Here is a 126,892-nt window from a genome sequence, read left to right as displayed (position 1 = left end):
AAATGAGCAGAAGCACCCCCTCATCGGTTAAAAAAAGCCTGTGGGGAGTGAGTGTTCATTTGGTTGGTAGCGACGCGACCACGACGCGTGCATTTCATAGTCGTTTGTGAACCAGGGAAACTACAGTTCCCACCAATATGGAGATCCCATTGCGATGAAAACTGCATCTTCTCTTTGGCCAGCTTGGACTCACAGTGGGTAGAAATTATGCATTTGTTTTCCAACCGCTAACTTTTAGTCTCACTGACCGTTTGACGCGTTTCCTAACCATTAATTGAAAGCTAGGCCAATCATTTCTGATCAGTTTTACTGACTTAGCTATAAGTCAAGCACATACTCCTTCCCCATTAGCCAGCTCAATAAACGGTTAGGCAAAATTTGTTCTTTGACCTGTAGCTGGCTCTACTCAGCAGATAGTTAGGCAAATGAAGTCCCCTACTATGTAATTGCCTCAGATGAAAGTTACGCAGAAACAACTTCCGACTGTTTAGTTGCACGTTTGGCAAACATTTCTTGACCGTTGTGGCTCAATAAACAGTTAGGCGAATGTTTCCTGACCGTAAAGTGGTTCAGTGGAAAGTTAGGCAAATGTTGCCTGACCAATAGCTGGCTTAAAGGAAATAAGGCATAATTTTTCTTCGCTGTTACTTTGCCCATTAGAAATTGAGGAAAATATGTCATGACAAATACATGGCTGAGTCGGAAATGGTTTTGATTTGATTTTTTCCAAGGTCACTACCTCCAAGGCAGGATACTTGGGGAGCTATTCGGTCCCCGATAGGACTGACCACGCATTAAAGGGTAGCTGCAATCAATTTTTTACTACAAACATGTAAAATGCATCTTTGTGTTTCAGTAAACCTTATTTTAAACGTTGGTTTCAATATTCGAAAGGGTATTTTAATACCTGTTTGGTTTTTATGCTCATGGGTATTTCCATATTCATGAGCAAAACAGCAATGTCATCTCACTCAGGAAGAAGCCTCAATGTTACGTTGGTTTGTCCACAAAAAGTCCTGCATTTTTGTAGATTTCCCAGGACTAAGTTTTCTCTTCTTTGCTGAATCATTGTTGTTTATGTGCATAGCAATAAGGAACCACCAATCCCTCTCTCAGAACTGTTATCAGTTAGTAAGTTCGTGGTGCACAATTTGAACAGAGTATGAGCCACGTCTTCCCTAGATGACTTCACAGCAACAGCGCCCTCAATTGTCAGAGAAAACATAAATAATTCTGATTGTTTAAAAGTGTGCACTTTTCAGTGCAATTAACCAGTTAGGAGTGTGGAATATTTTCATGCATTGAAGAAACGTACAAAGATGCAGAAAAATTGTGTCAAAGAAAAATTTATTGCAGAAAAAGAAAAAAAATTAATAGTTGCCTCACTGCTACGTTTGACCGTTAGGAAGATTACTGACAAGTTAGGAAAATGCTTCCCTATCATTAGCCGACTCCGTGGAAAGTTATGCAAATAATATCCGTCGACCGTGCATTGGCTTTGTTGCAATTAGGTAAATGTTTCTTGACCGTTAGCTTGCTTGGTAGACAGTGAGGCAAATGCTTCCTGGCAGTACAGTTGAAAGTTAGGCAGGGGAGGGGAGCCTGGGTGGGTTTTGAACAATTTCAGTATCGTATTAATACAATCAGGCCCACATGGAAAGGGTGCGACACCATTTTTCCATCATTTTTTAAAATCCCTATTCCAAATATATATAACTATTCAAAGATTTCGGGAGATAAATTTTGTCAATCACTACTATGTATTCCAAATCAAGCGAAGCAATAGCGTTTCCCTGAAAATTGAGACCGTGACATAAAGATGAAATGAAAATGATACTCATGAATACAACTTTAGTACGGCTCTGGTTTAGTCACTATATTAATGGAATTTTTCAAAGTGAGCTCTGTTATTTTGAGGATTTCCGTGTATATTTTTTAATTTTATCAACTTAAGGGTTTATTTCAGAGTCTGGACGGGCCAAGCTTTCTTCTGTAACAGCTGGCAGTACTTGAGGTTCATAATCATCATTTTACCACAAGCTATGACCCCATAGGGCAATCTAGATCTAAGAACACTCGCTGGTCACGAAAATGTTGGAACATACATATACGTAGTCGCAGCTTACTTAAGCGCTGCTGCAGCCAGTGCCGTTTTCCAAATTCCAATACTCAATTCAGCGACGTCTCAGCCTTCAATTGCTTTTTAACTAGCTAACGTTAAAGCTGTAAGCGCAGTAATTAGTTTAATAGTGGCACAAAACATAAAATAAGATGCAAGAGAGCCAGAAATTATAGTAATCAAATTTAATTTATAGGCTTCAGGCCCACCATCGGGGATTGGTTTCGGGAATGAAGCCTGAAACGGAGGCCACGTCGTGTATTGGAAAAGGGCCCAGCATTGGAATTAGAGAGCTGGTAAAGTAAAGTGCGCCCTCTATTAAGAAAATAATTTTTATTTTCTAACCATTAATTCCAGATGTTCTCTTCCTATCCTTTCTTCAGCGCGGCGCAAAAAGGAATCAGTTAATTATCGGTTCTGCCGAAAAGTAGATAAGTGAAATATATAATTTAACTTTTTATGTTCCTGCAGTTTTTGTCTCATGGTTTTTTTTTCTTCATTTCAATTTTTAATCAGGATAGAAGTATCGCGCACGCCACTGGTGATATACAACGAGCATATTTTAAAACCCCACAACTACAAATTTGAAAGATTTACGCTGAAGTCGCTGCAGATATAAAAATAAATTTCAACCGCAATTAAAAGTGTCATTTTCCTCTCGTGAAAAACGACTGGAATAAATTTTAAACATTGATTGTTGTCGTTTTCCAATGAAATCGCACAAGACAGCGAGGCCGCAAAATAGCACAGCGCCCTCTTTGCCTAGATGCCATTCTTTTGTTGGTCATCCCGCCCCCTGCTTCAGTTCACACACGCCACGACGTGACGTCAAACCGCGGAATATCTTCACTATATTTGGAAGTGGAATTGGCGGTGGCCCCGTCGCTGGGCTGATACTGCAGCCTGGAACAGCTGTGTGGCCCTCGAACTGGGCTCTCCAAATATGGCCCATGGTAATGATTATTACAAGCTTTTCGATGTCTGGTACTTCCTCCCTTCCCGGTGCAGCATCAATGTTCCAGGAGAGGAGAGGGTCTTCCACGCCAGCCAACCAGTGGGTGTTACTTCTACCCTGCGCATCAACAGAAGTTACTTTTCCCTCATTGAGCTGAACCGCGACTGTGCGTCGATTTACAATAATTTATAGAAGACTGGATCTCCAATTGTATGGTGTCTCATCCAACATCATGTTCGACGTAACTCTCTCTCTTGAAATGTTTTGGACCTTTAGCGCTTGCTCTAAACGTTTAAATGCGATGAAGTATAACAACTTATTAAAATAAATTCGTCTCCTTTTCAGTGAATCGAGTTCTTGTTCTCTTTAATTTTTTTCAGACATCGCCATTAGGCCCTAAATTTTGCACAGGTGGAAAAGGATGATGAAATAGTAGTACAGATGTTGCCCCCAAACAAGTCCTCATCCCACAAGTACAGGTGTAAGTAGGTGTAACCAATGCTCACAAGCATCTGGAGATGGAATCACACACCTTAAGTCACTTGCTTAATATAGCCCGTCTAAATATAAACTGCCCGTCCGCCGGTATAGGGAATACCCTCTCGAGGGGCTTGAGCCGCTTATAGACCGGGCCTTTGGAATAGCTCAAATGGGGTCGACCACACCACCAAGTGGAGCCGGTGTCAACGATTGAGTTACTACGCCAATGACGGGGCTTAGAGTTGAATCGCAGGGCCGTTTTGACGTCATTTTGTCCAGTGCCTTAAAAAGTGACTGTTTTGTCGGGATGGCCACGGGGACATCTTAAGTTAAATTCGAAGGACTTATTGAACTTTTAGCAAGATATGAGAGGAAAAATAAAACCTGCATTTAGTTTGAATCACAGGAGGGCAATATTTAATTTAATATGGGCAATTTAAAAAACTTTATTATCCATAATATAATTAATCAACTAAAACTGGTTTATAATTCGTGATCAGATCGATCGCTTAGTATATTTAGTCAATCGGTTAACCGATCAGCCGTTTCCTTGAACAGGGCTTTCACTCGCATCACAACTGAACAGCTCAATTGCACTTAAGTGACGAAGAACAAACTGGAAATCGTTCTTATATTGTCACCATCATTTTGATGCCTTAAAAAAGTCTTGTTTGCCATACGATCGCAACTTTGATAAATAGTTTTTCGGTATGCGCAGGCCTACTAGTTAAGGCGGTGGACCCTGACATCAGTCACACGTCACCAACATTTAACCATGTGGTGCTACCATTTCCTGCGCACTCAGAAGCAGCTATCTGAAGACATCTGAACGCTGAGGATACAATTTCACATAGCTCCCAGCCTTCGGGGAGGAACGGCCGTCACTGGAAAGGCACAAAATAAAAGGCTTACGTCATCCGTTGTCCAAGCAACTGGAACCCCACGTGCCGAGGAAATTTTTGAGTGATTGGGACGAGGTGGCGCACTGCATCATGGGTAGGTGAAGAATAAGCAAAGATGGCGGACACCGATGATACGACGTCCGTCGGTTCTCGGCCGAAAACGGCCTTAATGAAACGACATGAACAATTGCAACGCTGGAAAGGCTCAGAACTGGACAGGGAACGAAGTAATGTTGATCCAAAGAGGATAAAAGTGAAATTTAACCAGGGATGTGTGTTTCTGGCGGCATGTGCGAGTGGCGACACGGACGAGGTGAAGAAAATGTTGGGAAAAGGGGCCGACATAAATTATGCAAATGTTGACGGCCTGACCGCCCTCCATCAAGTAAGTAAATGCACTTTACTGAGGTCTTGCCAGTGTGTGTGTCCTTGGTAGACAGCCCAAAGGGTCTCCCCCAGGCATGCATTAGCGGTTGGATTGGAATTTGCTGCGGTTGCACTGTATCTTTGACAGCTTAGGACAGGCGATCAAGTTGACCTTTTGGCTTATTTGCATAAATACATGTGTTCAAAATGGCCGCCTGTCACTGTCGCGGTGGACATGGTGGAGGAGTTGGCAATGACAATGTTACTAATGTTAGGATTTTACTTACATGCATTCATAGAATTACGCACATGTTTTATCCCTGGGTTGGAATTTGGACGTGGATACCAATTTTGGTTTGACAGTTTAATAGAAATTTTTTTTAAAAAATCCAGCAGCAGCTTGTTAATTGTTCATGGTGTTCTTGAAAGTGGCCCAACACTAGTACATGTAAAACAGGATTAAAGAGTGAGAGATGTCATTGTCAGACAATGTGTTACCCATAAATTTAAAAGTGCGAATGAAGGTGCTACATGTAATGGTCACTTCATAGAGGCATCTTCAGAAAGAGTTCCATAGCTTCCTGTTCCATATACAGATGCCACTTAACACCCTGTGCACAAACCCTATGAAACTGGTCTGAAAAATTCCAAGTGTTTTCTAAGTCAAAAACTTGATTTTTCCCTCCTAAATTGAACTTTTTTGGACATGTTTTTGCTTTGTAGAAGCTAATAGCTCACTGTAGGGAATAGTTACTGGCGTTTATATATGGAACTCCTTCCGAATCTTTTATTTGTCTAATAGACAAATCCTGTTCCATGAGTTTGTTCAATCATGTTTAAAACGTTTTTAGCGTCAACATATGCACTGACATGGGGCAAACACAATCAGCGTTAATGAAATGTCAACTCAAAAATGCACTCAAAAGCTTGAAAAGAAGTACAAGTATGGGTACGTTTATAAGACTCTCTCATCTCTTATGAAGGGTAAACTCCATATTTCTCCAGGATAGCAACATATTTGCAGGAAGAGTGGAAGCTGCCATCTTTATTAGACTGATTGCACTCAAACTAGGTGGCAACAAGACACGTTACACAAACACCACTGTTGTGCTCTGTTTAAAATTTTATACTCATATTGCTTGAAATAAAGTTGTGTATTGAACATGATATTTAATTAAGAGCTTAATTAGTACATGTATTTTCAAATATATTATTGACAAAAGAAAATGCATAAAAGTTATGCAGAACAGCTTAACCCCCTTTTATATTACCGGTAGTTATGCCACGTTGGATTCTATACTAGCTGAAGCTCAGGGGCCAGGCTACAGGACTGCCCCTGCACCAGAATCATGATTTACAATATAAGACCCCTCTATTGTTTCTCAGTTTTTAAACTTCCTGCAAGGTCTCTGTCATTCTCAAATCACTGTTACCGCCTCCGTAGATTGCAATATTAGATTAGCACATTTTTGAGGGAGAAAAGACACCTAAACAGTTGTTCAGGTGTCTTCAACCAGTCTTGTTGTCTTTCCACAAAGTAAAGCCACTTAACCCTAACCTTCCCCAACCACACAGAATTAAACCGCAGTAAAGTGTTTAATTCTGTGGGGATAGGTCTGGTAGGCCCATAACAGCTGGCTTTTGCCAACAGCCTCTTTGCACAAAGTCCCATATGGATGTGAATGGGAAAGGTTAGGGCCAGCAACCCTTGGGGGGTTAGGGTTACAGACCTGTACATGAACATGCAGTCCTGTCCAAAATAGAGAGTTGTTCTTCAAAGTGTCATTTTTTTAAGATTAACTGAAACACCATGGATGTTTGTCCTCTTGTAGTATAAAAACAGGTTCCTAGATTTAACTTATGCTTTACTACCTCTGTACCCTTGGCCCTTCATGAACATGTGCAGCTTTGTATACTAAATCTAAAACTTACTGAAATTCCCAATAACATTTTGTGGCTGCATGCACGCTGACGGCTTTACTACCCTGCATACATGTATACATGTAAATACTGACAAACTCTGTGCATGCTCCATGTAATTGTCCATATGCTGGTTTCTTGTGTGTGGGAAATTTGCCTACTGTATGCATGTATGTATTACTTCTTTATTTCTAAACTAAAGTTTGTCACTCTCCAAATTCACCCCCATTCGCTTGACTCACAGAAACATCGACATTCACACTTTTGGTGTGGTCCTGGATAACATAATGCCAAATTTACATGGAATCTGGTTTTTGGTAGCTCCATTATCTGCTTCAAATAGGAACAAGAGCTGGCAATGGCATGCTTTTTCACGAAAGCATCAGCCCTTTGGTGGGCGTGTGCGTGGGCGGGTCGGTTCATGCGGGTCGTACTGAGCAAGCACAACCAAATTCTGTGTAGTCTTTTGCATCTGTGCCAGGAGCTGCAGTTGAAGCTGTCCTACCAGCTTCTCTTTTCCTTCACCAGTAAGGGGGCACCTCAGCACAGAGTGGATTGTGCTTGTGTTGAGTGTAGGTACCAAATGTCTGAGATTATTCAAGCAAAAAAAATTGTCAATCAGGTGCTTGTCAATATACAGGGTACATGTATGTATAAGATATCGTCTGGCACTGAAAGATCAAATCTAATCCTTGCCCTTGCCCTCCCCAGCTACCCCTGCACACTGCTCATGCAAAGAGATTGCTCCTGTTTATCTTTGATCTTTTAGTTTGCTTCTGTATTTGGTGGGGGAGGGTATTTTTGTTGCAGGTTTGTTTGCTTGGCCCTTTTTTTTGGGGGGGGGATTGGGATGGGAGAGGCTTGAATATGAAATTCCCTGATTCAGTTATTAATTAGAACAGCTTTTGTTACAAGAGTGATGCCGTCCATGAGGGTCAGTGCTAAAAACTAATGCCAACTGAAACTTCTTTCACAAGCTTGTTTTGGTTAGAACTCGTACCGCAGTAAGGTTATATATAATGACCAGTAGCATCAGCCAAGTGGTGTGTTGATGTAACAGTTTGCCGTGCATTATGTACATGTAAATCTTTGAATTTGTCCCTCTCTTTATGTATTTAGAGGACATAAGTAATTAATTGCAAAATATCCTCTTACCACAGTGAGGAAATAACAGTGAGTTTGTGTAATTGCTTTCTTTAATGGCCCTGTTCCTCATTGTCATGAAGACAAGCAGAACAACCTGTTTAAAAACGGGATGCACATGTAAAACCCTCAGTAGACCGCACTTAATCTGGCCTACCAGAGTTAAACCATTTTTCATGCCTTATAAGTTGTGGATGCCTGGCCTCTGAATTTGCTAAATATTACCTGACCAGTAAGCCAGTGATGATTATAACAGGAAGTACGGTATGTCCCACAATCTTATGTGGTAGGTCCGTGTTCAGACCTGGGAAAGTTCAAGTAAACATGGACTTGACTGTAACTCAAGTTATACAGTGTACAGTTATTGGGTGTGATTTTGCTTTGGAAGTGAGGGACTCTGCACCAGACTGCGACAGCAGTAGGACTGAACTTGTGCATTCAATTTATGAGGGTGTGGGAATCTTGCAGACTTAACAGTGTGAGTTCTTTGGCAAACTTCCCACGGTACTTTTAAAAAGGTCATACATTTTACAAATGGTCTGCATGTTGTAAAAATGTATTGGGGCATGATGACTGTTGTGTCAATGAAATGGGTCCTTCTGACATTTCAGAACTGAATTGTTTGTCTCAAGATTCAGTTCCCCAGTTTCATTTTTAGATAGTGCTTATGAATTCAAAATGTCTGTGTTTTCACTCTTAAAAACTTACATGTACAACTTTGCATACAGTTTTATGGCACACTTACACTCACACTCTTACTACACATAATGTATGTGTGTAAGGACACAATACTGGCCAACAAAAATGGGACACATAGGTAAAAATTCAATCTAGTGAAAAGTGTTTAATTTACTTTTAAATTATGACAATGGACCACCCTCTGTCAGAAAATAGCAATGGGAAGATAATCGGCCCAAGAAATTTTCTTCTGTGCAGTGCTTTCTGTAGAGGGGGGCCTCATAAGTTAACGTTGGTTACGGTGTCCACTTTGCAGTCAACCATGCAATAATAAAAGTCAAAGAAAAACAATGTGGAGTTGTATTGTTGTGGTTAAGCTTTTCCTCCTTTCTGAAAGTCATCTTTAAAAAAAATGTTAATTGTTACTAATTTTACGATATCTTAATAAGGTGGACACCGTAACTAACGTTAACAAGTGTACTTTTTCACACACAACAATTTTAAATGATTTGCAGTTTGATGACTTGAGGAAAACAGCTGGTTGCGAAGCTTGCAAGTACTTCAAAGAGGACATTATCATTGACAACCAAAGAACAGATACCCTCAATTTCAAAGATCTTTGTCCTGTAGTTTAACGTTAGTTACAAAAATGACACGGACACCAAAAATTTCGAATCAAAGCTAACATTTCATGTGACAAGTTTATTATGACTTGCTTTACTGGAGCCCTCAAGGTAGTTGCCTCACCTTCAGAAAATTGCCTATGTTACTATGTGCAGGTGTTAATACATGCACATGCTTTTTCATTTCTTGGGAGCATCTCTGTGATCTACATATCTGATAAGCCACTTCAGCCTATTTTTAAATGCCCTACATGTATATGCATGCAAGAAGGTTGCACATGAGCTTCACAGAAGTTGAAATCTTTGACATTGTGAACTTAAGTACATGTATGTATATTTAAATGTGCACCATTTGCAACATTAAACACTTCTGAGGAACAAGTAAATTGAGTCAATGACTATTTTATTTTTCACTCTAATCTTGTTTCTTAAAAACTGTATTTCATTATGGAGGCTATACACTGACGATCCCATCTGAAGAACATGGCACATCTCATTAATTGAATTTCAAATGCGACTACAACTATATCCCCTGGAGTGAGCTGGCGATCGGCAGGCTCTTGTGGGGTCCTGAAATTACAGAAATGGCAACAGGAATGGTTGAAATCGAATAATCTTTGATTTAATTACTACTAAAGCTTCTTTCACAAGGACATGTGAATCTACAGACATATAATCTTATCCAACCATTGAATCTTTTTCTCCTTTCTGGCTTCTGAAATAAGATAGAAGAAAAATAAAATTTAAATAGAACAATTTTTTAACATAACCGGCAGTGGCTTGATTTGTAGAAACATAAAAAAAAACTCTAACAAGACCCCAGGGGTTCCACAAAGGCAAGTTCCCCTATCTGTGTAAACATCACTTGCCTACGTGTTACATCAACTTCGCTCCATTTACTTTTAATTCACTGCGAACTCGCCCCCATACTACTGGATGACAAATGGGGCGACTTTTAATACGAATGGGGCGAAGTCGAAAGTGCCGGTGTGTAACGAACGTGAAACACTGATGATTTCTTGAACTTGGCAAGGCTATTCTTTAAGTTTGTTCATTTTTGTGATGGACTTTAGCTTAAAAAGTGTAAATTATTTGTCGTTTTGCAATTTCAAGCGGGACTTCAGATGTTTACTATTTTTTTCTTCCGTTCGTTAAACATGGACACGATTCACACGAAACCCTCCAAGCGGTCCGCGACAAAGCCCAAAAATCACCCACTGACTATCCATTAAAATCTTCCCTTTTACAATGCCATCTGACCTCTTTTCACAAAAAAATACAGAAAATAAAATCTATTTAAGTTGATACAAACCTTTTGGCTGCTCTTTTTCCGGATATTGGCTGCTCTTTTCCTGATTGTTGGAGGGAAAGCTGTCGCGCGCAGCAACTTTCTCCGTTCGTTACACAGAGACGCGAAAGCGGCGCGCGGTGGACACGGTGCTTAAAATAGCTTTATCTCGGAAAAGACGTAATCGAGCCTAAAACAATTGACCTTTAGGTCATCCATGCAGGGTACCATTGCACGTGTACGACCACTAGTCAGACTGCGTTGATCACCAGTTAAAACATGTGGACATTTTACGTTAGTTACAAAATGGACACGAAAATTATCGCGATCGATATGCTGATGTTTTCTCATCCTCGAGGGTAATTATGGTCTAGCACACATTTTACACGATGTTTATTAAGCTCATTTCGAATAAAAATGGCTTTTACAGGTAAGGGTGAGGCTTGTAAATGATGATTCTGGCCCTTTTCGTCATGGTATGGTGTGGTGGACACGATGTGAAACGAACGTTAACGCAGGTTCAGCTGCCATTTTGGAGCGTGGATTTATTTTATTTTTTTTTTGTAAAGGGCCAAAATATTACTTCATTGCTTAACTCAAAAAATATGACCATTGTGATAAAATACGTGAGCTATAAGTAAAGTAGTTGAGTTCATTAAATTTTGTTCAAGCAATGTCCCATTTTTGGGCGCCATTTTGAACTAAAATTTGCTCTTCAACGTGAATAAAAATTATAGACTCGCATTTACACTGAATTATTTATCTTTATTTATCTCTCAAATACATGTACAACTATAATCTCAAGCAAACATAGCTTGAAAATGGTTACATCATCTGATAAATTAAAGTTCATTTTTTGCATCATGAAAGTTGGCCAGTATTGTGACCTTACACATACATTGGTGGTGTCTTTTGGGGGGAATATCCCTGACAAGAGCTTTAGTTTGCTTATCTTTATTTTGTGGTGTTTGTGAATCATATTTTCTGTTGTCTTTATGAATCATCCCTATCCAATCAAACTTAAACACACTTCAGTTGGTAGACCTATTAAATCAGGGAATTCCCACATTGTACTCTTCGTTGTGAGACCAATTCATGAAAATGTTGCGTTTCCCACTACACTGAAAAATTACAGTTGCTAGGAAGCTGAAATCCTTTCTTAAATACTCTAAATCTTTTTAGCCAAGAATATTGAGATGAATTAATTTGTATGTGACTGCTTTACAGCTGACCAGTTTACAATTGTTTTTTCTTAGATACAGGGTGATGCACTTTTAAAAATAGGTTCTAGGGTTATTATCCTTTGTTTTGTTAAATCAAACTTTCAAATGAAAAAGGGTTCTCAATTATTTTCTGGGTGGGTCAGGTGAGCAGAGACGATAATGTCTTCTTGCTTGAGAAAACAATTTACTTAATACCCAGTGGAATGTGGATATTTAGTTACAACATTCCAATCACAAACATTCCAAGTACTTTGATATTAATAAGATCAATTGATAATTGATACAGTAAGGGTCAAGTCACACTAACTGATTATTAAATCTCTTCTCACATATATCGAAATTGACAAAAAGCACAAGCACAGTTGATTCAAGCCACAGAAGGAGCCCCCCAAAATGACAATTTGTTCTCTTGGGTAAAATGCTGATGTGGTTTCTTACTCAGTGGTGGCAAACGTAAGAGAAACCCCCCTCCCCTCCCCCTTCATGTTTTTGACAAACTTGATTAGAGGAAGCTTGCCAGGATGACTAATGTGCGATGCACTTTACCGGAATGCCAACCCTTCAGGTCTGCACTGCCTTGGCAACTTGGCTTGTATACACCCCTCTCACACTCAAAGAAAGGTGTACACCACACACAGGTATACCACACAAAAAAGCTGAATAAAGGTACAGGCCCAACCATCTCAGGAATGAAAAGAAAAAAAGATTGATGGTGACTCTATGGTGACTCGGACAATAGCACACCCCCCCTCCGTAAAAAAAAAAAAGAAGCCAGGGGCTTCTATATAAGCCCTCACAAGCGTTGCAATAATCCAATTCTAGAATGGGCCAGGCTGCCCCATTGGTCTTTGCCTTTATTGGCCAGGCCAACAGACCACTTCCTGTGATTTCTACCAGGCAGAATTTTAAGGGCCACATCTCTTCAATAGTTGGTCCAATTGCCCATTAACCCACAAGAAAAGCAGTTCAGCTTAAGTACACCAGCACACATGCTTTATGAACAATGTAACTGACTCAGACGTGCCTGAAGATTTTTCAGTCTAAATCTATACTGTGAAATAACAAGTGACACAGCCCACGTAACCCAAATGCCAAAGTACACGCATGCAACATTAAAAAAAAAAAAAAAAAACACCACCACCTATTTATTACCCATCATCAATACATGCAGTTTCACATTTCAATGACACTCGCCTACTGTGACATACATGTATGCAGTGAACTTTACTGGCCTTACCACCTGAGCAGTAACACAACAAATGACAAGTCACTTGAAACCAACCGCCCCCCCTTGAATGACATACATGTACTCAAGATGCACCCAAGGCCCGACATTAAGCAGTGGCATTAAGGTAACCTTATCTTATTCTTCAACTCTTCCAGTTATCTTTGGCCCCTTAAGGATGACACACAGAGTACATGTATCTGTTATCAGTGCATCGCAGGGCACTTTCAACTTGAAATAACACTCTCACGATTCAATTCTTATTTCATCACCATTTTCACAAGGGACGAATTTGGCCCAAATACCACTACCTTTGCAAATCTGGTTTTTTGGGTTATTTTTTTGTTTGGTTTTTTTGTTTGTTTTTTTTGTTTTTTGCCAAACCAACTGCCCTTTCTCATGCCCACACCTTGGTGAAATTTCTTTGACCAAATCTGTCGGAATCAGCTGAATCACAATGATCTCCATGGGGCAAAATTCAAACGAAATGCATTTTTTGGTTTTCTGGAGGGGATGAAATGTATACTCCACAGAGATTACATTAATTTAAGAGAAAAAAAAACTGTTTGTTCAGACATGGCACCGTTCAATGTATTGAATCAACTATTGCATTTGATCGATACAAATTCTCTGTTTAAAGAAAGTGTCCAACTTCAAACATGATAGTGTATTCTCAAAAGCTTATTTTTACTCAGCAGAGAGATATCTGTCTCTTCGTGAAAAAGGTGACTATTTCTTCACTGTTAATATTTTTTCAAATCTACTTAAAAAATGCCACCCTCACCAAATTCTTCACTACACTTGCTCAACATTAATTTGTCTTTGTCAAAACCCCCTTTTCTAAAGCTACTGTACCTCTATTGTGTACACTGTACAGGCAGATGTTCCAATTTTTAGCAGTTTCCTTTTTCGTCCTGGATGAGGGGCCAATTGACTTCTAGGCAAACTTCTCCTGAATGTGAAGCCCATTTGACTTGAAGCTGATTTGACATCAAGAGAGGCCCGTGGCCCAATCAGTGGCACTCTGGCAATTGGGCATTTATTTGACTTCAGTGAATTTGCAGCGCAAATATTTGCCAGGAAGTTGGAGATATTCTGTTCATGTTTGCATTCACTCTTAAATGTGAAACAGCGCTGGGATGCTAAGGTTAGCCATAGCAGGCTTGAAGTTCTGCACTGCTGAGTACATACATGAACATGTACATGTACATCATTTGTCACCACAATGAATAAAAATACCTTTGGGCAAAGCACTATTTTCAGTGATGAAGATTAGCATGTAGCTTGTTGACACCTACATGTATGAGGTAATGAACCAAAATGGATCATTGGAAGAACCAGGATACTACCATTAGAGACGCTGACATCCAAATCATCCACACCAGGGACAGAGTTGACCTCTACGGTCAACTCTGTCACTGACCAAGGTTAAATCCCTACACTGTTACACAGAATACCAAGTGTCAGGACAAGGTTTGTAAACTACCCCTGTTGCTTTATGTGACAAATTGCAGGGGGGGGAAGGTTATGGCAGCCAAGCCACTACAATCCATGGCATTCACGTTGATGTTGGGCTGACTCTGAGGACAGACAAACTAGACACACGTGGTGCAAAGCACCTGTGTATGATATCCTCCCCCCCAAAGAACAAGATTTTGAAACAGTCAGGCCAATCATAGAGCAATCTTGTTTAGCTCAACAATACTGCAATAAATTTCAACCCATCGTTTGAAGGGTAATAAATCCTCTGTGTATTAAAATGAACAAGGATTACCTTTTTATGGCCAGGTTCCAATCAGACTAGATGTAAGCTTGTTTCAGACAGAAAAGTACACCTACAGTTTTTTTTTTTAGTTGACCAATTTGAATGTTGAGCACATATACAACAAACCATGCTGAAAGATGGAAAGGCCTAAGCAATACCATACGTCGAGGAAAAAAAATAGGAAATAGGTTCCATTTCCTCTGTTGTTCAAGAAAATGAATCTAATTTCAGTGAAACTGATGGCGTTGAGTAATTTGAGAAATCGTGACTCCATTAACATGATTGGCTGTGGTTTTTCCCTTGACCTATTCCAGTGATATATATATACAAATAGTGATATGGATGTAAACTGTTCCCCAGACAAAATACAGAAAATGCAAACTCAGGCAAAGGAAGCCATTATAATAAAGACAAACATGTACCAATAAAATCTGCATCAGTTTTGGCAAGCAACTTTTCGTTACCAATGCATAGAGTGGACACCTTTTTTTAATTTTATGATCTTGCAGGCAGAAAAAAATTCAACCAATATGGATACTGGTGAATCCATCAAGATTGGAGTTTGCTGGTGCTGAACAAGAGCTTTCTTATACTAGCTGCCGGCATCCTGTTGGGTTCAGCTGACTTCACATTTCAGCAGATGTTAGGACGTTAAACTGTGTCTGGTTTAGCACGGGACCCTCCCTCTGAAGAGGTTTAGCAGACCGTTCGCACCCACAGCAACACAAATTGGATTGAGTATAAGAAGACACTGCTTCAGCGTAGCGGTTACACCCAAATTGAATTCAAGCGGCGTTTTTTAAGGAGCGCGTCTGAAAGACTCCTCCGCTTTATATGTAATAGTTTGAGAGCACATGATGAATACATTAGAATAGGCCATTGCACGGTAGAAAACGCGCACTTGATAAATTGAGTATGGAGGGGTAAAGACTAGTCTGTTGAAGAATTAACAGCCATCACTGCGTTGGAACCATGCTCATGGCACAGGCGGTATACCTCTGCCAGTGAGTGCTGTGGACTGGTCACGACGTGAGACTGCCTCAAAAAGTATGAAAGCACGCGTGAGCGTGGTGCTGCTGCAGTAATGGTATCTCCTTGGCTAATACAGGTGGGTTAGAGTCTCTGTTGAGACGGGGGCATTTGGTCCAATCAGGGGTGAGATACGAAATATCTACAAAACTGATCGGTGGCTTTGAGGGCCTTCACTAGCAGCATAGGGTCTGCAATACATTTGTGTTTGCCTAAAGGCACTCCTTACATATTACAGTGTATGTATACCCATTACTGTGTTCTATATAAACTTTTGTACATGACCACATTTTAATGGTAAACTTGGGATCTTCCAGATTTTGGAGGGATCATCTGCAAATTTCCCAAAACCAGGAAAATCAGTATAAAAAAATCCTAAAATCAAGAAAATCCTGACAAATCTCACACCTGATTTAGTCTGATGGCCTACTCTGCACGTTGTAGTTCTTTCCACAATCTACATGTATGTTCAAACCGCATGCTCTCGTTCAATCCCACAATATGGGGAATTGGCGCCTGTGAATGCAACGGTTAATTGAGCCAATGTGGATTCCAATCCACGAATCAAATATTCAGTGTCACGACCAAGTTGAGGTTGCCCAAGGGTGGGCTCGCATTGCAGCAGCAGGGGCAGCTGTCTGACAATTTGCCTGGGGGGAGGGGATACTCCAGAGATGGTTACCCTGGGGTTTAACACTAAACACTCCCGCTAACCTGAAAACAAGACGAATGACTGTGCAGAGTTACCCCTTGCCCCTTGCAGATCTTTTTGAACAAAATCAAACGTCCGGTTATTTGTGAGGATTTTGCTGGTTCGAGGAAGGTAGAGCCAGCTATGGAAGTGTGTCCTTTGATAGCGTGAGTGGGTGCTCAAAAAATGTGCCACCTGCTCGCTGATCAATGCTGAATTTTAATTTTTTGAGAATTCTCGAGGGCAACAAAACAGGCAGGGATAGGGGAGTTAATATGCACATATTTCTGAAATGTTCTGGCTATACCAGTAATTGCTGACCAATAAATCTTTTGGGAGTTTGACGAAGAAATTGGTCCAATGCCCAATTCAGCCAAACGGTAGCAATGAATCAAGCCCCAATAACACAGACAACGGTGAACAGACGAGTCAAATAAACAAATCACAGCAACATGGATTTTAAGAGATGATGAAATACACATTTTACGCCTTGCCGATTTTCCTCAACTCCCCATTACTGCAGAGTGGTGAAACAAAGTTGAACATGTCAGGACCTTTGCAAGGCTAATTTTTTTCCGTTTTTCTTTTTCTGGACGGATGAATTGAAATCTACAAATGAGTCAATTACACCCACATTTTGTCCACTAAATCAGACAATACATGAGCATCAAACCTGCCGTCAAATAAACCTCACCCATCAGGAAACACCCCCCCTCATCCTGTCGCACAAAGTACACATAAGCCTCAATGGTAAACTAATTACATTATGAACAAATATCGTAAACCAGAGTTAGCGAAGTCGCTCATGCATAACTACTTAAGCACAATTCCCCTGTGCATACATGTACATGTATGTACACATGTACCGATTCATGAGTCTGACTGATGCTTTCATACACAATGCCAAACCAAACAAATGATGATGAATCAGTTCATATACATTAAATCACAAATTCACCTTCCAATCTAAATCATAACCCTCATTTCTTTGCTAATTCTAACAAAAACACACAACTATTCACAGATGAGTACGCCTAATGATCTGCAGATGGTCTTTACAGTTGTCAAAGAACACAACTGACCCCCAACCAATTTTCCCACTCCTGTTTATTTGATTTGTGATTGAGGATCTGCAATTGATTTCTCTTTGTGCACGTTTCAGCTCTCAGTATAATAGATTTATTGAAACAGAAATTACCAATAGATGCAATGGTCGACTAGATAATGAAGGCAGCAAAGGTCAATGCATTCAGCACTACTGTATCTCTGATATCATTAAAATGTAGTCCAAAGGATAACAAACCAGTATCAACATCAATGAATGAACAAAGTGAACTTGAAATTGATTTCAAATTAACTACTGGAAATGGAATTTAATGTTTAAAATGACTGTTTCCTTTTTGCCCTTTTTTTTTTAACTGTGGGAAGAATTTAATGTCAAACTTCAGTCAGTAAGTTTAAAAATTACACCAACCAGACAATGCGTAATCTGGCACTTTCAAACCACAGGAATTCCATCAATAAGCCTACTCATTTCTTTCCAAATGTCATATGAAACAGGTGTATTTGTAGCTACATGTACGAGTAGTTAGCTAGTTATTTTTAGTTCTTTAAGTGGGATATTTGAGGTTTTCAAATTGATTTAGTGAAACTGTCGGTAATCTGGCAGGTATAGTGCTTCTTTCCTCTCTTTTCAGCTGTTTTGATTCCCAGTTTAGTGTACATGTGGATTGGGTTTTCAGTCCCTAATTAATTCTGTGGGTTTTATCCAGACCATTCTTCTGGGGTCTTCCTCCCAACTCTAAAGAGGAACTGCTTCTCATTGTCTCCTCTCTACAGATGTGGGTCGTTTGGCGGCTGCCTGAGGCACATTTGTATGCCTGCGGCTCAACCACATTATAGTTTAATGTCTTCATTATACAATGCATGCGAACATAACTGTATGAAATTTGCACTTTATGGATGAAAAAATTATTGCTGGAAAGAGTTCCATGCACAGACATCACTTGACAAACAAACTCTACTAGACTAAATTTTTGAAAGCATTTCTAAGTAAATGCTTTGAAATTTTCCCATATAAATTTGACCTCTTTAGGACATGCTCACTTCCTGATGGCTGACATGCCACTGTAAGGAAAAATGAGTGAAGTCCGCATATGGAACTCTTCCCTCAGAACAGTCAGTAACAAATGGATATCTATGACCTTGTTTCACTTCAAAAAAGTAAGCGTAGGATTAGTTTCAAATAATAATGTAAAGAAATGAACGAAAACAATTCAAAATTGCCAAGAGGGATTCAAAGTAGTGTATACTGAATGAGTAATATGTACCGTACCACTAAGAAGGCGAAAATTGCTAATGCAATCTGAAACCTGACACAGATTGGCACAATATCTAATGTATAGGCACATATTGAACACTGCCGTCCGTAACTACAAAATCTGCAAATCATGTTAGAGCTTCTGTAACTTAAGCCACTATGAAAAATACGGTCACAAAATCAGGAAATACAGCCTGTTATATTACGTGTTTCCACTCGACATGCTGGAGTTTACTTACAACACAATGTAGGCCGCAGTGCAACACGCAACTCTGTGCTGGTTGGTATGCCGTAGGTTACAAAGGAGGCCTAATGGCCAAAACATGAAAATGGTTCAATATCTTGATGTTCATTACCTTTAGCACCCTGTTCCTATAATAAGGAAACAAAGTCTAACTTTTCGAAAAAACTTACCTAGACAAGTTGGCGGTGATGTCCTCTTTCATATTCGAAAGAAAAGAGGGCTCGGCTTTGGTTTTTGAGGGAAATTATTGGGTAAAACGGTAGCGTAAATGACACAACGAAGAGCTGAGAACGAAGACGAGTTTGTGAATGTAGTCTGGTGCCTTGACCTGGATGAAGTTTTTTGTACAATTTAGTAAATCCACAATGGCTGGATCTGGTAACCAGATGTGAAACAAAATGCCATCATGCAGTCGTCTTTCCCCGAACTCGGATTAAAAAATTCTGGTTTTCTTGCTTAAATGTTGCCAAATTCACCTAAACTAGGGTTACAGGGATTAAGGAACGGATCTTCAAGGTCTGAAAGTCAGTTGGTTTGAAAAGTGGACTTTGTTTCCTTTAACGGCATTATTATAGGAACACGGCGCTAATTGTAATGAACCCCAATATCTTTAGGGCACTGACCATTCGGTTTAGCTGGGGTTACAGACCAAGCGCAATGGTTTTCGTCCCTAAATCTGGTGTAAAGTTTAGGACAATGTGAACAAAATTAGTGAGGGGACTTAGCAAGGCCTAGGCCTACCTCCATCGCATCCAGTGTCGGGAAGCTGGAAATTGCAAAGCCATCAATTATATCCTCGTCATTGGAGCTAGACCGTGAGCTCTTTCTCTTCTTGGGCCGATGCCTTGTCCTCTCCCTAGGCCCCCGAGGGGGTGGGGGTCCATCGTCGTCGTCATCCCCACTGCCCCCATTATCCTGCGATTTATTCTCCCCGTTCTGGAGCATTTGCATTTGTTGTCTCTGCTTCAGCTCCTGCGCCCGTTCGCGCCGGCGATTCCGCTGCGAGCGCTTCTTCTGCTCGTTCTCCATGCCCGAGTCCGTGCTGTGTGGAAGCCCTGAGAATCACCCACGCCTCCTGTGGGGGAATTCCGGGAATTCGGGACGCCAAAATGGTTGAAAATCTGGCAGATTTCGCAGTGTTTTGGGGTCTAAACTCAACAGCAGATTCCAATAGGAAAACACTCCTTCCCTTTCATGAGTTGGTGTCCCACTTAAGTTCCATTTTGCATGGAGAAGCCGGGTACCAGCCGACTATTTTTTTCCTGTGCAGATATGACCGCGATAGATGCATGGGGGCGCCCTTTCAACAGCGATAGAATTTTCGTCTGCGCTTCCGCCAAGAAAGTAGTTCATTATGAGCTTTCTTACTTCATCAGGTAACGACCTTTAAGTATACCCTTATCCTCCTTTGTAAGCACACTGTAATGAGAGTTTCCTCAGCGATCACGTCTTTACTTTTAACTTTCGGCGAGTATCTTTCGACATGTTATTCAATTTTTTACAAAACTGGAGAAAAATCGAAATTTTTAGACCTTCTTGTTAAGTAAAAATTAATCAAAAACGTTCTTTAGACGGTCATTACTATTCATTAAAATAGGTACGGAATTTTTTGTTAAACAACGAAAACGATCAGATAGATAAAAGCTGTTCTGCAAACTGTGTAAACTGCCTTGTCATCAGTACTCTGTCGGCCGGGAAATTATGCCAGTTTTCCTGGCTACTTCCGACAGTGGTAATTTACAACACTGTGATGTCATAGATGACGGAGCATCTTGGTGATTTTAGTAGACCTACGTATTGTCAAATACATCAAGTTTATTCAGAGAAACTTGTGGTGAATCAAAGAAGAAAAATATGTTTTAAACTCTGGAATTTATTTACAAGATTCATGTAGGTAACAGTGAACAGAAAAAAATTGGTATACAGCCAACTGAAGGGTTGGAAGACAGCAGAAGATTATCGGAAATAACGAAAGAAAAATCCCAGTTTCGTTCAGTGGACCCGTGACATAGAGAAGCGGTCCAGACAAGACCCGACCTTGACCTTGGAAGTGCATGGGTCAACTAAGACAAGACGTTTTGCATCGTCATGAATGAATGGACCATAGGCTAGACCCTGATGAGAGAAAAAAATCGAAACGAATTATAAAACGCATCAAAAAAACAACGGGACATGTTCTAATCCATGATGCGCAGTAAATGGAACGTTCTATTCGGGGCCTACTGCGGTGTTGCGCAAAAGAGTAATGAATGCTTTTTCCTTGGATGAAAAGAATAATTTCATTTGGTGACTCCGTACCACTTCATAACTTAGTGGAACATCCCATCTATCACCACACAAAATGCAACCACCTAATTCACGAACAGTCATTTTAGTCGTGTAACACCACACGGAATATTAGGCCTACCGTGCGGTGTGATCATGGGGTGACGTGACGACAGTTCACTTTGACTTACTCACCGACTTATTCTTTTTTTCTCACGAACGATGTTCATGAATAGTCATACTTGTGTTATCAAAACTAGCTTTAACACAAAATGAGGCTCAGCAACGTGAACAGACAAAATACTGAATGCAAGAGTTCATTTAATAAACTACAGTCTCCTGGTACATCTTCTGGTTGGAGAAAGCGCCGGCACTCAATATTTATATTCTATGTTAAAACACTGTTTCAAAATAACAGCTGCCGGCGTTCACGCGTATAACCAATATGGCCGATTCACACACTGGAACTGATAACTCAGTCATCTGTCATTTTATTGTCCAATGATAGCCAGTCAGTATTCAACACGGGTAGTCAAGGATTTTTCTTTCTCCACACGGGTAATTGTGCAGGGCCCCGAGCTTTAATAACAACGTGTGATATTGCTTCGGGCCACAAGAAATTAGATCATTATTTTTGCAGCGTGTTGGACATCGCTGTCAATTTGGAGGGTATTTTTGTCCATTTGCAGCGCCAGACAATGTTCTCAACAACGAGTATCTTTTTGTTCGTCATGGTAGCGACAGTTTTCAAAGCAAGGTACGGATCATTATCGCCAGGACATGGCTATCAAGATAGTCTGATTATCAGACGCACCGTACCGAGTTTCCTTCGGGGTGTCAAACTTTGGGAATTTTATGACTAAAAATTTATGTGTTACAAATTTGAATCTTACAACAAAACCAGTCGTGACTTTTTTGCTCGTGCTTAGATCATCAACCAAAAAATTACTGTCTCAGCAAAATCGTGAAAATCATACCTGGACGGGGCGTTGAACGATTTTGTATTTCTCGTGAAATGCACGTCCAATATTCTTTTCACGATCTAGTTGTCAGCTTTTCTGAATAACACAGCGGTGGCAAAGAATACGTATCCAGAGATCGCAAACTGTTTGATGTCTCAAAAGATTGTATTCTAAAAATTGCGGGGAACCCATCAGACGTTTGGAATCATATGCTGAAATCACAATGTCAAGTAAATTCGTTGATAAAAGCAGAGTTGTCCCTGAGGATTTCGGGTGATGATCTTTGATGTACAGCTCTTATATACCTAACCAAGTTTTCAGGATGGCATTAACAGGACATTTGAGGGGTGGATTTCGCCAGTTGGTTAGGCGTGCCGACAAGATAGTCCTTCCAAATATGCACGCAAGAATAACGGAAGTTCATTTATTTTGAATTGGGGGAATTTCTCTCGCACCTCAACATAGGCCAAGCATACAGCTTGATACAAACACATGTAAATCGCTCAATATCAGGCCTACATCCAATCAGTATTCGCTGCTGACGTCTAAATAATAAATGATTACTGCATGTTTTATTCAGTTATCTTGCCAGTTGCATGTCACAGGGGCGCCGAGTCGAAGTACAGAATATTGTTTGTGGTGGACCGTACGCCACTGGGCCCAGGGAGTTGTTTTTGATTCCGCTCGAAACGGATTCGAGGTTCGACAAGTGTGTCTCGATATTTAATTTCGTTCATGTTGAAACAATCTTATAGGTCTTTGCATAGGGTATACTTGCCTCCGATGCTGGGGGGGGGGTCAATGCGTCAAATACCAAACAACTACATATGCCGTGTCCTACTTTTCGAAACCACAGGACATCGAAAGTAGGCCTAAAAAATCAGCTGGCATGTTTTTATCGCGCGCGCTTAGGTTAGTCATTTGTTATACGTAGCAATGACAGATGTAAGTTTACAGCGCCGACATCTGTATGAAAACAATTTCTGTGGAAGTAAATTATGGAAGCACTTTGTGCAGTGACCGGTATTTTCCCATTTATAGTTTCGTAGCATCTCGCCCCTGGTCAACAAAACTTGACCGGAAATTGAAACGAATCCGAAGTCGAGTCCGCGTATAAGGAAAAATTACAAACCAAAGGTTGACCATTTTGCCGGATGACTTCCACATTTCTGTAAATTACATAAATCTCTTTTTTTTTCAAATTAGAAGAGTTGGAAAACGTTACAAAGAGGTCATGTACACTTTCAGAAAATTGCCTTTGCTCTAAATGATACTGCTTGAAATAGACATAATAAATTTCCATTCGATATCTTTTTTTTTCTTCCGTACAATCCAATTAATATTAATTTCCGTGTGGTAACATTCAAGTTTTCACATACACAGAGTAAAAGCTAAATGTTCATTAACTGTATATGCCCCCCAAAGAGAAAGGCTTCTTTTTAGTTTCAATGTTTTACCGAGTAAAAAAAATTAAAATCAAAACAACCCTAAAAACAAACACCAAGAAAAAAAAAGAGGACATAACAAAACCCCAAACAAACAAAACAATCAAACAAAAACAAATATACAGAATTAAAAAAAAAAATCGACACAATCATCCCCAACAGTCAAGAAGACATTCACTGTTTCGCCAGTAACTCGCACGATAGCGAGAGAGGAATTTAGAAGGTGGATTTCCAGACGTAATTTATTTAATAACGAGCGATTACCGACTTCCGACGAGCTGGCGCAAAATGTTCGCCAGCAGTTATGCGTAACACATTAACGACTAAACGGTAATAGCACTGCCATAGGAGATAATTGCAGATATCCTTTGTTTTGAGAATTGCCTTACATGTAGGCCTAACCCGAGGCTGAGAATAAGGCTACGTTCCGGGGCTTTCGCATTATTTCGGGAGGAAAGGGCAGGATTAGTCCCCCTTCCCACAAATTGTCCTCTCGATATAAAAAAGCTGCATGGTTGATTGCCCAAGTTGGCATCAAATCACCGCATGCTCTCGTACAAAACTGTCAACTAAACATCTGAAATGTCGTTCCACCATGCATGAAATTGGAAATGTCAAATGTATTTCGTCCTTTGTGTTAAATTGTGCTCTGGTCCACAAATAGAGGGAATCGCTTTCCCGTCCCCCGAAAAATGTACGGCCCATCAACATTAATTACCTCTACCAAAACCACATGGCACACGGTTACCTTCTAGAGTTTAGAAGCTGTGCGTGGGGGGTTGATGTAGTTTCACTGCCCAGTTGTAATTTCACGCTACAACTTCACACTTCAGAGTGAAATTTTACAAGCAGGAAGCTTCGATAGTTACTGAAATCAGGGTTGTGGAATATTAGTTTCTTGTTTGCCGTTTATACTTCGTCGGTAAGGAACCTAGTCTGCCACAGTTCGTGGTCTTTTTTTTTTTAACTGAGGCGCATGTTTCTGAAGGGTAAAAAGACTGGAATTTCTGATAATCATTGGGAAATGTTCGGTAAAGTTTCACATCTTCACCCCCCCCCACATAATTTTGATCTTATTTTACAGAAACGTGGGACTGTGGTCCAGTTATACCATTCAGGGCCTGTTGGCCGACCAGCTGTCCGTTTTGGACTACGTGCGGGGAATTCCAGCGGAACGAGGCCGCCAACTCCCAGGGTGCTGACCTGGCGGCAGGACCCATGGAGGGACACAGACGGGCCCCGCCTAACTCTGCCGCGGCCACTGGCATCTGCTCAGTCGGCCATGTCCCTCTTGCGGTTGTAATTGTAGCTGGCCTGGGCCTACTTAGGTCTTGAATTTTAATCACTGCAACAGGCCGAGCTTAAAATCCAAGTTTACTCTTCTTTTTGTGTATTTTTTGGGAGGGCTTTAAAATTTATAATTTATTTGAAAATACATTATTTCATTTTTGAAATACAATTCAAAGGGTAGTTGGGACATGTAAGCTAATTATAAACAAAAAACAACCCCCCCTCCACCAAATAAACATAAAACAAAAGAAAACAAAAACCAACAACTGAAACTTAAGTGTTCTGTTGTTACTCCAACACGGTCCTTTCTTTCAGCCATGTATACATGTACATGTACATGAAACGAATCAACCACACAACAATGTGTACGAAGGAAAAATCTGGACTTTTAAATCACGGTCGGTGATTTGTTCTCATAAAAAAAAAAAAAGTTACAGGCAGACATGCTCCATGATATGAACACGTCATTTTAAACTAGTTTTGGAAAACTTAGGCATGGTACGGTTTTCCATTCTGGAAGGGCTCAAGCACCAAAACTTTTTTTGGCCAGTCCTTCGAACAACAGAGAAATTATCTCGTCCTTGGAGTCTGTAGGCTGACCGCTAAAACATTACGTAGCATGTTTTTGCTTTTTTTTTCCCAAGGTGTGAGATTTAGAGAAATTCATGACATACCCAGTGGAGGGGTTATACAGATAACAATAAAATAATGTGACTCTTCAGAGCTTTGAAAAGCTAACAAGAGACAAGTTTTCTTGCCAAAGGCTACGATGAAGTGAATCTCCGACTTGGGGTTTCTGGCAAAAAAAGGAGCAACGTCTGAATGATTAAAACTCTGAAAAACCCAGAACTTTGGGCATCAAAAGTCCTGAAATCCAGCAATATCCTGAGAAATCACGCCCCTTTTTTCAAAGTTCTGCTGGTTTACCATTGATGAGCTCAAGTTTTATCCTGGATTTACGACAAGTAGTTACTGGGGGCACTGAGAATGCTGAGTAATTCCCCCAAAGAGCAGAACCCCCACAGAGCAAGTGTCAAATGAAAATTCAGATAGGGTGAGGTTGAGAGACCCCATCAAAAGGAAATTCTGAACCCCCAAAATAAATGCCTTAAAAACCATAGAATCAGGAAGGGTAATGACGTTAAGTGAAATACCTGCAAGCGCGATAGCATATTATCCCACAACAATTATACTGCATTTTCATGTTATATTATTGGCCCAATTACAATAAAAAATTATCATAGAAACAACTGAATTGTGGCATTCTTTCACCTAACTATCGACTGGTTTTGACCTTTTGCTCTTCTTGTTCCGTTTGTGCTTTTTCCGTTTGTTTCTCTTCCCGGAACCTCGTGTGTCAGCAGGTCTAAAAAAGGAAATTGAAAAAAACAAAGTCATGATGGACTGGAAACAGTATTTCAGCACAGATTTGGGAACAAGACAGTGAACTAAAAACACTTTAACAGTTTGGAGGCAAACTGTGATTCATGTAGTTTTTTTGGGTGGGCGAGGCAGAACTGTTTGAGGAAATATCTCCGAAGTCGGACATGCCTGAAGCATTCCTCTGAGAATCCTGTCCGATTTATTTGGGAATCGTGTGCTGTTCCAGCTGGAACCATGTGGAAACATTTGCCTTCGTGCAACATACTAAATTGGAAACAGGGCCCCCTTCTGCCTGAGAACCAGGCTGAGGAAACATTAACTGTTCCCAATTCGGGATTTGATGTGTTCCAAATTTGGCAATGACATGACATGAATCGTTCATGTGGCACCTTCTGTTATCAACAGACAAGGAACAGGCTTTTAAAGCTAGAAAAATCATGGCTCTACCTTATCCACTTTCTGCTGGGTGGAATTTGCATATCTGGGACAAGTTCCTGGGTGATTTTCAAGATTTTCTGCTTTCAAAATTTTTCAAAAATCATAACTTCATTCACTGTATGTTTACACCCACACGAATGACTGTCTGGTGGCTTCTCTAATCTGACAGGCAACCTCCACTGACACCCGAGCATTGCAGCCAGGCCTGCCACCCAATAAAGAGAGCCCAGATTTTGTGGTGTTAGGTAATTTCCTTTGTTCCCAAAACTGGCCTCGTGGCTACTCTTATTTGACAGGCAACCGCCTGAATGGCAGTGGTGTCTTTTCAAATGCAGCCAGATGAGTGCACAGCGGTACTGCAATGCTCATTACTTTTGTCCCCGCTGATAATCTGCGAGTGCTGAATGTTGCAAACAGTGGTATACTATTTCCTCCAGTTTATACTATTTGGCTGATATTACCTCCGCTAATATCAGCCAAAAAATGACGGCAATTCCCAGCAGCTCGGTCTTTTGTTCCGAGTAGGGTCTTTTGTTACAAGGCCCAGCTCCTTTGTCTGATTTCAGGTACCCCTGGCTAACAAACTCAAGGTCTCCGGTACCAGGAACCCTGGCATCGAGCCATTAAGTAGTTTTCTGGGTTCTCTGGGTGTAATAATCGGGGGCAAGGCACCTGTGGTTTAACGTTCCATCCCAAGGATGGAATTCTTACACCAGCCGCACAATGATTTTCAAAGGGGGCATTTGTTAGACAATCAGGCTTCAAGGATCTCTCAAAAGAGTGTATATGGTGGGGGGGGGCTATTGGCCAATGGGCCCCCCCCGGCACCCTCCTTCCGCCACTGCCACTGGATTCTTATGGACAATAGGGGGTCTTTTGTGCCCTGTAAGTAATGGAAATTCGTGCATGGCGACTGAAGGTGGGGATGGGGGTATGACCCAAATCCTACAATTGTATGGCCATGGAAATCTGAGGTGGGGGTGAGGGGTGCAGGGTTTTAAATTCTGGGGGCATGGGGGTAGCCCCCGCAATTTTGAATGGGGGGGGTGGTCTACTGGATCAATCTCCTACTTTTTTTGTGGCAAGCAGAAAGACAGGCTAGATTTTGAGGTATTTTTAAACCTTCCCAACAACCAAAATGCATCCAATAGCACTGAAAAGGAGAGAAAAAGTACACATTTTTAAAATATGCCATTTCGATGAAAGGCTGAGATTATACATAAAATGTACTTTTGTATTGTTAGAATCATGTGGGGTCCACCAACACCCACCCCCGCCCCCTTTTACTAATGTCAATGGCTGGGCAAGTTTTACATCATTCCCCAGACCTCCCAGTCCCTGGAACAAATATATGCCACTTGCGGAAGGCGGTGGACACGACATGGCACGAGGGGAGGTGTTACCAAGAAGATACATCTTTGTCACTGTTGCATGATTATGAGTTTTTTAAGCTTTAAACAGTGCACTTCAAGATTTATACTGTCTGTTCTCCAATTCTGCCGGTGCTACTTAATATCAGCTTGCCTGTTGGAAAGGTGGAAAAATCACCTCGCATCACCATTTTTTTGTTTCTCACCAAGAAAAAAAAAAAGCAGGAGGAGATCAAATATCCCATCCCCCCTGGTCAAATGGGGGGAGATATATGGGGATATATCCTTTCCTGTCCCCTCCCCAACCTGGCATCAGTACACATCAGTCCTGGAATCTAACTAGCAATAATGCTTTACGTTTTCACATTCAGGTATAGAGGCTTTTCATGTGATGTCACTTGATGGGCAAAGGCAGTTCAGGAAATGTTTCAAGTCCGCGGCACCGCATGCATTTTTGAACACGCATCTTTCTTTTGGTAATTTCACGTATGGCAGAATGCTGAAAGACTTTGGAAGCGTGCAGATTGAACGCTGACCCTCAAAAATCATGTGACTGAAGAGTTTCTATATTCCTGCGCCTCAACACAGCCCCGACGCCAATCTGTCGCACGCTCTTTGAACGGCCAACTGTCTCAAATTTGCGATGCGTTGATTAGCTGTATTGGCATTACCTGTTGCTAAACGCCTTGAGGACGCTCCTGACTGCCGAGGTGAGCTCACCCGATCGGCTGACTTCCACCTTCTTCTGAAGTTCCTCTAGCCTTGACTCCATCTTGGAGAAATTAGGGAGCTGCAGGGGTGGGCAGGGACGGGAGAATGGACTTGGAGATGTGCTTGGACTAATCTGAACTTATATACACGAAGTCGGGGACTATGTGAGGCCGATCAAAAAATGGCGGTGGCCCTCCTGGAAGTGCTGAGCCCCCTTCTCTGAAGGCTACCCAATGACATCAGGGAAGCCTATTTCAGATGTTAACAGCAAGTGGAAGTTCCTGTCATAATCCAACAGGCTCTGGGCTCTTCTACTGTTTGGTGGATTTGGTGGATTTGACAAAAATCTTTAAAAAACGGGAACTGGACCACTAACGAACCAGAACTGATGGCTGCAGCGGGCTGCATTCCACCCTGTCCGATTCACTCTCGTGTAGCATCTACTATGACATTTAAGGGCCAAATATTTGGGGGCTCAGGTGCATGGGCATCACCAGATTGTGTCCAGGGAGTGGCAACCACTTTTTCAGGGGGGGGACGCAAAGCACTCTTCAGATAAAAAGATAAACAATTAGCAAGTAGAATGGATTAATTTTGAGGGTTTCTTTCTGAAGGAATTTGGTGATTTATTCTCTTTTATCTTGGTTTTTTTCATATCTATCGGTTTTGTTCCTTTTTATTTTTCAAATCTTCCTTGTGAGGACCATGCCAAGGTGCTATGCTCCAGATATCTCCAACAGGAATAGACTGATTTGAATTAACAAACAACAAATAACTTCCCGGAAACAAATATGGATTAGCCAAAATGTGTAAACAAAAATTTCAGTTCTTATTGTAGAAGAATAGGTAAATATTTTCAGATATCACAAGGTTCGTGAAGCTACATCGCGTATATCGGAACATGTTGAGCTTTTCAGCTGATGCCGCCATTGGGGTCTGGTTACCTTATTCACGCAGTGACAAGCATTGGCAAACTCCCGCAGAAGAATCAGCAACTGAAGAAGAAACTTGGGTTTGATGACTTGCTCTCCGTCCAACATGCTCTGCAACACCTGTACATCGAAAACCGTACATCACACAGTCTCATGTACATCTTTGCAAATTTACTTTTTACTGTTGACTTTAGAACCACTTTTTGTGGATTGGGAAGATTTAGGTACATTCCATCATCTGGAATAAAAAGCACTAGTCTTACCTCACGGCCACGGAGAACCGCAATCACACAGTCACACATGTATTTTTGCAAATTTACTCTTTTACTGTTGACGTTAGAACCACTTTTTGTGGGGGGGCCTTGGGATTCATTTCATTTTCTGAAAAAAAAAAACTAGTCTCACCTCAAGGCCATCTTTCAAGAGTCTCTCGCTTGTGTTGCTCCATCTGCAAGAGTCACCCTACGACAAACAGCACCGCAAAGAAAATGGATCAAATCCATGACTTTTGGAGAGAATGGGGGTCGAATTTAACTGGATAGCCTCTGCAGGAGTGAGCAATGACTTCTGGAAACAGCTGGACCCACTACTTTAACACCAAGAATCTGGGCTAGGGCTGTGAAAGGGTGCCCGATGACCTAACCAATATCGGGGTGTGTTTGTTTTACAAGGATCTGGATCAGTGGTCCCAACACTGGCTTGCTCTATCCATTATGAGGGTTCTGAAGTCAGTGAACCAATGTCCGATCACTGACCGCGATCTGGATCTGCGTGAAACAAACAGGCTGCTTGAAGTGGTTCTAGATAACAGAAAAGCCTACCACTAACTGCACGAACAGATAACTTTCATTCTTGAGATGAAGAAAATGAAAGGGTTTCAGAAAGATTTTTGTGGGGAACTAGCAAAATAAACGCCAGGCTACATGGACTCTGAAAACAGTTATGTCCAAAGGTTACTGACGAGCCTCTGCAGTAAAATAGGAATTCAAATGTACTTTGCACGTTTGCACTTTCTATGTTCTTTGAATTTGGGGTGAGCCTTCTTTCTTGTGTACCTTGGAGCCTGTGCTATACTTCAGTAGGGTATCTGGTCCCCAGTCTGCCCATGCATGCACACTACTAAACTGGGCTGACACAAAGACCGACATCCCGAGCTATTAGGTAGCTTATATTGAACTCACTTGTACAGGTCTGCTGGACATGAGCAGAGCTAACAATCTACAGGCTTGAGTCTGAAATGAAATAGACAGACGGAGATTGAGATTTCAAATGGACACGAGTATGTACTCATTTGACATTGTTTTCGGAAAGAAAAGCGTTCATTTACTGTGGGGTTTACCTTTCGGTAAAGCTGGCAACCAGTGCTGATATACTGGACAAGATCTTCGGCAAAGTGCCAAGCCAGGTTCTGTCAGGCAAGAATGTGAATGCAGTTACAAATAACTATACAAGCCAGAAGACCCCAACCCCACTAAAAAAAAAGAAAGTTTGTCAATGTTCCTGATCTTAAAGGTTACAACACTTATTTATATTATCTACAATAAGCCTTTTGCGAGTTAACTTTGACTCAAATCTGGTACACCGAGTTCTTTAAATTCATGTGAACATAACAACTTGAATTCTCCACACTAAACCACAGTTCGTATACCTCGTGATTCGGGGCAAGCTTGTGCTTAGTTACATAAGAGACGCCTTGCAACAATACACTGTTCTCAATGGATAGGAACGGCACAAAGGAACCAGTCCATTCCAGAGATGGTGGTCGCTATGCAAAAGCTTGCCCCGAATCATGAGGTATAGCAACAGTGTCTTTAGTTTGGGGGATTCAAATTGTTACGTTTATGTGCAATCAGATAACTCAGTGTACCAGATTTTATTCAAATTTAACTCGCATATGGCTTTTACTCCAAGGGTCAATAAAATTACTTTGACATGTATCATGACATTTAGTACATTACCTAGGACTCTTTCAGTAAAAAGTTTGTTGACATCTTTTGGCCAGATTTGGCACTGAAAGCTTGACAAAGACACAATCTGGCAGGCAGGCTCAAAAGCCTGGATGAGTCATGCAATTCATACTTACGGGGAACCGTTCAATCAGCTCCGAGAAGAGAAGAGAGTGGAGGTTGGTGCTCCTGCAGAGGATAAGGATACTGGTGTAATTCTTAAGCAAATAAGTCCAGACAACGTACACGACTTTGTCTTTCCATGCTGGCTGAAGTTTTCCTTTAAAGTTTCCTGCAAGTGACCAACTTGATTCGACTGGGAGGTGCCGGATATTAATGTATAGATGTAATGGGCATGGCCTTCAGTGAATGGTTGGCTTAAAAAGTCTGGTCTGATATGTGTACAACAAACCGTATGTCACACAGAAGTCCATGCTGCTGAGGTATCCTAGCATGTCCCAGACTGATTACACATCCAATATTTTGGCCAACTATTAAGTCCAAAGAGCCCTCACAACCTACCTGTGAGTCATGAAGTCTTCTAAGGCACTACAGTACAGCTTGCTTATCCTTTCCACATCCAACATATTTGACTGGAACACAGAAAAAAAAAATAAAGCAAATCACAAGTTAGCTGGTAACATGTTGCTGAACCAAAATTATTTTAAATGTGTACATCACGGTAGAACAAATGTTCCCTTGTTTCATCTGCAGGCTTATGTTCTGAAAGAAGTATGGCTCCCTAAATCTCAACAATCCAGCTTTGACACATCTCTTGGTTGGGTGACTGACTGACCTGTGGAACATTTTCCTGTGTGACAGAGCTGGCTTTCTTCTCCTCGGCCCTCTGGTGTCTCGTTTTCACAGGAGACAGGTCGGTCATCTCGACGTTGCCTCGTAACACCCGGATCTGTTGCGACAAATGTACCAGAAAGGAAAAGAATGACCTTTGACCTTTGTCTGATTACGCAGCACCACTCTTGATGCAAGTCAAAGAAATCCACCAAAGTCTAGGACTTCGAAGTTTGTTCACGGTGTGTGATGTCTTCCCAGATGTCTTAAGCTTGAATATCAATGATATCCGGGATGTTAACGTGTTAAAATTGAAGTGGAATTGTTGGCGGAAAGTAAAGAGAAATAAAAAACAGGAAAATATCCGGCACTTGGAAATTTGATGATGGTTTGCAGGGGGAAATAATAAGCTTGAAAATGAACAACGTATGGGGACATAACTGATCGACGCAAAATGAATTTTAGTTCTTAAGTTTTGAGAGAAAAAAACATATATTGATCTTTTTTAGGTCAAATTACCAGAAACAAGCAGCCAGTTGACGAAAGTGACACAGTCATAACGGAAGTTGCTGAAAAAGAAAACAAAGGAAGTGACTTGATAAATGTCAGGGTTTAAAGAAGTGCTCGTATCAAAGATGATGAGTCTGCGAATAAGACATAATGTAAGTTTATGAAAGAGAAAACCAAAAGCTTGAGAATGTGAAAACACTATAAAGCTTGCTATTGGACTACTGTCAAGAATGTGGAGAATATGGACCAATTACGTGGTTGGATACAAAAATCTGATGAAGTTTTAGCTTTTTACTCCTTTCCCAATGATGAAAAAATCGTCCATCTAAGGTGGATGGTTCTGTCTGAAGCTTAAATGTGTTGAAGATGACAGCAGGCTATCGGCCACTATACAAATACAACACATCATAAAGCACTGGTTACCTTTCTTAGCGATCTGCAAGATTGCTTCAATGGTGTCGTGTAGCAATTCTCTCTGCTCTGTGAGATTATGCGGATACTAGGAGACAGTCCAGATAATAAAGTGTTTCACTTCCAATAACATGACATAAAATGCAAAACTGGAGACGCATAAGAAATTGAAGAGTAAGTACGTCACTACACGTGGCATTTTGGTATTTTTTAAAGACAAGTAACAGCAATAAAACATCTATAATTTAGGCTAGATTTAAACAAAATATTGAAATAGTTGATGCCTGTATTAGGTGCCAAAAGAGGCTGTATCACATGAACTCTGGGGGCTAAACATACATTTTAGGAAAACATTTGAGAACAATGACCACAGAAAGCACATGTGAATTTTTGGAGAGGCCTCACAATACCTTTCTGACCCTACAGAGCTTGTTGTGAAAGATGCTGACTGCCTTCTCTGACAGGACGTGCTGGTCCTTGTGCACGGATGCTGTCTGGGCGACCACCAACAACGGCAGAACCAATTCCTGTGGACAGTGGAGTGAAACAAAAGGAGTTGTGATTCCTGTGGGAAGTGTCCTTGAGCGGAAAGTCACAGCTCCTTTCCACTGGATCAACGTTCGCTGAACGACCAGAAATTACTGTCATGACAGAGGAGTTTTTTGCCCCGATTTTCCGGGTTGCTACATGACGCATCTATCTGAACCATAGCACTTGAGTGAAAAATTGTCCTTGACCCTGCTAGACACAGCATAGTGCAGCAGGTGTAAACAACCTAGTGCACTTTGTTTGCACTGGGCAATCAACAGCAGCCTAACAAACTGGCCATGTGGAAACACTGCGATCTGGTCCCATTGAACAATGCCACTGATGGATCGTGTGGTGACTGGCAACCACAGACTCCCAGGCTGTTTGGCCTTGGGGACAGTCGACCCGTTGGATCTCATCGCATTGGACAGGCAAGCTACTTTGACAAATGACGCAGGTTATGCCAAAAACTGCCCTGCCTGTTACTCCCTATACTGCCCCTAATCACCAAAGCACTGTGTATCTTTTTTCTGGTTTTACCAATGAATAAATACAATGTACTGTAGTGTTGCATAGCTGCTAGTGAGTTCATTAGCAAATATTTCTGGCCTCTGGAGTTGGAACTACACGCACCAGTATTAGAGGATTCGATTGCTGTCTCTTGATGAATATGTCTAGCAAATCCAGGACTCTAGAAAATTAAAGGAGAGAACAATTTCTGTCACTTATTAAAAAGAAAGAGAAAATGACAATATAAATATATGCCAAGATTGTCAAAACTTGACAAGTCGCCTCTGACACTATGTCGACAAAAGGCACTGCAGGTTTTTTGAAAAGAGAGATCCACCCTAACCAATGAAAACAGCAGTGAATGTGCAGTAGGAACACCACTTTTGAACATGGCAAATGCTGATAAGTTTATAAAGTTCTTGCATGGATTTTTACAGTTACATCAGTGAATCGACATGTGGCAGGCTGCACGGTGCCTGAACAGTATGGCCTGACGCGCGCCACCTTTTTTTTTCCCTCAGCATCGTTACACTGCTGATGAATGACGCATGCCCACGTCTTTTCTACGCAACGAGAACAAGGTTCAACTCGGTGACTTAGCACTTCGTGTGTACCTGAGCTTGAAATGCAGCAGCACAGTGTTGGTCTCCTTCTTGCCTTTCCTCCGGTCGGCCATCTTGGCTTTGAAGAGACTGGAGAGCGCCGTGTCCAGCCTCATCATCGTGTCGTCGTCAAAGTTGCTGGCAACATCGTCATCGTCACTGTCATCCTGGGTTGAGGGTAAAACGGGTCAGGGCAAGTCAGGCTTGGATATAATTTACATAGTACTTTCAACTGACAGTGCTCTATACTGTGCAAATAAATGTTTTTAACTGAGTCATCAAAAAATAAAAACACTTGAGTCTTGAACGTGGGGATGTGACCCGTTCCAGAGTGTGGACTTGTGGCCGCACTTGCAACCGGACTTGTGAAAAGTGCTGTGAAGGGACTAGTAGATGGACTTGATTGGAACACCCTCAGTAGCCATCTTGGAGGATAATGTTCTGAACTATGCCGAAACAATTCTATTTCTAATCTTCAATCTTCTCCTCCAAGTACGGCCCTCTTTTGGGAGGAATAACCTTGCTCACCTCATCAGCTGCTGCATCGCCCAGTGCTGTCTTGACATCATTGCGGAAGAACTCGTCGACGTCATCATCTTCATCGTCCTCGTTGTTCTCATCTCCGCTCTCGCTGTCCTCACTGTTCTCTGATTCGTTGTGACTGTCCTCGCTGGACGGCTTCTGCTTCTGGAAAAGTAGATGGTTCACTGAGGGTACATTCAAGAACTTAAGGGAGCATCTCAGACGTTGGAACGTTCTTGTTCCCGCTGGAATGCTCCATTTGGGAACATTGGTTATTCCCATCTAGAACACAGCTGGTTCCCAATGGGAACAAGTTGTTCCCAGCTATTTTCTGGGGAACACTGTGTTGTGACATTAGCGTTCCTTCTGGGAACATTCTAAGTCGGTCATATCATAAATTCTAATTGGGATGCAAAGCAAACAAAAATAGAAATATCCTGGAAGGAGAAGCACTCTGCAACATGATACATCCACAATATTAGACCAGGCTAAATTGAGCATGGCGGATAGCGAGAGAAATAGAGCATTCTGGTTGGGAACAGCGCATGTTCCGGAAGGGAACAAGGCTTGTTGCAGTCAGAACAGCCGTTGTTCCTAAAAGGAACTTTCCAAGCATTCCGACTTTCGAGACTCTTCCTAAATCAGGCAGAACAGCAAAAACCACAAAACTGATGCAGTGAGTGGCAGGTTACAGAACCTGAGCACTCACGTTTTGAACACGCTAAAAATGTTCAGCCCTAGTAGCTGACCCACCATTCAGACCTGGAACAGTGACTTGTAAAAAAAAAACTGGCAACACTCATGCCAGCTAATTCAAACGAGGAGTCGTCTGCATGGAAGCCAGTACTTCAAGCCCAGATGAACGCAGTAGTATGGTGGTTTAACATTGCTGGCTGCACAGCATTTTCAAGAGTTATTTATTTACCTTATTCGTGTGGTTTCCATGACCGTTTGAAAGCCGTTTCTTCTTGCTGACTGGAGTTGACTCCATGACCTTGTCATTCTTCTCCTGCTCCTCCCCATCATCATCGTCATCGTCATCATCATCGTCATCTTCATCATCATCGTCATCGTCGCTCCCCTCTTCCATTTCTGCATCTTCCTCATCGTCTGAAGAAAAAAAATGAAAAAAGCAAGAAGAAACGGTCATGCCTAGACCTCACTCTGAGTGAATGCTCGCTGAGAGTGAGAGCGTTTCTTACTTTCGGCAAAATACAACCAGTGCAGTATAAAAACCAATGGCATACTCTTTGTGCCCAAATCAAGACTGGACACCAACCAGTTCGGAAAGAAACGGTGGCTTGGTCGTACAGTGTAGCCTATGAAAATTTGCACAAATTCTAATTCAAACAAGATGACTTTGACTCAAATTTGGTACCAGACTGTCAGAAAAGGGGGGAAATATCTAATCCTCACTGACAAGTTGTGCCGTTGGTCACAAATGTAAAATATTCTGTTTTTAGAACAAAAACGGATTTCTCTACATGAAGTCCACACTAACCTGATTCAGTGATCTCCATATTACCATCTTCAACCTCTTTGGTTGGATCAAGAATCTGTCAACACAAGACCACATAAAGTTAGTGCTCTTACGGAAATGGTCGCTTTGGTTGAATGAAATATGGTGTGGAAAAGTAGTCATTCTTCTAGATCAGTTGTACCTAGGAACTTAGGCTACGGAGATAGATAATGCATCAGGCCAAACTGAACATTTTCTGTGTTTAATCAGTTCATCTCTCGTATGCACAAATATCTACAGTCCTTTTTCAGCGTATTTTGTATATGGTACACAATTCGGCACACCGTCAGTGTGTGTTCAGTTGTTTGCCGGCACAAAATGACTCATGCCCTTTTCTGCTGCCCCCATCACAACAGTTGTTCCATGCGCATAATGTTTGTGCAGTAAACCATTACTGCACAAACATTATGCGCATGGAACAACAGGGCACAGTTGTTGGACAGCACCAACTGTCATCTGATCTATCCCTCTGTGGGGTAGTTTCATGCCATGTACAAAATGACACCTCTGTGTGTCTCTGTACTGCCACCTAATTAACCTAAAGAGTGAAAAAGACCTCATTCGGGGGAAGCCATTTTTATCATGTTTCCAAAGTCGATCATATAATATGTCACCTGTTAAGCAAGGTGGTACCAGACTATTTGGGGTTCCTTGTTTCAAAATGTGGCTTAAAGCATTTTAGATATAATTTATCACAAAATTTCAAATCGGGCATGAGTTTGCACTGAACTTTTACTGCGTTGCTGTTATTTTTACTCTCAGGTTCACAAAATGAAAAGTCTTACCTCACTCTCAATTCAAGATGGTCAACACATGAACACAATCTATTCTGCTTGGGTGAGTTTTTATGTACTTACGAGAACTTGCAGAACAACTGCACGCTGACAGAGTGAAACAGAAACTTACATCCAGGAGCAGCTGCAGTGCCTCTGGGGTCATGTGAGGGCAGATCATCTTGAAGACGCCATCCACCACGGTCCGCAAGAGATGTGACGGCTTGGACAAGAGACTGAGCAAGATCTCGGTCACGACCTCCACCCACTCCGGCTCTGGAGACAAAACACAATTCCAATAGCATCTTCAATATCACGCTGGGCTCCTGTATAGGCAAAACCACGCCTTTCCGGGTATGCCATGACCTTGAAGCTTAGCAAGAGGAGGAAAACATTGACGGATGGCAATAATAAGGGAATTGACACCTTCAGAATTTTTGTAATTGTGCCGACTGCTTTGCAAGAGCCATTTCCACTTTCTTTGCACCCTGACTAGTCACGCCCTTAAGCATGTGTAGGCTTGGAATCCAGCCTCTGTAGAGTAATCTAGGGACCGTAACTAGGAGCCGTTACTGTGAGGGTACCCCGCTCCCACATGGATCATTCGTGCATACAACATACATGTACCTCTATGACCAGTATGTCTAAACCTGACCAACGTACACACTTGGTCAATGAATGTATGTGACAAGCATGTGACTGTGGTACCATTGAGTAGTGGTATATCTTCCAATCAGTCTATAGACTTTATTCACGGGGCCGGCCATATTGAATTTGAAAGCAAGGTTAACTCTTCATTTTTCAATGTTGAGAGTACAAATGAGGAAATAAAATGATATTTCACGACCAATGTCCAGCTGTCTACTCCAATGAATAATTTCAAATTCATGATTGAACACATAGAATTGTACCTTGCCAGATTCCAAAAAATTATTGAAAGGGAGGCTTGGAACGCAGGGAAGTATAAAACAGTCTGGTGACATCCTAATCGCCAGCTTGCAATATATACAACAGATTTGGGGGATAAGATCAAAAATGGCCTCCACGTGAATAGGGTCCATTACTGCCTGCGGATGTTTAACTGAGGGGGCCCTATGCAGCGATCATTCTCGGGCCGTTCATCCATGTGAGAAATCAAGCCCAGGCTGTCACCCTGTCAAGGAGACAATTGATTTTGTTTGGAACATCGACGCCGAGTTACTTGGGACAATGATTTGTCCACATACGGCTTTGGGTCCTCTCAACCTGTATGTTTCAACACCTGTGTTGTCCTCACGATTGGCCTTGTCTAAGGGTAATATCAATGAGGACTGTAATTCTGTCTTACCGTCCTCTGTCTTCTTCTTGAGGGATCTTCTCCTGCTCACAGCTCGCTCGTAGCATCCGTGGAGATCCTAAACAAATCACGTGATCCAAACATTCCACCAATTCACACTAACACTCATGCAAATAAATTGAGACTTTGGGCCTCAAAGAGATGTCTGGAAATTTGTTTGGTGATTTGATGTGACCAGATGCAATTAAATGAGTCGGAAGCATATTGCAACAATATCTTTTTTATACACATCAGACAGAATTCACTGCAATCTTCATTCTGATGTGTCACTCCATTTTGCATCCTGATTATTATGGAAATTAAGCTGGTGAAACTGTCGTCAGCAACCAGTTCCACTAGTTATACCACTACATTACAACTTGTGCGTATTTCATCATATTTTGTCGTGCCAAAATTTGTTTTCAAATTTGTGAAAAATGTCAACAGGTTTGATTGGGTGTTACATTGAAATTTTGTCCCCGCAGATGTTCTTGTCTCGGGACAGTTTTGAAAAAGGTTTTAACCACTACCAGCCGGGGACTCCGGGATCGGGGCCGTATGGTTTATATGTGTGGCCGGGGTCTCCGAACTCGGACAAAGGAAACAGGGCCCTGTAACAAAAGACCGTACTCCGAACAAAAGACCAGGCTGCTGGGCATGACCGGAATTTTTCACTCTCAAAAGTGGTGATAATCCAGCATTATTTTGAAACCGTATACCAGGGTTTGGGGTATTTAGAGCAAGCGGATTACCACCGGGGACAAAAGCTCTCCACCACCGCAGCGATGAGCCACACAGCACCGCTGCATGCTAATCTGGCCCCTATTGAAAAGAGGTCAGCAGTGCACTGAGCCAGGTTCGTGAACAAAAGACAGCTGTGTGACACCGCACAATCTGGGCTCTGTTTACAAGGCTGCAGGCCTGGCTGAAATATTCGGGTGTCAATGAAGGTCACCTGTCAACTTAGAGTAGTGCCTGAAGATTACTCCGTTCCGCTATAAACGACTGTTAAATGGAATGATGAATTGTTGAAGGATTTTGAAAACAGAAAAAATGATAGTCATGCCGGCCCAGCATCCTCAACGTTGAAAAATGCCCCGGTCCGAAGTGGTTAAGTGTGAGAAATATGTGATAGAGTTTGGAGTTGATTGGGGGGGGACGTGTGGGTGGACCGACCTGTAGTATGTCCACAGCTTGCTGCGTCTCGCTGAACATCTGCAGGCCCACGTGGAGGAAGAGGAGCTGGAAGGCTGGGCCGGCCGACGGGGACTTGGCTGGCTTGGACTTCTTGCGTAGCTTGTCCACGACTGACAGCATCTCAGCCCAAGCTGCCTGGGCCTGGATGACCAAAAAGGAATGGAAAGGAAAAAAAAGACTTTCCAAAAAATTATTTGGACTAATAAAGCTTCCAAAAGGCCATACAAAAAATGTGACCTTTTGCCTGATAATGTTGGATAATGGGTAAGATATTGCTATCTATTGTTTTGGGTGAGAAACTAGTTTCTTAACATGCTTAAGCAGCTGCTGAAGCTAGATTTTTGATTGAGAAGAAAATTAAAAATAACTCTCAAAGGTACTCCAAATGTATGGTAAGATATGTCTTACACCTTTCAAATCTGCGGTGGAATTTACACTAGCTTTTCTTTTAACCTTAGGTGACGAACTGGACTGAAAAACAAAGGGAATTGCTGAACTAGTCCAGGTAATGACAGCCATTAGTTCACAATATGAATACATGGCACATGAAATACTTTTCAATTCAAAACGAAATGACATTGGTGTAATGAGCCCGTTCGGTATTCAAAAAAAGCAAGGTCATTCGGAAACAAAGCACGCGTGGGAGTCCGCATAGACCCGCATTGAGAGGGCAGACCTCATGCGGGCGTCCGAATGACCTCGGACGTAGTTCATTTTGGGCACGCGCTGTTGGGATACCAAACTGGCTCATTCTATGAAAAAAAATAAAAATCAATTTTGAATACCTCATCTGAGAAAGTTATGGCACGGTTCACATCTGGGGAGTTCAAAAGAGCCTGTCAGAAAGAAAACAGGGCACAAATTATTTTAAAATCAAAACATCTCAGGTACACAGAGAAAAGGTGTGGCAAAGAAAAGTGCCCCCTGGCTTAAATGTCCTCTTGCCTACCTGCGCATAGGTCACAATGACGTACACCCACAATTCCCCCGACTCAGCGCTGGTACCCTCCGGCTCCACTGGTGCCCTGGTGGACAGGTTGCACACCACCCCGAGGGCGCTGTAGAAATGCTGGGCCATCTGCTGCCGTAGCAACTCGCCGACTGGGACATCGAGCACCCTGCTACACTGTTGCACAAGGACAAATAACAACGTGTGGACACCACTGAATTTGTCTGCTGCAACCGTTGGCATCCAAAAGGATTGCAAGAGTTCAATAAACGACTGGTTATTTTGTTCACTCATGTAATAAAATATTTAGTATAAAGTGGACTTACGCCACTTTAGTGAAACCGGGTGCTAAATCCATCTCAGCAGTACTGCCAACCAGGTGCTAGATCTGGGGAATTTGGGGGTGTTTAGGGTAAAACTGTAATCACCCCTTGGTAATGCCAGACTTACGTTGGGGATATCTTTGGTTGCCTTCCAGACCCTGAAGAAAGCATGCAGGAAGAGAAATTGGAAGCAGTCGCTCAGCCAGTCTGTGTCCTTCTGTAGGTGAGGATTCCTGACTAAGGACAGCACCTGGAAAAGAAAAACAGAAACAAACTTAGCCTGTAAGTTGCCAGTCGAAGAAAGGAAAAAGTACAAAACTGGAGGAGAACCTTACCTGGAATCAAGACTTGTACTACAGCTGAAAGAAGAAATTTTAATTTCTGAGACCTTCAGATCTGGATCGGGGATGTGACTGGCCACTTAAAATTAAAGCTGAAAACAGCTAAAAAGCTGAATTCTCACACCCCTGCTGGATCTTGCTCTCAGACCTGACAGCTTTGAAATTGGAGGTACATGGGTTGATCTTGGAAGCAGGCCTTCAGGTCTTGGTCTAGCTCTTCAATCATGCTGGATTGTTGCCAAAAGTCTGGCTTTGAGATGGACACGATCTTGAACACCAGTGAACCTGAAATCTGAAGAAAGAAATCTGAAAGTGGCAACACCTTACCTGCATTGAAACCCAGTGTCTTCCGCTGTCGACATCACGGGGCTCGTTGCTCCTAAGAAATAGACACAGAAATGAGTAAAGTCACACACTGGACCACACAAGACCCATGATGAGGTTAGAACTGTGGGCTCTTGGTTTCTGTAGCCTCAAAATGGATTAACCACGGAAGCTCAGTAGGCCCATCCATGTTACTAAATCACCATGGTAACTTGAACAGAAAACATGGTAATACACATGCATTATGCATAAATTAGGTGACAATCAATCTCAGGAAAAAAGGGACTCTCTCAAAAAGGAGGAATTCAATGCTGAATGTGTGTCTATGAGTTTGACTATCAATTCCTCGATTTTGAGATAAGCAAACGTTGAACTGTTGGAATCCATCATACCTAGTGCATACTTAGCAATGTCTAAAACTAATCCGTGTGAGGTGGTAAACAGAGGCGGTCATTTAAACTGCCATACTTAACACTCTGTCAGTCAGATTCTACTGGCTATAGATCCCTAACAGTCCCAAATCCTCTGATTTTAATATGATTTTACATACATCCTAGGGGGTTAGGGCTAACTTAGTCAAGTGCCTTGAGAAAATTCACAAAGACATAAGAAGAAATCAACAATCAATCAACATCCTATTACGCTTACCCAGTATTGACTGAGCCTGTGTTAAATAGCTCCTTCAACCACCTCAGATATAACCTCACTGCATCAGAATTGAACTGCAGGAGATCAAAAAATACAAGCTGATAGGATTCTTCAAGGCAGCCAGAACCATTATCAGTCTTAAAAAAAAATATCAAAGTTTGTGGTACAAAGTCCTCTTGAGAAAATAGCCTATTTGACAAACTACTGTACAATGAAGGTACGAATTTTCACTCGCCACTGAAATTTGTGCACAAAGCGTTTGGCTCTGCTAACCATATATGAAGACCATTCTGAAGACCATTCTGTGCTCACAAAGCCAACAGGAAAATTATGTACAACACAAGATAACAGCTATTAAGTTAAGGGATGTACCCATATGCACAAGTCAACATTCTTGCCAAGAAATTGGTTAATAAATTTCCTGTTATCATGGACAGACTCACGTTGCTGATAATTGAGTAAACGGTCCGACTTTTGGTGATTTCGTCAAAGTTGAAGTGCCCCGGACTGAGTAGCAGTCCCTTGACTACGGCCAACTGCGTCGCCGAGTCCTCCATGTTCTTGACGAGGCTAGCTAGTGAACTACTCTGTGGGGGACAGAGGCAAAAAGATTTATCCAATCTGAGCTAATATTTTTAAATTAGTGTTTTGAGACAAAAAGAGATGTCAGTGATTATATTGAGGTTGTGAAATAAGTAAAATGAAAACTTTAATGAACTGCCTAAGTGGACATGACCACGGATTTGAAATGCTACATGGATTATATTTTGTGAAAACTGTTTCACATCAATAAACTAAAACGGCAAAGCCACCATGGTCTCGCTGTGTGTTATCAATTGAATTTATTTTCTGTAATAACAGCTTATGTTAAGAGACATCCAAGTTATACAAATATGGTTACTAAATTAAACAAGAAAATACTAACCAAGCTTCATCCAAATTTTGTACAAGATTGGTTGGCATACGACTGCGATACAGATGTACAAGATATTTTATTGACCTTAGCAATAAAAACCATTCTACTCTCTAGGAGAAAAAGCCTACCTAGTAAGTGCTGTGTGCAGACTGTGTGTTGAAAGACGCTGTGTTGAAAGACGCTTGTCGTTTTAAAGAAAATCAACAAAGACCACCAGATTCAGGTACAAAGGCTTCATAGTACTTTATAGGAGAGAGGAATGTCTAAAGAATGTGGGTCCAGTAGAGTCAGACTAGACCTGCACGCCTAGATAAACGGTGCATTTGTGAGTTTGATGGATATGGATGGTGCTTAAGTAAAATTCTTCTTATGTATAGTTTTGCACTTTGCATCCAGCTCCATCGTCCTATCCTCTACAATTCGACCCCATCATCCCATATCTACCATGTCTACTTTGACTCCACCCCTAATCCCATCTATCTCCAATCCCATCCACCTTATCTTTCCATCCATATCCTACTCCACCCCTCCATCATCCTATCCATTTCCTACTCTGCCCCCTCCCCATCATCCTATCCATTTCCTACTCTGCCCCCTCTCCATCATCCTATCTATTTAACACTCTGCCCTCTTCCCATCATCCTATCAATTCCTACTCCGTCCCCTCCCCATCATTCCCTTCACTTCTTGCTCTGGCTGTCCCATCATCCCACAAATCTAGCCCAACCATTACGCCAACTTGATCCAGCATTTCATCCACTTTCTACATACATATATCTTGTCCCCATGATCCTCCTCCTACAGGTACCCCTCCCCCAACCAATATCCTCATCTGTCACTTGGAGTCCCCCCCCCATCCCTTACATTATTCCCACATACTGTACATCTACATTTGGATGCATCCAACCAATGTCTATACATACATGTACATTACAGGAGTGCTCAGTACATACAGTATGAATACATGTAGGTACATACGTGTACAGTGTACATGTATATATGTATGTACATGTACTACGGGGTAAGTACACAATACAACTCAAAACGTTAACATTCAACTTTTATAAATTTTTTCATTAAATTCATAAGTTTCTAAGCATTAATGCCATATGAGACTATTTAAATACTGACAGAATTCCAAGCGGAAGCAAACAAGCACTCAATGGCACATTTTAACCTATATAAATACAAGGAAAAATGTTAACATTTGAGGAGGCCAGACGGACAGATGTCCCAAAAGACAGACGTCCCGACGGACAGAAGACAGAAATCAGTGTTACGTAGGCTCGCATTTGCTTTGCAGCTCACCAAAGTGACTGGTCTGCTAACTTTGAATCAGATCTAATAACCTAGAGGGCCCAACAGTGTGATCCTTGCAGACTTTTTCTCCAAGGCAAAGTGTGTATCTTGGGTCACTGTGGTATTCCAGTTTGAAGAAGTTTTTGTATTTTACATCTCTGAAGTTGACTTTAAATTAGCTGTTGATATCAGTGGCCAGCCTCATGTAGCTCCTAAGTTTGGATCACATTTGCTTAGCAAAAACTGGTTACCAACCCATATTCCACTCAATATCTATTGCTTGTGTCTGGTGATCAGCTCAGTTTTTGCTTTATGAATAAAATCGCTCGGTACTCTGCTTGCCAAACCAATAAGCAGAGGTAACACAGCTTGAAGTACAGTCAGCCAAGTTGCTGATTAAAAAAAATTGAAAAATTCTCATACCCAAAAGGTCTCAAATCATTCACTTTTATTCAGATTATTAACCTTTTATTTCATGCATGTCACTCGTAACTCCCCAACTTCTCTGATTTCCTTCGCAGAACAGAAAACAAACGGCACAATCTTTGTGCTTAAACTTTTCAGCAGCAGTAAGTCCCATGTGAATAACAATAACTGAGCTCCACTTTCCTAAGCCTGTCCAAAATCCCTCGTGATGAATTTTAAAGGCTCTGGGAAAGTAAGGGTCGACGTGTTCAACGGCCACATTTCACAGTCAAGTTTCAAGAACAATTCTCGTTCTACAATCTAGCATCAATCTCCATGTAAAGTAATAATAGCCAGACCCTACCCAGTGGGCACACGACGCGTGAAAGACGTCTTTTTGTGGTCGTTATGTGGTCATGTGTCGTAAAGTGGTCGTGACAAAAAAACGACGTCTTAAAGACGTCTTTTATCCTCGGTTAGAAACATTGCTTCAGCAACCATGACCACAAAAAAACATGACGTCTTTAAGACGTCGTTTTGCAGTCGTTATCGAATCATCGGTACCTCACATACAGTGAAAGGAGAAAACGACGTCTTAACGACGTCTTTTTTTCTCCCTGTTTGAATTGTTTTCTTCAACAAGCAATACATGAAACACACGACGTCTTTACGACGTCATTTTACAGTCGTTATCAAATCGTCAACATACAACAGAAAAAGATTTAGATTACTTTATGAAGATTTTGCACGGTGACTTTTGGTTTGTCTCGGATTTTGCCGGTTCTCACTCGGTTTCACCGCGGAAGGTCCGACAGAGCAATGGCATACAGTGTATTGCGAAATCCCGCCTAGCCTGCGGCCGCAGGTGACTGTTCTGTTTGACTGTTCTCATCTATTCGTCAAGAGGGATGTTTGGGATAGCAATAGTGCGAATGTCCAGTTTACAGGGAAATTTTAACACTAGAGGAATTGCGAGTGTGGTTTAGTACACCTGCTTGTGATTTATTATTATTTGCAGTGGAACTGACCCTCAACCCCCTCGTCTGATTTAAAATAACATGACATTAAAATACCCCTACATTTAGAATGGATGAGGCTATTTTCTTTCATTGCCTGCTTGCTCGCAAGCAACGACTGGCTTCGAGCGTCTGCACCGCCCTACTATAGTGGCTCTGGCCTAGTCTTAGCTGGTTCCAGCCGTCCGAGGAGACTCTGAGCATGCCGACTGGAACCAGCGATGGCAAAGACTGAGGTCATGTCCAAAAGTCAAAACGGGCTTCCAGAACTACGGTTAGGTCTATTGACTTTGGCGTCTACACGTATTTCAAATGGAATAAAGATCTTCAGGTCAGGGAACCAGACTACTTCATAATTTTGTCCGTGCTTTGAATTAAGAGAGCTCGAGTACATGTACATGTACATGTACAAGTATCGCTGCAAGCAGCTTGTCCGTTTAAAGAAGAGAAAGCTAAGACAGGTTAGGCCCTTCCTTAAAAGGTAAGTGCTTATAAACTGTAATTCTGTTACGTATGGGCATTGTTGGTGAAGCAGAGGTCAGGCTTAAACGCAATAATTTTAATCCTCAACAGTCAACCGGGTTGGCCACGGTTGTTTCCTACCTCCATGGGTGGACCACAGACAGTGTTTATTCGTAGTCGTACGTAGACTCGCAGTCGTAGTGCAGTAAGGAGCATCTGGGCTTGCCACAGTGCCCATACTTCAGCGTCATCAAATATGGCAAATACTAACAGTGTCAATAAGTCTAATTTACCCTTTTAAGATTAAATGTTATACATTGTATTGGTGAGACTAAACTGTGAAAATGAAATGGCAGTACATGTATGTGATGCAATGTAAAATATTGGCCACTCGATGTAGACATGTTCGAGACAGTTGGTGGCAGAAAAATTCTTTTTCATTCTCAATCACAATGAACATGTGCACTTCAGCTCAGACGTGGTGTAAACAATGGTAGAGGACCGGTTTATTTACTGCCACCAAAGTCCTTATAGTTTTTACAAAAATAAAGTGTCTTATTTGTCTAACATTTGCAGGAAGTGTTGCATCACGCGGCACAACAGTGTCTGCAGTAAGACAACGAATAGCAAAGTACTTAAAGCTTAGTATTCCTACCAGAGACAAACCAAGAGCCCTGAGTAATTCAGCAGGCATGCCCACCGGATAACTGTGCGACCAGTCTAGTGCATCAGATGACCTGTTTCCTGGCTGTTTCATATATTTCGGTGATATTTAACTAATGAGCATAAAGCCTATTTTTGTATTGGTCTTATTTGAAACTTTAAACCTTTTGTTGTTCAAGTAAAATATGTACATTGTTTCTTCAGGTTTATTTCCTCAGGTTGAAGCAGTGAAGGCTGTTTAAAGTATGGTTATAACAAAATTACACGTCTGATCGATTTTTTTTTGGGGGGGGGCATGGGTAAAATTGTTTGCAGGATTAAAACACGTACAGTAATTTAAATTGTAACTGACTAGATCATCCTGTTCCAGGATAGTCTGTTTTCTAAAAATTTGACAAACCACTGCATGAGACAAAATTTTGTCCAAAAAGTGTTCAATATTTCCATTTTTTTAAATTCTAAGCCAACTCGATTTGAATTGTCTTATTAGTACAAGCATACATCTTTTCATCAACTGATGTCTGTTTTTCTACCTCTCATGAATGCCATTACATGTACATCTAAAACGTATTTTACTAAGTCTTGCCTGGTTGGAAATGTTTTGTTCTGCCAAATATTCAGTTACATGGCTTATACTACATGTACATGTACTGTGTGCTTAATGTTTCCCATTCTTGCCTTGTCCGTAAAAGTAAAACCTTTTAACTGCTTTTATCCAGGAAGTGTAAACACAAGTGTACCTTGTTTCATCGTCACTTTGATCGTGCTGGGTGCAATTGTAATGGTCCGTCCAAAGCCATTGAATTTACCAGAAATATTATTGGTACATAATATTTGTGTAGACCATCATTTTCAGCAAAGTGTGCTAACAGTTTATTATAATATGAAGAATCAGAGTTAAATAAAAAAAATTGTTTAGTTGTAAACAGTCGCTTCAGTCAAAATTTATTTTATAGCCAGGCAGCGTGTTAAGGCATATGAACTTCTTTTTATCATAAAAAAGTAAAAAAAAAAAGACTCGTTCAATGCAGATGTCTTTTTTCCTTGATATTTGATGGATAAAAGACGTCTTAATGCCGACGTCTTTTACTGCTCAATATGCTGACGTCTTTTATTAGTCGCAATGTTGACGTCTTTTATTAGTCGCAATGTTGACGTCTTTTATTAGTCGCAATGTTGACGTCTTTTATCAGTCTCTATGTTGACGTCTTTTATTAGTCTCGATGTTGACGTCTTTTATTAGTCTCGATGTTGACGTCTTTTGTTAGTCGCGATGTTGACGTCTTTTACTCGTCATAACGCTGACGTCTTTTTCTAGTCGGACAACTGACGTCGTTTACTTGTCAGGATGCTGACGTCTTTTGGCTTTGCATATACGACTCAAAAAAGACATTAATAAGACGTCAATATTAGACGTCTTTAAGACGTCATAACGACGTCTCGTGCCCACTGGGTATCTTCCTCAATCCTGCAAAATCCTCCAAACCTGCCAGACTTCTGAAGCATCTGGGAGCTGTGGTGATTTACAACCCTTACCAGTTTGTTGGCGGCCGCGTACAGCCCAGCCTGCCGGTTGGCCAAGCTGCTAATGAAGCTCCGCAACAGGTTCTTGGACAAGACCCTGGGTATCTCAGCAGTGCTGCACGCAGGGAGGACCGCCTCCAGCAAGCGGAAGGCGAGGAAGACACACTCGTCCTGCGTGCTGGTGCAGAGGTGACCTGCGGGCATCGAGATGCACAAAGGAATGAATTATACTTGTTGCCAAGGAGATATATATACAAATGGCTCCCACAAAATGAATCTTCAAATTCAAAAACATTTATTTCCATACTTTCATTAAAATACGAATCAAGAATACACATAAAATAAATACAAAGCCATGAATACAATAAAATATAACAAGAGAAAATAGGGAAAACTTTAAAAGATAGAAAGTATGGAGCTGTTCATATAAGCGAGGGCTTGTAGAGAACAGCCTATAGACAGACATTTGGACTAGGGACAATTAAGGAAATCTTCTATTCAATTATTTCCAGAGTGCATTAGAAAGATCGTATTCTCCAGTTTGAAAGATACTTTGATTTGACATCCAGCCTGATGACCACCAGACGATGTGTGCTGAACTAGCCCATTACACTGCATAAGATTGTCATAAGAGCCCTTTATTGATTACAGAGTTCCTTTAGTGTCTTGACTCATTGTTGGGGGGGTGGGTGACTCTTGACAAGTTAAAGGAAGCCAAACAAATGCGGCACGGTAAAAAAAACTTTAAATGAAAATGTGGAAACATCAAAGCATCCCTGGTAATGCACAATACCACTCAAATGAAGCAAACTATGCGACGTAGTGTTGGTCGTTGTTATACTGGTATCTCAGGAATCCTTTTCAGACATCTAGGGGGGATGTGTTAAGTGACAATTGGCTGGAGTGTGTATAGGGATTGGACTTGTTGGGGGTACCCCTCTGTCCCATTCCTGCCTGGTATAATACCGCTGTTATCCACTACACTCCTTCCAAATGACATCATTTTCCTCCCAAAGTCCAAGACTGGTACCAAATTCTGTTGCTACTAAAAAAAAAGGCACGAAAGAAGCCAAATTGGACCTGCTTTGTCCATTGTTCCGATGAGCAGTGACTTGAAAATGACAATACACACTCCATACTCAATTATAACACCAGGTTTATGTACATTCTGTTGAAAATCCTAAAGTGAAGAATTTCAGTGAACGAGATGTGAAACCTTACTTTTGATAGAGGACCCTCTTACATCACTTTTACAGTACCCCTGGGCTCTGGGTTGATAGTTTCAAAGGGAGTTAGCGTGGGTTTTGTGTACAGTCAGTCAAAAACACTGATGTTGGAGAATTTCTGACTTACCGTCAACCACTTTATTCCAGAATATGGGCAATTTCTCCCTCTTTTCCAACACCCACGACAACAGAATGTCACAGACAGCATGAGGATGAGGGTGGGAAGTGGTAGTAGAATTCTGTTCAAAGTAATAACCAAAAAACTTTCTTAGAAACTATTTTCCAAAATAAAATATATTTGAATGAAGTCTCTGAGTTTAACATCTCGAACTAGGAGTGTCAAAGAGAGAAAAACTCACAGTCCATCACAAAACAATGGAAAATGAAATAACTAGAGATGACATGACATACTATGTAAAAAGACAAGAAAAAATCCAGGAGCTGGATTTTGAAAGATTTCAGTAAGTCTAAGATCAGGTCTGGTTCCCTGGCTTCAAATACTCACAGCTATGATCCTTGCTATATAAGGCAGGTTGCTTGCATCCAACAGGTCGGCATGTTCCCAATGCTTCTGCATGAACTTCTTGTCTACAATACTCTGTAAGGACAAGAACGCCAACACTTGGTGCACTGTCTACAATATCAGTTTTAATTTTATTCTGACAGTGAAGAAGTGAAGTACTTTCAACGGTCAGTGTGAAAACTGACCTTAAACACCAACACTGAAGTTGATTTCCTGCACTAAAGAGATTTCACGAAATGGACTGAACCATAATAAGTGCATCCTTTTATGCCATTTCCACAAGTCTTATAGTGTGAACCCTGCTTACTTTGTACATAATTGGCTCAGCGCAGTCGATAGTCACTGGTGGTTGGCAGTCATGAACAGACTGGGTCAAAAACTACATACGTGCACAGCCCATGGACATTTAAAAGAAACGACATCGTCACAAAGTTGAGTACAGCCGCGACTGCATTGGATATCACTTGCACCCGGCGTTACACTTACAGGGAAGGTGCGTTTGCAAGCAGCCAGCATGGCTAGCGTGTAGGGACTGCAGGACCCCCAGCCCTGCCTCAGTTCCCGCTGCAGCGTCGGCCAGATGTCCTCTTCAAATGCCACCAATTTACTCTACAGAGGCAAAGTGACAAATTTGTAATACTCGAATGGGCTGTTTGATGGGTCAGGGCCAGAGTCGAAGCTAGGCACTTTCGAAATACTTGTTTTAAATCCGACCATTAGTCTGTCTAGTAGAAGAATACATCAAGAAAACCACTAACGGCATATGAAAGTAAGTTTAAGAAAGAAAACTTCTGACTTTGACTAAACTTTTAACTAAACTTTGAATCAGAAGTGCTTGGATAGTTGGTGAGTACATCTACTTGCCAATAACTTTTACCCCTCAAGATTAGTTGGTACAAGAATCTGATTATCTGGAGTCTTTTACTTTCTGTTGGTAAGTAAAATGAGTGATTGATGAGTTCGCGGCTTTAGGTACGAAGAGATTAGCTATACAGCTGCAGTCACATTGCAATACAGTTCAGTTCCTTGAATGATTACTCAAGAAGTTTGAAGTTAATAACGGGTTCAATATTTGCTGTTTTGGATAACTGAAAATTAGGAGTAAGCAATTTTGAAGACAATAACATGCCTTTCTCAGGGTCATCTTCTGGGCTTTCACTGCCCCATGAAATTCAGCAGCCTATTTCTCAACCCCCCTGCAGGACAGAGACCTGGGCTGGCACTCAGAGAGTATTCGTTATAACGTCACAATGCTTACTGAGATACAAGGCTTACCCTTGATATGAGGTCGATTACAGCTCTAAAGCAGATGTCTTCCAGGAAGCCCTTCTGCACGCACAGGTTCTGAAGCTGCCTGATCACCTCGGCAGAGAAGCGACCGTCCTCCTGATAAAACAGAGTTGGAGGAAAACACCTTGAATTGGGCAATGTCTAAGGATTTCATGTGGAACGAAAGCACAGGAAAAACTCTCAGAGGGGTTGGGGATACACTGAAAAAGTTAGAAAAGCGCAAGGTTGGGATATAGACAAATACCAAAGAGCTAGCTAAAAGAGTTTCAGGTGGGATATGCACAGTGCATACAGTGAGCCACACTGCCAGGGTGGACTGACCTTTTGCAACTTCCCCGACTGGATGATGGAAAGGTAGGCGAAGGCTTTCCCAAACAAACATTGCTTCTCCTCCTGAAAAAAAAAAGAAAGACAGCAGATGCTTCACACTCAGTGGATAGCACTTCCCAATTCTGTGAGACTATACATGTGGGAGCAACAGCAACAATACTCCATGCTTGGACACTGGTTCTCAGTCTAAACTCCTCTTCAAAAAAAGTGTTCCAAAACCAGGAATCGCCTCAACCCCCCCAAAGACATTTTATTACACTGACAAATAAGTCTTGACTCGGGGGAGAGCGGGGAGATTTCATCCTTGGAGAGAATCAAACCCATCCCTGGGCAAAGCTGGTGATCCCTGAAGTGACTAACATCTTCTTACTTGGAAACTCTTCTCTTTCTTTTTGCATCCCTGGTGATCCTAAATCACCCTGCCATTCACAAGATCCCCTTTGACAGGACACTTTGAAAAGACACTTTGGGCAGTTACTGAAAATTGAAAACCTAAGAACATCATGTTCCAAAATCTGCCTCCAAAATCAAGAACAGGTATTGGTTCAGTGGTTCTTTAAAAAAAAAAGACAAGACAGCCCTTGGAAATGATTCAAATGGACCAATTCTTGAAGAGGATAAAATGTATCGTGGTTTTTAAATCAACCGAAAAAATGGCTTTTCTTACGCTTTTAAGGCCTTTGGTCTCGAGATGTTCTTTGATGAGTTTGAAGACATCGCCAAGGGTGATCTGTTCTATGTGCTCCAGGAGCTGGAGATACAAGTAACGAAAGAACCTTTCTGATCAACAAATGTCACATTATTCCTGAATTGTATAACATTTTCCCCATTAATTTAAAAAGAGAGTGCCTCAGAATAAGCTACCATGCTCCTTTTGGGTCAAGTTGAGAGTAACTATTTGGTAAGCAGGTATACGTGTACAATTGTACATACATATATTCCAATATTTCTGATACGCCATCTCTTGAAACTGGGTAAAACCTCAGTATGTGTATAAAATAATGGACATCGGCATATCTTGCTGTTTTGGGGGCTAAATAAATCTTTTTCAAAATCTCCTCCAGCCGGTTTGTTGCCAGGTCAACAAAAGAGCATCACGGGCGTCAACAAATGCTGGAGGATAAACCAATCAACTTTAGGCTGCATCCGAATCTGTTGCCTAGAGCTGGGTCCCTAGGTTTTCACTAGATTTGAAATGTGCAGAGATGCGCAGAAAATAGACCTAGCTGTAGCTCTGGAAACCCATTTCAGTCATAACCTTATGATCAAATACCAAAATCCGGTTCAGGAGTGGACCAAAAGGAAAGAGTTCCATATAGGAACGCCACTTGACACCCCGTGCATAAGCCCTATGAGACTGGTCTGAAATTTTCTTTTTCTCAGCAAACGACATGGCATTTTCCATCCTAAATTGATATCTTCTGGCCATGTTTTTGCTTTCTGATGGCTAATAGGTCACTGTAGGGAATAATTACTGGCATCCGTATACGGAACTCTATCTGGGCCAAATACGAGGGGGTGGGACAACAAAGTTGTAACATTTCTTTATTTAGCCTTCTGTGGCCTTACTGCGAGGTGAGGCTAAATTTTTGGGGCTTTTACATGCTTTTAGTCCCCTCAAAACCCCTTTTCTTGCATTATTTTTCAAAAATAAACAAAATTTTTGGAATGGGACAATGACCACCATTGGTCCTCAATGCTCCCGATCCTTCAAAAGAGGACTTTCATAGATCACCTGGGCCAGTGCCATAGCGTAGCCCTGCCGGGCTCCTTTCCGTGGTGATGCCAACCCTCTGATGAGCCTCTTGAGTGTGTACTGGACTTCCTCGCATAATGCCTCCTGGATAACCACAGTCATATTAAGAATAGTTAGTGTGGCATATGATGTGATTTAATGAAAAGTAAAAGTATTAACAGTGAGAGTACCCAGGCTATTGACTAGTATTCTCAGTTTTGAAATATTGATTAGAATCAAGACTGCTTTTTACAGCTTGAACTCTACTTTTTTTCTTTTTACTTTATCAAGTGGGGGAATTAATGAAGACAGCCTTCCTTATTCATGATGGGAAATATATTTGCATATACCATGAACTGGTCCTCGATTGTTTTTTAATTTTCCAGCAAAGCACTGAACATGCAAAGCATTCAACATGTTCAAAAGAGTTCCATATCCAGCCACTTGACATAACTTAAATTCTACCAAGAAGTGTAACTCTGACAAAGAAACACTAAATTAAACGTGAAAACTATTCAAGTTTCTTGGAAAATGCATGTACTTCAACTTTTCTGTTATGACTCGTACACTTTGTAAGTTTGTGCACATGGTCTGACTCTACGGGTGATGGTAGGAGGCCTAGGCCCAGAACTCTTTCCCTAAATATACAGTAAACTCTTAATAAGTCAAAAGTTGGTTAATGCGAAACTCCGCTTATCTCAAACACATTCTTCATTCCAACCAAAAAAATAGGCCTTTATGTACAAAAATACTTCCGTAACTTGAAATGCCACACCGCTAAATCCGCTTCACTGGAAGTTTTTTAAGGGCCGATCCAAAAGACTATCAACAAATTACTGACAATGAGTGGAAAAAGAACGTGGAGACTTTAATTATTGGTCATTTCTGCAAACCGCACTTTTTTTGCATGAGGAAACGAAGGTGACTGCTGCCAGTGCCATTGTAATCAAATTGTGACCACCACCTCAACAAATCCCGGCTTTCAAGCAGATCTGATTGCCATCGCCGCCCAAATGTAGCCTGCAAGCAACCGGTCCAATTGTTGATTCTACATGTACATGGTGGCCATGTGACCGCACTGAAGGAAGCTTTTTGTGCATGCCTCGGCTAAATATGAAGTCTGAGCAAAATAATGATTTTGAAAAGAGATTTGCTCTTGGATAAAAGGAAATAACCACTTGTAACATCTCCAATAGACACCAGGAGAGCAAGTCAGTAGATAGCCCCACTGGTGTGGCACGGACTCTCACTCCCGATTTATCCTTAGCCACACATCCGTATGCGTAATTTTTGGCGCACCAACTTATAATCGTGGGCGCAATTTCTTTTGCACACTAACATGATTCTTGACCTTTCCGTTTTCTAAATACCATTTATTGAATGATTTCACTCATGTTATTCAGGTATTTTGCAGTCTTTTTTCCTTCATCCATTCAATCTAACGGGCCCACTCTCACAGTCGCCATCTTTAAAATAAGGTCGTTGACCATTACGTCACTTGACCCCTAATCGTCTCAACGGCTGTTCCATGTCGAGACATCTAAACTGCTGCGAAAGTTTTGGAAGAGTCCATTGGTACATGTAGTATCTTATCGCTCAGTCCGTTTATTACATGTCTTGACATGGAACAGCGTTTGAGACGATGAGGGGTCAGGTGACGTAATGCTCAACGACCTTATTTTAAAGATGGCGACTGTGAGAGTGGGCCCATTAGATTGAATGAATGAAGGAAAAAAGACTGCAAAATACCTGAATAACGTGAGTGAATTCATTCAATAAATGGTATTTAGAAAACGGAAAGGTCAAGAATCATGTTAGTGTGCAAAAGAAATTGCGCCCACGATTATAAGTTGGTGCGCCAAAAATGTTCATTTCGCCGACACGAAATTGCGCATACGGATGTGTGGCTAAGGATAAATCGGGAGTGAGAGTCCATGCCACACTTGTGGGGCTAGTCAGTAGAGTTACCTGTGCTGTGCACTGTGTACGTTTGTGGGCAAGACTCAAGAACTTTCGTCAGCTCGAAATCCAAATACCTAGAAATTTTTTTTCCATTCCCTTGAGTTTGAGCCATCGAGAGTTTACTGTACATCCATAATGTTGTAATCATGTATGCCTCAAATCAATAACATGAATGACAATCATTTGACAATGACCTTTTCCTTTCACTTTTTAGAACTTGTAAGGTGTAACCCCAAAGGTAGGTCATATAGGTACTGACCCTCTCTGCTTGCTCAATTCCCCGTAAACATGTTGTCAATAATTAAGAGTATGACAAAGGCAGCGAACATGTAGACTATCATGACTGTGAACAGTTGAAACGAAAGGCACGCACCGGCGTCGCTGTCGATGTCATGGCTGTGCCATCGCGTTGATGGTCCGCCTGCCTTCTGCTCACTATATCGATAAGTCTCCCTGCAGCTTCCACCCTTTTACCGTCTAATGTAGCAGCAAGGTCCCAGAATGTTTCCAAGAGTTGCTTGTCCTGCTTACTCTGTCGTTCTGGGTGTTTTTGAAACTTACTCTCGACGACTTTCGCATCCACGTGCAATTTCTCAGCTGCCGCCATGTTGATGTTTGGAATTTAATGTTTGTAAGATCATAACTCCAATAAGTTAGATATTTTTGTGGAAATTACGTCCACTCACCGAACACACATCGAAATATGAAAAATAATTTATGGAAACACATTTTCCATCAATTAGACATTATTTACTTTATTTTAAACAAATAATTATAAATCTGTGTTTTTCGTCAATCTCTTGAAGTTTAGAGGTCAAAAGGTCGATCTCGATGTCTTTTTAGACTCTAATCCAAGATGTCGGGATTTGGTGAAAATTTCAACGCATTTTCGGGCGCCGCAGGAAACTATCCGAGGTGAGCCAGTCTTAATTGAGAAGACGGAGTACATCTGCAGACTTTCTAGTATCATTTCCAGATTTTTTTAATTATTTTAAATTTACAGTGTGGAAAAATAAGGAGCATAATATGTGAAGGCTGAAAATATGTTGTGCATGTTGTGTGCGTAATGTGAATGGAGGTGAAACGGGCATGACGAGTTACACGCGCGCACGAGGGCGCCATCATTTTAATTATAAATTCTAGGGGCAGCAGTCTTTACTACTGTACAAGCCTGGTGCCCCAGATGTGCATGTTTTGGTAATCTCGACAGTTGAGAGTATTTATTCAACTCAATATTATTTGGCATGTTTGGAAAATAACTTGATAAGTTCACTGCTTTGAACAAAGTCCATCATTGTCCGCGACGCATGACTGGGCTCGTGGTCGGTCGGACATCTGAGCTGGGACTGGGAGCTTCATTGCACTTCTGCACGTCACAGCTAGCATGCTATGATAAATGGAGCATAAGCATATTGTCCCTTTGCCGTGCCGTGTAACTGAGTGTTACTCAGGCCAGTGCGATGTAATTCCAAAAATCCAACCGCAACATGTTCAACATGTTCAATGCTGCCTTTCCTTCATATGACCAAATGAGAATTTTTTTTTAATTTATTAGTGTAGTCCAAAATCTGAGCTTTCATCAAATTATTTACAGTGACTGATCATTGTGGAAAATACACACATGATGATGTTACGCCCCAACTTTAGCATCTGTCCCAACTAAAGTGCTGCAGTTGGGCTTGCCCAACTGTTGTTGACCAATTTCTATCCTGTTCATAAGTGACTTCGTCACAAAGGCGGACACGCCACGATTTGCAGGCTCCTAGTGGACGATCACTGAAGTTGCGCGTTAACTCCCATATGGCACTTCATCTATGACATGATACTGTAAACAGTGAATATGACTTTGGCACATGCTGGACACATGCACACGACTGGACCTCTGTGTTGTAGTTGGGCCAGCCCAACTATAGCACTCTAGTCGGGACGGGCCCCACGATAGTTGGGACAGTCCCAACTACAGTTGGGACTGATGTTATAGTGTGGGCGTAAAAGGGCCACCAGGACACAATGCAGGAAGGCCTTTTTGTTGCTATCCATTTCATGTCCAATTGCCAGGGCCTAAAATTCTCATTTTTTTCATTTGCAGAAATGGTAGCATTTGTTTCTTATGATTTTTTGTTTTGGAATTTTGCCAGTTTACTATTCACCTCATCGTACAATGGCAAACATTTTTAATAACAACTTATGCATAATTGATTAATCCCCATTCCAAGGTTCCTCTTGGCCTTACAATCTTGTGCAGCTGTGTTTTGTAAAAGTGTATTAATTTCCCTCTGGCATTTTATTATTGCTGGTCTTTGTTCTGTTGAGCAAAATATTAAGACACTCCTGTTTTCTCATTTTTCCCCTTGCACCTCACAGGGGACGTGATCGTGACAATGACTACGGAAGGGGCGGTGGTGGTCATGGTGCTGGGGGATACAGTGGGGGTTACGGCGGAGGAGGGGGTTACAGTGGGGGAAAGCAGCAGAAGCCTCTGCCCACAGAGCCCCCTTACACTGCCTACGTAGGCAACCTACCGAGTGATTGTTTGCAAGGGGATCTGGAGACGATCTTTGAGAATCTGGCGGTAAAGCACAGCATTACATTTGTTCTGGTGGATATACTTCAGTTGACTGCAAAGAGGCACCGAATTCACTGGTACCCCTAACCTGCTATAAACATGTGCAAAAGGGAAGGGGGATAAACTGGTGTACATACCTGTTTGGCATTGTTGCTTTAGCTAGTCACTAACAGCAGCACTGCTGCCAATTTTGAGAAAGTAGAAGCTGCCTGGGTTGTCTAATTGAAAAGTCTCTGGGTCTGACAGGTTAACAGTTGGTCAATTTGGCCAGGTAGCCTGTTATAGATTGTAATATTGAGCTGGCCTCTTGTTTGAGAGCTCTTGCCATTTGTTGTGTTCGGCTAGTGCTTCCAAGCACAATATTGCGTGAAGTTAAGGATCCAGCTCTGGCAAGACCCTGTCAAGTCTGGTTTCCGTGGGATTTACTGTTGGTATTCATTGCTGAGATGAGTAAGAAGTACTCATTGATTTCAGAAGAACAATCAGTGTTGTAGACAAGAACCAGAAGTCTGGACACAAGACCAGTCACAAGTAGCTGGGTAAAGAATGACAAAGGAATGCTTTTATTGCCATACATTTGAATAGCTTGTGACTTGAAGTTAGACTGGAGGTCTTGCATTGGTGGTGTGACTGTCATTTCAACCATAACACTGAAAGCAGTCTATTTCAGATGTGATGGCATTCCAAAGTAAGCTTGCACAAATATCTGTCAGTGTGTTTGGGAATGAGAATTGGTTAATGGGATGGTTTCTACATTATTTACAGGAAAAGATTAGAGTTGTCCGTCTCGTGCGTGACAGGGACACAGATTCCTTCAAAGGCAAGCATGCTTTTCAGTTCTTTCTGCCCAAAAGGCCATCCATTTTGTCACCATTCTCATGAACATTGAGAGAGTACACTTTTTTGTTGACCCTGGAGAATACAAACTGAGAAGGATGCAAAAGGTGCTTTGTATGTAAGATATTATGCACATTTTAAAACTTGTTAACCCTCCTATGGTTTTACAGCACAAATGTGCACAAATGCCCACGGTCACTGGTGAGCATGTAGTTTCTATATGGAACTCAAACATGCACAGGTTCAGTGTGTACACAGTAGATGGCCAGCACAAAATGACCCAGGGTCTTTTGTGCAGTCCTCTTCACTGCATTTGGTTTACTGCACAATTATGCACATGAAACAGTGAAGCACAGTTCTTGGGCAGCACAAAAGTGCAATCTGATATTCCTGTGAGGGACAGTTAGTGCAGTGCACAACACAACACAGCTGTGCTTCTTTGAGGTGTTTACCAAGTGACCCACAGAGTGACTTCAGCATAGGAGGGTTAATAACTGAAAAGCGGATACGACCCCCTACCCGCACCTCCAGTGTATGGGTTGTTTTAGGGATAGACCCGCATGTCTTCAAAATCTCTCACCTATTTGTCATTATTTCGGCTACCCTCAGACTAGAATTCTCTGAAAACTGTCCTTGGGAAACTGTGCATGCCTTTGTTCTCAGTTATGTTTTAATAGTAAATATATGAACCGTTACAGTTCCTGATCCTTTTGCTTGTCAGTTGAAATTGTTGACTTCTTCTCATACTTCAATGAATTGAGTCAGGCAGACTTTGCCAAGAAAATCTAAGAATCTTCTTGTTCATTGCCAATCGGTATTCATTCTCCTTTTTTTCTCATCTTGACTGTTTATACTCCACCCAGGGTTCAGTTATGTTGAATTTGATGACTTGGAGTCATTGAAGGAGGCCCTCCAGTACAACGGTGCTGTAAGTGAATCAAATGCCTCATTTCATCTTTCACTCAAAGGCCAAGTACAAAAAGTATGACAGTTCCTCTTTAAAGTTTGTGTTGAAAAGGTGGGAGGCAATTTTTTTGGAGGTTGTGGTTTTCATAGATGGCTCATTTTTCTAAGATAATGGATTGATTTTCCTGAATCTTTTTGAAATGTTTGTATTGAAGGTGGCTTTCACTTCACCTGGTGACTTTGAAACATTTACAACTACATATTTCATTTGAAGTGAAATGCCAGTATACCGAAAATCCTGAACCCTAACCACCTAGGCCCTCTTAGCTAGGATACATCCTCAATCCTTCAGAATCCTACAACTGCCCCATGAAAAAATTGGATACAGTCTCAGTCCCCCAAAATGCTCTGATATTTCTTGAATATGTTCTGTGGAGGGGTGCCTACTGCCTCAATCCTTCAAAATCCTCCGACAATTCCCCTCATTGTGTTGAAGCAATGTGAATGGTATCCTGGAGCAGTGTGGGGGATTTCACGTTATGAGGGCATGAATTTATGCATGGCTGAACATAAACAACAGAAAGTCTAACCCACAACCTTGAGACGGTGCATCGTTCACAATCAGCAATGCAAATTTTGCCATGCAGCCTCAATCCTCCCAAATCTTCCAAAACTGCCCCAAGGATTTTGGAGGATTTTGAAGGATTGAGGTCGGTTAGGGTTAATGATACTAATGAACAAACAAAAATCAATGGGGTGGAAAACAGGAAGAGGACAACTAGTTCATTTTGCCCCACTGCTCAGATGTTACCATTTCATGTCACTCGAAGAGATTCTGTTCCATATCGCTAACTTTTGTCATGAGGTCCATTTTATCAAAGATTTTCGTAATCCTCTTTTGTAGTTGTTTGAAGGAAAGCCATTGAGGGTCGACATTGCATACAGCAAGAAATCAAAAGATGGAGGACGGGGAGGTAAATAATTGTTGCGAGTAGTTCAAAGAAACTTTGTGTATAGTTTCCTTGTCAATAAAGCACATGCTCAATGAACCACTTGGAACATTCTGAACATTCTTGGAACTTGGAACAGCTGGTCTTTCCTAATTGTAGTTGCTCTCTCTTTAGGTTTAAACACTATTCAGGAAAGTGTGGGTGCTTTGTTGTTGGAGTAAGGAAAGACAACATCAGTTTGTTGAAGAAAAGAGCGGATATAAAATGGACCGAGTGGGAACAAAATAGGGCATGTTTTTAAATGAAATTGACAATCCTTTGGTACGAACTCGCCACATCAGTTAGCATGGTTTGACATTGGGCTGAGCATGCGCATTGAATTTATGCTGGAATGTATGGTCTTGGCTGCACGTGTCTTTTTTTCCCCGCCGAGGGTGCACTTCAACTCGGGAACCGGTCAGATCAGAGTTTTTTTCGAAAAGCAGTTCCGATTGTCAGTCAGTATTCCAAAATGTTGGAGTTTCCAGTTGTACTACTTGAAACATTGCCATTTGGCTGTGACGATCCGAGGCTAGAAATTATTGAGAGCCCTGACTTTTTGGTTTTTATGTTTCACTCGGTTCCAGGCTTTAGCCGAGGTGGGAGGGGCAGAGGTGGTCCAAGCCGAGGGGGATTCAGGGATGAAGGTAAGACTTCCTTCCACTCCCTGCAAGTTTCAATTTCTTTCCAGTTGTTTTCTATTCCCGTGCTCATGTTTCCAGCTTGAGCAAAGTTTTACCTCAGATTATTAACCCTATCACCCCAAATGTACCTGCCATACTCCAAGATCAGGTTTTGTGAGGTGTTGGCAGGTTTGGTACCGTACCTGATGAACTTGTTGAATTTTGGGTAGAGTGCATAGAAGTAGAGACTGTGTACCAGATGTTTCTTGAAGCACACTTTGTTTGTGCTTTACTGAAAGAAGTGCTGGACTGATGGTTCCATGTGCCAGCGAATTTTCTTGTATCAGACCTGAACTTTGGCACGTTGATGCACAGCATCGATCGGCCCAAATTGTATGGACCAGTGATTAACACTCTTTAAACTTGGCCTGTTGTGTATGTACACTTTTCCAGGCAACTTCAGCGGCGACTTCAGACGGGGCGACAGGGGACCCCCAGCTGGAGACGATGGGTACTACGGGGGAGGCGGCAGGGGGCGGGAGGACTACGGGGGCTCCCGAGGACAGAGAGGGGGTGGGTACCGGGACCGAGGGGGATTTGACAGGGAACGCACTGGCAGGCCAGACGACTTCAAAGAGCCCGATCCTGGTAAGCCCTGCAATTCGACAGTTTGTGTTGCAAATGAAATTTTAAAAAACCATGAAATCGGACACAGGCTTTTCATTAACAGCTATCACTCTATGCACAACTATACACGTACATGTATGCTTTTTGGGGTAAGCGTATAACAAATCATTTATTGAGATAATTTTTTCTTAAGTGCCGCTTATAGAAACTACCTCCATTGAAGTACATATACCTCGTACAGTTACCTTTAATACCTACATGTAGTCCCATGGAGTATTATAACCTGAATGGTTTGTGTAACTGGTGAACTCTGAGTAACACTGCATGGCAAATGGTGAGCGTAGTGTACAAATGGATGGCATATTTCACTGGCTACCATAACGGGGCCTTTTCCTTTAGATCCTCCAGCAAGTCCACAGTGGACAGCCCCAATTAATCTGAAGATGCATCATGAGCAATGCATTTATAAAGCTACATGTGCACACTCATTGATACAAATTGTGGCCTGTAGGCAGCCAACTTGTCAGGGAAATACTTGCATGCACTATTAACCATTAAATCGACAGGTAATTTTGGCCCATCTCACAGCTTGGGTCGGGGGGGATTCTGCCCCCCAAGAACTTAGCTGTGCCACACTTGATTTTTTTTAAACTTGGCATGCCTGATATTGGAAACAATGTTGAAAGGGGCGGATTCCATACTCCCTCACCCCCGCGATCTTTTAAGATTAAAGCGTAGGCATGATGCACAGAGACAGTTTACGGCTGCACTGTTTTCTTTAATCAGAGCGAATTCCACTTTTTGACCGTTTTTTTTTGTTTCTCCAGCGGATTCCGCAGGACGACCAAAGCTCAAACTCCAGAAGCGGACTGTCAAGGATCCTGTCAACCAGCTGGCGGATGACGTGCAGCGGAGCTCCATCTTTGGACGCGGGAAACCGCGTGAGGAGAACCTCCAGAAGCTGGAGAAGCCACGGGGCGAAAGCGCAGACTGAGTTTTGGGGGAGGGGGGGTTGGGGACTGCAGGAAAGAAAGAGGCAGCTCATTTGGAGGCATATGTAATTTATACCAATTATTCCTGAGAATCTCTTCTGAGTTTTTTCCCCGGCTTGGAATCAGAGTTGGGAGCAGATAAGTAAACATGAAAAAAAGAAAAGAACGTTGTAATGTGCCCTTGTATATATACCCAAAAGTTTTTTTGTCTTTAAATTTTTTCGAGAATTTCTTCATTGGTTAGCAAATGTGTATGTTCAATTTAGCCTCGTCCAAGTCTGATTGCAATTTTTTACGCTTTTGTGTCAGATTTCAAAGCTGTGGACAGGATATCACAGTGTGTTTAGTAGCATTGGACCAGTTGCATCATTTCATCAACAGCATTAAGTTTGCTGCATGTTGTACGTTCCCCAAACAACTGAAATTATTTCAGGCACATACTGTTGGAAGTCTTGGATATAAAATATTCTTTCTTTTTAATAAAACCCACGGAAGGAAAAATGTGATTTAAAAAAAAAAAAATCTGCACCGAGTTAACTTCCTACTTCAGAAGTGTTCTTGTGAAATTGTGGCTAGAACTGTAAATTTTAATATGAAATGAATGCATGATCTAAGTTCTACAATCCCGTCTATCAAGATCAAGCCGTGATTTGAATGGCACCCCATTTTCATTGTAGCCGGCATTGAGTCTGATTCTGTTTTTTACTCATTCAAGTCTCATGCACGGTAGTGCAGCATTCTGTGAAGCTTTCGAAAAAAAAAAAAATTGGAGTTTTGAAACAACATTCAGAAGATTTTTTTCTTTAAACAGGAATAAATGATTCTGTAGAAGCTCAACAAAAAAAATGGAGCCATCAGAACTACATCCATTGATTCGGACATTCATACAAATCACATTCTCTTCATTATGGTTTGTTCAAATAACATTGAAATAGTGTTTGGAACCAGTGGATATGGTGCAGATATGGTTTCCCATAGCAATGCCTGTGATATTCCATCGAGATGAACTGCCCAAGGAAAGCTGTAGTGAACATAACTCGTAGATGTGCGCACCCTTAACAGTAGAAACTAGCGTGATATTTCTTGTCTTGGAGCGTTTCTCGCTTTAAATGTTATTCAGAAATGAGAAAAAGTATTGGCAGAGTTGTTGATTCAGAGGGCAAAAAACTGCGGCCCACTTTGTATTATAGGCTAATGCCTATTTAGCAGGCAACAGGCGGTAGGTTTCCAAGTGTACAATATGGGACTGATGCCGTTAATAATAAAAACATTTGTTTTCAAAGTAAAAGCCACGAATTGTCGTCCCTTCTTTTTGTGTCGAGTCTTGCTTTCTTGCTCAGGTTTGCTAAGTTTACCACGTTGCAAATCATTCATAGGGGAGAAAATCTCAATGGAAGTAATTAAATTCACGATGTTCTTCTCCTGTCACAACCTTCGACACGGCTGATACTTAACAGCACATGAATGACAAAGAATGAAAAATTTAAAAAGTGATTACGGAATGGCTCAAATGTTGATACATTTACATGAATATAATTGAACCAAGTATATAAATGCCAGGTTTGTTTCAGCATTTCATACACTGAAGTTGGTGTACAAAACTTGGGTGACTTGGTATTTTTTGTCTCTATGAGTATGTAACATGAAGACTCAATATCAACAGCTCAGAAACAAAATCGGAAAAGTCCAGTTATTTCTCTGACAGCACAAACAGAATCAGAAAATGTCAAGTAAATTTCACATCAGTGAAAAATTTTGGAAGAATGGTAACAGTCCAGAGAATGATAGCTAAGGTATTAGGAGTGGTTGGTGCCTTTGACAGTACTTTATTATTGCTGCATGTATAACATTCCAACAGAAAAGTATCCAACACACTGTGTTTCCAATTCGTGGATTACTTTTATTCCAAAAATTACATCTTTTTCGGTAATTTGTACATTTTTTTTAATACAAAGACAATATTCGCTCCCTTCCCCACGTCACAGAATCAATCTACAAACACAAGTAGTTTTTTGCTTTCAGTTTGTGTATGTAATTCACACCAACAGTCCGCACGACACAGTTCTTGTCAACAGTTATACAAAATCCAAATTTGTTTTGTTACTAGTAAATGTCTGTGGTCAAAACGTCACAGTTTGGACAGGACAAATTTATCACATCATTCAGTAAACTCGTTTACAACGAATCTCTCTGCAAATGCAGATTTTGAAAAAAACAGTATCAGAGGCATTTGCACTAATCGGCATGTTTTACTGAGCAGTCTTTTAAACCACTGAGCCATTTACCAATTGATTTAATGTGGCACAATGCATTTTATCACCTCCCAGTGTGACATTATTGCCCTATGTTCAGAGTACACCATTTATCCTTCAAGAGGTTAAAAAGTCTTGTCACACATGCCAAGGATGATAGTGAAAAAATTGATATAAATTCACTGCAAATTTTATTTACGAACACCAATGCTCCATAGACCCACAAGTTGTAAAAAACTGTCATGTGTTAAATACATATATAAATACTTGGCAACCGCTGACGTGTGAAAACACGAAAAACTGCCTGCCATGTGGCTCAAGTGTATTAAAGCTTGTATTGTGATGCAAACAACATGTGTGACACATCTGCATTTCACAAAATCCGACACTGTGCAAATTTCCAGACAAATAACATTACAGCACATTAAGACATAGTATGACAACCTTCCCAGAATGCACCCCTGCTAAGAAACTGTTCACTGTTCAAATGCATTTCCTTTCGGCTTCTTCACACTGCGCACCAGGTTGAACTTAACCCAGGGCGAACCCATGGCCGGCCTGGATTAAAAATTTGATATTTCACCCCCACATTCAACCTGGCGTCATTTCACATTTGTTTCATGGGAACTGAGCTTATCAGGGGCATTCAACTGAGCACAAATGATTTTCAACCCAGGCTGAAAAAATATCAAACCTGGTCCGGAGCAGGGTTGAGTTCAACCCGAGTTGAGGTCAGTCTTGGGGTTGATGCAGGGTAAGCACAGGGTTGCCCATTTCGATCCTACATCAACCCTATGTTAACCCTGAGATTTGTCTAATGTGAAAAGGCCTTTTGTAAGTTTACGAACACCAATCTGAAATGTTTCCGTTTTAATATTTTCTAAACAATGACCAAAACCTGCTTGAGTTTCAAATCTGCCATTGTATTTTTTTGCTTGAACATCAAAGGGACCTACTGCACAGTATTTAAAAGAATTTCACAGTCTACCTCCAGTTTGTAAATCTATTCAAATTCCAATGTCATTTGCCTTTTGTTTTCAAGAATTGGCTTGAATAACTCTGGCTCTGTTTCATTTTTTAACAAGACTACAGTGAAACTGATCACAATTTTGGAAGTCTTAATTCATTCCTGAGGACTTATTTACTTACAGCTGACTCCAGCACTGTCTTCCTTGAACCTCTTTCAAAGCAAAAGGACAAATACATATATTTTTGAAATGTTCATTTTGGGACAGCTTTGGCGATCTACGGCACAAGTAATCCTTAGTCAGCCGTCCATGCATAAGTTTCAGAAAAACAAGTTCAATTGAGCCTAAAACAATTTAACGCATGTATAATCATTTTCAGTTGATTCAAACTATGTGAAAAAGGGAAAAACGACCCCCCCAAACTACAATACAACAAAATACATGTCACACCCATAAAAATGCAAATCTGTGATGATGCATTGTGAAAAGCAGGCAGTCAGTCTTCACATCATTTCGAATGAAATGTCTGCATTTTGTATCTTTAAACAATAGCTTTTTCACTGAGTTGTACGAGAATAAAATATCACTACTTCAGAATGGTGGAAAGTGGGGATGAATGAAAACTAAGGTTAGTGAGTGCAAACGTTAATTTTAATCTAATGTGAGCCCCCCCCCCGCCCCCAGTTTTCTCTCTGCATTGTATTAAGTAGCCGTGTATTTGGCAGTTACGGTACGGCGTGTTAAAGTGTGATGAGATTTCTTTTCGTTAAGAATCGCTCATGACTAGCTGGAATGAAATGAGGATCTGATTCAGCATCGCCTGGAAATATCGGTTTGGCATTCTCACTTTCAAACAAGATTTTGAAGTTATATTTTCAAATCTTCAGGAAGGTCTCAAAATATGTAAGCACCAAATCTGGACAGACAAACCGTGGTCTGTGGTTTGCTATTATTCAAAACAAAAAAGTCACTGCTCAAAGATGGCTCCAGTGACTTTGCCCTGTTTTTGAAAGTACAAAGCAACTTTTTTTTTTTTTGGGCAATCCTGGTCCTCTAAAAAATGGTCAGATGTAAAAACTTATCAAAATGCACTTCTGGTTCGGACTTCCATACATGTTTCATTACAAAATAAAAAACGGAATGACTGTAGTCTGTCAAAGGCTGGTGGCATCCATGTTCTCTGTAATAAACTCATTCACAGCACAAGGGATTACCTCACAAAAATGGATTTACAGAAAATGGGTCTCTCTCTCTTTTTAAAGCAAAAATAAGTTGTATAAATGTGGCACGTTGATTGGAGTTTCCCCCCCCCCCACCATTGATGGCCTATTCTTGCCCCTGTGCATTTGTGCCACTGATAACAGCTCTCACCATGTCCATGTACGCATACACTGTTTAAGGACTTTAACCTTCAAAAGTGCACTGTGATTTCTACACGAAAGGTTAACCGACACTTTTTGTCTTAGATCTCATCTTCTCTGTAGAATGTTCGTAATAAAATTGAGATCATTTTCAACCATTCCAGATCCTCTTCCTTCAATTTGTACTTATTTACACAACATATATCACAGCTGCCACATTTGTACACATACATATATATAAATATATATATAACCATTAAAGTCTTTACTTACTTTTTAATTCTGTGTAAAAAATACTCAATACAAGACATCATCAGACAACTATTGATAAAATATACAACGCTTAGTTTTCAAGTATAAAGTAATTTTAAAATATTGGTAAGCATTGACCATGAAATATAACTGAGTGCACCGATTTACAAGTTTTAAATTAAGTGAGTAAATATTTAGGCCAATGTGAATTTTTTGGTTAAAAAAAAATGTGTGAGCTGCACACCACGCAGATGGTTAACTTGTAGTGTTCTCACGACTGAAAGTTACGAAAAAGAGTCAACTTTTCTGCCTTTACTGTTGGGCAAAATTACTTGGAAAGTACTCGGCCGAGTACTTTCCAAGTACTTTTCTCCTTAAAACTTCAATTTTACACAATTTAGGGGTGTCTGAAGTCTTACCTTTGTGTATTCACCATCGAATGCCCGTGTACTCCAGCTACATTTCCTCTCACCGAGTTCAAGATTTGGTAAAGAATCTTGGTACTTGAAAAATACTTGACTACAACACTGCCAGACAGAGCCCCCTCCCCCAGTTTGTGATCCTTTGGGGTTTTTGTCGTAGTGTCTCTGCATTCTATCCAATATTCAATTCTCCTGCCAGTTTTAACAGAAGGTTCCACGAGCCGAAGAATAAGCATGGAAAACATCTGCTATGCGAAATCAGAACACCAGTCATATTGCCCTGCAATGGGTAATGCATTTTTAGGTTGGTTCACAGAATTATTGCTGATCCAGTTAATGTCCCCCTGACCAATTTCTGCTTACAGAATTTGGCTCAAAATCTGGTCACAAAACGTCCTTCTATTTCTGAGTGATTAAAATAGAAAGAAAAACTGCCTGGACACAAAAAACCTGCCAATTTTGAAACCCAAACTTGGAAAATGCAAAAGAATCAGTGTGACAGCAATGATGGATTTTTGGTAATGAGTTTATGCAAAATATTGTATCAAGAAAAATCAAAGTAGTACCACAGTAAGGCATGCATATTAACAACTAGACATCAGCAGTGCACTGTATGTTTGACAATAACATCAAACATACATATATACAAACCAGTTTGTGGTAAAAACATCACAAATGCATGTGGTTTCTTCAACAACGTTCTGTCTGATCAATAAATAGATGCCATTTGTGTATTTTAACAGCTGAAATTGTACATGTGTGTCAGATATCAACTTTATGCCTGAATTGATGATTTAAAATATGCACAATGTTTCAGTACCGCTCCAACAACATTTTATGCTTAAAAGAAAGATATATTTACATAACTTAACTCTTGCGAGACAAGCTGGGCTGAAAATTTATGTGGCCTGACCTTTCTACTTCTGAATCAACATTGAAGACTGATTTTTTTAATTTCTCCTTTTGTCAAGAAAAGAAAAATGAACTGAAGAGCGAGATTTTTTTCCAGAGAAAGATTTCCAAGATTGTATTTTTTGGGGTGGAGAAAGATACCAGCTTAATGGTACTGAAAGACTTCAAAAGAACAAAAATCATAGTCAACGAACAAACAGATCATTTCCCACTCAAATTACATGTTCTGTTTATAGGGGCAAGGGTTGGGGGTAGGTGGAACTTTTTGATTTGCTTAAATTTGTTACTTGCACAAGCATTGTTTCCTGAAGTAACAAAACTAACTCACCAATTTAGCTCACAGGGTACACTGAATGAGTAACGTGGCCAATCAACTCCGTTGAATTGGCACTCCCACGCCAAATGACCCATGTGATTGACTGATTCCTGAGGTGGAAATGAACTGATTGAATTGTTGCCACAACCTGACAAAAACAAGTCAGGATTGGTCAGAGGTATTTTGAGATGCAAGCCTTTTATAACACATCTGGCTTGGCGGAACTCGATGAGGACTGTTGACTGCTAAACAATAAAGTTAAGTACTTATTCCAAAAGCATAAAAACCTCACTTTCTCTTCAGACAGTACAAAAATGAAAAGTACGGAAACTGAGGATTTTTACTACAGGCGCAAAAATGTATCCTATTTCCAATCAAACCCCATGTTTTCAAATTTAGTCAGCAATGCGTAAAAACGTGTCTGAGTGGAAGAAAGTGTGTGACTAAAACCTTGGTCATTTTACATTTACCAAATGGAGCCCTGTTACAATGCAGAAAGGAACTAGGTTATATTAGACCTCAGAAAAAAAAGGAAAATTTGACTTGGGTTTCAAGCTTAGAACTCCGAACTATTGGCTTTAAAACAAAGAATGTTTGGGGATCAGAGAAAATGACCAGGAATGTCACACAGATCTGAAAGAGAGAAGTGACACTGGGGAGAAAACAAGAGAGAGAGGGTGTATAAGAGATGAGAAACCATGTCTTCAGCGCTTGATCATGGCGTTGCAGGCATGCAAGCCGTAGCGCGCCGCCATCCAGAGCCAGAGTAGCCACGACCCTACCACTGCCCCCAACTTGCCCCGCTCCGCTAGTCATTGGATGACGCAGAAGCGCCGGTAGTCCGCCTCGATGTCATCGTCGATGGGCGTGGTGTCCGGCTCCTTCCCCCGTACGTCGGGGATGAAGTCAGCGTAGCTCAGCCCGTGCCGCTCGTAGAATAGCATGTAGGCATTGTCCTTGTCGATCTCGTCCTTAACTTCCTGTTCAAGGGTCAGAGGTCATGAAAAACACAAATTCACAGTAAAGTGCACCACCAAGAGGTTTACATGAAAAGGCCATTTTTACAGCGCATTGTGGGAAACTTTTGACTAATCTCATTCTCCAGCTGTGGGGGAGGGGAACTTGAATTGTTCCTGATATTTGTTTTAATGATCTTTTCCATGGAAGTGGGATGTCCATTTTCCACACCCCAAGAACTTGGTCAACCTGTGTTCAATATTATTGAAACCTGGCATGTGCATACAAACATCCAATAAGAGTGTATCTGAGAAAATTCAGTTAAATTCAGTGAAGCCTTTTGGTTTTATAGTCATTTATAGTTATAGCTTATAGCCTAGCGGACGTTAGAGGAAGAAGAGAACTCACTGACCTTAACGCTGCTATCGTTGTAACAGTACCACTTCTTATTGGGGTTGACCGCATAGGCAACGTAGTGACCACCACCCAGAATTCCGCTGTGACACTGCACGTCAATAATAAAGAACACAAATTATGCTCCAATGCTTTCCAATCCTTGGAGAGTTTGAAAACTGTGATTGATAAAAGAAGGGGTCTGACTGATCAACAGTTTGATATCTGAATGATAAAAGGTTGTTGCAGCAGCACTTACGGCCATGCTGTAGAGGTTGTAGAGACTGGGGCTCAGTCCATGCTCGTCCTTGTCGTCTTCTATTTCTTCTTTGAGCAGTGGGTGGGCATCCGTCGCGTCGGTGGGTGGGGTCAAGACTGACCGCTGCCTTGCCAGCTTGCCCCGCCCGCCCATCTCCTCATCCCCGGAGCTCGGCGCGCTCCCATCGCCGCTATTGCCGTCAGACGAGTTCTCGCTGTGGTTTGCTGTGCCCGAGTCGCAGTCCTTGTTGTCGGGGGGCGCTGGCTGCACTGGTTGGGTGTGACCGCCACAGGTGCACTCTAAGTTGCTGTCCGTTCTGTCCTTCCCCGCGCACCTGTCGTTAACTTTGATGGCGTTGACGCTCACCCCTCCCTGGGGACCAAGGCTGTCCCCCTCCCCTTTCCCCGTAGTCTCCTCCTCCAACTTTCCTCCCTCCTCCTTCCCCTGGATCAGCTCCATCATCTCGCTGCGGGGTCGCTGCCGGCCGATGATCAAGTTCCGGAAGTCCAACGGATTGCGGGGAGCCAGGAAATTGGAGGGGTCAAAGTTTTCCTTGGGGAACTTGACAATCTTCTGCGATTTGACCCAGCGACCATTGACAAACTGGAACCTCTTGAGATGAATAACCTGTGAATGAACAAAGAAATTTCAGTCGAACCGTTTGCAAAGTTGACATGTTTTGAGAATCAGAAATCCACTTTTTTAATCACAGAATTGTTTAATAAAAGTAATGCCACTTAAAATTATAATGAAAGGATATTACACAGATTTACTCCATGCTTTTACCTAATATCACTGTCTTTGCTCATGAAACAAATACGGACATCATGTCCCTAGTTTTAAAAGTAACAGTCGCTGAGCCATACAGACCCGAATAGATCAAACCTTACGAAGTAGAAAAACTGCTGAGCAACTTTGTGTCCTATACAAATATTGACCAAGATAAGAACACGTATTGAGAGGCCGACAACCCTTTTTGGCTAGGCGAAGAGTTTGTGTGTTCAATAAAATTTGTGGATTTTTTCCATCCCCACAAAATGAGGCCCAAGGCGTCCACCAAGGACCAATTTACGCCAGTTGGGACTTAATGAAGGAAATACTTAATGAAAGAAAAGTAAATTATGTCGGAAATTCTGGATGCTTACTAGTATTGGGGGTAGCCTCCAGATGTCTAGCTTCTTGACTGCCAGCCTGTGGTGCTTGCATTTGGAGCAATAGTACAGCTCGTCTTCTCCTAATTCCTCTTCCTTGGTGAAGGCTCGCAGGCAGTCGTCGAGGCTGATGGGTTCTGTCTGGAGTCGGCGGCTCTTCTCCACGCTCTCGTGTTCCGTCACCACCTTGGAATACACAAAAATGGTGACGTTGGAGAGTGCTGACTGAGATTGAACAAAATTTCCACTCGGCAACTGCAGCTGGACTCGCCAAGTTGAGTGACTCTTGACCAGCAGGGTGACGTCAGTGGCGATCATTGATTATCAAAAGCAACGTGTATCGGAATGCTTAGCAGAAAGTCAGGTGGGGGAAATCATCAGGAGGTTTGACCACAGCTTGACTGGAACTTGGGACTAAATGCATGTGACTGGTTTTAAGTGAAAATATCGAGCCATTGCGTCTCTATGAAAGAGGTATGTGCCTGAGGATGGAAATAAAGGTAGCAACTGGACTGAACCATCAAAAATTGTAATTTTCTTCATTTTTATCCCTTAGTTCTTTTGGCCGAAGCCCAGTGTGACTGCCTCTTGACCTGTCACTCAAAATGGCCCACCTCATTCGTGCTCTTCCAAACTCACCCTCTCTTGTGAGGACTGATACCTCAGGTGCAAAGCGGTTGGGTCCCAGTCAATGGCCAAGAAAGTTGTTCCGGAGGTGAAGGGGTCTGACGTACAAGAAATCTCACAGCCACGACAAAATCTATCAAACGCAATATGAAGCCATGCAAATGTAAACACCAAAAAAAAAAACGTCTTGTAGGTTAAAGGCAATTTTAAGGAATCTTCTGACTCGCTTAAAGAAAGCAAGAACGTTATCCTCAAAGTAGGAGGAAATTTCTCACCTGTACCAAGGGCACCATGCGCATGTGATTCCGTCCTTCTGTACAGCCTTCAAGGTGAAAGGGTAACTGTGGCGTGGACTGTCACTAGCAATAAATGCAGCAAGTGCTCCGTCATAAACATTGTTACTCAAAACAAAAGATCAGTAAAATGCAGAAGCTGCCAAATGCCAAGCAGTGTGCACAGGTTGATTTTTATTTTCCGTGGAGACAAACAAAAAGATGTGCTGAAACGGGTCAACTCACTGACAGAAAGTAATCCAATCTAGCGCTGAATTTTGTACCTGTGTGCTGTAAGCACAGAATGGTGACTGTAAGGGCAAAATTCACTGGATACATGATATTCCAACAGAAGCGCAATTATTGTGGTTAAAAAAAAAAAACTCGCTGTGAACCTGTGAAAAGCCATATACAATGTGTGCCTTTTTTGGCCGGTGACTGGCCAGCATATGTTGCTGAGCGACTTTTTTCAATGGTTGAGCCCATGTCCAGCCCTGACTCACCCGTCCTCTGCGTGGTTCTTGTGGCCGTTCTCCATGGGTGCCGTGGAACTGACCAGCCGGTTGACCTGTTTCCACACCGATGCGTACAGCTCCTCGTGCGTGGTGGAGGAGGCCACGCAGGGCAGGATGAGCGGGATGCCAAACAGGCACGGCCTCGATTTCTGCCACGACAGGAAGTACATGTCCATGCGGATCTGGAGACAAACCCAACAACAAAACAAGGTCAACAGCGAACCCCTGCATCTGCTAATTAAGGGGATTTTCAATACTGCAAAGATCATTTTGTGCATCGCACTGCGAAGTGACATATTGTTGCCGCACCACTTACCATTGCATCAACTGAACAGTGAAGTCTATGGAGGATACATTACTTCCTGGTGCACCAAAACTATTGCGGACATTGCTTCATGGCATACAAATAATGTGTTGGTACATATAATTCAATGCCATGTGATCAACGATCCACCAATCAAATGACGGGGATTGCTGCAGGAGTTGTATACAACAAAGTGACAATTCATAAATTGGGCAGACTTCCTCAAAACAGAAACAGTAGGTAAAGTCTACCGATTCTTGCAGTTTTTGTCTGATTAATTTCAACTCTCTGGCCATTTGTCTAGGAACCTTTTCAAATCCTTCAAAATCCTCCGCTGTGGAGGAAACCAGCGGCATGTTCTTAAAACCGTTATGCTTCGGGGGCATCAGCTGATCCCTGGAAAGCAGGCCCGCCTAAAACCATGCCACAGCAACGACGGATGTGAATGTGCGCAGTAAGAGATCAAGGTTCCTAAGGTCTTCCTTCCCAGGCTCACCATCTTGCGATGCATGGCGATGACGAAACCTTCAAAGCTGTACACCACGGGCTGAGGGGCTCCTACGCTGCTGGCGGCACTAGCCGTGCTGGGAGTGCGGCTGTGCTGCTTGACAGGGGTGCTGGAATCTCCAAGCCGCTCCAAAACTAATCAGAGAAAATTAATGGAGAAGGTACTTAAGCAACACATCAAAAAAAATTTCACGTCTAAAGTAGTGCAGAGATCTAAACACCAATTTTTTTTTTTGAGTTTTGCATTTTTTTTGGGTGTTATTTTCCATCCAGAATTGTTTTCTCTATTAATCAAATCTAATTACCATCTCTGCCTTAAATAACAACACGAATAATACGTCTTCCCTATGGCAAAGATGCAGTACAATGCCACATACAGGCCGGATTCAAACCCCTAAATTTTATACAATACGGGCGATTCAGAACGGTGCACAACCAAGAGTTTGCAATGCGTTGGCAAATCACAATGCGCGAAATGTGTCGACCCTTTCCAAATGCGCATTTGGTCAACAGATTTCGCGCGTTGTGATTGGCCAATGTGTTGTAAACTCTTGGTGATGCACTATTGTGAAACGGCCATATTAACGTCTTGAAATTGCAACACCGGGGCTAACTTTCAAGCATTCGCTTGGCAAAGAAATGCATTAATTGTATCTGTTCAGCAAAAACTGGTTAACTGCTCAGGTCCTATGCCATCTGCATCAGTTTTTGACTGGTTCTCATCTGTTTTGGGCTTCACGTAACAAATTGACTCAGTGATGTTTTCTGCTAAGTGGTTCTAGGAAATATGAATCAAACAATGAGAAACAAGCACTTCAACATAGTATGGACACAGGTTGTCCGCTTGAAAATCTCAATTTTTTAAAATGGCAAGATATATTAACCCAAATTTGAAATACAGCCAAACATAACACACACTGATGCATATTTCCTCTGGCATGAACTGGTTCAGTGAAAATAATTGTAAAGTGTGCTCTTATGTGTCAGTGTTAACCACTTTGCACAAGGGGATCCGATATCGGGTACCTTATGTTGGTACGCATAGCCGGGGAGCCCGAAATCGGACAAAGGAGTCTTGTCTTGTAACGAAAGACCACACTCTGAACAAAAGACCGAGCTGCTGGAACTTGAAAAGCATTTTTTCAGTAGTCAATAGCGGAGGTAATCCATCCTTTTTTTTGAAACACTATACTACTATTTGTGGCATTCTTTACGAAGGATTACAACCACGGACAAAAGCTCTCCAGTGCTGCAGTGCTGAGCAACACAATATCACTGCACGCTAATCTCTCCCCACTGAAAAAGATGCCAGCAGCAAACTGCTCTAGTTTCAAGAACAAAAGAAAATTACGCAACACCGCACAATCTGGGCTCTCTTTACAAGGCAGCAGGCCAGGCTGAAATACACGGGCATCAATAGATGTTGCCCATCAGATTAGAGTAGCCACCAGACAGTCATTCATGTGGGTGTAAACATCCAGTAAATGAAGCAATTAATTTTTGAAGAATTTTGAAAATGGAAAATCATGACAAACGCCTGTATTTGTGCACGACCATTTCAATTGAACCCGGCAGCAAGTGGTTAACCTAGAGAACTCACCCACGTCACCGTTTGGTCGGCTGGGCTCGCTCTGTTCCGCCTCTCCGTTCAGACGAGCCGCTGCCCCAATCTCCGCCCCTCCCACGCGGGTCATGCTGATGCTGGTGGCTTGGTGATTGCAGCGGACCACCCCATTGGGTGGGGCCGGCTGGGTGGTGCCAATGGCACAGGGGGCTGGCGAGTTGATAGGAGGCAACGGCTGGAGATTGATGAGGCTTTCGGATTGGATGGTGGCTGGAATGAAATAAGGATTAAGTTAGTCCCAATCAAGATAGAAAATGATATAATCTCTGCGCATGATATAAGCAGTGATAAACACTACAATCGTGACTAAAAGAAACCACAATCACTTCAGAGGAGGCTTTGTTTGCCATCGACTTGTCAACTCACCCTGTGTACTCATGTATTGTTTATTTGCCACCGTCGCTGTAACTAATGGAATTTCGTAGCAGTACAAAAGGCCCCCTAGTAATGTCCGAATTTTCTGTGCGTCCGATGGAAAACTCTGCAGAGAGAAACATTATGTTGCTTTATCACAAAGAAAGTGGCTTTACTGTGAAAAACCGAAATTCTAATAAGAAAAAAAATGACAATTGTCATTTGCACAATGTGACCCAACCAACCAAATTACTTTCGAATGGCCAGCGCCTTTTTTGAGTCAAAGATCTTCAAAAGAATCCTGTACAATGTAAATAATCATAAATAATTCTAAAACAGTTAAAAAGGGCTAGAAACTTGATCCTGGCAGAAAAAGAAACATGTTTTACATTTCATTTGCATTTTCAAACCTCAAAGAGATCACAGAAAAGTGTCCCACGGCTTTATCCAATCTTGCAGGATTTGTTCTCTTACCCTGACCATAGCCCCTCCAATCTCCACCAGCAGTAGCTGGTCCGGCTGCAGGTCGCACAGCTCTCCTAGCTGCTTCTTGAAGGCTTTGTACTTGGCCTCCATGTTCAGCCTCAAGCCGTACTTGATGGGAACTGAGCCGTCCAGCCGAACAACTGACGAGGATTGAAAAAAAAATTGACAATAACCATCGTTGACAACTGTTGATGTGACAAGGTAGCTTGCCAACTTTGGTTTTAGCCTGCAAAATGGACTGTTTGTAACTTGAGTGCCCAGGTTTGAGATTGAGTGATCTGCGCTCGTATCAAACACTGACTACTAACTTTGGCAACTCAGCACTCACATTTAAATCTCAGCATTCTGATTCAAAACTGGCTTGGCATGGTTGCGCTAATGGCTGCGCGATTTTTATTGTTACGTCACAAAGTGCTTATTGCTTACAGTCTCAATGAAATACGTGGAGCCTCTGTTAGCGTGAAATCGTGCACTAAGCAGCGCCGTAAAATTTGGGCCCAAAAGAAACAGTGTAACTCCACTGGCACTACACTCATGCATGCTTTTTTATATGTGATACAAGCACACAATTTGGCATATCACAACACCCTATTGGCCAGAAAAGCAGTGATGGCTTCCAATGTCTTTGAACTGTGAAGCAGTCAACGGCTGGGTTGGCTACGGCTATGTTTGTTGTCGGGGCATCTCTATATATTCCAATGGAGTGAAGACCTAGACTTAATAGATCTAGAAAACAGATTCATATGCAACCTTTGATTTGAAATCAGATATATTTGCCAACGGCACTTGTCAGCGTTCCAAATGGGCTAATTATATCAATTGGGCACTGCTGTGGTTAACCAAATGAGGGGACTCACCTACAATCTCCACGTGCATGGAGCTCTCCATGGGCAAGGGGAGGGAAAGGAATATGAAGGGATCAAAGCGGACGCTGGTGTGACCACAGGTCTTGCAACGGACCTGTGACTTGAGCTGACCCTGGAACAAGTCCACGATGACAGACTGGTTCCGCCTCAGGTGGTTTTCCCATGCCTAGTGAGGGCACAAAACACAAGTACCTCCATTAGCAGTGCATGCTGGAAAATTTGTGCTTTCTTATCTTCTGCCTATGCTGCCAATATATCAACAGTGATAATTTTTCTGACTATGCATCTTAAAGTGTATTAAAAAGGTGTGATTTAACAAACTAGATTTCAATGCTATGCCAAAGGGCATCAGTGCCCAATGTGGCAGCAGATCTTGGGCTACCCTCTCGAGAAGGAGGGAGTTTTCAGACCACAGTGCTCACCTCTTGCGAGACTTCCTCGTCCGGTCGGCCGTCGCTGTCCTTCAGCTCCACGTAGGGCTTTTCCTGGACCCGGTTCAGGTCCTCGTGGAGGCCATCCAGCAGGAAGGCTAACAGCTCCTGTGAGTCCTGCTGCTGGAAACCATTGAAGCGTGGCGCGTACTTGGCTATTGTCCACTGGTGTTGGGGGAAAACCCATGAATCGTTAACAAAGTTATTAATGTGCACGATTTTACCAAAGCAGAGACGACAGACACAAATGGAACGACAGATTTTTCCCTGTTTTCAGTGGTAAGCCCGCTCAATTCCAACATTGACGATAAGTGCATGTTATTAGATTGTATGTCTTTTTATCAGAAAAAAACCACAATGCCCTGTCCTCTGTGGTATACTAATACACAATTTTGTGTGTTCCATTTATGCCATGCATTTTTTCCCAAATACAAAATGTGATCTGACGACCCACCTCTCCACATAAACATAGCGTTCTTATAATAGGCACATGAATCAAGAAGGGAAAATGGAGTTCGGTTGAGCTGGCTAGTATAACCAACAAGATGAAAGAATGGAATTTAAGTGCTGATGATGTCCATGATTCAATCCTAGAGGGTCTTTTTTTCTTTTTTCCACTCTGTTTACAGTTGGAAACAATCAATTTTGAGATCTTATTTAATTTACTGCCCAAATTGGTAGTCTTGAATTGTTATACTTCAACCCTCCTTTGGTTTTACAGCACAAATGTGCACAAATGCCCACAGTCACTGGTGAGCATGTAGTTTCTATATGGAACTCAAACATGCACAGGTTCAGTGTGTACACAGTAGATTGCCAGCACAAAATGACCCAGGGTCTTTTGTGCAGTCCTCTTCACTGCATTTGGTTTACTGCACAATTATGCACATGAAACAGTGAAACACAGTTGTTGGGCAGCACAAAAGTGCAATCTGATATTCCTGTGAGGGACTGTTGGTGCAGTGCACAACACAACACAGCTGTGCTTCCTTGAGTTGTTCACCAAGTGACCCAAAGAGTGACTTCAGCATAGGAGGGTTAATTAAAATGCTCATTTTAGCGCATTGTCAACTTCAGCCTCACTTATTAGCTTGGCAGCCGTATCACATTATGTGATATTCTGATGTTCTGCTCTTACTAAGTGCAGAACGAGACTCTCCATATTACCTTCAGCAACAATTAAGTTAGGCACACAACAATGAGCAGGAAGGATGTTTTTGTTATTAAAGGTAAATCATAATCTGGCCCTAAATTCACAAACCCTCAGGGGGAGAACCTGGTACAAATTGGCACATTTACAGGCGAGGAAAAATGAAATGTGGGTTATATTATTCATGAATAAGATGTTTTTAAGGGTCTTACTCTGAGTTTCAGGGGTGCAACACTCTTGGCATTGCCAGCCCACAGCTCCCGGATGAGGTCACCGTACCGCTTAGCAACATGACCCTTCATGCCCAGGGGGTTGGTTCTAGAAAAGAAGAAATTTAGTCACAGTTGATATGACATACATTTCGGAATTTTGAGCTATTAGGTGTTAAAGAAATCCACATTTTGCCCTCAGTTTAAACCTGTGAATATTAGCAGTCCATAACTACAACGGACCTGGATAATGTGCCTCATCGGTCTGATTTGTAACTTGAAGCTATTGTCTGCCGATGTAAGGTCTAAGCATGGAATTTTTCTCAGTGCAAAGGCATCTTGCTTAGCAGAAGCAGGGTACCAGCACAAATTGCATGTGATGTGCATTGCTCGTCATCGGTTCCCCAATGATTCTTGCAATGCCTATATTGTTAAGTTGTGCTAAGTTGTTCCACGACTGCGGGCCTAAATTAGAAGCTGTCATTACTCACGAGTTCAGTTCATAGAGGAACGAGTCTGACTTGAAGTAAAGCGTCAGCGGCTGAGTATTGCTGATGCACTGGATGGCGGCGTTCATGAAGCAGGTGTTGCCAAGGTTACTCATGCCCGTCAAGCCACACTCGGTCCGAACAACTGTGCGGGGAATGGACAAAACACAAAACAACTGCAATGGAAGCTAACATTCCAAGCAAAAGCTTCCTGTGCAAAAGTTTCTGTGGTGTGGTCATTCCGAGAAAACACGTTCTTAGAATTCCAAGCTACACCTTGTGTAAAGAACATTTCCATAATACAGTACATCAACAGTACACACTACAGTACATCAATATCAATATGCCTAACCGAGGCTACTTTTCTACATCATCGTCGACTTCTCTCATAAACGGTCCTCCAGTTTGTCGGCCAAACTTATTCAAGACTCTTCTAAAATGTTATTCTTCTGTGAACTTGTTGGAGGAAGATCAAGCAACTACATTCATGGCTTACCGATCTGTACATGGCTAACAAACACAAGTGTATATCAATAGACTAAACAAGCGACCAGAAACAGATGGTTTAATGCCCATTCGACCAACAGAGTGACATGACTGGCCAAATTACATGTCTCGAGTTTAAGAAAATCTTCACCCATGAGTGTGGTGTTAAAGCAGTATCGGACATCTCAAGGGGTTCAACAAAAGAACCGAAGTTCTTGAGTCATCTTGTTCCTAGATGTCTTGATGACATCTTACCCTGTTTCTGCTTGTCCTGCTTGCTCTTGGCCAGCAGGGACATCTCCTCCGGCCAACTCAGGTCCTTGTTCCTGACCTCAATAAGCATGGGCTGGTCCTCTGAGATGCCTTGCTGCTCCATGGTGCTGGAGTCATCTTCGAGGAGGATGGGGTTGTTCTGCAAGTCATCAAAGCAACAAGGAAAATAAGTGAATGTAGTGTATTTCTTATATTATTCTATTTTACCTTGACATGTGTGATTGCAAACAACGCTGTATAACCTAATGAGGTAGCCAAGCCCAACCAAACAAGAAGCCCACACATACTAATTTGAATCATTAAGTGTACTCAATAAATGGATTTACGATGAAATGAGCACAAAAAGAAGCATCTTCATGATGTATATAAAGATAAGCATGGCGTGTGGCACAAAAGGTGTTAGTCAAATAGAACACCTCATGATTTTGACAACTAAGGGTGTACCGGTAGTTATTCTCAGCGTTCATGCAGAAATAGCACTTTGCAGCCTAACGTATGGGCCAAGCTGACATTAATATGCATGTGCATGAAGAGAGTGTGCACAATTAATTTCATCTGAATGAGCACAAAATGCTAAGAATTTTTGCACTGGCACCTGGCAGACCAAGCTCCTGTGGTATTTAAATACAACTCATATCTCTCTTGTCGCTATGAAGGGCTGTACCAAGGCACCAGGTGTCCACGAGAACTTCAAACTCTGAGGGCATGTGAAATTCCAAAAATGCCCTGAGGACATTGTTTTTGTCTAAACCTACCTCATCTTTGAGGTTCCAAAGCCTCATCTCCTCACTGCGGATTCTCAGCCGGACCGAGAGGAACTCGTAGATCTGCTGCATGGTGTGCATCTTGCTGAAGCAGGAGGTGTAGGCCAGGTAGCGTTTCGGGGCCGGCGGGGTGGACGAGCTGTTGTTCTGGCCGAAGCTGATGCCCCCGGCCCCGATGGACACATTGCCTGGCAGAAGAGAAGGGAGGTACACATGAAAGTTCAGTCAAAGCCTTTTTATTCCAAAACTCAGCTTTGTCTGTGGCTTCACCTAATTTTTCATCCTGACAATTGGACTTTTTAGCTCAGTATCTTCCAAACAGATGAAAGCAGTTTCATTCAGTTTGAACAATACAGGCCTACAAGGATGTTTCACAGGGACAACTGTCAGCTTCGTTTCCACAGCCTGAAAAGATTGAAGCTGAGGCAGGTAATTGGCCAAAAAATTCAAATGGAAAATCCTGAAGTCAGAGTTTTTGCCTCACACCAGCATCCCTGAATTTCAAAGTTAGAAATGAAATTTGAGATTTGGAAACCCTTCCCCCTAAACTTAGTCCGACTTTGCCTTACTGTTAGCTTTTTTCATCTAGTTTGAACCCCACCGGCCTGCCAGAGACTGATTTGGAACCCTCCGTATCGTTAGTTTGACTTTGGCTTATTTCTAATCGATGCCAACAGTGATCTTCTGTTTACCAGTCTACTTGGATAAAAATGCCTTACCAACCAGCCATTGGAATCCTTGTGAGAATGAGAGTGGATTGTTCACCATGTTGGGGCCAACGAAGGGAGCTTACCGATATTGACTCCATTCCAGGCGTTCTGTCTCTGCTGTACCGTCTGATGTCTGAGCAGACGCACGCTGATTGGGTACAGCTCTAGCGTTGCACTGGGCTCCCCTTCCAAAGGCACTATCACCTGAGACCAAGCACGAGAGAAGAAGCCCCTTTTGAAGCTGTGTCTGAATCTGGCTGTGGCTTTTGGTTTTTGCCATTCGTGCCCAACGCCTATAGCCACAGTCACTGCCATCAAAGCCTAATTCTTCCCAAGTCCAGAGGAAGAGGCCCATCACCTGTGGACGGACCTTCTGAATACCCAATACCCAGTGTATACCCAAAATCTCATCATCAGAAGACACTAAGGCGAGGACAGAAAACAGCACTGAATGATTTGAGAGAGGCAGTCACAACTGCCTTTCCACTGGTTGGGGGCCAGCGTGTATATTTAAAACTCATCCCTTTAAATGTCATATTCCAATTTTACTTTGATTTAGACCGTTTCCCATCTCCTGTAAATAGGTTTTACTCAGGGAGAAATGCTGGATTTAGTACAGCACAAGGCAACATGGTGACATAAAATAAATCAACTGGGGAAACATCACCATGGCAACAAAACTCTCCACTCCTAGTTACCTGTTCAGCGATAACAAGTACTTTTTCTTTTACAAATGAGTCATTCTATAAATGTGGGGTCCAACGTGTGACACATTTCTGTCCCTGTTACACCTGACCTGTGTCATTTAACAAAAGATGTATTACTGAAATTAACTATTAAACTATTTTCATTTGTTGGGAAGGTAATTTGCATTACATAATCAGTCTTGGGAATTAAAGAATGCATTCTAAACGTACAACATCATACGCCTGATGTAACAGGGGAGGGGGAATTGGACACCAAATTTATAGAATTACAAAAAACTCTCAATCACTACTGCAAATTCCAAATAATTCTCTATCAACAGTTTAAAAAACAGTGTCATTCCCGTAATTATTCAAGACTTCAAGCTTAAAAAATTCAGACTTTCAGACCACAAATTGAGAACTGAAAAAGTCATTAGTTTTCCAATCTTTACCCTTGCCCCCCCCCGCCAAAAAACCAAGCCTCTTTCAAAACTTAGGTTTATCCACACACCCTCCTATTCCCTTAACTTCCGAACAGATATATTTGAAGGGGGTACTTACATTCCTGGGCAGTGCTGGCCCGCCAGCATACCACTGAGAGAGAGCTTTCCACACAGGCTCCGGGATGACCTCATAATCTTTGCCCTGGACGAGGGGTGGAGTCCGCTTCAACCGCCCTCCCTCGTTGGTCAACGTCCCAACCTAGTAGAAGTGACAAAAAATAAATGAAATCATAAAATGCATGTCGGAAATGCAGAATCTCTACTCTGCAATATGTAGGAATATTTTCAAGCAAAAGCATAACCAAACTTCATGGGTTATAATGCCCACTACTACAAGGGATTTGGACTAGCTAGCTGACGACTGCTTGCCCGGTGGTTGTGACATCTGCATAGATAAACAGGAGGTCATGGGTTCGGAAGTTTTTCTAATAAGCTTTCAGAAAGCATTGAGCGTACAATATTGAAGAGTCACAGTAGTTAAAAAGTTAAACTGTACGCATGGTCATGCGTTGGCAACAGGAATAATGCACGCTTGTGTTCCTGGGCAAGACATGTCACTGCAATTACCTCTCTCCACCGAGGATTACAACTGAATGCCGGTGAGGGTGGAGAACTCATTCCCTGATCTGAAACCATTGCATGAAAATGAGACCTTGGTGTCAAGTTTTATACAGCATCAAGTTAGTATTACATGAGTCTACTATGAAAATGCAGACACCTTACCTTCCTGTTGTCAGGCATGATGAGGCAGGTGTTATCAATCAGCCCGGGCTTAGGGGGCCCCAGGCTCCCCTGGTTGCCAGAATTTGATCGTTTGGGGGACCGGGTAGGACTGTGTGGTGTCAAGCCGGTCCCGTTGCTGTGGTGGTGGTTGCCCCGCCTTGACAGGAGGGGACTCCTAGACCGAGACTCGCTCCAAGCCTGATTGGCTGGCCGGCTCAGGGAGCTGACCGAATTCTGGGAAGAGCTAGAACTGGTGTTGGAATGGTTGGATATGGGCGGCTAGTTGACAAAGAGTGAAAAGGCAAATGAAGCGAAAATCAGAAATTAGCCATTTAAATGAAACATCTTACTGACATGCCTTTTGATATAACCAAACAGTAGATGCTTTAAGAAGCTACATTCAGGCAACTGGCCCATTTTATTTACGATATTATTTTTTATTCCTATACAAATGATATTCATACAACTGACTTGTTACAGTAGATAAATCTTCAGACTAAGACATGGAGTTGAACAAAAGATGTTGGAAATCTCAGTTTTCTGAAAACATGGACAACACTTCTCCCTGTATTTGCTGGGATGCCCAAGATTCTCACTTGTTTCAATTCGTTTTTTTTACCTTTTTTTGGAGGTTCATTTGAAACAAATCAATAATGCTTTCAGCTCTGAAACTGATACCACACACCATTCCCCCTCATCTATTAAAAAAATGACTTCGGACTTCATAAAAGTGAAAAGTCTGACATCATATCCCAGACTTTTAACTTTCAAGCTCAATTCAACATGTGTTGTTTATTTTGTGAATACAATTTAACAGTCTCTTATAATCCGTGAAAAATAGTTGAAATTTGTTCAAGGCTCAAAAATAGTTCACTGGTTCACATCCTCCCAAAAGCTGGTTCCCTGCTCACCTTATGGGCGACATAGTGGTTCCACATCCTCCACCAGTTCATGGAGATGAGGTACCAGGTCTGTGTCAGTCTCAGCCCCCGCCTCTTCTCTCGCTCCACCCACCCGAGGATGACTTCTTTCTCCTCTTCTGTTGACTGGGGTTTCAGGCCAAGAATGATGTGGCAGACCTGTGACAGGAAATTACAAGAAAGGTTTCCATCACCATAAAAAAGCCATTTTTCAAACCTTTTCACTGGGACAATTTCAACAGTTCTATGTTTAAGTTAGTATTTGAAAGCAGGGTTTCCAAATTTCCCTTTACAATTGAAAAACAGGGTGTTTCATTTGAAGTTCCAAGCTTTTGACACTGAAACAAGAAGAAAAGGGTATCAAAAATAGCATGTAAAGTGTCCAAAACATGTGAGATGACTAAAACCTTGTCTAGGCAATACTAGGGTTCGTGACCAGGGCCCAATTCATGGGGAGGTTAGGGCATGAGGAAAATTCCACAAGGCAATCCAGCAGCAGGGCTGTAATGGTTACAGCAAAGTGCGAAAAAACAGCAAAACATGAATGATCATCCTGAATTTGGGGGTGAAAAATCCTGAAATATTGGAAATTACTGAGAAATCAAACCCATGCTAATTTTAAATGGATGCTAAGTCCAAAATACTGCTTAGCTACATGTAATTCATGTGCTAAGCTAAAGTTGGCTGAGAACCAGCCACAAGAATGTACAGATGCTGGACATTCTAGCCAGTAACCTTTTGTCAAGCAAATTGGTTCTGTCCTTGGGAAGTTTTGGGACAATGCAACTGGCTGAGAAATTGGGCCCAGTTCTGATGACATTTGAGCAATTTGTGCACATTCTACTGTAATTTGGGGGGGGGGGACGGGAGAAGGGAGCGGCTTGTGAGAACCACCTGAAAGAGCTGCTTGCAGAAGTCATCAGGGAGGCTGTTCTTCAGGGCCCACATCAGGAACTCCTCTTGGGTTATACAGCCATCATTATCCCCATCGTGGTTGGCCAGAATGTCTGCTGCGATGTTTGCTGGGTTCAAGTTCTCCACCGACCGATAATCCTGTTGAGACAGTTACAAATTGTACTCAGCCAGAGAAACCACTAAACTTCTCAGATAGTCAGACATATGATTGTCAGAGGCTGACATTCCTGCCAAACTCATGATTTGATGAATGACTCAATCCAAACGTCTTGGCTATGGCCAGTGGTCACCTTAGTATCTATAAGAAATGGATGTAGCTGATAGGCAGTGGCTTTCACAAGCACTGTCACTGTAAAGCCATAGCCAGGATGTTTGGAAGCAACCAATGGCTACATGAACTGCCTGACATTTGAAAGGAAAAAAAAAGCCTGGGTCCCAATAAATTACAATCACCTTAACATGCCTTGGAGTCAAGGCGTCACAACAAATCTTTCAACAGTTGCTTCAAACATGTAGATTGAGGGTAACTTCGCAACCTACATGTATGATTCTGTTCCACTGAGAAACCCTGAGAGGAAAAAATGAGATGCAACACAGGCAGGTAGGAGCGCAGAATTCAGAAAGGTAGATTAATTTGACAGTTTGCTCCAAGACTTTTAAAAAGCGAAATGAAGGTTTTTCAAATACTTGAGGGATTTCTCACCACTTCTTGGCCTATTCTGCTTTCCCGTCGCACATTGATCAGACTTTTAACCATCTTCTCCAGCTCATCCTTGTTCAACAAGTTGTCCTGGTCTGTGTCAAATATCTTGAAGAAAACTACGGGAGAGAAAACAGCGGACAGTAAGCCTACAAAAATGTACAAATAATTCATTTTAAACTTGAAATGTTTTGAGATTTTTTTCCCCACACCTTCTCACAGAGGGGTAGGTTGGGAAAGGAATCCACTCTTAACACCTTGAACGACCCATGTCCAATCATTTTAGAACATGACGTGAGTGTAAATACGTCAATCACACTGTATAATGACACCTACGTCTGTGTAGTTTTAATCCAATCTAGAACAGGATTTTGTTGTAATTATCATTCACAGTGCATGCTTCCAAATTACTTGCTGATTCAAACACAGACCACAATAATTGCCAGCCACACTAGAATAGATCTCTCTCCTCAGACGTCGTCTTTGTAAAAAAAAAACTGCAACAGCGCATATAATGCAAGCGGGTGCATGTGCGCGCAGTGTGCAAAATGTTCGAAACTTATCAAAATATGTTTGAAATACGGCCCGGCCAATGCGTGTCACACAAATTGAAGTAATAAATGCCGATGCACCGGGCAATCTGCAGGAAGTGACGTCATTTGAGAGAGACCTATACACATTCCTATAAATCAAACGGAATGTTACGTAGAGTGCTTTGCAGCCAAGCCACTGTAACTTGGCATGGGTCTTGACAACACGCTTTGGTTTTGGTCCATGGAACGTGCTGCTTAGTTTACTTCCAGTAATCGAGTCTGGCTGACACAGACAGCTTCATTCGGCAGAAGTGACTTGGAGGTCTGGGTGACAGTCATTTGCTGTCTTCCCCGGCTTACATTTTTGTCTCTCCACCCTGGGTCCTCGGCAGCATGCTGATAAGCCACACGCCATCTCCTTGAGATCAATGTGATTGTCGCTGTTCACATCAAATGCATTGAAAATGCCTAAAATACCAGATCCAACAAAGAGAAAAGAGTCAAGATGACGAAGTCTGTGAAATCAAACTCTACAGTTTCTACATCTATCGGTTTTCAGGGTAAATGCCAAAACTTGAACATCATCAGATGATAACTCTCTTTATCCTTATCGTCCCAAATTCTTTTCGGAGTAATTTTGCATTTCTTTTCAGACCACAGGATCCAAAAACCACCATTATATGACCATAATGTTTCAAGTGAACAGTTAATCCCCATTTTAACATTTACATGGATATTTGTACTTGTGAAAATTATAAATTTTTGTTCATGATAAATGGGAGTGTGAACTAAAACAACCTTTACAGACAAACTGCGAGAGTTTAATTGAAGTATTGTTCATGTCAAATGCTACCGTACTTGCTACGTTTATAACTCACCTTCGCATAGTTCCCTAGGCATGGGCGGTGAAATGAGCGGAATGAACGTGTCTAGATCAAAGCGGCCCGTCTTGGACTGCGCTTGCAATGCCCAGTATTTCTTCTCCAGTTCAATGATCTCTGCCTCTTCCACTGTGAAAAAGAGAGCACAGCCTGTTAACTTCAAAAAAGACCAGGACAGCATGAAGCATTGTAGTCAGGTCTGGGCCAAATTTCACAGTGCTGATTACTGCTAACCAACATTTTTTTGCTAACCACATCTGCTTAACAATAAGCGCATTTCATGGCAAGTATTTCACAGTTGCTGAGCATAGCAAAACAAATGCATGGTCATGTATAGAGATTTCCATTGTTACATCACCAAGTTAAGCAGCTTTTTCCCCTAAGGTTAGCATGCCTTTTGCTGGGGTTACTGCTTACGGTCTCCATGAAATATGCGGAGTCTCTGTTAGCGTAAAATCATGTGCTTAGTAGCGTCGTGCAATTGGGCCCTGTTCTTTTTCATGGACTCTAATCGAAAGGACAGTGACGCTGCAGATTATAAGCTGATCTGATTAGCTTATGGTCTAATCAGATGGTTCAACAAGGACACCAATGTGGCACACTCTGAGTACAAAATGGTAATCACAAGCCTTAAATTCAGTGGTCAACACAGCCACAGTACTGGGTGGACAGAAACAAGCAATGACTATCGACACAAATGATGCCAATGTACGAGTATGGTATTTAGACATCTAGGTATGAAAAGACGCCAAAATAATCTTACAGTGTGTCACTCCAGCCAGGGTCTGGTAGAATGTGGGCGTGTCGCTCTCGTCCGACAGCCGTAGCCCTGGCTTGTTGGAGTCCTGCAGTAACCATGCCGACAGCTTCATCACATGACTGTGCTTCAGGAGCCAGGAGCAGAACTGCTCATACGACGCCCGGTCATCCTTAATACCAAAAAAGAAAGGTTTTCAAATAGATGCAGTGACTGAAAAAAGGCTGTCATCTACAACAGATTTACATGTATGTAATGAGTTTGACAGGGAAAAATACCCAAGTTTCTATGAAGATAACTGCTTTGTAACTTATTAACTCAATAATTCAGAGACTTTCAAGATTCATGTTCTTTGTTAATTCCGCTCTCAAGTTCCTCTTTTAATCTGTGTCTCAAGTGGACCTTACGTTTAAAGCAGTAACAGCCTTACCAATCCATGAACACATGGTAATATTTTTCCAAGTGCCTGTGCAACATGAGTTTTTCGCTCCCTGCATGTGAAGACCTGGCGCATTAGAATTCATGTTAATGCATTTCACAAATGTGTAAATCGCTCTTCGTGCAGGAAATGTCACGGGCCAGATTATTATGTGAATACTGAATGTTGGAATCAACTGTTGCAGACAAAATGCTGGTTCAGGCATGTACACGGTGCACAAGCAAAGCCAACAAATAAATTGGCCTGATATTTGTCCAAATTTGATCATGTTCAGCTTTTGCGAGTACGTAACGCAATGACTTGCCATGACAACACAGCCAGGCATTCTCATCCCCGACATCACTTCTCCTTGAAATTCGTCCCTGTTTCCTGTTGTGCATGTGTTATTGATTTTTCTTCCTTTTACAGAGGAACTTTACCTCTCTGAATAGCTAGGAGCTTCGCAGGGGATGGGAGATGGGGATTATTTGCCATGACAACACAGCAAGACATTCCCGTGTTCAACAAGGACTCTCCTTGAATTTGTTCCATTTTTGGTCTCATGTACATGTAAATGCAGTTAAATTATCCTCCTCTTTTTTTTTTTTTTACAGAATGAAGACGGTTTGGAACTCTCTGCATAGTCAGGCACACAGGGAAGGATGACTGCAACCTCAAGTAAAGAGAGTGATGCGGATGGATAGGTACATTCCTCCCAGATCGCCCCACCGCCATCACAGGTAGGGATGACAGTAGGACTGGGAAGGGAAGGGGCTTACCTCTCTGAACACCCAGGCAACCTCCTGAGGAGGCAGGCTGCTGTCACAGGTAGGACTGTAGGGATGACAGTGGGACTGGGAAGGGAAGGGGCTTACCTCTCTGAACACCCAGGCAACCTCCTGAGGAGGCAGGCTGCTGTCACAGGTAGGACTGTATGGATAACAGTGGGACTGGGAAGGGAAGGGGCTTACCTCTCTGAACAGCTGGGCAACCTCCTGGGGAGGCGGGCTGCCGTCACACGTGGAGATGAACTGTTCCAGGTCCTCCTGACTAATGTACATACCGCCATCGTGGCTGGCACACAGGGCAAAAATGACTAAAGGAAAAAGCAGACAAAACACACCATCATCATCATCATCATCATAATACAGATTTATATAGCGCACTTATCCGAAAAACCAATCAAGGGGCAACTCCATTATTATTACCCCTGCTCACTGGGCCCATGAAACATTCCAAATACCATCTCAGCTCCCTGGGGAGTATACAGCTCAATGCTGCCATTTCAGCGCAATGCAGCTAGATCAACCACAATAACCATCTCTGCCCTCACAGGTACCGGTACCCAATTACTCCTGGGTGGAGAGAGGCAATGAGTGACAAAGTGCCTTGCCCAAGGGCACACGCACCACAAACACAGGCTGGATTCGAACCTGCAACCTGCAGCTTTACTCGCTGACTACGAATCTGATGCTCTTAACCACAAGGCCACGGCACTCCACATGTAAATACGATACACTGAACAACACTTGGTTTAATACTCTAAACAAAGTTCTTCTTAAAAAAAAAGTTCAAAATGTAACAGAGTTATTCTGAATGTTCTTTTTAAAGCAAAAGTACTGGTTCAATGAACCCCTCTGAAGTTCATAACGTACATGTACAACAGAGTTAACTTCGGCCCTTTTGCAATTCAATATGTTCAAGTAGACACTGACAGGTAGGAGATATTCTCCTGAATAGAGAATGAATACAGGGTTCATACACCCTTGGAAACAAAAATTCCAGGGCTTTTCCAGGATTTCCAGGTCAAAAGTTTGATTTTTCAAGGAATTAATTCAGGTTCTGACAGTGACAACTGGACCACAAGGTAGGCCTACTCACAGCTGGTGATCATAAAAAAAAACTTCCCCTAGTCCATTCAACGTTAAGGAAAAAGGTTCAACACAGTCACAATTTTACTTTTACACTGAGCTTTATTAGTTTATATTGACCCGAAATATTTAATTACATATTAAATAAAGTGCATGAATTTAATAGAGAATGGTTTCATCATTATAGCCACAACAGACAGTTCACCATTGAGCTACAAAAAACAAAGGTAAAATTTGACAACAAGAGAGTTCAGTAATGATATCCTTGGTGCCCCGTGCATGCAACATAGAAAGAATCACATTGTGGGCACCATCCATTTTGCTCATAGCGCGGTGTTCAGCGTGGGTGTGTTTTCGAGTGTGTAGACCATGCATGGTGAATGATGCAAAACTGTATTGTGCCGCACAATAGCGACAATGTACGCAGGGACAGATCGATCGCAGTTTATTAGATCATTTTTGTCTCATTTTCAAAGTATCGGTAATGATGTTACTGTAATTTCCAGGAATTTCCAGGACTACTTTTAAAAATAAATTATTTTCCAGAACTTTCCAGGATGGGTATAAAAATTTTCCAGGTTTTCCAGGAGGTGTGTGAACCCTGTGAATACTTCATAGAAAAAAAGATGTGCATGTGCCAACCTGTACCAACAAGTACCAGTACATACAAAACACCTTCACGGGTACAGGTGCCCAACAGATATCCCTCCATCCCACTATGGAAAAATACACATTGCAATTTATACCAGAATGAGTCATAAGGTGCCTTGACAAAACTGGAGGATAACACATATAGCTCAGATGGTGTTCAGTAAAGCATGATGTGAACACTGTACCTTTCTGCTCTACACAAAAATGACCTATCAACACACAACTTGGTCTACATTTATGCACATGTAATAAAGAAATTGATGTGACCTTACCCACTTATACAATACAAAATTAAACCAACGTTATTGTCATTGTGAGCAACCAATTTCTGGTAGTAATGGTACAACCCGATGGTCAATTCCAGCCCAATCTAGACAACTGAATTTATATTACTGACTGAATGTTCCTCAAGTACGGGTGTTACACAGATGTACATGTACTGGTACCAGTATATGAATACATGTATGTACACGTACAATGGACATATCTGTACATACATAGACTAGTATGTCCAAGTCTACATGTCGAGACATGCATGTTTGGTCAATAACTGATCTTCACTGAAAATGTACACGTGTAGGGACCCATACCATACACGTACGTGCACAGACAACACTGTACACGTCTACTGTATGCCTATGTTAACTGTTGCTTGTTCAATTGATATTATTCTGGTTGTAGTATTTGGCATTTCATGGAAAGAACTGACTCATCTTCAGATGCTCTCATATGCATCCTCATCAACAATGGTCAAGCAGCATGACGCACACTCTCCACTGTAATATGTGATGCAGGAATGCAAGGGGTGTTATCAGGGGTTATCAGAACACTCCTTGATATCACCCAAGTAGGATACCACACATGCACACACACACACAGACTCCTACACCCATGCTGGTCTGTACATGTACAATATCAGGCCTTGAGCTAACTTTTTTTCCTGGCTAGCCCACTGGACTACTTATGTGGATATTTTACTAGCCTGTTTAGAGTTTTACTAGCCCGTGTATAAAAATTATCGCCCTGTTGTGCGAGCATCACATTTCAAAAAACACAAGTAAAAACACATCCACAACGACTCAGTTTTTGCGATCTTGTATTTATTATCACAAAAAGCATTACATATTTTTATCAAAGTTTTAACAGGTACATTCTGAATTTTCCACAAGCCCACCGGGCAACCAAGGAACCAAGTTAAGGTAGCCCGGAGCATTTTTTGCTAGAATTTGTCCGCCGGGCTAGTACTATTTCGAGGCCTGAATATGTACATGCACATATACATGTACATATACACGGGATTCGTGTTCTATGTAGTAGGCAACAAGTACATGTACTGTACATATATACTTGTACAACTGGTACCCGGACACGTACACCAGTCATGTCCTGGCTTACCTCACACTAGAGAGGCAAAGTCGAGAAATTTGGGATCGAGTGATGGGGGGCCTAAAAATTTAATGTGTCCCGACAACAAATTTGTCTCCACAATAGCTCTAACTAGACACATGCAATCCCCACAACTACGCTACATGCATGTACATGTACACGGTACATGGTGCGTGGTACCGTTTACGTGTGGGGTGGCCTTCAGCATGTAAAGGTGACAGTTTCTATCTTTTGTTAGGAAAGTTACATGTACGTGTAGGATCGAGCTGTGGAGAGAAACATTTGTCATAACATTTATTTCAACACATGTAGTTCCCACAACTTGGTAACAGGTACTGTACATACGTGTGATACACACTGCACAAACAGATCTACATGTACTTGCCTATTTATTGGCTGACATGCACATGTACATGTACAAACCGGTATGTGTGCAGTTGTACATGTACAACTACAACGAACATGTATGTACGGTATGTGTCTCAAAATCAAAATGGGAATTTTACTCAAAAGGCACTTGTAGACTTTCTTTTGTGGAGACATGATGCAAAGATACAGTATCAAAAATGAAAATTTTGTTACAGCCTAAATAGGGCACACATCTACCGGTACATGTATGTCTTCTTTATGAATGTGTAAGATATATGCAGAGTACATAAATTATTTCTTCCATACAGGTATGTACCGGGCCATGTTTGTTCGAGTGGCAGGCAGACTATACAAGTACCTGTACGGATAAACGGGAAATGAACGAGGAACACACTGGTTGAATTTCAACTGAATTCCAACAGAATGAGGACCACTTACATCAACAATCAAACATACCGGTACATGTACATCTATTGTTGAATGTTCTTTTCTTCTTTCCATGGAAATTTCTGTTGGTTGAAATTGTTAGTGCATGAACACACCTCTCCAGTACACATGTACATGTAGCAATAGCATATCCTGCTACGTGGACATGTAACGACTGAATGAATTACTTTATTTTCGAACTTTACAAATTGTACTTAAATGGACCGTATTCCAGACGACGCCATTGCTAATCTTGTTCAATGAATCTGTTTCATAAATGGTTAACTGTTGAATGGGATGGTATCAGACTATTGTAGAATTCACGTGGATTCAACGCCTCTCTTTTAATTGTTTCTAAATCTGGCATAAACACCAAAGTATGTTTAGTCATAAATATGAAATTGTTCATCAGAGTAGAAAGGCACTAATTTAACAGGAAATTTTATGTTATTTATTCATTGTTGCTTTCCAGTCTCAAATAAGAAGACTTAACCTCACTTCCAATAGACCGATCCAGTAAGCCCCGTCCGCTGCTCACGTGGGCACTTACAGCACGTGCTCTTTTCCAGTGCCATACTGCGCGTTCCAGCTTCACGCATCATATGCGCTTGCGCAAGCATTACTGACTTTTGTGCGCGTATATCGGACATAAATCACGGCTATGATTGGTCAGAAAACAATGAGGCAGGCTGAACGGATCGGTCTATTTCAATATGGCAGACTCATAAATTGTTAAGTCCATTTGTATATGTCTGTACGTATAAATGGAGTCTTTGGGCTATTGCTGTGTTAACATTGTTCTGTAAATTGACATTTTAAGCATAAGATGAACATGCACATACTGTACAGGTACATACAGGTACAATGTATTGCATTACTCATGATAAAAAACCCATGTACTGAGAAAACACTGTTTCGTCTTTCAAGCTGATAATTCTTACTGTACCAATCTCATCCATACTTTATAATGGATACATGTTAATGCCACAAAGTTCAACCTTGCAAATGGAAAGGTCCACAACCATGACAACACTGAACTTCTGCAAAGAATGTTTACATTGGTTACAATTTGCAGCCCTTTGGACGAATACCATGCTTTACAGGTAAGCTTGATGAATTTAAGTTTAATATTTTAATTTTTCTTTATTCCGCACAAGTGTCTGATCCTACTTTTTCCTCACATTATGTTTTTGAATTGTATACAATGTACATAAATGACCACCCTCGGAAAAAATGTAAATTTCGAATTCCATAAGAAAAACGGTAAACTGATATTCCTCAATGCATTAGTCACTGTGCATGTGTACCAGTTTTTGTTGACATGCAAGCAGTCTGCAATGCAAATTCCTAATTACGCTTAATTCTTATATTTCAGAGGCCAAATTGAACATATGACTAGGTGGTAAAGATGAATGTACATATTGTGTTTTATGGTGGCCACTCTTGCATATAGGATGACAATGTAATTTCCTCTTCTCTTAATTTCCGAGTGCATAATGTACACTTAATTGAATTTCCGTTACCATGGCAAAGTTGCGTAAAGCTGCTCTTGACGGCTTTGCGTCGTGCATGCACGCAGGAGAGATAGTTGTGGCAATAGAAACTGTCGCCAGTTGGAGGACAAGAAGTATTTCACAGCCAAAATTTGTACAAGTCAAATGTTGAGCCTATTTGCCTGATGTGTTATCTCCATGTACCCCAGTACACGAAGCTGCACACAACCAGCACACTACCGGTTTTGTCATCTCTACAACCTAATCTCACTGCTAGTTTGCTAGATGTACAAACATTTAACCACTGTTCCACAACCTGCATAGTGTGCCTGGCAGCCTATCAAGTTTTTCTTGTCTCTCACCAAGTCCTAAGAGTAGCCACTAAGCTTTAAAATCTGGTCGCCATGTTTAAAATTTGGGTGCTACCGGTACATGTACCGGTACATACATGTAATTTACATTGTTCTGAGATATTTAATCTTACACAACAATATCTGAAAAAAAAAAACAACTTCAACTCTTGTGGAAAACACAAAAAACATCTTAGATATCCAGAAATGTACAAGACCTGAACTAAAGAAATGGGGTGGGGGGAGTGGACCATAATCCCCATGCTGAGGGTTCCCACTACCCTCCCCCATTACCGAGTTAAAAATTTGGAACTTGGAGAATACGAGTAAAATGACAGACAGTTTAGCAGCTTTTCAACAAGTCTTGCCATCAAATGTCAGCACCGATTGAAAATGTACATGAACCAGTACCAATGAGGGAATTTTTGAATAAAGAGACAACTCTCACCTGGACTCATGAGTAAACTGGCATTTGAACAAATGAGTTCCTTAAAAATGTTAATTGAAGAACATGAACTCGTCATGGACTGTGGCCTCTCATTCACATTCGTACATGTTATGTTAGAGAGGGCAGAAATTTGTTCAGCAAGGAAAAGATTCAATAATTAAGGTCACCAGGCCAATTGTCATATTAGTATTTCTGAAATTTTCTTGGAATTTCTTTCAGCCTTGGACTGGAGTACAAACATGTCCATGTTCATGTACATGGACCAGATACATATGCACTGTACAAACTGAGCAAAAACAGTGTACAAGGAGAAGGGTAAAGCATTGATTGTGTACATGATGTAAGGGGAAAAGGGTGTAACACTGATTGTCTGTACATGGCATGATGTACATGTTCATGTATGGTACAATCACAGCAATGAACATCGTATGTAGTATGAGTACAGGTGGATGTGACGTGAAACACTTCATTACTAAAATTGCAGAAACAAACAAAGGTGTACATTCATCGCTTATTTATTGTGAAGGCAAGAACAGCATTTCTTCATTACATCAGCTTGATTGGATGGGGTGAGCTACATGTGTACGTGTATGGCCTCGTGAGTGATGACATGTGGAGTGTGCAGTGTGGAATGATGGCCAGTGATTGGAGTGAGACAGCGGCCTGCTGTGCTCAACCGAATTCTGTACATGTACAATCAATGTACATGTATGATGAAACGTTATCTTCCAGACTATGGTGCCAGTAAACGTAATTGCCCAAAGTTAATTGAAAAAAGACACATCAAGCTAAAGGAAGGAACACAATACTGTATGTATGTGTAGGAGCACATCTTGCAATTGTAAGGTGATGAACAATGAGTGTATACATAGAGTGCATTGCAAACTATAGTATACATGCATGACTGCATTTCACATGCAAAATATACATACATGGCCTTTACATGTACCCGTATTGTAAAAATTATTATTACATGTACAGTATTTAACATTGAAACCTCCACAACAAAGTTCCATTTACAGTCCATGTACTTAAAAGAACATCTAATAATATAAAATTGCTGAAAATTAACTTTAAAAATGTGCAATTTCAAATTATTAATTCCCTTCATAAGGGAAATAAGCTGCACAAAAGCGTAATGTGCATACCGGTACATGTACATGTATATGTATATGTACACGTACTCACATACTGCAATGTACATGTATTATATAGATTTTGTATACATGCACACATAACAATGCACATGTAACATGCACATGTATACATTTGTACAAACACACATATAACAATGTGCCCTGTATGAGCGTATTGATAAACACCCTGATGACCATTTATGATTTAAAACAGCTCCATCATCACATTTCCTGGTTCATTTACTGCCAAGATCCAAGGTCAACAATGCTGCTCCATGTACATACATTTATGTACACGTAGTGTGTACATACTGCACTCCACAAATAAACTACATGTAGTATGTGAATATTTCAATGAAAAATTAGAATTAGTTACTCTGATGCACATGTACATGTGCACCATACATGTACATGTACATCAAATACATACCGTACATGTGCCTTGACCCATTCACGTAATCAGCACATGTATCTTTTACGTTACACTGGCCATCCACATGAACTTTTCTGTGACGTAAAACTGACAATGTACTTCTTCCAAGCCGGGCTGGTCCCGTAAAATTTCCACTGCAGGAAGGTTAAACTAACAACTGCAGTTATTGTCTGTCCACATTGGATTTACTTTTGTCAAATTGATAACACTTTTTGTAAGTTTCACCTGAAAAAGTCTAAACACGGCTTATGCAAATAATAACTATGAAAAATTAATAAAGGCGCTTACATGTACATGTAGTAACAAATTATTGTTATTTGTAGGCCAAAGTCAGATCATATAATTGAACATGTACTCAGCTTGAAATCCGGTCAATCATTCGGCTGTGCGGCAAATTTTCAGTCAACAGAGCTTAGAGAGAAGCACTTCCTATTGATGCATGAAGCAACACATTATCATCATAAGAACATTTCCTTTTGTAAATTTTGCCAGCACAAGTCCATGACTCCACTGTAATAATGAAAAACTAATCCACTACATGATCAAACAGTAAGAATATATTAATGTGTTGGATTATTCGGCACTAGCCTAGTTATCTGAGAGTCCAGAAAGAACTTGAAGGCAGACCATTATAACAATGTCTTATCTTGCCTTCAATCATTACAGGACATGAAGCACAGCTCCATAGTGACTAGTCACTGAAGTCAAACACCTGGAGCATAGAGCTACATGTACATGTACATATATGCCTGGAGAGAGACAAACACTTTTGGACAGCTAATGGGCTAATTTGTGTACACTGAAGATGCAGGTAAATTGACTGAATTGTTGATTATCAATTAGGCACAGCCATCCCACAAGAGGCTGGTCAGGTACATGTACATGTATGCTTGCTACAAACATTCTGAGCAAACATTCCTAAGGGATGTACATGTACACATGTTCACAGTATACTGTACATGTACATGTACGTGTACAGTATGTGTACATGTAGGGTACACACACACTTGCAGACCTATGTACATACATGTACATTTACATACCTGTATGGGTATGTATGTACATGTAGACTGTACATTTACATGTATAGTAGTAAATACAGCATGGACAAATCTGTGAGTGACATGTTAATTGCAATTTTGTAAACCTGCACTGTACTGTGCACATGGATGCATAAATCCTAAGGTTTATGACACGAGAGATTTTGAAGGGAAGTCACGACATCCAATGCATACGTACTATTTTTAACAAACACATGCCTTTTTTGCTGCTGTCATTATGTGTACATTTTCTGCTCCCTGACAGAAGGGCGTCATCAATGAGGAGTTGTGTGCAACATCCCAAACCAAACAACAATGCCTGAATGACCCTCTGCCAGACTTGTGCACTCTGCAATGGGCGCGCACATTTGGACCGGAAAACTCCCCAGCACTGTCTTGTTTTTTTGAAAGCTAACCGAGCATGTTGAGCTAACGGAAGCTTTTCACAGGATTATGGAAACAGACCGTGATCTCTCCACCCACTACGGAAATCTCACTCGGGTAATGAATGACAGAACGGTTAAGTGCATTGCGCATGATGTGGGTAATTGCCTTTCAACACTGCTCACACAGTTAAAAGAAAAAAAAAGGCAAAATGCAGTAATCTTGATCAGTGCTACATGGAGATTCACAGAATCAAAAGAATGTAGCACTCAACATGCTGGAAGAAACCACTAGTCTGCATAAATGCTTATGTGTCCTCTGAATCTGTCTGGCAAAGACTTGCAGCTCTCTAAATTGTGCAATTTCTAAAGATTTTGAAGTGATGAGGAGCACTTTCCTGTTAATTGTATGAAATGTTCCTTTGTCCCCGAAAGAAATTCTTTTAGCCTCCCAGACATCTCTGTTCTTTAAATCTGTAGATCTACGCCCCCCAATTACTGTAATGTAATATGAAGAGTATGCATGAGTTTTCTCCTGTGAAATTATGACAGTGTGGTCAGTAGGTCATACATATAGACCTTTTTCCTGTGACGTCACAATCGTGCTGGACCACCATGTATTGTGATGGTAATGAGTGCATAGTGTTGTGATGGTAATCTACTTATTCAAGATAAACTAGTCAATCATGCAGCGTTCACACGTGATTGAAGCTGCTCGTAAGAATATACCGATATGCGATGGCCAAGATGGTCCACACGTGATGGTACTGTTTACATTTAGTGCAACCCAGTTACATGGGTGAAAAATTTCTATATGTAAATAAATTCACTGTAGAAATTATTCTCATAAGACAATTAAAATTACTAGTACTTGTGTATGTATGCTGCTGGCAATACTCACATGTTCTAGTTGAATTGCAGCATCTGCACAAAAACTGCCAAATACCGCATTACCAAAGCAGATGCAGGAAGACACAGAGCCAGCAACAAAACCCTTGATCAATCGAGGGATCCCAATACGACGCTTTCAGCGTCGATCTGCACACTTCCGCATTTGAAAACGAGGCTGTATGTGTCAGCTTCAATTCTTAATACGATCAGACGATTGAAAGTAAGGAGTTAAGACACAAAATACATAAAGAAGAGTCTTTCAGGATGACTCGACACGTAAAATAAAAAAAATAAATAATGACAATTGACTGCAAACTAACGTACCTGCGATGGTCATGTATCTTGTGCAGTGGGCGTGGTTTAAACTGAAGTGGCGTCACACTTACGAACAGAATACTCCATGTACTGTGTAGACTCCATGGGCGCGCGCAACGAAGTTCAACACATAGAGCCTCGGTTTCGATGCAGATATGCGCAAACGGCGTTAATGTGAAATCCCTCTATAAGCCATTTGCGAGTTAAATTTGAATAAAATCTGGAACACTGAGTTCTTTAAATTCACATGAGCATAACAACTTGAATTCTAAAAACCACTGTTGCTATACCTTGTGATTCGGGCCAGCTTTTGCTTAGTTACATAAGAGACGCCTTGCAACAATACACTGTTCTCAATGGATAGAAAGGAATTTTAATTGTTACGTTTCTATGCAATCAGAAAACACAGTGTACCAGATTTTATTCAAATTTAACTCCCAAGTGGCTTATTCAGTCTGGCCTCTTAGCACTACCTAAAAAACTTCATTACACTGTATTTTGGACTGAATACTGACAAGAACTACAAGCATGGCACACATATAGGTCAGAGTTAACTTTTTAGATGGCTCACTTACATTTGAGTTTCTCGGTCTGTGATCCCCTGGCCAGTAGCACCAAGCCCGTGAACAAATCCTTGAAGACCAGACCCTTGTTGGTACCCCCGAATGCACAGTACAGGTGCTGTCAACAGGAAAAAAGGGATTATCAAGAACAAAGTGAGTCACACTAATTTATCTTCTGTTTAAGCCAGTAATGTTATCCATAAAATCAATGCACCATCCTTTTTATAGACTGAATATTAATTCAGAGGACCAAGCAGATTTTGACATTAAAAAAGCCTGCTTCTTGAAGCAAAGATGAAATTATGCCAAACTAAAAGGACATTTAAAATATGCTTGTTCTACCTGTGTTTAAATATCAATAACGTACCAGTTCACGTCCATTCATCTTCATACAAAAGAAATGAAAAGACCTTTACAAAACGGAAAACACTGCCTTTCACATTTAAAGTATTCTTTGCCAAAAGTGATGGAAAAATGCAGGCACCTGTACATTTTGAAGACTACCGTAGCATGTACCGTAGAGTGTACTTGGTATGAGAGCAAGTATAAAGACTGATTTCTTTATATCACAATCACTACTCACAGTTTGGGATTTATGCATTTTTAACTCATGAACACGCAGTATAAATGTACATTTAGTACCAAGAAATAGTGGGCCAACTCCACATGTGGAGTATTTCAATTACTTTCCATCCGTAATTTTGTGTGAATAACATTTGGTAGTATTGATGAGTCCTAACAAGTTTGTTTTCTAAATTTTTTCTAGCGCTGACAGATAAAAGAAGAGTTGCAAGCAGAATGTACTATGCAAATGTAATCCTTTTAACCACTACCAGGGTTCGACCTTGACACTGGTCTGCTAGCCAAATTCGAGTAAAAACCATGGAGGTATAGCGAAAGCCCTCATCTGGGTAGTCCGGCGGTCTAGTAAAACAATATTCTGAAATAAGCAGCAAAACAGTTGATCGTGAAGCATGCCCTCTAGCTACTGCTGGTTTTTGAACGAAATAAAATAGGACCTTTTGCGACCAAGACTAGTTCTGTCCCTGGCACCAGCCCAACAGAAGTAATGCTGAAGTCTATGAATGCACCGGCAGTAAATTGTCTGAAACTTCTGTTCCACAATGCCCATGCGATTGCACTTAACTGTCAGCCGTTTACTGACTACTGGCTGTGTACGGCTGGTCTTGACAACGCTACATGACTTGCCGTTGGTTCTGCGTACTAGATTAAATCAGCATGTGCTTTCATGCATTGCATCGCAGAGGTACATGTAAGTCATGACTATACATACATGTACATTGTATACATGTACATTTCGCCAGGTGTACATGCACAGATGTGCATGTACATGTACATACTGCAAAGAACGTACATGTACATAAACTGTTCATAATGATATGGATTGTTTTCTGTCTCTTGGACTGCAAATAAAACAAACCATTTTCAGTGGGTAATCACACTCTGTGTTTAATTTGCTTGAGTAAAGTTATAATCATGAATATTCTGGAAATTCACAAGTCCCATGGCCATTTAAGATTACTCATCAACAATTAAACAACATGCAGCCCCGAGTGCACACTGTTATCAGGTTATGCATGATGTTGGAGCAGAAAACACTAGTGCTAAAAAAGAATGTTGAAAGTCTGGGGAGAGATGCGGACTAGTGAAAATGCTGCTGGTGGACTAGTAAAAAGCCATCACTGCTGGTCCGGCTGGCAAGAGACAAAAAAAGTTAAGGGCAAACCCTGACTACTACCTCAAAGAAAATGCAATGATGGACAGGTTAATTTAAGTAACAGTTGCTGAAAAGAAAGTAGGAGCACATCACACAACAGTTACATGTACATGGAATAGAAATTCTCTGTCAAACGTTCGGATTTCTTTGCTTTGTTCAACTGAATGGAGTATAATGTAAGTATGCCACAAATCTTTCAATATTGCCAGCTTTTTTTTAAACCTTCGACTGGAATGTTGAGTGCAGTGCAATGTTTTTTCCATTGTGATTTGAACAACATCTATTTTTAAAAGCCAGTATTTATCAGAATGAATTGGAAGTTCCCAGACTTTGGAGTTTGATAATGAAATCTTGAAGAGTGCCAAAGTGCCATAGGTACATGTACGTGTAACCAACTGATTTTTATTTGCTGAGAGTGTGGCATAATATTTTGAAATGATAAAAAACCTTAACGATGGAAAAGGCAGATAGTTATATTCTACTGCAGACCTTGAAAAGGTCTTATAACATCAACAATAATGAGCATTAACCCTAAGCCACTAGGGTGTATGCAAAATCAAATTGAAATCAGAGGATTTGGGACTTTAGATTTCAATATGATTTTACTATTTTACGGTGTTGAAACTCCACTCTGCTCATTGGGAAACAAACAAAATTTGTTTTTCAGTGTAAAGATAATGATGTAATGGATGGTACGGTAGCGTCCGAACTGATAGGACTGGTGTCATAGCATATTCTCTCATTACTGAATCGTACATGCAGCTTTTTTTTATTGTGTACCTTCACGACTCTTGACACGACAACCCATTCGGCTGAAACAGTTTCAAGCACGTAATGTACATGTACACGTAATGTACACGTACACTACATGTACATGATTTATTTATTGAACACTTGATAAAGAATCTTCTTATTGGAAAGGAAGAAAGCATATGACAACAGCTGCAGCAAATGTAAAAGCATACCAGAACTGTCACAGACAGCCAGACAAGCTGTAATTTTCAAAAAGAACAGATAGAAAAAAAATTGTTTTACAAGGTGCGTCTTTATTAAAATTGAAATACGATCTTTTTCCTGGGCATTTATCACCAGAATGTCCTACTTGGCTGGCTGCCATGAAACCTTGGTTATATTGGCACTGGCCCTAGAATAGGCAGGGATGTGGGACTTGTACAGGGTACATGTATGTGTGCATAGTGCCAGAGGTGAATTCATTTTTCATGTTTGTGACCATCTTCTGCACAAATGCAGAATTCCAGGGAAAAAAATGTATAATGACAAAGATCAGGTGACTGCCAGAATACGCCCCTCCAATTACCTTGACTTGTATAAGTCCACTCAATGCAAAATGCCCAACTAGATCACAGACCAATTGTGTACACATGTACATGGTGTGTGTGCATTGAACAGTATACAATTTACAGTTTTCAAAAGCACTGGCCATTTTACATAAATTTGTACATTCTAAACACGCACATTTACCAATACCTTATACAGTAAGCAGACACATGGACATGGGTCAAGATTTCCTGCTCGTTTCTAAAATAAAATACAGGCTACAAGAATATAATGGGGGGGAGAAAGGGAGAGCTATGACTTGATTGAAACCATCATCCGTTGTATCGGATGTCTGGGTTAGGCAGCATGCTACTCATCCTCAAGGGCACTATCCCGAAAAAAAAATCCCTGTCTCTGCTCACAATTCCGTCAGGCATTGCCGATCACAACAACACAATGCCGGCCGCCTCTCCTCGAGAGTCCACAAACAGCCTCCCTCCCACGAGGCTGGATGCTGCACCACGGCGATGAGAGAAGGAGGGAAATCTCAAGCCCCAAACTCCTTGGCAAATTATGGTGGAGGTGGGATGGAGGGGGGGGAGGGAGTGATTTCACAGTCTGAGTGAACTGGGTCGTTCAAGCTCAAAGCACTCCATCTGCTTAGTGTTTCAGGCTTTTCTGTCCTCTCTGTGCCTATGACTCAGAGTTTGCGGCTGAGCTTTAATGTACTCAGGAGGCGGCGAGAGAGGGTGAAGTTTGTGGAACGCATGTACAGTACTGTATACTTTCTTGCTTTTATCCCGGTAGTTAAAGTACAACGTGATCTAAATCATGACAGCAAAGGAACTAATCGTGACAGCAAAGGAACCAGACTGTCACTGTGCCTGTACAGATATGAAACTGCCAAATTCATGTACATTGACAGATACACACATACATGTACACTGTACATTTACATGCACAAAACTGCAGCTCAAAATACTGTTGTGTCAAACAGCCGTACTTACACAGGTTCAAGTATCATCATATCCTGACGGCTGCATTTCAAGGGTTACCCCATCACGGTGAAATGACCAAGAGGATTTAGGGTCCTGCAGTGTTTAGTGCCTTTTTACATTCACAATGTCTTGCTTGATTGATGCAGGCGGTTGGAGAACGTGCACCGGATGAGCATAAAAATGTCTGTAAACAGTGTACTGGTACTGTACCTGAAATGGTACCCTACATGCGTGCACCTTCAGTAGATATAGGATAGTTGCTGTGGTCATGACATGCACATTTCTACTACATGTGTGCAACTGTGTGGGTGCCATGAAGGACAGAAGGAAAACAATGTTTCTGATTATTTTAAGTAAACGTTTGTGCAGATACATGTACATGTAACTGTGCAAAATCTTTAAGATACTACTGAAAACTACGTTCAGTGTACTTGTGCAACGGGTCATCAAAATGGTAAACTTGCGGTACATGTACGTATTTTGTAGATTATGTGAATATGACTACCGATGGAAGAGAAAAAATGCTTTAGAATTGGCGTTAAGAAACTAACAGGAACGGGTAACGAAAACCATTCATTTTTATCATTTGACATAAAGGTACAGAACATGTTTATGCATACAGTGCACCCCATACATGTACATGCAGCTAAATGTTAAACATACAGACATGTCAAGTAACACCTGTGCATTTATACATGTGTAGCATGAACTAAAAAACGTGTTTGCTTAAGTAAAGAAATCTTTCTTGTCTTATTAGCCTCAGCCAATATCAGTGGAGGGTATAATATACTTGGCTTACATGTGCTACAGTACAGTATGTACCTCGCCACTATATTGGCACATGTCCCCCGTAAAGCGTTATCTCCCACTTCCTTTCATCAAAAAACGATCGAGGTAATGGCAGACCAGGGAAGGGGGGAAGAAGAAAGGTGCACAACACATGCCCTTCCTTTCCCCCACCCCATTTTCTTTTTGGGGGGGCACGGTCATGTACATGTAGCTTGCCTTTTTCTGGTCTCTCCTTCGACTTTCTACAGGTTATTGAACAACTGTATGACCCAAACTGGCATCCACGTACTACATGTACCGGTAAATATATACCTCACTTGAATGCACCGCATACGTACATGTATGTTCAGGTCTCATCTCCATTTGGCAAGCTTCCCCCCTTCCTTTTTTGAAAAAATGGACCCGATGAGGTTATTCCATTCTTCCTCCCTCCATTGATGGGATTGCTAGACACCCCAGGGGTAGAGTGGCTTGCCCAGGGACACAACAAACGGCCAGTATAAAGTCAGCACATTCTGGCCACTTGGGCGCACTCCCCCTTAAATGCACGGAGAGTGTAAGACAAAAAAAGACTGCACTGCAGACGAATGTTGCAAATCGTGAAGATGAGCACTTGACTCCAAATCAGACTTCCAAATGGAGCGCGTAAGATTAGTAGGTCGGTAAATGAGAAAAAAAACGATAGACCAATGGTCTCCTTCCATCAAAGCAAGCACTACAGCAATGCCTTAAGGACTCAGTCCAGTGGGTGCAATTACCTATACTGAAATCCCTAGGTACATACATGTACAAATTGTACATTTACTACGGTACGACTCGAGCATCTATGGGTCAATGACACCGATACACATGTAAATTATGTACATGCTAGATAGTGCAACCTCATCAAGGGTGGCTTTGACAAAAGAGCAATCCTCCGAAGTCTCATCTGCACACCTGATACAGTCTCACCGTCCGCTGACATTCTATCCCCGCTTGCCCCTTTTGATCCATGGCAAAAAAAAAAAACGAAAATGCCTCGGGGCTGCATAAATGCGGCGTATTACGGCTTTTGATCTTGCGGAAAGCCCCGCGCTTGGGTTTCGGGCCCCTGACCAATCGTTGCATCTCCCTGGGTCTCTGCACTCAAGACGCGGCCATGAATTCTGATATGAGATGATGCTCCGGGGCAAGTTTTCACTTCTTTTTTTCTCCAAATATTCATTCAGACGGGATCAAAGCAGAGCATTTTCTCTTGCAATTCAGTAGAGCACACAAAATGAAGAGAACTCGTACTCGTACATGTACTCGTATGCACTGCACAATTAATACAATATTGCACCTAAAAGTGTCTGACTGAAGTTCAACATTTTCCGTAGGACAATTTTGCAATAGTAAGTTATATATTGAATCCCAATCAAAAATTGATGTTAGCTTTGACCATTCTTCATAAAGGTATCTGTTTTTCACTTATTGCAAGTTTTCACAGTCTTGTACTTGTACATGTACATGTACAGTACAGGCATAACATACATGTATATAATGGAAGAACTTCTGCATTGCCGGCTTTCTGCCTGGTATGGTTTTGGGTCCCACCCTTCACACTGATGCACTCCAATACATTTGAGTCTGACATCAAATATGCCCAACTTGGACAAACACCAAATACATGTATTTACCCACTATAGAAACTCCCAATCTAACGTCTTTAATCCACAGTGGAATTTCAGGCCTTAGGTAAAGTACATGTAAATGTACATGCAGTGGCACTTGCACTTGAACTCAAACTTCAGCATACAACAGCACTAAGCTGCAAAAATGAACAGCTGTCTACAAAAACCATAATAAAACTGGATACTGTCTGGCTACTCTGGTACTAGAACTGGGCCATATGGTTAACAATGTACCAGCAGTCTGGGTAGTTGTTAATGTACACATTTGTCTGTCACCACCAAATCTGTAGTTCCCTTATGATATACAAATTAGAGTTGGGCGATTCCAGCACTTTGGGAATTGATTCCAATTCCATCCAGGAATCGCGATTCCACTTGGAATTGATTCCAATTTTTACATGTGTGAATGCCATGTTGAGTATACCCGGAATTAAATGCAAAATGCACAGTTTGCAAGTTTTTTCCTAAACACTTGTGTCATTAAAAATTATCCCCTAATTATCAGAAACATAAAAGATTTATTACCATTACAGATTTTTAAATCAGAAATTTTAACTTGATGGAAGCACATCATTTATGGGAAAAGGTTATCAATCTACGTAGCCCGCTGGCTTTCAAGTTTTCCAATTTATATAGAAGTGACCATGAGTTCTAAAATTCATTTCCACAAAAAAGTGGAATCGCAACTCCGATTCCAAATTTGGAATGGATTCTACCCGATTCTAGCATGGATTCGCCCAAGCCTGATACGAATTGTACGTACTAGTACTAATATGGTATGTTACATGTAGCTCTTCCCAAATTGCAAAAAAAAAAAAAAAAAAACGAAAACATGGTACAACATTAAATGTCCTAGCACAATTACACGTATTACCTGAAGAAAGTCAAAGACAATATCAGTCACTCTTTGAAAGTACGGAAATGGGTAAATGTAAAGTGCCAATTTGTTAAAACCTTCCATTTGCTCCAATATCAAGACATTTTATGTCCACAATGTACATATGTAGAGAGTAGACACTGTGGAATGCACAGTGAATACAGAAGAAGTGCCTTCTGGTACAGGTACACAGTACACATGTGCATACGTGTACACTGTACATGCACAAACAGGTTCCAGTGCTTCACATGTGAGGCACTACACACTGTGCGTAAAAATGGGTAGGCATTCACTGCGTTCAGGGGACAAGTTCTGTTGTTAGGGAAATTTGAAATGAGTTGTGGGGACATTACTGAATACGTTTTTGGTCCCCATAGGTGAAATATCGAGTGTGCATGTACAATACCGGTATGTCCCAGCAACTACAGTGCGGGAAATACGGTATTGTACCGGTATTTTGACTGAGCTGCGATTGACATGTGTACTTGTACATGTGTGTTTGTAAAAATGTGTCATATTTCTCAATGGACATTGCAGGTGTATGCAGCCATATGTGATACAGTAATGATAGCCGACACGTACGGTGTACATGGTGTACATTTACATGTATGTGACTGAGTAAACCCACATATACACGTTACATGTACCAGTAAATTGTATGCATGTGACTACATAAACACGGAAATATGTATGTACATTCTGTTTTCTCTGTTGTTTGGGGTTTTTTTTTAGATCCTGTGTAAATGAGAAGTATGTGTACCGGAAGTGTAATATTACACATGATGTAATATTACACATGATGTGCATGTAACATTACACAGGCATGCACTGAGTTCCCTGACCAACAAACAGGTGTGTACAGCAAGCTGATGATCCATCTCCAAGGAAGGTCAATGTTTACTCTTGCCATGGATAACTGGTCAGAACAGACCTGACCACTGCAAGGCTTAGGTTTTTCTGCCACACACCCTCTCCCCTCCCCCCCAAAAAATCAATATGTCCGTGAGGACAGGAAACTCGATAAGACGGAGCCAAGAAGCTCTACAATGGGACCAGACGCCGAGGATCCAATAGGAATAAATCAGCGCCGAGGGTGAATGCGGAGAAAAGGAAGGCGTCGGTTGCGAGTGCATGAGACAGTGCTTGGGATATCCAACGCACCATCATCAAGTCAAAATCCCGACACAGCAGTGGTCGCGGTAATTATCGCTGGCGTAACTAGATTGGCCGGGGCATCGGGTGTGTGTAACAAGCCTCTCCAGCAGGGATTAAGAGGCAATCTAATATGCATGCAACAACTAGAGGGGAAAGAAGCCGGGTGGAACAAAAACAGACATGGTCAGGAAAACTGAATCAAATGCTGATTGATATGGAGAAAAAAATTTGCAAGAGCAATATGAGGGCCATTGTGGAGTTGACATTCCTTCATCACAAAGAAATATGTGTACCGGTTAATTGTACCGGTGCACAGAACCCACAAAAGACTCTTTATTGTCATCATACATGTCAAAGGATGTTGGTGTATGCTTGATCTACGTGTACATGTATGCGAAAGTTGGATATTCAAGAAACAAAGGGAAATGCAATGCTTGAAGGCAATGCCACATTATTTTAAAGATAACAGTTTTGATTTACACCATGAATTTTGAACGATTTTGTTTGAGAGCAAAAAGTAATTTTATAATTTTTTCTACATGTATTAAAATACATACTGTGACATTTGTTTTCATGAAAAATCCAATTAAAAATGAAAAAGAAACCAATTTGACTAGGAATCATTTCAAGGTCTGCTATTTTCACCTTGAAAAAGGGTTACAAAAAATTGTCGGGTCCGGACCGAATTTGTATAAATGCAGGTACATACATGCAGGTGTTCATTTACACATTGTACAAAGTTCCCAGGATTGCAAATAGATTTTTTTTTTATGTTAATCAGTCACTTTGGGCAAGCTTTAATGCATTAATGACTGACAAGTGTCTTCCTCAAGCAATTCTTTTCTTTTCTTCACGGACTCTCAGAACTGTCAGCTGAGATTATCACTTGCCGGCAAAAATGACATTGTCATACAAGCCTAATCCTCTTTCCCTTTGGAAGTGACAGATTGGGAATTTTTTCTCTCGGGCAAGAGATTACAATTTAAAAATATATGATAATGATATATATAAATATATTACCACCAAGTAAATACCGGTGTGTTTTGGGACTAAAAATGACGTTTTCGTAAAAGTCCCAAAATATGGACTGTAGATGTACATAATTGGTGTCATTTTTTATTGTGAGGATTTCAAGAAAAAAAAGAATCCACTAGGGCTTATCAATGAAGAAAACCCATGTACATTTATGTATGCACGTACTTACATGTACATGTGCATGTATATGTATACCGTACATGTACATGCATCTACATGCAATGCATGGTATAATATCACAAATACAAGCACTGATTCAGGTACCCGGTACATGTAAATGTATGCCAGTTCATCACCTAGACACAGGGGCTTAAGGGTTGCTAAGCTGAAGACATCAAGCCAATTAATGCTGGCATTCTGCCAAATACCTGGCACTCTGGGAATTAATTTGCTCAAGAGCAAATAACAAGGAATCGATTGGCTGGTGGATAAGGGCAAAGTTGTGCCGACATCATGACACATGTTGATAATGAACACATCCTCTTTGTCCCCTTGAAAACAATGCGTCTCTGAACTTGGGTAATGAAACATATTTTGTAAAACAGACTTGGCCATTCAAAGAAACTGAATGACTACTTCCAAGGTTGTGATAGGACTTGAAATTCAACTCAAATGGGAAACTTCCAATTTTTTTTATCCCCTGTTCCAATACCCTAATATTCACTTCCAAAAACTAACTTGATGAGGATATAACCACACTTGCAGTAACAATTAAGTTTACAGTTAACAAGTAGCGTCTCATAAGAACCTGTCCTGAGCACAGGCAAGAATGAATTTGGACAGGCAGTTTTTGCTTGTTCAAAAATTTACAAGCCCTCACTTTCATGTAAATCTGTAACAATGGTTGGCATATTGACCCAAGTGGAAATACCATACATGGCCCAAGATAGCAACAAAGGGTGTCAATTTCTAAAATATTTTGGGGACAGGCAAATATTGTAATCCTAGATGAAACCCTCTTCACAAGTACATTTGTCCACATCTTTGTTAAAATATCATTTTTTTTGGTGGGGTAAATTTTTAATCAATTCCAAATGGAACTTGAATAAGATCTATTCCAAATACACTGCAGTTTTTAACTACAACACGTTGACAGCAATGGCACATCTGGGGGGGGGCAGGTTGCTCGGCAGCCAGCATTTCTTAACAACTGTCCATCAGCCACAGCCAGTTTTAACTCATCATACCAGGTATTTTAAATGGTTTCTAGCAAAGATCGTATAGCGCCGAAGGTGCAAGATGGATAACTCTGCCAAAAAGATGTAATTACCATGGGCGCCATCTGAGCAAGCGATACACCTGCGTAGTTTACGGTAATGCTTAGGCGCAGGCTCACCAGGTGCACGTGCCTGCCGTGGCGCCTGCGCGTATGCATTAATGTGCATTGCGCACGCGCATTGCTTGCTCAAATGGCGCCTATGCGATTACAACGTTTTATGTGTATTCACGGTGAAGTTCGCCATCTTGCACCGCTTCGCGGCACTATACGATCTTTGGTTTCTAGACAGTATTTATCTTCTACACTCTAGTGATGACTTACGTATCCTCCTTTATGCTTTTCCAAGGTCAACAGCTTTCCAACTTTTCGGGATGCATTCAGTAAGCAACGCAAGGCTGAAGTTCTAGAACCTTCAAAAAAGCGTCTCCACTGGAGATGAATACAGTGGAGCGTTGCTATACTGAACACTGCTATACCGAACATTTGGCTGTACCAAACACTGTCCTTGGCTCCCAATATTTTGTGCACAAACCTACCGAACATTATGTGGTTGCAAATCAACAGAGATTCCCCACAGCATGTATCAGAGATCGATCCTGAGAGGTAGCTTCACGACTTTCAGGATAAACTACATGTAAATATCAATTTTCTAACTCAAGATTTAATAAAAACCCAAAATAATTAACAGATACATTTCTAGAAACCTCAAACGTGAATGCAAAACATCACGAAAACAGCGAATCATAGTATCACAAGAGGGGGCAATTTAGTTAGACAAGAGAGGGAGCTATTCAACATGGCAACGAAACGTTTCGCTATACCGAAAGACCAGTGTACCGAACATTTAGCGTGGACCCCGTCATGTTCCTTATAGTGGCGTTCCACTGTAATTTGAAACCAAAATGCAGAACCAGATGTTTTCTCACCTCTCCAAGTTTTGGTGGCATCCCATCTCCAAGTACATCCTTCACAAAGACGGGCCGGCTCATGTACCCAGCGGGGGTGGAGTATCGTTTAAAAGCCTCCCTAATCCGCTTGAATTCTTCCTCAGTAACTAAGAAAGAGAGACGTGGGTTGATTAGATCATTTGGAAACATCAGGAAGAAAAAGAAGCACTTACCCTTGGAAAATCTACAGTTTAACCATTAAAAACCATAAACATGTACTGGGGCTCTAATTTCAGAAGGAGTAACTGTCAGGTGTTAACAGAATACCCACTTGTCCAAGATAAGACAACATTTGCATGTATTTGATATTATGTCACTGTTACGCTGTGAACGCCAGTAAATGTGAGTCCATCTCTCTATTTTTGCTCCTTTGTAAATCAAATTGTAATAAATATTCAAGACTTTATACAAGATAGATCTACTAAAGTTCTTGCATTTGCTCTTTTTTATTTTGGTGTCTATTATCAAAAAGCGTGCCTATGATTCGCGCATACAGAAAGGATATCGCAAGTCAGCACAAACTTATTGATGCAGGACAGCAGCAGAACACTGCATAATTCATGTCTGGTACATACATGTACGGTATTTTTTATTAATTACTTAACTCACTAAACTGCATGAACATAAAACACTGTGTTATATTCCCGAAACTGTCCAGAAACCAAACTGGCATTTCGATATAATTAGCACACTTAGTACACTGACCAAACTTTGTTTTATGGCTTCACTTGTGCAGCTTGACAGTTGGATTAAAATCCTACATGAAATAAATACATTGAAGAGCATCGGATGTCACCAAAGTGACAGAAATGCTGTCCCCTGCAGGCATTCTTATTAACGGTGGGAATTTACATTTAATTTGAAAAACATTTACAAAATATTCCCACACTGTTTAAACGTTTAGCCAAACTTTATAGAGGCTGCTGTCACCTACTGGAACTTTCATACAGGTATGCATAATTATATAGTTCAATAACATAATTATATGGTCCAACCTACATGTACATGTATGTAAAAATGTAGACTGATGTTGGGGCACTGAAAACAAGCAATGCTTATTGTTATAGAATCTACCTTTTCTCAAAAAGTACATGGATGTTGAAAGGGACAAAAACAGTAATCCTACTCATATGTAACAGGCATCATTCACAACAAAAATGAATGCCAGATTGCATTAAGCAAAAATGTTAAACCTCTAGAATATTTTAACATCTTTTGTATTTTGAGTGTACACTCAAAGTGTACTCAATCCTAATATTTCTTCCAAATATTCACCAGATATTACTCAGTTCAGAAACAGTTCCATAGGCCCTTTAGACAACACTTATTTTCCAGTAAAATGTTATAACAGCCATCAGAAATTGATAACGTCCTAAAAAGAGAACTTCAGCTTCAAAAATTCTGAAGAGTTTACTTAGAAAATGCTTAGGAATGTTGGGAATTTGTTAGGGTTTTTTATACAAGTCTCACAGGCCTAGGTTTGTGCACAGGGGCACAGACCTAGACCATGGAGGAATAAAACAATGCAATTGTTGTCCGCAGGATAGAACATTTTCCCCGGGTTTATAGGCCTACATGTGGTTTAGCAATCGAGCTCAAACCAAAAAAATCCATGTGAGAATTTATGTAATTGTTGCAGCACAAATGTACTTAGGGCTTAGGCCCAACCATGGGGCCCAACTCACACATTACCACAGGCGTGGTGCTGCAAACATGAGGATGACTTAGGCCTATCACGTCAAGTAAGTGGGCCTACATGTAGGCCTATGTCACGTCAAGCATGTGATTCTACCTCCATGCGCCAAGCAACACAACACGCACAGTGTCATGACTGTCAATGATTGTTGCGTCAATTTGTGTTACACCCCCGAGTCAAAATCGACACGGCAAACACGGCAACAAACCTCTTCTGATGGCATCTTCGTAGGGGATTATCGAGGGCCTGCTGTCCTTGTTCCCCATGCTGAAAATCGGACGCTGTCCGAGTCCTGCGACTCGACAAATTCCACGATTTTTAAGGGGTTGGCCTCACACTCGCTATCGACGTGCCCACAACAGAACCGCCGCCATGTTGCGCTCTGTGATGTCACATGACATTGAAAAGGCGACTGAGGCTGGCCGGTCGTGTCGGTAAACTTGGCTACGGCCAGCTATAGCACACAAAACGTGAAACGGCTGCCGCCGATATTCTGTGACTTCCTTAGGTTCTCGTGTTATTGCTAGCCATAGCCAATCAATTCGGACACGGCCAACCTAATAAACGTGACTCGTGAGGTTTTCATTGACGTCTGAAATTGGTTTCTTAATTTGTTTGATTGTCTTACAACTGCAAGTCAGTTAAGTTGCATTTTCAGTGTCTGGCTTTACTGCTCTGTGCTCTTAATCTACGATTTTTCTTGAGACAGCTGGTAAAGGAACATCTCTTTCTTGGCAGGAATGAAGACCTCAATCATGCACAATGAAGCTCAAGTTCAACAAGTCCCGCATTGCCGAGTTTGTAATTCAATCGAATATGTCTAATCTGATAACACTGAACTTGTGGAAATCTCTGCAGAGTGTGGAACCAAGGTGAAACTGCAAATTACAAATTAACTCTTTTCTGACGAGATTTCTTCCAATTAGTGGCTCCTTCAGGCTGTATTATATCCCCATTTTAAATGTGAGGTCACACTTGTATCTATATAAGCTAAGGCCTAGTACAAACATGGCAGAAATCACTGTGATTGAGGTTTATGAATGGGCTGCTGATATTGGGAAAGACTTGGAGAAACTCATCAATGCTGTTGGGAGTGACCTGGTGGCGGAGCTGATGCCCAAGGTGGTGCGGGTCTTGGAGCAACTGGAGTTGTGCATCAAGCAGCGCGAGAAAGGGATCGGCGAGCTGCAGCAACTGCAGGAGCAGCTGCAACTGGCTAAGCACGCAAGTGTGGTCGCCTCAGATGAAAACCTGCGTCTTATAATGGCAAGTGTGTCGATGAGACCATCTTGGTGTATATAGCCATGAGCACAGTGCTCAGGGGTGCCCGGTGGAGACGGAGAGAGAGGATGGTTGCATGTGGGTATTTTGAAATGAAAGTGTGTATAAAGTTGTGAAGTAAAAGATACAAAGGAGACAGTGGGGGAACTGCTTGTATTGAAAGATTTTGTGAAGACTCCTTTGTGTTCATTAGAACTATATTTTCCATGTCTTGTTTTAACTTGTAGGATGTAAAACAACTCGATGAACAGAGGCAGAAAGAAATACATGACTGGATGACAGTGGCAAAGAGACTGGAACAGCAGAACAACATGTTGATGGCACAGCTGAGTGAGAAGGAAGGCATAGTTGACAAGGAGAAAGGTATCAGAATGGAGTTAGGGACATGGAATCGTTCAATTTGTCCCTCCCCAATCTGTCAGCCGGGTCCCTCCCTTCTCCCATCCATTGACTCTGTACCAGCATAAGTACAGGATGCGCTACATGCATGTGGCTTCGTGTGAGCCGTTTTTGCTACATGTAGCATTCAGTGAAATGGATACTGGTAAAATGGATTACACGCCACTTTTCATCTGAATCTGCACAAAACTTGAACATGGGTGCTGAGCACACGGAGACTGGCGTTCAAGTATCTGTCATACTTCTTTCTCATTTACCTTAATGATGATGACAGTGATGAGAATCCTGACCGTGCTGACAAGAAGGTTGGATCTGTGTGTCAGGATCAAACATAAAGAGTAAAAAATCTTTTGGACTTTTTATTTCCCTTCCTCCCCAAAAAGCCCTAAATTGTAGCTTCACCCCCAAAAGGGCCGTAAAAGGTTACGTGAAAAAAATTCTGATTAGTCTCCCCCCCAAAGAAACAAGTTCCCCCCTGCCAAAAATATGGTTCTGGATCTGCCCTCAGGTCACTCTCATGACAGTGACAACAACTGTGGCCATGAAATTCTTGAGATTGTAGCAATAACTAGAGTGGCAGTGATGGTGATCTGTCTTTTTCGTTCCTCGCTGCAGCCCAAGAGCAGGAGGCCTTGCAGGTCCTCTATCAGTTGAAGGAGACAGTGGATAAGCAGAGGGACGCCATAAGAGCCAAGGATGATGAGATAGCCACGCGGACGTTGGAGGTGGAGGCTGTAAGTATGGTTTAGCAGAGTGAAAAATGGAGTCAGCCACAAGCCATTTACCAGTAAAAGGGAGAAGGGCAATGGCAGGTTCCATTCTTTTGAGTATCTTATGACTTTCAACTACATGTACATGTATGATTTGAGATGGACTTGTGATCTAGACCTATGATGACTCATTAATGACTGTTGATGACTTGTGATGAATTCTGATGTCTTATGATGGCTTGTGATGACTTGTAATGACTTATGATGACGTGTGATAAATTGTGATGACATCTTATGACTTGTAATGACATGTTACCTAGACTTATGATGACTTGTGATGACGTGTAATGACTTATTATGACTTGTGATGACTTATAATGACTTTTGTAAATTTTGTAAAATTTTCAAGTTTGTAATGCTATCCTTTGATTCTTACTGCAGCAGAGTGTTATGTTTAACAGCTAGTCAAGGTCACTTAATCTTAAACTTCCAAGATCCTTCCAAATCTCACAGGGAGGTAGAACCCAGCCACTGTTACTTTCTGTTGGGCTTTTTCATGCACATTATGAGATTGTGTGACATTTAAGGTGTGTCCTTGCTAAAATTATTGGGAATGACGGATTCAAGGTCTGAGTTTATTCCAGATTCTTTGTTGTGGTCACAGCTACAGCAGCACGTCGACAGGCTGGCCAAGGTCACAGCCGACCTGCGCCGCAAGAATGAACTCCTTAACACCATGGCTAAGAACTTCATCCAGGAGAAGTCCCAGCTGCAGTCGCAGCTGACAGCGATGGACAAACAGCAACAGCAGCAGCAGCAGACGCTGACCGAGCACCAGGGGATAGTCGAGCAACAGCAGAAGAGCACAGACGACGGTGGCGACGCCCTGGATGGCGAGGCAAACGAGGAGAATGTACCCACGGGAAATATGGTAAGAACTTATTATAGATTAAGTAGGGCTAGCCCGTGTCTGAAATGGACTATGGCTTAAGCTAGTTGCCATGGTACCCTAATGGCAAAAAGTGAGCCAAAGTCACAATACAATTCAGATGCAGCCATAGTCTTAACACGGCCCCAGTATCACTCCAGCCAGTGATAGACTGGATCAGTTTTGGAAGGAAATAAAAACCGAGCGAACTTCAATTCAAAGTGGGACATGTTTTGACCGGTAGTACCTAGTTCAGTGAACAAATGAGATTTAAAAATTTCCTAAAAGAGCTTCCGTCCAGCTATTTGGTTTGCAAAGTAAATTCTGTTAGCTCTACTGTGTGCTTAGAATCAGTTGAGAGAAATTAACTAAACTGATGTGCACGCATTACAGAAAACCTTTTCCTGGTAACTTCTTTTCATTTAGCATGATTATGTGCAAAGAAAAAAGAAAAAAAATTATACCGTGCCGAAGAGTTCTGTGAAACTCGGTGAACATAGTAGTGTTCGGTTGGAGTCTTCTTAAATTTAGCATTGGTCATAATATTTCCAGGTGACCATCGACTTGACAGGCAAGGAGATCATTGACCTCAGCGATCCTGACAGACCCCGCTTCACACTGCTAGAGCTCCAGACTGTCCTGCAAGAACGGGACGAGCTCAAGCTGGACGTGATGGAGCTGGAGGACGAACTACAGCAGTACAGGTGGGCGGGAGTCCATCCGTAGCTCGAAACCCCATTTTTGAACGGTTTTGTTGACCACTACGAAAGCTAAAGTGTCAGGGGGCGTGACACTGGAATCCTTGCAGCATCTGTCTCAGTACATTTCAGGTCACTGTAGTCAGAAGGCAGATAGCAGCAAGTGTGGTATTTTACAAGTCTGAAATGGAGAGGCTCTGTAATTCAAAAGGAAAGCAGTTCGAGAAAAGGGCTCTTGACATAAGGGCTGTGACATACAACAAATTGAATCAGACATTGCTAGAGTTTCGTTTGCGTGTAAAGCATATTTTGTATTCAAGTGGGATTCATGAGTGAACATCAAAATTTTTGTTCTTTTGCGAGTCTGTGTGATATATTGAGGAAAACAAATCTGAGTGTCTTCTTTGTTTTTAATGAGTAGGTTTCTTTAATTCTTTTTGGTGAAAGACAAAGTTATTTGGTGGCTTGAAGAAGCAGAGACAGAAGACGATGAAGAAATGTCTAGTTTTATTGTTGGGTGGGGAAATGACATTCCATTGAAAACCCAAAGAATTTGAGAGGGACTGAAATGCAGGTGAATTCAAAACTCAGGTCATGAAGGTGAAAACCGAAAGTACCAGTTGATTTCAAATCACCATACCCTTTACTATTTTTGCTTGGAGTCTGTAGACAATAGTATGCAATCGGCGCCAGCCTAATGTGATTGCTTGTTGATCTTAGGGAATACAGATAAATTCACAAGAAATATAAACCTGCCAATCGGGGCATGAATGCATCACGCCGCAATCCTCATATACAGTTCTGTTCTTGATGTTTTTTTTAACTCCAGACCCAAGGAAGTCGATGTCCAGTTGACAGAGGCTGACCAAAAGCGACCAAGAAGCAACTCCAAGAATAAAGGAGAGCCATCTGGCATCAAGAAACTGTATGTACCAAATCTATGACATTTGAAATCACAGATTTGGGTCCCACCCATGCGAGCTGAAATCATTCTCACAGGCTCTTGGACAACACTGGGAATACAGTGATTTGGGGAAAACCAAAGTATATCGAATGAAGGACAGGAGCTTGTCTCAAAATGTACATATGGGTGCTATTCACATTAAAGAGCGCCACCAAAAGGTTAATCCAAAGAGGCCAGTTTGTACAGTGCATCGTTGAAAAGTCAACATTCATCTGTTGACTTTTGAGGGTGATGTTTACTTGTAAGCAGGTAAATCGTATGCTCAATTGTTTTTGGACATGCACAGTAGACCTTATTTAAAGCTGTATTCAATCGCATTCCCTGAACCTGTATTGTTCAACACAATCTGTGGGTATTGTCAGACTATGTTGGGTTCCATGGCTCACTTGAAATTGTTTGAATATGGCTTAACATTTCATTATGTGTAATGGACTCTTATTCAATTCAAGTCAATATGGCCGACATGTAAATGAAGTTCATTGAAATTGACTCTGTGAAATAATAATGATGCCAAACAACATTAGTTATCCATTTACTTTTGCTGATGCTCAATGAAACAGAGATGATTAATTGCAAGACAATAATTTAGGGAATTCGCCCTGAATTCCAAAAGCAGCCTATTCAAGGGAAACAGATTGCATCATTAACCCCTCTGAGAGAGACACTTTATATGCACTTTAACTTTCACATTGAGCCAGTTCAGTATTCTAATAGCACATGCCCAAAATGGAGGGTGTCTGAGGTCATCCAGATGCACGTGTAAGGTCCACCTCATAAGCACAGTCTTATGCAGACTCACACATGTGCTGTTTTCTTGAATAGCCTTAGGTTGTTTTAAATATTGAACCAGCTTACTTCTTAAATAAGTTTCACTGTGTCTTTCCAAATATTTTTGTTCAAATGCTAAACTTCTGGCCTGTGTTGCCATTTTGTCACATATCTGATCTAGTGTGACCATGTGTTGCCCCAGTGTTTCACACATGTGCAAGATGTGTTAGCCTTGCGCTCCAGTAGAACAATGTTTTACTCTTTAGTGAGTACATTTTATCCGAGTGTTCAAAAATAGCATGCCTGCTTGAGCAAAGTTTACAAGCTTACAATTGTGTAAATTTGTTGGAGTTTTGAGTGATCTGTGTGAGTGGTTATTTGCAACATTCTGCTAACCCCTCTTTTTAGAGCTTTCAAAATCCCCAAGAATGTTTCTTTTGAAGGATGTCGCAGGATTGAGCAAGGTAGAGCCCATCCATGCCATTATTATTTTAATATCCCTTGGAGGGTGAAGTACATGCGCAAAGGGTGTGACATTGGCTCTCCTGCAGAGTGGAATATTTATTCAGGAAGGTTTCAACTAAAGTACCTGACACGCTAGGGTCCAGAGGTGACATCTTGATGTTTTTATTTACTGTATAGTTCATTCTTGCCCTTTTTTGGAGGAGTGTGGCTGGGTGCTTAAGGTTTGTCAAACAAACAGATCAGAGGGGTCAGGAGTTTGAATCCAGCTGTTGGCCAAAAGTTGTGGCCTCAGGCAAGCCTCTTTACCCTGATTGGCCCCTCTCCATCCAGGAGCATAAACAGTTACAGGTGGTAGCTATGGAGCAAGGTGTGATAGACTGGTATCCCATCCAGGGGGAATAGAAACAGTTTCAGTTATTCCATGCAAAAGAAACTAAAAACCTATGTGATAAACTACATAGGCTCATGACAGGACAAGTAACCTCAGCCCTGCTTAATCCGGTAACTGTTTACTTTTGCGTTTCGTGTTTCCTGAGATTGACTTAACTTGGTTCTGCCTTGGTGTTAGCTCTTAGACAAGGAGGGAAATTTTAAAATCAGAAGTGGGAGAAAAAGCCTAGAGAGCCTCAGATGAATCCCACAAAACTTTTTATGGACAAAACAAATGGTTACATTGTTGCTATGGTTACAGCGAAACTGGAATCATCTTAATTAAGTACATCTGAGGAGGAGGAGGAGAAGAACAAGTCCTGCGCAAAATACCCCAGAAAGAGACACAGTAGACACTGGAATGCCATTGCTGCTGTGTGCTCAGCCCCCATTCAAAGCTGCGACTTGGTTGTGCACATTCTGATGAAAATTAGTTTCTGCAATTTGTGCACACGTCAATTACATACAACATGTCTTTCCCAAAGGAGATCCTTTGAGGGGCCACACAGCTATCTTTTACGCCTTTGGCATCATGGTTGACTCACTGTCTTCTACCTTGATAAAAACCTAGTTTTCGTAACTTATTTTTTTTCTCCTGTGATCTTTGTAAACCCGTTTAATGGTGACTGACAAAGGAATGGGCCAGTGAGGAATGTTGTAACGGCAGAGGTGAGACCCAAACAGCTAACAGCATGCTGGATGTGTTTGTCATTGTACTGGTCAGCTTTGTTGGTGTGTGCGAGTCCTGTCTGTAGACTAAGCACTGGTGGCAGAACACCCCCCCCTCCCACTTTTGGCAGCGGCGCAGGGTGTTCATTGATTGGTTTTTTAATGGCTGATGTGTGATGCTCTCACAACTGCTGCCCCCCACTTAGAAAATCATTCTGCACCGTTGAGACTGATCCATCGGCTAATGAGCAGAAGGCATGATTTACGTAGCGCCACGGTAAATGTTCATGTTATGCACAGTTTAAGGGGAGGGATGTCTGTTGTGGAAATTATCTGACACCAGGGGGTTCTGTTTGAATAGACTGAACAGGGCAAAATTCTTACAATAGGGACACTGTTCACAGTGACCTTTTTTGCCGTCAGTCATGTGATTTTTTTCAGAGGACAAGGAGTTTGCCGACGAAAAAACGAAGAAGAGGGTGGTATCACGGTTTCCAAATCTCTCCCAACCCCTCCACCCCTTGTGACGGTGCCGGGTGCACATAAATTTCGTTGAGTTGTAACCACATTAAACCACAGCTATTTCAGGCTTCTCACTGAAATGGTCACTGTCACCCAAGCTGTGGTTGAATTGGGCCTGGAACTCCATTTAGCGTGTTTTGTGGCTGTGGCTTCAAGCTCTTGACATTGACGTGCTACAGTGGAAAGCCTGAGCCACTGCCCAAAACCCCCTTTCTCGCAGTCTTGGTTTTCACTGTAAGTGTTGGATGTCCATTATGGTTCTACTCCAGTGACAATGTTCACTTGTGTCATTTGTTTTTACTTTTTACTTATTTTGCATGCCTTAATCACAGCACAACTTTAACGTAGTATAGCAGTTGCGTATTTCTGTGGAAGCACCTGGAGAGGGGGGCTACCTCTCCTGTGCCATCCCCCTCCCTATAGTTATGTTATTGTTGTACCGTAGTGGACAATCACTTACTATCCACCTCGAGCAGAAACCCCCCCCTTCATCGGTTGAAAAGAGCCATATTGGTCAGGAGTGTTCATTTTGTTGGTAGTGATGCGACCATACCGTGTGCATTTCATAGTTGCTCGTGAACCAGGGAAGTTCAGATCCAACCAAAGGGGCCTCCATTTCTAAGAAAATTGTGCCCTCTCTGGGTCCAGCTCGAGGCTCATAGTGGAAGCAACTTTTGTGTGGGCTGTACTTGCTCCTGGTCTTGAGTCTTGACTACGTCTGTGCCTTTCCATTTATATGTTTTTTGTTGGTTTGTGCACCAGTGTTTACTTGATTAGGTAGTGAGTTATGGGAGATGATAGTATTACAGTTGCCCTGTATTGTTCCTCTTTTGCAGGTTTTCATTTCTTTTTCGTGGCAAGAACAATGTGAAACCATCCCCTGAACCCCAGGATGAAAGTACTTGGGAATTTCTGGAGAAACCGAAGCAGGAGCTGCCCCCTGCAGATGAGGCAACACTGGCAGTGACTGGCGAAGACCAGAGGGGACACTCTGTCAGCCTGACCCCCTCGCTGTCCCCGCCGGCGCGCGTGGACAGTCCGATACCGGAGGAGACGCCCCTAGAGGATGACCAGCGCCGGAGGAGCTACTCGGGGCCCGTCCTCATGGCCACGCGCAAGGAGCCCTTCAAGCAGCGGGAGCGCATGACCTGCGTCCGCACGGACAGCCACCAGCTGATTGAGCTGGGCCACGACATCGCGTCGCTGTGCCGCCCGGACCTGAATGCGGGCCCCGCGGTCCCAGCCACCAGTGCCATGTCCCCGCCAGGCCAGCCCATCAGCCGCAACAACAGCAATAGCGCTGGAGAGACCAAGGGCAGTGGGGGCGGACAGATGATGATGGAGGACAGACAGGCAGGTGATGCGGAGACTACAGGTCAGGAGTCAAGCACTGATGTTCCAAAAATCCTCATCAATAACAATGACATTGAAGAAGCAGAGGTGGAAATATAAGCTTGCTGAGCAAGTACTGAGCAGTAATTTCAGAGAGGTGCTAAAATAGCTCACCTTTGATAGCATTCATCCTCTACCACTTGTACTGTAAAATAATCAATAATCTCAATGTTGTATCAGAAATATACAAGGTTTTTAAGTTTGAAATTCAAGGTCAGTATTGAGCAAGAAACGCTGATATTGTATATGAGAGTGATACATATGCATTCATTTCTAACATTGTTCTGTTATTCCTTGGGTGTGCCAAACATTTTAGTTTTCAATTTACAAAATATTATTTGTAGCATATGATGCTTTTTAATAATTCTATTTATATGTCTTTTTGTTAATACAATCCTTAATTTTTTATGGAATGTTTGAGTAGCAGAAGTGTTCAAAAAGATCAAAAAGGGAAGTGTTTTAAACTTTTTTAGTTCACTTAGTCTTGCCCTAATTAAAACCCACCAAGTGAGATTTTACCACTGAACATTTATTTGATATGAATGTAAATACTTTAGGGGTATTCAGTATAAATTTATGGAATGTTTGATCACAGTACTGACGTATCACATATAAAAGAAAAGTATTTTCTTTCCGCAATAATATAAAATTGAAATTAAAAGGTTGTATGTTTGGTGGTCTGAAAAAATACTGAGGTGTTGGATATGTTTCTGACAGTTTTCTGAATTCCCGATGATTTTTGAAAATTGTTTTTCTGTTTTTTTAAAATGCCCATATCAAATATGTGTATGCCTGTAAATTTGTTAAGATATACTCATAAGGTTTTTCAAATGAACAAAACAGGAAAGCTTTTTTAATTGTTGGTTTCAGCTTGAAGAAATTTCAATTGCTATGAAGCTGATATAAAGTTCAATTTTAATTGTCGAAGCTGACATTTATTATTAGTGAACCCGCTGTGTACTATTCAAGACATAATGTGATGATTTTGTATTCGTGATGTTTATGTAATCATTCGTACTCCCAGCATGCTTGCTGCCTTCAGAAATTGAAAGCTTTCATTTTCAGATTGAGATTGAATTATTTCTACATTTTTGAAGTACATGTTCAACCACAATGAAGACTGGTCTTTAGCATTGTCTCTTTTTTATTGTGATGTGTCATCTGTTGGGATTAAGTGGGTGACTTTGCTTTGTCTTATGTTGCATTCCAATTTACTATTTTTGCGAGACTTTAACGCAGCTAAATTTAGCTTTATTGATGCCATGTCTGGACTGTCACCGAGTAACTTTTCCAAGAATCACATTACCAAAGGGCACGTCAAGTCCCATTTTTCCCCTTAATTCAGTCACAAGTAATTTCTTGAGATAAGTAACAAGTCACTTTTTCTAGGCAAGTCAAGTTATGAGTCATTTTCTTGAGACAAGTCAAATCTTGAGTCATTTTCTCAAGACAAGTCATAAGTCAATTTTTCAGATCACAAGTCCCAACTCTTTTTTGAAAGTCCATCTGCAGTCATAATTTGACATGGCACACATTTTCCAACATCCCGTATTGATGTGATGCGGTGTGCTTTACCACACATTGGTAGGCAAGACTTGCTTGCCCTATTTTCCTCCAATGATGTGCTGATTATTTTTTTTCTATGATAAAAATTAGTATGATGAAAAAGACAGGCTTTCCCTGCTATTGTTTTTTAATTTATACTGTGAATAATGTCAAATATAACCTAGGTTTTTTATTTTCCCAGTTCAGAAGATTTGGCAGTCAAATTTATTACGATTCATTTCATGGAACTTTCAACATATTCATAGATCAACATTCAATTTGCTAAAACAAATCATTTAATTTCTATGACAAGAACGTAACATTTCCAGTACGTCCAATCATGTTGTTAACGTCCTCAGAGGGCAAGAGTGTTTTATCACTGGGATAGGCTCGACTAAACCTGTTGTACGTTTGTGAATCGTAACTAAGGTACTAATAACAGAAAACCGCCTCCAATACAGCATTAAGATGCTGTTTGCAATTTGGACGGTGGGATACTTTCATTTGTGGCAGCTAGCAGCTGTGGAAAATTAGTTCTGCTATTGAAATTCCCCAGATTAAATCACAAACCATGAAATTCTTCTCAAGTTAGAATAACCCTCGGAGCATAAACATTGTTTTTTTATACAGTGTGCATGGCAAAGTGCAAACGGGTACATGTAATAAGGGCATTTCACAAAAGTGCAACTCCAAGAGTTTGCAATGCGTTGACCAATCACAATGCGCGAAAGCTGTCGACAATTTCCAAATGTGCATTGGGTCAACAGCTT

General features: G+C 41.4%; 5 protein-coding genes and 2 long non-coding RNA genes across 10 annotated transcripts; 3 read left to right on the top strand and 4 right to left on the bottom strand.

Moving 5' to 3' along the window:
- Positions 1 to 9,231: 9,231 nt before the first annotated feature.
- On the bottom strand, positions 9,232 to 11,369 carry LOC147795644 (uncharacterized). The gene is made up of 2 exons (XR_015423716.1): positions 10,499 to 11,369; positions 9,232 to 9,901 (listed from the first exon to the last, which is right to left on the bottom strand). It is a non-coding gene; the product is annotated as an uncharacterized LOC147795644 (long non-coding RNA).
- A 6,430-nt stretch (positions 11,370 to 17,799) lies between these two features.
- LOC147795643 (uncharacterized) lies at positions 17,800 to 20,154 on the bottom strand. Its single transcript, XM_087131529.1, has one exon. It carries the CDS (start codon positions 19,998 to 20,000, stop codon positions 19,680 to 19,682), a length of 321 nt encoding a protein of 106 aa, XP_086987655.1. The 5' UTR covers positions 20,001 to 20,154; the 3' UTR covers positions 17,800 to 19,679.
- Positions 20,155 to 21,537: 1,383 nt separating this feature from the next.
- mybbp1a (MYB binding protein 1a) lies at positions 21,538 to 56,935 on the bottom strand. The gene is made up of 35 exons (XM_087131535.1): positions 56,702 to 56,935; positions 54,367 to 54,471; positions 53,299 to 53,382; positions 52,623 to 52,694; positions 52,287 to 52,397; positions 51,498 to 51,620; positions 50,994 to 51,086; positions 50,616 to 50,727; positions 49,275 to 49,456; positions 43,421 to 43,564; positions 42,978 to 43,051; positions 42,333 to 42,384; positions 41,792 to 41,914; positions 41,342 to 41,518; positions 41,178 to 41,228; positions 40,372 to 40,533; positions 39,208 to 39,274; positions 38,014 to 38,156; positions 37,090 to 37,144; positions 36,514 to 36,698; positions 35,595 to 35,753; positions 35,079 to 35,233; positions 34,588 to 34,645; positions 33,837 to 33,953; positions 33,439 to 33,514; positions 33,025 to 33,074; positions 32,510 to 32,623; positions 32,236 to 32,306; positions 31,851 to 31,902; positions 31,107 to 31,175; positions 30,949 to 30,999; positions 30,173 to 30,229; positions 29,780 to 29,887; positions 28,796 to 28,914; positions 21,538 to 26,299 (listed from the first exon to the last, which is right to left on the bottom strand). Exons 1-35 carry the CDS (start codon positions 56,933 to 56,935, stop codon positions 26,206 to 26,208), a joined length of 3,699 nt encoding a protein of 1,232 aa, XP_086987661.1. The 3' UTR covers positions 21,538 to 26,205.
- On the top strand, positions 46,805 to 48,664 carry LOC147795642 (uncharacterized). Its single transcript, XR_015423724.1, has 2 exons — positions 46,805 to 47,094; positions 47,652 to 48,664. It is a non-coding gene; the product is annotated as an uncharacterized LOC147795642 (long non-coding RNA).
- A 198-nt stretch (positions 56,936 to 57,133) lies between the features above and the next one.
- On the top strand, positions 57,134 to 64,714 carry LOC110986289 (eukaryotic translation initiation factor 4H-like). Its single transcript, XM_022248049.2, has 8 exons — positions 57,134 to 57,243; positions 58,693 to 58,900; positions 59,660 to 59,714; positions 60,595 to 60,659; positions 61,542 to 61,611; positions 62,214 to 62,273; positions 62,703 to 62,897; positions 63,704 to 64,714. The coding sequence occupies exons 1-8, from the start codon at positions 57,185 to 57,187 to the stop codon at positions 63,868 to 63,870; spliced, it is 879 nt and encodes a 292-aa protein (XP_022103741.1). The 5' UTR covers positions 57,134 to 57,184; the 3' UTR covers positions 63,871 to 64,714.
- A 4,310-nt stretch (positions 64,715 to 69,024) lies between these two features.
- Positions 69,025 to 115,751, bottom strand: LOC147795641 (ubiquitin carboxyl-terminal hydrolase 32-like). Of its 2 annotated transcripts, none has more exons than XM_087131502.1 (30): positions 115,561 to 115,751; positions 113,636 to 113,763; positions 101,981 to 102,086; positions 91,185 to 91,309; positions 89,802 to 89,967; positions 89,036 to 89,167; positions 88,518 to 88,625; positions 87,628 to 87,743; positions 86,904 to 87,062; positions 86,001 to 86,168; positions 85,090 to 85,368; positions 84,425 to 84,565; positions 83,261 to 83,381; positions 82,459 to 82,655; positions 81,686 to 81,842; positions 80,948 to 81,089; positions 80,460 to 80,565; positions 79,089 to 79,262; positions 78,658 to 78,832; positions 77,789 to 77,940; positions 77,327 to 77,441; positions 76,937 to 77,170; positions 75,326 to 75,471; positions 74,514 to 74,707; positions 74,014 to 74,097; positions 73,751 to 73,871; positions 73,106 to 73,297; positions 71,961 to 72,587; positions 71,721 to 71,813; positions 69,025 to 71,331 (listed from the first exon to the last, which is right to left on the bottom strand). In XM_087131502.1, the coding sequence occupies exons 1-30, from the start codon at positions 115,616 to 115,618 to the stop codon at positions 71,164 to 71,166; spliced, it is 4,884 nt and encodes a 1,627-aa protein (XP_086987628.1). In that variant the 5' UTR covers positions 115,619 to 115,751; the 3' UTR covers positions 69,025 to 71,163. The 2 variants fall into 2 exon arrangements, with proteins under 2 accessions (XP_086987628.1, XP_086987629.1); XM_087131503.1 differs by having other exon boundaries at positions 74,014 to 74,091.
- Positions 115,752 to 115,880: 129 nt separating this feature from the next.
- Positions 115,881 to 125,695, top strand: rilpl1 (Rab interacting lysosomal protein like 1). Of its 3 annotated transcripts, none has more exons than XM_087131504.1 (7): positions 115,881 to 116,224; positions 116,861 to 116,996; positions 117,648 to 117,766; positions 118,407 to 118,673; positions 119,223 to 119,374; positions 120,198 to 120,293; positions 124,022 to 125,695. In XM_087131504.1, the coding sequence occupies exons 2-7, from the start codon at positions 116,909 to 116,911 to the stop codon at positions 124,635 to 124,637; spliced, it is 1,338 nt and encodes a 445-aa protein (XP_086987630.1). In that variant the 5' UTR covers positions 115,881 to 116,224; positions 116,861 to 116,908; the 3' UTR covers positions 124,638 to 125,695. The 3 variants fall into 3 exon arrangements, with proteins under 3 accessions (XP_086987630.1, XP_022103739.2, XP_022103740.2); XM_022248047.2 differs by having other exon boundaries at positions 115,882 to 116,618; XM_022248048.2 differs by lacking the exon at positions 115,881 to 116,224 and adding an exon at positions 116,602 to 116,711.
- Positions 125,696 to 126,892: the final 1,197 nt, after the last annotated feature.

The sequence above is a fragment of the Acanthaster planci genome, unplaced genomic scaffold, assembly GCF_054643075.1.
Source record: "Acanthaster planci isolate LZ-2023a unplaced genomic scaffold, COTS_SCS Contig1, whole genome shotgun sequence".
Lineage (NCBI taxonomy): Eukaryota > Metazoa > Echinodermata > Asteroidea > Valvatida > Acanthasteridae > Acanthaster > Acanthaster planci.
Note: the sequence above shows the minus strand (reverse complement) of the source record. Positions and strands in the feature narration are given on the sequence as shown.

Coding starts and splice junctions, on each gene's coding strand:
- LOC147795643 (XM_087131529.1), bottom strand. CDS start 20,000: ATGGAGAACGAGCAGAAGAAGCGCTCGCAGCGGAATCGCCGGCGCGAA.
- mybbp1a (XM_087131535.1), bottom strand. CDS start 56,935: ATGGCGGCAGCTGAGAAATTGCACGTGGATGCGAAAGTCGTCGAGAGT. Junction 33,954..34,587: donor AATCGAATCCTCTAATACTG/GTGCGTGTAGTT, acceptor CACTGTCCACAG/GAATTGGTTCTGCCGTTGTT. Junction 32,307..32,509: donor CACAGGAAAATGTTCCACAG/GTCAGTCAGTCA, acceptor TCTGTGTTCCAG/TCAAATATGTTGGATGTGGA.
- LOC110986289 (XM_022248049.2), top strand. CDS start 57,185: ATGTCGGGATTTGGTGAAAATTTCAACGCATTTTCGGGCGCCGCAGGA. Junction 61,612..62,213: donor AAAAGATGGAGGACGGGGAG/GTAAATAATTGT, acceptor ACTCGGTTCCAG/GCTTTAGCCGAGGTGGGAGG. Junction 62,898..63,703: donor CTTCAAAGAGCCCGATCCTG/GTAAGCCCTGCA, acceptor TTGTTTCTCCAG/CGGATTCCGCAGGACGACCA.
- LOC147795641 (XM_087131502.1), bottom strand. CDS start 115,618: ATGGGGAACAAGGACAGCAGGCCCTCGATAATCCCCTACGAAGATGCC. Junction 82,656..83,260: donor CTGGAATGGAGTCAATATCG/GTAAGCTCCCTT, acceptor CTCTTCTGCCAG/GCAATGTGTCCATCGGGGCC. Junction 74,708..75,325: donor TCGCCATGCATCGCAAGATG/GTGAGCCTGGGA, acceptor GTTTGTCTCCAG/ATCCGCATGGACATGTACTT.
- rilpl1 (XM_022248047.2), top strand. CDS start 116,361: ATGGCAGAAATCACTGTGATTGAGGTTTATGAATGGGCTGCTGATATT. Junction 116,997..117,647: donor CATAGTTGACAAGGAGAAAG/GTATCAGAATGG, acceptor TCCTCGCTGCAG/CCCAAGAGCAGGAGGCCTTG. Junction 120,294..124,021: donor CCATCTGGCATCAAGAAACT/GTATGTACCAAA, acceptor CCTCTTTTGCAG/GTTTTCATTTCTTTTTCGTG.